At 39.0% G+C, this 144,179-nt stretch overlaps 1 protein-coding gene across 4 annotated transcripts; it reads right to left on the bottom strand.

Moving 5' to 3' along the window:
• Positions 1–23,505: 23,505 nt before the first annotated feature.
• VSIG4 (V-set and immunoglobulin domain containing 4) lies at positions 23,506–120,248 on the bottom strand. 4 transcript variants are annotated; one of them, XM_070365492.1, is made up of 7 exons: positions 120,072–120,248; positions 114,589–114,945; positions 85,203–85,265; positions 84,473–84,550; positions 81,924–82,028; positions 79,176–79,197; positions 23,506–26,292 (listed from the first exon to the last, which is right to left on the bottom strand). In XM_070365492.1, exons 1-7 carry the CDS (start codon positions 120,124–120,126, stop codon positions 26,256–26,258), a joined length of 717 nt encoding a protein of 238 aa, XP_070221593.1. In that variant the 5' UTR covers positions 120,127–120,248; the 3' UTR covers positions 23,506–26,255. The 4 variants fall into 4 exon arrangements, with proteins under 4 accessions (XP_070221593.1, XP_070221594.1, XP_005897482.2 ...); XM_005897420.2 differs by lacking the exon at positions 23,506–26,292 and adding an exon at positions 77,948–78,836; XM_070365493.1 differs by lacking the exons at positions 23,506–26,292; positions 114,589–114,945 and adding an exon at positions 77,947–78,836.
• Between the last annotated feature and the right edge of the window lie 23,931 nt (positions 120,249–144,179).

Below are 144,179 nucleotides of genomic sequence, written 5' to 3'. Positions count from 1 at the left end.
GTGACTTAACTGTGGTGTTGGTCACACAAACCTACATGTGATAAAATTATTTGAGGCTGGATACACGTAACACACAGAAACACACACAATGATTACAAATAAAATTGGGAAATAAAAATATGATCTGTGAGTTACATCAATGTCAATATCTTTGTTGTGATATTATCCTATAGTTTTGTAAAATGTTGCCATTAGGAAAAACAGGGAAAAGTCTACAAGGAATCTGTATTATTTCTTACAACTACATGTGAATCCACAATTACCACAATACAAATTTCAAATTAAAAAACTTTCTCCTCCTTGAGCCAATGGAGTAGAACAACAACCATGACCCTGTTCTACTCTGTGCATTGCTTTTCTTCAAAGAGCAATGGAAGTAGCTCAACTGAAAGTGAAATTTAGCCCCTTCTCGTCTCATTGCACGTCTTTGAATAAGCCTCCTTCTGTCCCTTTCTGAGTCTTGTGCTCTCCTTTGATAATAGTAATAACATTTAACATATGCATAACTCTTCATGGTCTATGGAATTCTGTTATCTCATTTGAGCTTCATTCTGAAAGGTCGATAACGTTTTCTTAATGGGTATGAGTAAACTGAAGCTCAGAGAGGTTAAATAACTTGTTCAAGGTCACATAGCTAGTCCGAGGCAGACTAGAAGACAGCTCTTTCTAACTCTGCTGTTTCAGCTGCTAAGTCACTTCAGTCGTGTCCGACTCTGTGCAACCCCAAAGACGGCAGCCCACCAGGCTCCCCCGTCCCTGGGATTCTTCACTCAAGAACACTGGAGTGGGTTGCCATTTCCTTCTCCGATGAATGAAAGTGAAAAGTGAAAGTGAAGTCGCTCAGTCGTGTCCGACCCTCAGCGACCCCATGGACTGCAGGCTTCCAGGCTCCTCCGTCCATGGGATTTTCCAGGCAAGAGTACTGGAATGGGTTGCCATTGCCTTCTCTGCTTTCTAACTCTAAAAACTACGTTTTCCCTTCTACACTACACTATCAAGTTTTGTCATGCATCTATACTTTCATTCATTCATCCAACAAACCTTCATTGGGAAGCCTTCTCTATGTCAAGCCTTTTGGTGGGCCACAGAGTTAGGGAGATAAGATATGGACCTTGCTTTTAAAGACCCTACACTCCACTGGGAGGGGCTCCATTCTAAGCAGAGTCTTCCTGCCCCTCAGGTTGGGATCTCTTCTGCCCGTGAGGGTTCTGGAGGCTTGAATGCCACCTATACCAAAGTCTCCTTGGGAGTCAGCCCTTGGTACCCCTGCCTGACATGAAAGTCCACCAATGCTGGCCAGGGCTGAGTGCTAAAGTGTAGAGTTGGGAGAACTGATCTGGGGAGAAGAACACTGTTGGCTCTGCTGATACAGCAGGTGGGACCGGAGGTAGGGGATGTGTGGGCCAGGAATGCCCCCTAGAGGAAGCATGATCTGCCTGGAAATTTGCCACTGTGGCAAGGCATAAGGAGGGTAGGGCTCCCACCATTCCCATATGCCAACTTCTGCCTCCACAGACTGGAGGGACTCCACAGACTGGAGGGACTCCCACCAGATTGAGTTGTCACAGTTGGTTACAACTGACTGACAGTTCCTGCTACCACAGGCAACTCATGCATGCCCCAGTCTGAGTGAATAAGTGTGCCCCAAGCAGGGGTTGCTTTTTTCCCTCTTGCCTGGGCAGGGAACAAACACCTGAGGGTGGTGCACATTCAGAGGTGGGGTCAAAATCAAAGCTGGGCCCCAGGGGCAGTGAAACTAAGGAAGAACAAAAATATTTCCATGTATCTGCACAAGTCATGGGTCAAATCCCTGAGATCAGCTTGGTAAATCCTGTGTCTGTGGAATACCTGAATAAACCTGACCCTGTTCTACTCTGTGCATTGCTTTTTTTTAAAGAGCAATGGAAGGAGCTCAACTGAAAGTCACATGATTCTAAATTTAGCTCCTTCCCATCTCACTGAAAGTCTTTGAGTAAGCCTCCTTTTGTTACCACAATTGAGACTGGTCTACCATTTGCAGCAATGAAATTAGGAGACAAATACTTGTAGGAATTGGGCCAGGCCAGTCTAAGCTGGCCCCACAGTGTTGACAGCAGGTCCCAAGATCTACCTAGAGGTACTGGAAGGCCTCCTGGGGAGGCAGAGATTGGTTCTTGCTCACTATGGGAGCAAGAACACTCTCACCAGAGGCCCCAGGAAAATATTCTTAATTTTTTTTTTTTGGTTTAATTTTGTTCAGTTATTGGTATTGTTACTTTCATTAACTTTTATCTTTTATTTTTATTATGTTTAATAAATATTTATTTTGTTTATGAATTTATTACTTTAATAAATAATAAGTTGAATATAACTTAAAAAAAACATGGGACAAAAATAGGCAAAATTGAGCTTAATTTTAACTGACCACTTCCTACCCATGTCTGGCCATGTCGCTTATTTCATTTTTTTTTTTAATTTATTTATTTTTTATTTTTAATTGTAGGACAATTGCCTTACAAAGTTGTGTTGGTTTCTGCCATACAACAACATGAATCAGCCGTAAGTATTTATAGGTACCCTCGGTCTTGAATCTCTCTCCCACTCTGCACCCTATCCTACCCTTCTAGAGTATCACAGAGCACCAGGTTGAGTTCCCTTTTTATGAAGCAACTTCCTACTACCTGTATTTTACATATGGTAATCTATATGTTTCAATGCTACTCTCCCAATTAATCTCACCCTCTCCTTCCCCCAAATATATTTGTCTCTATTCCTGTCTGGGTCTCTATTCCTGCCCTGAAAATAGATTCATCAGTACACTTTCCTAGATTCTCTCTCTCTCTCTCTATATATATATATATATATATGTATTAATATATAATATTTGTTTTTCTCCTTCTGAATTACTTCACTCTGTATAAGAGGCTCTAGGTTCATCCACCTCACTACAACTGACTCAAATGTGTTCCTTTCTATGGCTACATAACATTCCATTGTATATATGTACCACAGCTTCTTTATCCATCCATCTGTTGATGGACATCTAGGTTGCTTCTATGTCCTAGCTATTGTAAATAGTGTTGTAATGAACATTGGGAGTACATGTGTTTTTTAGAATTTGTTTTCCTCAGGGCATATGCCCAGTAGTAGGATTGCTGGGTCATATGCTAATTTTATTCCTACTTTTTAAGGGATCTCCATACTGTTCTCACTAGTGGCTGTATCAATTTACATTCCCACCAGCAATGGAAGAAGGTTTGCGTTTCTCTACATCCTCTCTAGCATTTATTATTTGTAGATTTTTTGATGATGACCATTCTGACTAGTGTGAAATGATACCTCAATGTAGTTTTAATTTGCATTTCTCTAATAATGAGTGATGTTGAGCATGTTTTTATGTGTTTATTAGCCATCTGTATGTCTTCTTTGTATTATATGAATGTTTGTTTAGGTCCTCTGTCCATTTTTTGATTAGGTTGTTTTTCTGATATTGACCTGCTTGAATAGCTTGTATATTATGTAGATTAATCCTTTGTCAGCTGCTTCATTTGTAATTATTTTCTTCCATTCTGAGGGTTGTCTTCTCATCTTGTTTATAGTTTCCTTTGCTGTGCAAAAGCTTTTAAGCTTGATTAGGTACCATTCATTTCTTTTTGTTTATATTTCCATTATTCTAGGACATGGGTCAAAGAAGGTCTTGATGCAATTTGTGTCAAAGGGTGTTCTAAGTTTTCCTCTATCAGTTTTATAGTTTTGGGCATTAAATTTAGGTCTTTAATCCTTTCTAATTTATTTTCGTGTTTGGTGTTAGGAAGTGTTCTAATTCCATTCATTTACAGGTAGCTGTTTACTTTTCCTAGCACCAATTATTGAAGAGATTGTCTTTTCTCCATTGTATATTCTTGCATTCTTTTCCAGAGATATGGTACCAATAGATGAATGGTTTTATCTAAGAGTTTTTTTATCTTGTTCCATTGATCTGTTTCTGTACCAATACCATACTGTCTTTATTATTGTATCTTTGTAGTATAGTTTAAAGTCATGGAGGTTAATTCCTGAAGCTCCATATTTCTTTCTCAAGAAAGCTTTGGCTATTTGGGGTCTTTTATGCTTCCATGCAAATTGGAATATCTTTGGTTCTAGTTTTGTGAAAATTCCAGTAGTAATTTGACTACTGCATTGACTCTGTGGCTTCCCTGGTGGCTCAGACGGTAAAGCTTGCAATGTGGGAGACCCGGGTTCGATTCCTGGGTTCGGAAGATCCTCTGGAGAAGGAAATGGCAATCCACTCTAGCACTCTTGCCTGGAAAATCCCATGGACCGAGGAGCCTGATAGGCTACAGTCCATGGGGTCGCAAAGAGTCGGACACACTGACTCTGTAGATTGCTTTGGGTAGTATCGTCATTTTTAGATTATTGATTCTTCTAATCCAAGAATGTGATATATTTATAGTTTTTGTCTTTGATTTCTTTCATCAGTCTCTTGTAGTTTCCTGCATACAGGTATTTTGTCTCCTTAGATTGGTTTATTTCTATGTATTTTATACTTTTGTGGCAATGGTGAATGGGATTGTTTCCTTGATTTCTATTTTTTTTTCCATTTTTATTGTATAGAAAGGCAAGATATTTCTCTGTTTATTTTGTATCCTGTGACTACTAAATCCATTGATTAGATTTAGTAATTTTCTGATGATATCTTAATTTTCAATGTATAATATTGGGATTCCCAGGTTGTCATTGGTAAAGAATATGCCTATCAATGAAGGAGCTGCAGTATATGTGCATTCAATTCCTGGATTGACACGATTCCCTGAAGAAGGAAATGGCAACCCACTCCGGTATTCTTGCCAGGATAATCCCATGGGCAGAAGAGTCTGGTGGGCTACAGTCCACAGGTTCGCAAAGAGTCACACACGACTGAGCAACTAAGCATACACACATGTGCATGCAAAAATTTATAGTATCACATCACCTGAAAACAGTGAGAGTTTTACTTCTTTCCCAATCTGGATTTCTTTTATCTCCTTTTCTTCTCTAGGACAACTAAAGCTATGTTGAATAATAATAATGAGAGTGGGCACCCTTGCCTTGTTCCTGATCTTAGAGGAAATGCTATCAATTTTTTACCATTGAGAATAATGTTTGCTGTGGATTTGTCATATACAGCCTATATTACGATGAGGTAGGTTCCTTCTATACCCATATTCTGAGGAGTTTTTTCATAAATGGATGTTGAATTTTGTCAAAAGCTTTCTCTGCATCCATTCAATGGATTATATGGTATTTATCTTTCAATTTGTTAATATGGTCCATCACATTGATTGATTTGTATGTATTGAAGAATCATTACATCACTGGGATAAACCTCACTTGATTATGGTGTGAGATCCTTCTAATGCGTTGTTGGATTATGTTTGCAAGAATTTTGTTGAGGATTTGCATCTATATTTGTTGGTGATATTGGTATGTAATTTTGTTTTTTGTGCAATCTTTATCTGGTTTTGGTATCAGGGTGATGGCCTCATAGAATGAGTTTGGAAGTGTTCCTTCATCTACAATTTTTTGAAAGAGTCTTAGAAGGATAGGCATTCAGTTTAATTCAGTCACTCAGTCAAGTCTGACTCTTTGCGACCCCATGGACTGCAGCATGCCAGGCTTCCCTGTCCATCACCAACTCCCGAAGCTTACTCAAACTCATATCCATCAAGTCAGTGATACCATACAACCATCTCACTGTCTGTCAGCCCCTTCTCCTTCTGCTTTCAGTCTTTTCCCGCATCAGGGTCTTTTCTAGTGAGTCAGTTCTTTGCATCAGGTGGCCAAAGTACTGGAATTTCAGCTTCACCATCAGTCCTTCCAATGAATATTCAGGACTGATTTCCTTTAGAATGGGCTGGTTGGATCTCTTTGCAATCCAAGGGACTCTCAAAATTCTTCTCCCTCACCACAGTTCAAGATCATCAATTTTTTGGAACTCAGTTTTCTTTATAGTCCAACTCTCACATCCATACATGACTACTAGAAAAACCAGAGCTTTGACTAGACAGACCTTTGTTGGCAAAGCAGTATCTCTGCTTTCTAATATGCTGTCTAGGTTGATCATAGCTTTCCTTCCAAGGAGCAAGCATCTTTTAATTTCATGGCTGCAGTCACCATCTGCAGTGATTTTGGAGCTCTCAAAAATAAAATCTTTCATTGCTTCCATTGTTTCCCCATCTATTTGCCATGAAGTGATTGGATCGGATGCCATGATCTTAGTTTTCTGACAGGCATTAGCTCTTCTCTAAATGGTTGATAGAATTCCCCTGGGAACCCATCTGTCCCTGGGCTATTGTTTTACAGGAGTTTTTTTTTTTTTTTTTAATCACAGTTTCAATTTAAGTGCGTGTAATTGACTTGTTCATAATTTCTCTTTCTTCCTGGTTCAATTTTGGGAGATTGAACTTTTCTAAGAATCTATTTTTTTTCATGTTGTCCATTTTATTGTTTTATACTTGGTCAAAATCGTCTCATGATTCTTTGTATTTCTGCATTGTCTGTTGTAAACTCTCATTTTTCATGACCAATTTTATTGATTTGATTCTTCTCCATTTTTTTTTTTTTCTTGATAAGTCTGGCTAAAAGTTTGTCAATTTTGTTTATTTTCTCAAAGAACCTGCTTTCAATTTTATTAATCTTTAATATTATTTCCTTCATTTCGTTTAAATTTATTTCTGCTCTGATGTTTATGATTTCTTTCATCCTGCTAACTTTTATTTTTTGTTTGTTTGTTTTGTTTTTCTTTTTCCAGTTGTTTTAGGAGTAAAGTTAGGTTGTCTATTTGATGTTTTTCTTGTTTCTTGGGGTAGGATTGTATTGCTATAAACTCCCTCTTAGAACTGCATTTGCTGCATCCCACAGGTTTTGAGTTGTCCTGTTTTCATTGTCATTTTGTTCTAGAAATTTTTTTATTTCCCTTTTGACTTCTTCAGTAAACTGTTATTTAGAAACATAATTTTTTAAATCTCCACGTGTTTGTACAGTGTTTTTCCTGTAATTGATATATAGTCTCGTAGCATTGTGGTCAGAAATGATGCTTGATATGATTTCATTTTTCTTAAATTTACTGAGGTTTGATTTGTGACCCGTGATGTGGTCTATCCTCGAGAATGTTCCATGTGCATTTGAGCAGAAGGTGTACATGTCTGCATTTGGATGGAATGTCCTGAAGATATCAATTAGAACCATCTGGCCTAATGTGTCATTGAAGGCTTGTGTTTCCTTATTGATTTTATGTTTTGATGATCTGTCCATTGATGTGAGTGAGGTGTGTGAGGTGCTATTATTGTGTTACTGTCAGTTTAGCCTTCTCTCTGTGTTAGTATTTATCTTATGTATTGAGCTGCTCCTATGTTGGGTGCATAGATATCTACAATTGTTACATCTTCCTTTTGGATTGATCCCTTGATTAGTATGTAGTGTCCTTCCTTATCTCTTGCAATATTCTTTATTTTAAGGTCTATTTTGTCAGATATGAGGATTGCTACTCTGGATTTCTTTTGATTTCTACTTGCATGAAGTATCTTTTTCCATCCTCTAAGTTTCAGTCTGTATGTGTCTCTAGGTCTGAAGGCACCATATATTTGGGTCTTGTTTTTGCATCCATTAAGCCAGTCTGAATCTTTCGGTTGGAGCATTTAACCCATTTTCATTTAAAGTAATTGTTGATATATATGTTTTTATTGGCATTTTCTTAATTATTTTAGGTCGTTTTTATAAGTCTTTTCCTTCTCTTGTGTTTCCTGTTTAAATAAGTCCCTTTAACATTTGTTGTGATGCTGGTTTGGTAGTACTAAATTTTCTTAACTTTTGCTTCTCTGTAAAGCTTTTGATTTCTCCATCAGTTTTGAATGAGATCCTTGCCAGGTAGAATAATCTTGATTGTAGATTTTTCCTTTTCAATACTTTAAATATATCCTGCCATTCCCTTCTGGCCTGCAGAGTTTCTTCTGAAAGATCAGCTGTTAATTGTATGGGGTTTCCCTTATATGTTACTTGTTGTTTTTCCCTTACTGCCTTTTAATATTCTTTCTTTGTATTTAGTCTTTGTTAGTTTGGTTAGTATGTATCTAGCTGTGTTTCTCCTTGGGTTTATCCTGTATGAGATTGTCTGTGCTTCGTGAAATTGACTGACTGTCTCCTTTCCAATGTTGGAGAAATTTTTGACTATAATCTCTTCAAAATTTTTCTCAAACTCTTCTTTTTGTATTCTTCTTCTGGACTCTTATAATTTCAATGGTGGTGCATTTAATATTGTCCCAGAAGTTTCCAAGACTATACTCAGTTACTTCCATTCTTTTTCCTTTATTCTGCTCATCAACAGTTATTTCCATCTTTCTAACTTCCAGCTCATTTATCTGTTCTTCTGCTTCAGATATTATGCTATTGATTCCTTTTAGAGTATTTTTAATTTCAGTGATTGTGTTGTCTCTGTTTGTTTATTCTTTATTTCTTCTAGGTTTTTGTTAAATGTGTTAATTGATTCTTGCATTTTCTCCATTCTGTTTTTGGGGTTTTGGATCATCTTTATAATCATTCCTCTGAATTGTTTTTAAGACAATTTGCTTATTTCTTTTTTTGTTTATTTGGTTTTGTGTTTCTTCCTTCATTTGCACAGAATGTCTCTGCATTTTCTTTTTTATTAACTTACTGTGTTTGAGGTTTCCTTTTCCCAGGCTTTGAGGTTGAATTCCTTTTTCCTTTTGGTTTCTACACTTGGTGGGTAAGGTTGGTCTAATTGTGTAGGCTTCATGTTCAATGTGACTTGTGCTTGTGTTCGGGTGGAAGGACATGAGTTTTTGCTTTTATTTATTTTTTCCTCTGATGGGTGGGGCTTTGTGAGGTGGTAATCCTATCTGCTGATGACTGGATCTGTGTTTTTGTCTTGCTGTTGTTTGGGCAAGGTGTCCTGCACAGATTTCTGCTGGCAGTTGGGGATGCTGGGTCTTATACACAGGTGGAAGTATTTGTGGGAATTCTTACTGATTCATACTCCCTGGGGTTAGTAATTCTCTGGCAATCTAGTGTCTTGGTGTCAGTGGTCACACTTCAAAGGCTCAGGGCCTAATTTATGGCCAGGGAATACAGATTTCACAGGTTGTTTGTTATCGCATTAAAGGAGATTAAAACAAACACACAAAAGCAAAAAACAAGAATTAAAAGGGGGAGACCCAGACAAATGGCAAATACAAAATAAATCAAATAATAACAAAAATAATGGAATATACACATACACATATAAACCCATAAACAAAACTGAAATAGCCCCCCTCAAGAAAATAAAGTTCAAGAGATTAACCTGGCAAGTAAAGGAAACCAAAAATAATATCAACCTTTTACAACAAAACTAAAGTATAAACTGGAATACAAAACCAAAGCAAGGTGCCAACTGGGGAAGAAAGCAATGAAAACAAAATAAACTAACCAATATGGTGAGAAAAAGAATAGAAAAGCATAGTTAAAAGAGGTAGATAAAGATTTATATATATTAGAGCAACTACAACAGGAAAATAACAATAAGAAAGGCAAACAAAAAGAATAAATGTAGTAAAATAATAAAAAACAAACTTTTAAATTTTGTAAAAATAAAAAAGAAAAGAAAAATATATGCCACAGAACTGCAAAAGGCCGCTGTAGAGGAGAAAGATATAAAATAATTAAAATTATGATTAAAAAATTATCAAGTTTAATGAATTTAATAGTACTAATAAAATCAACAAATATAGCAACAGTGGGGGGAAAAAGAAAAAATCAAGAAACAACTGCAGAATAAGTCAAAATATAAGAATAATAAATATATTTTTTTGAATCTCAGCTGTCAGTATCTTTTCCCTCTTTGTGAGTCACAGTCCACCTCTCCTCCCTAGGATGCCCTCTGATACTGGACTGGTCTCCAGACCTGCTGTGGTGGCAGCTCAGACTCTAATCTGGTCTTACTCCTGTGTGTTCTTGCCTCCAATGTCCACCTCCAGGTGCCAGAGCCAGTCATTTTCTTTTGTGGGAGCTTTCATTGTCTTTTTATACATCCCATAGGACACAGAGTCAGCCCAGTTGATCATCTGGATTTAACCTGCCACTTGTATAGCTGGTGGGAAGCATTTGGGTCCTATTCCTTAGCCACACTGTCCCTGTGTTTCAACTGTGGTTTTATCTCCACCTCTGTATGTGAGTCATCCACAGGGCTTTGCTCCTAAGTCTGCCCTGGAGGACCTGGGTCTGCCTCAATGAGGACCCAGGTGGCACAGTTGCTTGGATCACAAGGGCCTCAGCACCACCAGGTACTCAGGAGCCAGCAGCTAGAGCAGCATGAAATGTGATACCCTTGGTTTTTTTTCTAGCTTTTGGCAGCTCTGCCCCAGCAAGTGTTGAGTATAGAGGTGGCACAGCTGCTTGGATCACAGGGACACTGGAAGCACCAAATGTGTAGGGATACTGACTGCCTCAACAGTAGGAGCTATGGCCCAGTCAGAGTCTTTTTCTAGCCTCTGGCAGCTGGTGATCGAGGGGCTCTTTGGCTGGCCCTTCTTTTTTGCTTGGCCTGATCAGGCACTTAAAAGGCCCTCCTGGCTGGAGTCCTTCTCTATTATTTGGCCCATCAGAGGCTTAAAGGGCCAGCCTGTCTGGGGTCTTTCTCTATTGTTCAGTTGCTGGTGCTGGTATGTGGGAGAGAGAGGCTACAGTGTTGGCTTCCTGCCCTGTACATGACTCAACAGTATCACTTTGCCTTCATGGCTGCCTGGTTTTCCTACACAGTCATTTCCAACCATGATCTCCTCCTTCATGTCCCCTTGGGGCATCTCCCTGCAGCCAACAGCAGACCTCACCCTGGGATTTGCTCTCCAGTCCCTACACTCCAGCTCCCAGCTGCTGTGCTTTCTAGGGGACTTGCATCTCTGTCCACAGTATGTATGATTGTAGCAAGACTGTCTCTGTGATTCTCATTTCAACAAGACTGTCACTGATCAGCTGCTTCACTGCCCAACAGCCTCAAATGCTTCTCCTCTGCCCCAAATATTTTCCTTGATGTAGGGATCTGACCCCTGCTTCAGTTCCCCCACTCCCCAGGTGCAGGTCCAGTCCTTCTCACTCTCCTTCCACCCCCTCCCCCACACTTCCTTCATCTTACCAAGTTCTTCCTGGTTCTATATATTCATTTCAGGTACTCTTTCCTGCTCCTAGCTGGTGTTCTGCAAGATCTTATGTGTCTGAAGGTGTACTAGTGTTGTATCCATGGAGAGATATGCTCAATATCCATCTATCCTCTGTCATCTCGTTCTCTGGAATACCTTTTTCCATCCTCTCTCTTCTGATCTGTATGTGTCTCTAGGTCTGAAATTAGTCTCTTATAGACAGCATATACATAGGACTTGCTTTTGTATCCACTCAGTCATTCCATGTATTTTGGTTGGAGTATTTAATTCATTGAATTTAAAAGTAATTAGTGATATGTGTTTCATATTGACATCTTCTTAATTGTTTTGGAGTTGTGTTTGTAGGTGTTTTCCTTCTCCTTCTGTAGCATTTGTTGTAAAACTGGTTTGGTTATGCTGAATTCTCTTAATTTTTGTCTGAAAAGCTTTTGATTTCTTTATTAATTTTGAATGAGATCCTTGCTGGGTAGAGTAATCTTGATTGTAGGTTTTTCCCTTTCAATATTTTAGGGATATCCTGCCACTACCTACTGACCTAGAAATTTTGTGCTGAAAGATCAGGTGTTAATATTGTGATTACCTTGTATGTTAATTGACGTTTCCCCCTTGCTTCTGTTAATGCTTTATGCTTTTAATTTTGATTAGTTTAATTACTATGCGTCTTGGCGTGTCTCTCTTTGGATTTATCCTGTATGGGACTCTGCGCTTCTTAGACTTGATTATTTCCTTTTCCATATTAGGTGGGCTTTTTACTATAATCTCTTCAAAACTTCTCAGACCTTTCTTATTCTCTTCTTCTGAGACTCCTAAAAGTTGAATGTTGGTGTATTTAACATTGTCCCAGGTGTCTCTGAGACTATCCTCAGTTCTTTCCATTGTTTTCCCTTTATTCTGGTTTTCAGAAGTTATTTCCACTAGTCAAAAAGCAAGAGAGTTCCAGAAAAACATCTATTTCTGCTTTATTGACTATGCCAAAGCCTTTGACTGTGTGGATCACAATAAACTGTGGAAAATTCTGAAAGAGATGGGAATACCAGAACACCTGACCTGCCTCTTGACCATCCCCTGCGAAGAGTTGACTCATTGGAAAAGACTCTGATGCTGGGAGGGATTGGGGGCAAGAGGAGAAGGGGACGACAGAGGATGAGATGGCTGGATGGCATCACTGACTCGATGGACGTGAGTCTCAGTGAACTCCGGGAGTTGGTGATGGACAGGGTGGCCTGGCGTGCTGCGATTCATGGGGTCGCAAAGAGTCGGACACGACTGAGCGACTGATCTGATCTGACCTGATCTGATCTTCTTGCTAACATTTATTCTTCTGCCTCAGTTATTCTACTATTGATTCCTTCTCGAGTATTTTTTGTATAGTTCTTCTGTGTGTTCTTGACACATCTTCTTAAAATCTTCTGCTTCTGTTAGGTCCATACCATTTCTGTCTTTTGTTGTGCCTATATTGGCATGATATGTTCCTTTGGTATCTCTAATTTTCTTGAAGAGATCTCTAGTCTTTCCCATTCTGTTGTTTTCCTCTATTTCTTTGCATTGATCACTGAGGAAAGTTTTCTTATCTCTCCTTGCTATTCTTTGGAACTTTGCATTCAGATGGATATATGTTTCCTTTTCCCTTTGTCTTTTGCCTCTATTCTTTTCTCAGCTATTTGCAAAGCCTCCTTAGACAATCATTTTGCCTTTTTGCATTTTTTTCCCTTGGGGGTGGTTTTGATCACAGCCTCCTGTACAATGTTGTGAACCTCCATCCATAGTTCTTCAGCCACTCTGTCTATCAGATCTAATCCCTTGAAGCTGTCACTTCCACTGTATAATCATAAGGGATTTGATTTAGGCCATACCTGCCTGAATGGTCTTGTGGTTTTCCCTACTATCTTCAATTTAAGTCTGAATTTTGTAATACAAAGATCATGATCTGAGCCACAGTCAGCTCCCGGTCTTGGTTTTTTCTGACTGTATAGAGCTTCTTCATCTTTTGCTGCAAAGAATATGATCAATCTGATTTTGGTATTGACCATCTGGAGATGTCCACGTGTAAAGTCATCTCTTGTGTTGTTGGAAGAGGGTGTTTGCTATAACCAGTGCATTCTCTTGGAAAAACTGTGTAAACCTTTGCCCTGCTTCATTCTGTACTTTAAGGCCAAATTTGCCTGTTACTCCAGGTATCTCTTGACTTCCTACTTTTGCATTCGAGTCCGATGATGAAAAGGACATCTTTTTTTTGGTGTTAGTTCTAGAACCTCTTGTAAGTCTTCATAGAACTGCTTAACTCAAGCTTCTTTGGTATTGGTGGTTGAAGCATAGAATTGGATTACTGTGATATCAAATGTTTTGCCTTGGAAATGACCAGAGATCATTCTGTAATTTTTGAGATTGCACCCAAGTACTGCATTTTGGACTCTTTTGTTGACCATGAGGGCCACTCCATTTCTTCTAAGGGATTCTTGCCCACGGTAGAAGACATAATGTGCATCTGAATTAAATTCACCCATTCTGGTCCATTTTAATTCACTGATTCCTAAAATGTCAGTGTTCACTCTTGCCATCTCCTGTTTTACCACTTCCAATTTACCTTGATTCATGGACCTAACATTCCAGGTTCCTATGCAATATTAGGCTTCCCACACAATAGTAAAGTAATGCTCAAAATTCTCCAAGCCAGGCTTCAGCAATATGTGAACCGTGAACTTCCTGATGTTCAAGCTGGTTTTAGAAAAGGCAAAGGAACCAGAGATCAAATTGCCAACATCCGCTGGATCATGGAAAAAGCAAGAGAGTTCCAGAAAAACATCTATTTCTGCTTTATTGACTATGCCAAAGCCTTTGACTGTGTGGATCACAATAAACTGTGGAAAATTCTGAAAGAGATGGGAATACCAGAACACCTGACCTGCCTCTTGAGAAATTTGTATGTAGGTCAGGAAGCAACAATTAGAACTGGACATGGAACAACAGACTGGTTCCAGATAGGAAAAGGAGTTCGTCAAGGCTTTATATTGTCACCCTGTTTATTTAACTTCTATGCAGAGTACATCATGGAAACGCTGGACTGGAAGAAGCACAAGCTGGAATCAAGATTGCCGGGAGAAATATCAATAACTTCAAATATGCAAATGACACCACTCTTATGGCAGAAAGTGAAGAGGAACTCAAAAGCCTCTTGATGAAAGTGAAAGTGGAGAGTGAAAAAGTTGGCTTAAAGCTCAACATTCAGAAAACGAAGATCATGGTATCCGGTCCCACCACTTCATGGGAAATAGATGGAGAAACAGTGGAAACAGTGTCAGACTTTATTTTTCTCGGCTCCAAAATCACTACAGATAGTGACTGCAGCCATGAAATTAAAAGACGCTTACTCCTTGGAAGGAAAGTTATGACCATCCTAGATAGCATATTCAAAAGCAGAGACATTACTTTGCCAACAAAGTTTCGTCTAGTCAAGGCTATGGTTTTTTCCTGTGGTCATGTATGGATGTGAGAGTTGGACTGTCAAGAAGGCTGAGCACCGAAGAATTGTTGCTTTTGAACTGTGGTGTTGGAGAAGACTCTTGAGAGTCCCTTGGACTGCAAGGAGATCCAACCTGTCCATTCTGAAGGAGATCAGCCCTGGGATTTCTTTGGAAGAAATGATGCTGACGCTGAAACTCCAGTACTTTGGCCACCTCACGCGAAGAGTTGATTCATTGGAAAAGACCTTGATGCTGGGAGGGATTGGGGGCAGGAGGAGAAGGGGACGACAGAGGATGAGATGGCTGGATGGCATCACTGACTCGATGGACGTGAGTCTCAGTGAACTCTGGGAGTTGGTGATGGACAGGAGTCCTGGTGTGCTGCAATTCATGCGGTCACAAAGAGTCGGACACGACTGAGTGACTGATCTGATCTTATTTGATCTGGTGGCTCAGATGGTAAAGCGTCTGCCTGCAATGTGGGAGACCTGTGTTCCATCCCTGGGTTGGGAAGATCCTCTGGAGAAGGAAATGGCGACCCAATCCAGTACTCTTGCCTGGAAAATACCATGGACAGAGGAGCCTGGTAGGCTACAGTCCATAATCAGACATGAGTGAGTGATTTCACTTCACTTCATGCAATATTAGTCTTTACAACATCAGACCTTACTTCCATCACCAGTCACATCCACAACTGGGTGTTGTTTTTGCTTTGGCTCCATCTCTTCATTCTTTCTGGAGTTGTTTCTCCACTCTTCTCCCATAGCATATTTGGCACCTACTGACGTGGGGAGTTCATCTTTTAGTGCCCTATCTTTTTGCCTTTTCATACTGTTTAAGGGGTTTCTCAAAGCAAGAATACTGAAGTGGTTTGCCATCCCCTTCTCCAGTGGACCACACTTTGCCCAAACTCTCCACCATGGCCCATCCATCTTGAGTGGGCCTACATGGCATGGCTCATAGTTTCATTGAGTTAGACAAGGCTGTGATCAGTTTGGTTAGCTCTCTGTAACTGTGGTTTTCATTCTGTCTGCCCTCTGATGGATAAGGATAAGAGGCTTGTGGAAGTTTCTTGATGGGAGGGACCGGCTGTGGGAAATCTGGGTCTTGCTCTGTGGACGAATCCAGGTCTTGCATGTGTATGTGCACAGACATGTCAGACTCTTTGCAACCCCATGGACTGTAGCCCTCTAGGCTCTTCTCTCCATGGAATTTTCCAGGCAAGAATACTGGAGTGGGTTACCATTTCCTACTTCAGGGGATTTTCCTGACCCAGGGATCAAATTTGCTTCTCCTGCATTGGAAGCAGAATTCTTTACTACTGAGACACCTGGGAAACCCTCCACTTTCTGATACTTAGGGCTAATATTCAGGAAATTCAAAGTTATATCATCTCTTAAATATTGAAGTGTTTCTATACCAGCTGGTAAATAGTCACTACCCTAAGTTCCCTACATATCCCTCACTGCACTAATCCCTCACCTGGAACACCTAATCCTTCCTAGGATATAGCAACTAAAGGGGTAATGTTTCTTGAACCTTGTTTTAACATCACAAACCTATATTTATTCAGATATTTGGGGGGCCATTGCCATACATTTTATTAAATATTTTGAATATTACTCCTATCTGTGCCCAATGTTTTATGATATAACTGACTACTCGTGATCCTGACATGTTCCTAGCTATCTTGCTTCTATAACAGGCCTTAACTTCTCTAAGTTTTTTCATTCAAATATTAGTCTTGGGGTTCAAGATTTTATAGCCTATATAAGAAATTCTAGGGAAGTGAGGGGGTTTGAGAATCTGATGGTCCACATGCTGTCTATAAAAATCATACTATACCCAATTATAAAGCCGTCCAAAGGTTATCCAGGTGAGATTTTAGAAAATTAGAAGTCGGCTTTACTATCAGATGGATCAATTTGAGTGTAGACTCTGTTACATACTAACTGTATGACCTTTGATGTGTCACTCAATTTTGTGAATCTTAGTTACCTTGTCTATAAAACTGAGGCAATGTTATTGTAATAGGGTCATTATATGAAACACCTTAACTGGTCCAACAAATATTGAGGTCCTTTTCTGTGGTAGGAATTGCTCCAGCCCTTGCTCCTCAAAGTGTGGTTCATATTGATGTTATTGACATCATGGAACACCAATCTCACCACCTAATCAGAATATTTATTTTTACAAAAATATCAATGGACATTAAAGTTTGAGAAGCACTACTCTAGATAGACCACATTCCTGAAATATACACATATTATGCAATATACAAATATTATCATTTCTAGAGAAAAAATCTGTTTGAAGGAGAAGACATTTTTGATTTTGATCTCCTGGAATTGTAGAGTTAGAATAAAAATGAAGGTCAGAGAGCCCTGAAAAGTAGAAGTCACCATTCAGATGTCTGCTGGGGCTAAGCAGGAGCTACAAGGTAGGTTCTATGTCCCTAAAAGAGAGCAGCTGCACCCAGCTCCAGTCGACTATTGCAAGGTGGAAATGTTAGCCAAGGGATTCTAAACCTTCTGATTTTTCAAGAGAAGCTAGAAAGCCAGAGGTTCACACAGAAGGGAACAAATTCTTTCAGGTGGATCCCATTCATTAACTTCTATCTAGAGCTCTCTATTGTCATGCTATTCAGTGCATGGTCTGTAGACCAGCAGTATCTGTACCACCTAAGAGCCTTTTAGAAATTCTGAAATTTTAGGCCCCATTTCAGACCTTCTGAATCAGAATCCAAATTTAAAGATCACCAGGTGATTTGTACACACAAACAAGTCTGAGATGCATGATTTAGTTGCTGGGAATATAATAGTATACAAATATTTTGTTCTCATAGATGTTACATACTAGTAGGACAAGATAGACAATAGAAATGAAAAATGATTAGTAAACAAGAGTAGTTTCAATGGTGATATATATTATGAAGAAAGTAAAATGTCCAGGATGGCTTCTTTACTTGCATGGATGGTATTTAATCTGGGGCCATAGATAAACTAAAATGACTCAAAATAGGATGGCTAGACACACTGGCATCACAGGTCTCTCTCTCTTTCTGTGACTTCTCCACATGACTAGCATGGGCCTCTTCATAGCATGGTGATCTTAGGGTTATCAGCCATCTTAACATAGTGGTTAGCTTCACCTAAAATAAGCATTCCAATAGGCCAGTGTGACAACTCATTAGTTGAACAGATACTGAGGAACTACTCTGCAAAGCACTGTCCCATACACTTGTTATAAATATTCTGATACAGCCTCACAAGTTACGTAGCATCACTTCTGTCGCATTCTACTAGTTGCAAGGAAGGTATAGGACCATCCCAGATTTAAAGAGATGAGATATACAAGAATAAGAATAATGAAGGAGTGTATTCCTTGGGGAATCATGTTTGGAGAATAACTACCACAAGAGATAATATTTGAGCTGAGACCTGAATGGAGCAAAGTTGCCAACCATGCAAAATTCTGAGCAAAAAGCACTTCAGGTAGAAGAAATCGCCTGCAAAGGCACTGGGACAGAAGCAAGTTTAAAATTTTCAAGAGCTGTAAAAAGGACATTGTTATTATAGCAAAGTGTATGAAGGAGAGTGTCATAGAAAACAAAACTGGAGAGGTAGGCAAGAAACATATTATCATAGGTGAGAAGTTCAGAGTTTACATTAATCACAATGAGAAGAATTGGAGTTTTTGAAGCATGCTATGCTAAGTCACTTCAGTCGTGTCCAACTCTGTGTGACCCCATAGACGGCAGCCCACCAGGCTCCCCCGTCCCTGGGATTCTCCAGGCAAGAACACTGGAGTCGGCTGCCGTTTCCTTCTCCAATGCAGGAAAGTGAAAAGTGAAAGTGAAGTTGCTCAGTCATGTCCGATTCTTAGCGACCCCATGGACTGCAGCCTACCAGGCTCCTCCGTCCATGGGATTTTCCAGGCAAGAGTACTGGAGTGGGGTGCCACTGCCTTCTCTGTTTTGAAGCATGGAAGTATTAAAAGATAAACTGAGGCATATTACAAACTTTGAGTTTATTTGAGCAAAACTTAGTTGGAATTAGGCAGGACTGGACTGAAAATGGTTAAGAGTGCCCCACCAACAGGAACTAAAGGAAAGACTTTTATAGAGAAGAGGCAGGCATAAGTAAAGAAAAACATAACTTGGCTATAGTTTAAGCAGTTGCATTACGTGACTATTTGCGATGTATTGTCCTTAGGTTTCAGTTTGTTATCCTTGAGGATATCCTTACAGGCTTAGGCTTTGGTCTGTTTACACAGATTCCTAAGTCACTCAAACCACTGCAGTCTAATGGCTTTCTTTCTTTCTTTTTTTTCACTCACTGAGGTTATCTTTTTTCTTTTTAAACTTATATTTAATTGGAGGATAATTGCTTTATAATGCTTTCTTAAAATTAATTTATATTAATTGGACAATTATTAATTTACAATATTTGATGTTTTTTTCCATACATCGACATGAATCAGCCATAGGTGTATTTGTGTTTCTCCATCCTGAACCTCCCCCCTCCACCTCCCTCCCCACTCTATCCTTCTGGGTTGTCCCAGAGCACTGGCTTTGAGTGCTTTGCTTCACACATGGAACTTGCACTGGTCATATAATTTACATATGGTAATACACATGTTTCAATGCTATTCTCTCAAATCATCCCACCCTCGCCTTCTCGCACAACCCAAAAGTCTGTTCTTTACATCTGTGCTGTCTCACATATAAGGTCATCATTACTATCATTCTAATTTCCATATATATGTGTTAATATACTGTATTTGTGTTTTTCTTTCTGACTTACTTCACTCTGTAAAATAGGCTCCAGTTTCATCCACCTCATTAGAACTGATTCAAATGCATTCTATTTAATGGCTGAGTAATATTCCGTCGTGTATATGTACCACCGCTTACTTATCCATTCCTGTGTCGATGGACATCTAGGTTGCTTCCATCTCCTGTCTATTGTAAACAGCACTGTGATGAACATTGGGGTATATGTGTCCCTTTCAATTCTGTTTTCCTTGGTGTGTATGCCCAGCAGTGGTATTGCTGTGTCATATGGCAGTTCTATTTCCAGTCTTTTAAGGAATCTCCACACTGTTCTCCATAGTGGCTGCACTAGTTTGCATTTCCACCAACAGTGTACGAGGGTTCCCTTTTATCCACACCCTCTCCAGCATTTATTGTTTGTAGACTTTTTGATACCAGCCATTCTGACTGGCATGAGATGGTACCTCATTGTGGGTTTGATTTGCATTTCTCTGATAATGAATGATGTTGAGCATCTTTTCATATGCTTGTTAGCCATATGTATATCTTCTTTGCAGAAATGTCTGGTTAGTTCTTTGGTCCATTTTTTGATTGGGTCGTTTATTTTTCTGGAATTGAGCTGCAGGAGTTGCTTGTATATTTTAGAGATTAATTCCTTGTCAGTTGATTCATTTGCTATTATTTACTCCCATTCTGAAGCCTATCTTTTCACCTTGCTTATAGTTTCCTTCGTTGTGCAGAAGCTTTTAACTTTAATTAGGTCCCATTTGTTTATTTTTGCTTTTATTTCCATTACTCTGGGAGGTGGGTCATAGAGGATCCTGCTGTGGTTTATGTCAGGAGTGTTTTGTCTGTTTTCCTCTAGCAGTTTTATCATTTCTGGTCTGACATTTAGATCTTTAATCCATTTTGAGTTTATTTTTGTGTATGGTGTTAGAAAGTGTTCTAGTTTCATTCTTTTACAGGTGGCTGACCACTTTTCCCAGCACCAGTTGTTAAAGAGATGATTTTTTCTCCATTGTATATTCTTGCTTTCTTTGTCAAAGATAAGGTGTCCATAGGTGTGTGGATTTAATTCTGGGATTTCTATTTTGTTCCATTGATCTATTTTTTTTTGGTCTTTGTGCCAGTACCATACTGTCTTGATGATTATAGCTTTGTAGTATAGTCTGAAGTCAGGCAGGTTGATTCTTCCAGTTCCATTCTTCTTTTTCAAGATTGCTTTTGCTATTCAAAGTTTTTTGTATTTCCATACAAATTGTGAAGTTATATATTCTAGTTCTCTGAAAAATACAGTTGGTATCTTGATAGGGATTGCATTGAATCTATGGATTGCTTTGGGAGGTATACTCATTTTCACTATATTGATTCTTCCACTCCATGAACATGGTATATATCTCCATCTATTTGTGTCATCTTTGATTTCCTTTATCACTGTTCTATAGTTTTCTTTATATAGGTCTTTTGTTTCTTTAAGTAGATTTATTCCTAAGTATTTTATTCCATGTACCGCAATGGTGAATGGAATTGTTTCCTGAATTCTGCTTTCTGTTTTCTTATTGTTAGTGTATAGGAATGCAAAGGATTTCTTGCCGGGGTCCAGCCCCGGTGGATCCAGGGAATTCGAAGCGGGGACGGCGTCGGCGAGGATCAGGAAACAATTGCTTAATTAAACGTTAATTAAGGATATAAAGAGTAATAGAATGAGGATAGCTCAGTGAGGAAATTCAGTGGAGAGAAGAGGCTGAATAATTCAGCCAGAAGGTAAGAGAAAGAACAACATGGTGAGACCAAGTTTTGGTGAACAAGGCCCGCACTTTATTTTCCAAAGTAGTTTTTATACCTTAAGTTATGCATAGAGGATAATGGGGGAAGGGGTAGAGTCATGCAGTAAGCCAGGCTTTCTTCCTGCAAACTTATCATATGCAAAAGTTTAGGTGATTTGCATCATCTTCTGGCCCGGAGGCCTTTTTCTCTAAAGGTGATTATTCTAAAGTCAGGCGCCAGCCTCCAAAAAGCATTAGATAAAGTTGCATTCCTACAGAGCAAAGGTGTGGTGGGCTATAACAAGAAAAAGAATTAACTCAAGGGTCCCAGGTTACAAACATTAAAGCTACTATTTACACCAATTATATTAATCAATACACTGCCAGGGACACAGCAGGTAAGGGATATGGAGACTTAGCAGCAAACATTGGCCCAACAAGTGAAAATCCCTTCACCAATACAATTTCTAATCAATCTTTTAACTGCTCAAAGGAATCTGTATTTAGACAGTTTAGAACATCTCATGCCTCTCACAGTTTGGAGGCTCTGAGCAATCACATGTGGCCGGAAAAACCTATTCAGGCAGGCTAGAGGACTTCCAAGGGAGTTTGTAGGTTGAAACACTGTCACACCCAGGAATTATTAACTGGAGCTGTAAGCTAACCCTTTTTTTCAGAGAGGTAGTGGGGGACAGCCCCCCGTAAAGTCAGAGGTGTAGGTGAAAGCACAAAGCAGAAAGTAGGCAGACTCTGGTTTGGGGGTAGATTGCTCGAGAATTTCCAGGGAGACTCCTGAGGCTTGATCCCGCCTTTGCGTATGCCAAGCCTCCTTCCTCATGACCTTTGCCAGGGGCGGAGCTCGCTCCCCGCATCTCCCCCTTTTTTATTTCTTAAAACAGCCAGATGCAGCTCAGTCGCGAGCTTTTGAATGTTCTGCCGAAGAATCCTGACAATACAAGGAAGAATGATTATGAGAAGCAAAATTAGAACTAAAGATATTAGACAGAATGTTTTTTCCAGAAGTAAAGTTAGAGAAGGTGTGAAATAAGTCATTAGCTGCTCCAGCGGCGGTAAAATCCAGTCGAGAGTGTTCCAGGGTCTGTATTTGATTATGAACTTTCCCTAAGTCCAGGCCAATGTCAGAGCTGTTGCAAACACCTGAGATATGTTTTTTGATTTTTTCCCATTCATAATCTGTCTCGTTTACCTTTAAAGATGTCACGCATATCCACCGGTAATCAGCGTGGCAAGACAGAGCCATTTTCACTTTTAAAGCCTGTAACTCAGTCCCAATATGCATTATTGCCTCTTCTAAGGCATCTACTCTCATCTCCAATTTTCTATCTATAACTTTCTGTGTTGCTAGAGTTAAAGAAACATTTTTAGACATGGTATCAACATATTGGGCAGTATGCACTTGTTGAGTCAATGATATTGCTGCCACAGTAACAGAAGCAATTGCTGCTATTAAAGCTGATATTCCTAAAATAAGTAAGCCCACAAATCGTCACGATCGCATTAAATCCTGAAGTCGTTGTAATACAGCAAGACTATAGTTATTATCAATAAGTGGTTACATCATAAGATAAGGTGGACATTGTAACACTACAAAGGAGCAAACATTATATTGAGGGTTTAAACAAGATGAGAGCATGCATTGTTCACAAGTCACTGCATTGGGTCCACCAGTGAAAAGTCACATGTACATTAAGTTTTCCAGAATCATTGGTAAAGAGAAAAACATAAGGAGAGGGTAGACAAGCCAAAACAGAATAAGTAGAATTATTTTCTGGTTGGAGTTCGCACTGCAGCAGCCCCGTCGGTCCCACCGGGATCTCGATGTTTATCTTGCCTCCCCTTCAGGCGGGCTCCTCTTTTGTGATCGAAGCAATGGGGGAACTTGATGTCTGGGAGACTGCAACATGGCAAATCAGCCTGTCCCGGATGTAAATTGGAAAATGTGCATCCTGTGGAAAAATACAAGCACATCCTCGACCGCTAGTTAATAATGGGTCAGGACCCTTCCATTGTCCTGAGAGGAGGTCCTTCCATTTAACTAATGGTTTTGCATTTAATTGCTCCAGGCACCAATGACGAAGCATCGCAGTAGTTCCAGCCAGATCAGTATTTAGAATATTTATTACGAAAAGAGCAAATATTTATTACGAAAAGAGCATGTTGCAAGATTTGATGGGGACAGCTATACTTAAACTCCCCTTCTTTTAGTTTTTGAATTTGGATTTTTTTTTTTTTTTATTTTTTTCACTTTTTTATTTTTTCTAAATATTTTTATCCACCACAGGTATACATGTGTTCCCCATCCTGAACCCTCCTCCCTCCTCCCTCCCCATACCATCCCTCTGGGTCGTCCCAGTGCACCAGCCCCAAGCATCCAGTATCGTGCATTGAACCTGGACTGGCATCTCGTTTCATACATGATATTTTACATGTTTCAATGCCATTACTCCATATTCATTTCTAATTTTGTTGACTTGATTCTTCTCCCTTTGTTTCTTGAGGAGTCTGGCTAATGTTTTTTCTATTTTACTTATCTTCTCAAAGAACTAGCTTTTAGCTTTGTTGATTTTTGCTATGGTCTCCTTTGTTTATTTCTGCCCTAATTTTTATGATTTATTTCCTTCTACTAAACCTGGGGTGCTTAATTTCTTCCTTTTCTAGTTGCTTTACATGTAAAGTTAGGTTATTTCTTTGACTTTTCTCTTGTTTCTTGAGGTAAGCTTGTATTGCTTTGAACCTTCCCTTTAGCACTGCTTTTACTCCACCCCATAGATTTTGTGTTGTGTTTTCATTTTCATTCATTTCTATGCATATTTTGATTTCTTTTTTGACTTTTGTGGTTTGTTGGTTATTCAGAAGCGTGTTCTTTAGCCTCCATATGTTTGTATTTTTAATAGTTTTTCCTGTAATTGACATCTAATCTGACCGAAATGTGATCAGAAAAGATGCTTGGAATGACTTCAATGCTTTTTTAATTTACCAAGACTAGATTTGTGGCCCAGGATGTGATCTATCCTGGAGAAGTTTCCATGTGAACTTTAGAAAAAGATGAAATTCATTGTTTTGGGGTGAAATGTCCTATAGATATCAATTAGATCTAAATGGTCCATTGTATCATTTAAAGTTTGTGTTTCCTTGCTAATTTTCTGTTTAGTTGATCTATCCATAGGTGTGAGTGGGGTATTAAAGTCTTCCACTATTTTTGTGTTACTGATAATTTCCCCTTTTTTACTTGTTAGCATTTGCCTTACATATTGAGGTGCTCCTAAGTTGGGTGCATATATATCTATAATTGTTATATCTTCTTCTTGGATTGATCCTTTGATCGTTATGTAGTGTCCTTCTTTGTCTCTTTTCACAAACTTTATTTCAAAGTCTATTTTATCTGATATGAGCATTGCTACTTCTGCTTTCTTTTGGTCTCCATTTGTGTAAAATATCTTTTTCCAGCCCTTCATTTTCAGTCTGTATGTGTCCCCTGTTTTGAGGTGGTTCTCTTGTAGATAACATATACAGGGGTCTTGTTTTTGTATCCATTCAGCCAGTCTTTATCTTTTGGCTGGGGCATCAACCCATTTACATTTAAGGTAATTATTGATAAGTATGATCCCATTGCCATTTACTTTGTTGTTCTGGGTTCGAGTTTTTAAACCTTTTTTGTATTTCCTGTCTAGAGAAGATCCTTCAGTACTTGTTGAAGAGCTGGTTTGGTGGTGCTGAATTCTTTCAACTTTTGCTTGTCTGTAAAGCTTTTGATTTCTCCTTCATATTTGAATAAGATCCTTGCTGGGTACAGTAATCTGGGTTGTAGGTTTTTCTCTTTCATCACTTTAAGTATGTCCTGCCATTCCTTTCTGGCCTGAAGAGTTTCTATTGAAAGATCAGCTGTTATCCTTATGGGAATCCCCTTGTGTTATTTGTTGCTTTTCCTTTGCTGCTTTTAATATTTGCTCTGTGTTTGATATTTGTTAATTTGATTAATATGTATCTTGAGGTGTTTTGCCTTGGGTTTATCCTGTTTGGGACTCTCTAAGTTTCTTGGACTTGGGTGGGTATTTCCTTCTTCATTTTAGGGAAGTTGTCAACTATTATGTCCTCAAGTATTTTCTCATGGCCTTTCTTTTTGTCTTCTTCTTCTGAGACTCCTATGGTTTGAATTTTGGGATGTTTGACATTGTCCCAGAGGTCTCTGATGTTGTCCTCATTTTTTAAAATTCTTTTTTCTTTTTTCCTCTCTGCTTCATTTATTTCTTCCATTCTATGTTCCACCTCACTTATCCTATCTTCTGCCTCAGTTATTCTACTCTTGGTTCTGTCCAGAGTTTTTTTTTTTTTTTTTTTTTTGATCTCAGTTATTGTATTATTTATTATTGATTGACTCTTTTTTATTTCTTCTAGATCCTTGTTAAACATTTCTTGCATCTTCTCAATCCTTGTCACCAGACTATTTATCTGTAACTCCATTTTGCTTTCAAGATTTTGGATCATTTTTACTATCATTATTTTGAATTCTTTTTCAGGTAAACTCCTTATCTCCTCCTCTTTTGTTTGGTTTGGTAGGCAGTTATCATGTTCCTTTACCTGATGAATATTTCTCTGCCTTTTCATCTTGTTTATATTGCTGTGTTTTGGTGGCCTTTCTGTATGCTGGTTCTTTGTGGTTCCTATTTATTGTGGAGGTTGCTCCCTGTGGGTGGGGTTGGACGAGTGGCTTGTCAAGGTTTCCTGGTTAGGGAAGCTTACGTTGACATTCTGGTGGGAGGAGCTGGATCTCCTCTCTGGAGTGCAGTGAAGTGTCCAGTAGTGGGTTTTGAGGTGTCCATGGGTTTGATGTGACTTTTGGCTGCCTGTACTTTAATGCTCAGGTTTATGTTCCGACATTGTTGGAGAATTAGCTCGATATGTCTTGCTCTGAAACTTGTTGGTTCTTAAGTGGAGCTTGGTTTCAGTGTAGCTATGGAGCCTTTTGGATGAGCTCTCATCAATTAATGTTACCTGGAGTCAGGAGTATTCTGGAGTTCTCAAGTTTGGGATTTAAGCCTCTTGCCTCTGGTTTTCAGTCTTATTTTTACAGTAGCCTTAAGACTTCTCCATCCATACAGCACCTATGATAAAACATCTAGGTTAATGGCAAAAAGATTCTCTACAGTGCGGGACACCCAGAAAGGTTCACAGAGTTACATGGGGAAGAGAAGAGGGAGGAGGGAGATCAAGGTCACCAGGAGGAGAAGACAGGGAATCAAGCAGGGAGAGAGCAATCTAGCCAATAATCAATTCTTTATATGCTCTCCACCATCTGGAACACTCAGAGAGGTTCACGGAGCTACATAGAGAAGAAAAGAGGGAGGAAGGAAATAGAGGTGACCAGGAGGAGAAGAGGGGGAGTCAAAAGGAGAGAAACAGATCTAGCCAGTAATCAGTTCCCTAAGTGTTCTCCACAGCCCAGAACACCCAAAGAGATTCACAGAGTTGTGTAGAGAAGAGAAGGGGGATGGAGGAGATAGAGGTGACCTGGGAGAGAAAAAGGAGAGTCAACAGAGGGAGAGAGCAATCAAGCTAGTAATCACACTCCTACGTAAAAATGGATACTAAAGATTGGATTCTTAAAGGTGCAAAATTGATAACAAAAAACAAAAAGCAAAGATTAAAAATCTAGATTAGAGGTTAGACTCTCAAAAATACTATATTAAAAATACAAAACAAAATCAATCACAAAATTATAAAAAATATATATGTGAAATTTGCTTTAAAAATAGGGTCTTTTTTTTGCAAGGTAATAGTAGGTTATAAAAATGAAAATTAAAGGAGTAATAAGGAATTTAAAAATTAAAAAATGATAATAGTAAAATATATCTTAGAATTTCTCTGGAGCTGTTGAGGGCAGTGTGGTGCCAGTTTAGTTTCAGATAGTTCCTTGTTCCAGCTTATACTTCTTCTCAAGGTCTATAGGCCCCTTCTAGTATAGTCAGTGCTAACTGCAGGGTTTTAATCTGTTGCACCTGTCACTTCCAGAGCAGTTCCCTCTTCTTTGTTTATTTTGACTTCCTCTGTTTCCAAGTCTCTTCAGTGTCTAATTTCCGCCCTGACACAAGGGGGCGAAGGTGGTCACTTATTTAGGCTAACTTGTTTAGTTGTACTGTGGGGAGGGAGAAACACTGCAAACAAATATCACTGGCATGTGTGGGGAGTTCTTGCAGTGTCTCGGCCACACTGGGTTTGCCCCACACTCTCAGTATGTGTGCTTTCCCAGTCTACACTGCCCAGGCTTCAGACTGTTCTGCAGCGGAACTGTCTAAAGTGGGCCCTGGGTTGGGTGCACTTCCCAGTCCTAAGCCACTCAGGTTCAGGTTCTCAGGTACCCCACAAAGGCACAGACTCGGTTGGGCCTGCTTTTTGTGCCCTTCCAAGGTCCAAGCAGCTCAGGCGACCAGGTGCTTGGCGAGCACACTCCCAATTTGGTGGTGCATCTTATCACCTCCCCAGTCCCAGGCACTTGGTTTCCTGGGTGCACCACAAGAGCACTGTCTCAGGTATGCCGTGTGTCTCCTTTGGAGGGCTGATCTCTGATTGCCACCATCCTGGTGGATGTCAACTGTCCAGGATCCCAGGAAGACTGGTTAGTAACTGGGAGCCTACTCACAGTTTGGTGGAGGATGCCATCTCTGGGGTCAAGATTGCCTCTCACCTTCTGGCTCTGGCTGCAGCCTGCCTGCCTCTCTGCCTCCAGTGGGGGAAGGGGCTGATCTGCATTCGGCTAGCTCTCCTTTGGTGTTCGCTCAATCCTTTGTTCTGTGAGCAGGCCAGGCTGTTGTGGGAAAGTTCTCTCTCTCTTTTTTTTCTTTTTTCCTCTGGCTATCGCAGTTTGGGTTGCTATCTCACCTTAGCTCCCTCAGATTGTTCTCAGGGCATTCAGGCCTGGTCCCCACCCTAAGTATGCAGCCTAGACCTCCCTGTTCAGCCCCCATTCAGCTCACTGCTGGCAGACTCCAGCGTCTGGGCTACCTCTCCGCTGAGAGTTTCGGCTAGGCGTGTAATCTGTGGGTTTGTTTGTTTGTTTGTTTTTTCCTCCCGGTTATGTTGCCCTTGGAGATTCCAAAACTCTCCACAAACCTGCCGGTGAGAGGGTTTCCTGGTGTTTGGAAACTTCTCCTCTTTCATGACTCCCTCCCCAGACCAGGTCTCTGTCCCTAACTCTTTTGTCTCTCTTTTTATCTTTCATATTTTGTCCTTCCTCCTTTTGAAGAGAATGGGTTGCCTTTCTGGGTGCTTGGTATTCTCTGCCAGGGTTCAGAAGTTGTATTGTGGAATTTGCTCAGCACTCAAATGTTCTTTCCATGAATTTGTGGGGGAGAAAGTGGTCTCCCCGTCCTATTCCTCTGCCATCTTAGGTCCGCCCCCTGATTTGCATTTTTTAATTTTTTATTTTAATTTAATTTAATTTAATTTTTTCCCCATGCCTTAAGGTAATTTATTTTTTTAAAATTTTATTTTATTTTTAAACTTTACATAATTGTATTAGTTTTGCCAAATATCAAAATGAATCCATCACAGGTATACATGTGCTCCCCATCCTGAACCCTCCTCCCTCCTCCCTCCCCATACCATCCCTCTGGGTCGTCCCAGTGCACTAGCCCCAAGCATCCAGTATCGTGCATTGAACCTGGACTGGCATCTCGTTTCATACATGATATTTTACATGTTTCAATGCCATTGTCCCAAATCTTCCCATCCTCTCCCTCTCCCACAGAGTCCATAAGACTGTTCCATACATCAGGGTCACTTTTGCTGTCTCGTACAAAGGGTTATTGTTATCATCTTTCTAAATTCCATATATATGCATTAGTATACCGTATTGGTGTTTTTCCTTCTGGCTTGCTTCACTCTGTATAATAGGCTCCAGTTTCATCCACCTCATTAGAACTGATTCAAATGTATTCTTTTTAATGGCTGAGTAATACTCCATTGTGTATATGTACCATAGCTTTCTTATCCATTCATCTGCTGATGGACATCTAGGTTGCTTCCATGTCCTGGCTATTATAAACAGTGCTGCGATGAACATTGGGGTACACGTGTCTCTTTTCCTTCTGGTTTCCTCAGTGTGTATGCCCAGCAGTGGGATTGCTGGATCATAAGGCAGTTCTATTTCCAGTTTTTTAAGGAATCTCCACACTGTTCTCCATAGTGGCTGTACTAGTTTGCATTCCCACCAACAGTGTAAGAGGGTTCCCTTTCCTCCACACCCTCTCCAACATTTATTATTTGTAGACTTTTGGATAGCAGCCATTCTGACTGGTGTGAAATGGTACCTCATAGTGGTCTTGATTTGCATTTCTCTGATAATGAGTGATGTTGAGCATCTTTTCATGTGTTTGTTAGCCATCTGTATGTCTTCTTTGGAAAAATGTCTATTTAGTTCTTTGGCCCATTTTTTGATTGGGTCATTTATTTTTCTGGAGTTGAGCTGGAGGAGTTGCTTGTATGTTTTTGAGATTAGTTGTTTGTCAGTTGCTTCATTTGCTATTATTTTCTCCCATTCTGAAGGCTGTCTTTTCACCTTGCTGATAGTTTCCTTTGATGTGCAGAAGCTTTTAAGAACTCTCCAGAAAGCAGGAATAGAAGGAACATACCTCAACATAATAAAAGCTATATATGACAAACCCACAGCAAACATTATCCTCAATGGTGAAAAATTGAAAGCATTTCCTCTAAAGTCAGGAACAAGACAAGGGTGCCCACTTTCACCATTACTATTCAACATAGTTTTGGAAGTTTTGGCCACAGCAGTCAGAGCAGAAAAAGAAATAAAAAGGAATCAAATTGGAAAAGAAGTAAAACTCTCACTATTTGCAGATGACATGATCCTCTACATAGAAAACCCTAAAGACTCCACCAGAAAATTACTAGAACTAATCAATGACTATAGTAAAGTTGCAGGATATAAAATCAACACACAGAAATCCTTGCATTCCTATACACTAATAATGAGAAAACAGAAAGAGAAATTAAGGAAAAAATTCCATTCACCATTGCAACGGAAAGAATAAAATACTTAGGAATATATCTACCTAAAGAAACTAAAGACCTATATATAGAAAAAACTATAAAACACTGGTGAAAGAAATCAAAGAGGACACTAATAGATGGAGAAATATACCATGTTCATGGATTGGAAGAATCAATATAGTGAAAATGAGTATACTACCCAAAGCAATCTATAGATTCAATGCAATCCCTATCAAGCTACCAACAGTATTCTTCACAGAGCTAGAACAAATAATTTCACAATTTGTATGGAAATACAAAAAAACCTCGAATAGTTAAAGCGATCTTGAGAAAGAAGAATGGAACTGGAGGAATCAACCTAACTGACTTCAGGCTCTACTACAAAGCCACAGTTATCAAGACAGTATGGTACTGGCACAAAGACAGAAATATAGATCAATGGAACAAAATAGAAAGCCCAGAGATAAATCCACACACGTATGGACACCTTATCTTTGACAAAGGAGGCAAGAATATACAATGGATTAAAGACAATCTCTTTAACAAGTGGTGCTGGGAAAACTGGTCAACCACTTGTAAAAGAATGAAACTAGAACACTTTCTAACACCATACACAAAAATAAACTCAAAATGGATTAAAGATCTAAACATAAGACCAGAAACTATAAAACTCCTAGAGGAGAACATAGGCAAAACACTCTCTGACATACATCTCAGCAGGATCCTCTATGACCCACCTCCCAGAATATCGGAAATAAAGCAAAAATAAACAAATGGGACCTAATTTAATTTTATTTTTTAACTTTACAATATTGTATTGGTTTTACCATATAGCAACATGAATCCGCCACAGGTATACACGTGCTCCCCATCCTGAACCCTCCTCCCTCCTCCTTCCCCGTACCATCCCTCTGGATTTGCATTTTTAAATAATGAGCAATGATTAGCATCTTTTCATGTGTTTGTTAGCCATCTGTATGTGTTCTTTAGATAAATGTCTGTTTAGGTCTTTTTACTGCTTGTTGATTGGGTTTTTTTTTTTTTTTTTTCTGGCATTCAATTGTATGAGCTGCTTGTGTATTTTGGAATTTAATCCTTTGTCAGTTGTTTCATTTGCTATTATTTTCTCCCATTCTGAGGGCTTTTTACCTTTTTTATAAAAGGTAAAAGGGCTTTTTACCTTTTACCTTCCTTGCTGTGAAAAAGCTTTTAAGTTTAATCAGGTCCCACTTGTTTACTTTTGTTTTTATTTCCATTACTCTAGGCGGTGGGTCATAAAGGATTTTGCTTTGATTTATCTCATCGAGTGTTCTGCCTATGTTTTCCTCTAAGAGTTTTATAGTTTCTCATCTTACATTTAGGTCTTTAATGCATTTTGAGCTTATCTTTGTGTATGATATTAGGAAATGTTCCAATTTCACTCTTTTACATGTAGCTGTCCAGTTTTCCCAGCACCATTTATTGAAGAATCTGTCTTTGCCCCATTGTATATTGTTGCCTCCTTTGTCAACAATAAGGCACCCATAGGCGCATGGGTTTATTTCTGGGCTTTCTATCTTGTTCCATTGATCTATATTTCTGTTTTTGTGCCAGTGCTATACACTCTTGATGTCTGTGGCTTTGTAGTATAATCTGAATCAGGAAGGTTGATTCTTCCAGCTTCATTCTTCTTTCTCAAGATTGATTTGACTATTCAAGATCTTTTGTGTTTCCATATGAATTGTGAAATATTTTTTCTAATTCTGTGAAAAATGCCATTGGTAATTTTCAGGGATCACATTGAATCTGTAGACTGCCTTTGGTAGCAGAGTCATTTTCAAAATATTGATTCTTCCTACCAAGGAACACTAAATATCTCTCCATCTGTTTACGTCATCTGTGATTTCTTTCATTAGTGCCTTATGATTTTCTCTGTACAGTTCTTTTGTCTCCTTAGGTAAGTTTATTCCTAGATATTTAATTCTTTTTGTTGTAATGGTGAATGGGATTCATTCCTTAATTTCTCTTTGTCATTTTTCATTGTTAATATATAGAAATGCAGTTGATTTCTGTGTATTGGTTTTCTATCCTACAACTCTGCTAAATTCACTGATTAGCTCTAGTAATTTTCTTATAGCATCTTTAGGGTTTTCTATGTATAATACCATGTCATCTGAAAATAGTGAGAGCTTTACTTCTTCTTTTCTGATATGGATTCTTTTTATTTATTTATTTCTTCTCTGATTGGTGTAGCTAGGACTTTCAGAACTATATTGATTAACAGTGATGAAAGTGGACACCCTTGTCTTGTTCCTGATCTTAGGGGGCACGCTTTCAATTTTTTCACCATTGAGAATAATGTTTTCTGTGGGCTTCTCATACATGGCCTTTAGTATGTTGAGGTAGGTTCCTTCTATGCCCATTTTTGAAGTTTTACTCATAAATAGGTGCTGAATTTTGTCAAAGGCTTTTTCTGCATCTATTGAGATGATCATATGATTTTTATCTTTCAATTTGTTAATATGGTGTATCACATTGTTTGATTTATATATATTGAAGAATCTTTGCATTCCTGGTATAAACTCAACTTGATCATGGTGTATGAGCTTTTTGATGTGTTGCTGAGTTCTATTTGCTAACATTTTTTGAGGATTTTTTCATCTAGGTTCATCAGTGATATTAGCCTGTAGTTTTCTTTTTTCTGTTGTCTTTGTCTGGTTTTGGTTTCAGGGTGATGGTGATATCATAGAATGTGTTTGGAAGTGTTCCTTGTTCAATGACCTTAAGGCATTCTTCTGCTTTTAGATGCTTCTCTTTGATAACTGACTTTTTCTGTTTGTATTTCTTGACCTTAGGCATAGACTTAGGGATCTGCTACTGTTATTCTCTAAATGTTCTTTCTTTTTGTGTCTTGCATCTCTATCACTTTATGTGTGTTTCTGTCTCTAAGAGAGATCTCCCCTCTCTGCTGAGACTCCCACATATCCTCAGGTGGTACCAAGCTATAAACATTTATACATTTCTTATAAATACTTACAAAATACTAAGGTTATTTTTCCAAAAGTCAAATTTTTAAAAATGCAAGATTTGCATTCAGTTAGTAGATAGCAGCTGTATACTAAAGTACTATCCATGCTATCTTGCTTTTAATTTCAGCATTTGGGGCCTCTTACCTCTTGCTTTCACCCCTTGTCCCAGTATGTTATCCCAGGTTAACCTTTATCTTGTCAAGTACAAATTGACACTGGCAATGGGCACTTGCCCTCAACTTCTATAAGGATTAACTCATGTGCTGATGAAGCTCCTGACATTCAATACCCCTGAAAGGAGTTCAGCATGGAGAACAGAAATTGAGGCAGGAAACAGAAGGCCCCCCACCCCCCAGTAAAGCAATTGGAGATTCATTCCTTATGGACCAAAACTCTGAATAGCAGGATAATTATGAGAGGAGGCTAGGCCCTGCTCAGACCACATATTTCTTGTTCTTGACATCAGGAGACCTCCTTGACCACACATACACAGAAAGGCTCTTTGGAAGCCAAAGGGGAATTATGTCAAGGGATGTTCTACCCAGATGCCTTTTCAGTAAAATCCACCTTGGCTAAGAGATGCATGCACACAGATGAGAGGTCCTGATGTGAAATGAAAATATCTCCTGCCATATTAATAAATAAGAAATGTCATAGCCATCAGCGATTTCTGGTCTCCAAATGTGAATTAGGGCTCCCAAAATTGTGATCCAGCAAATGCTGCCACCACTACCACCTCATGGTGATTGCTGAGGAGCTGGGGTGATGCAAGAAGCAGGGTGAACAAGGAAACAGGCTTGGCCCCAGATAGCTGAGGTGCATATGACAAGAATGAATTTAGTGAGCCCAGACTTGTATCTTCCTATACATAGAATGCTACATTCCTTAACTTGATACTTGATCTTTGATGTTCAGACTGCCTGCCCCCTCTGTTACAAACTAACTTGACTCCCTCTCCTTCCTCTTTGGAGCAGTTTTCTGGGCGCAGAGTCCTAAACATTCCCAACAAATAAAATAACTCTCTAATTTCAGGTTGTGACTATATTTTTTAGTTAACACTGAGATATACCAAATATGGACTGTGACTCAGGCAAATCAAAATGATTGGCCAAATGAAACAAAGAAGATATGCTCCATAGAAGTAATTGAAACTGCTGCAAGGGCACAACTCAGTGACTTTCTCTCACTGAATTCACCCATGTGCTTATCCACATGTACTGTACTTTTTTTCCTCTTATTAAGTACTTTACTATCTTCACTACTTTCTATTATAGTGGAAATTCTTTTCTGCAAAGCCAAAGGGCCAGGGCCTTTGTCACTGACCCCTGGTCTAGTGGCTAGGATCTGGTGCTTTCATGGCTGCGACCCAGCCCAATCTCTGGCTGGCAACCCAAGCACCTCTCCAAGCCATTGCAGGCTGAGGCCACAGGAGATCAAATGAGGTGCTCTGTGCTCCAGTAAACTGTCAGGATGGGTCTTTCAGCTCAGTTCAGTCGCTCAGTCATGTCCGACTCTTTGCGACCTCATGAATCACAGCATGCCAGGCCTTCCTGTCCATCACCAACTCCCGGAGTTCACTCAGACTCACGTCCATCGAGTCAGTGATGCCATCCAGCCATCTCATCCTCTGTTGTCCCCTTTTCCTCCTACCCCCAATCCCTCCCAGCATCAGAGTCTTTTCCAAAGAGTTTACCCTTTGCATGAGGTGGCCAAAGTACTGGAGTTTCAGCTTTAGCATCATTCCTTCCAAAGAAATCCTAGGGCTGATCTCCTTCAGAATGGATGGGTCTTTAGCTAGTTAGATATTTTCAGGAGCTGATTTTATGAGCCAGGTTATTGTATCTCCTCATATCTAGAAAAACACTAAAATTCTTCATGGTGACACTGTTCCTTGGGATTAATAAAGTTTCATGAGACTAGAAGAAACCTTCTGGAAATATGTGCTTGTTTGCATGTATTCCCTTTTCACCAAAATCACACATGTACTGACCTTTCCGCCTACCTCTTTGGAGAAGTTTGTCAGAGCTATCTGAGGTACTATCTCCCAGGCTGAAGTCCTCATTTTGCCTCAAATAAAACTTAACTCGCAATTCTCACATTATATGTTTTTTAATGTTGGTAATATCTTGGTTTAAGCTGCTGCCCCCGCTACTAACACCATCCTCTTTTCATTTCATTGCACCTATACGAGTATTTGGAGGATTAATTTGAAGTCCTGTGTTCTCCAGAAAGCATTCCAGGATACTGAAAAACATGATTGCAGTTAGCATGGAATCTTAGAATGTCTTTTAACTGGTCATTTAGAATTCAGAGATAGATATCTTTTCAATTCTATCTTAACTTTTTTCAAGAGCAGATACACTTCTCTGGTGGTAGTCACATAGTTTTAGCACAACACTTAGATATACATTCTAGTGAACTGTTTTTCCAAATCTAAGCAAATACCTGTTTGACAACAGGTAAAATTACTTGAATCTGGAATGAATGATGTCAGCCCACAAGGTAGACTTTAGCTGGTGAAACAAAAATCAACAAAGCCAAAAGCTGGTTCTTTGAAAGGATAAATAAAATTGACAAACCATTAGCCAGACTCATCAAGAAACAAAAGGAGAAAGTCAGATCAATAAAATTAGAAATGAAAATGGAGAGATCACAACAGACAACACAGAAATACAAAGGATCATAAGAGACTACTATCAGCAATTATATGCCAATAAAATGGACAACGTGGAAGAAATGGACAAATTCTTAGAAAAGTACAACTTTCCAAAACTGAACCAGGAAGAAATAGAAAATCTCAACAGACCCATCACAAGCATGGAAATTTAAACTGTAATCAGAAATCTTCCAGCAAACAAAAGCCCAGGTCCAGACAGCTTCACAGCTGAATTCTAAAAAATTTAGAGAAGAGCTAACACCTATCCTACTCAAACTCTTTCAGAAAGTTGCAGAGGAAGGTAAACTTCCAAACTCATTCTACGCGGCCACCATCATCCTAATACCAAAACCTGACAAAGATGCCACAAAAAAAGAAAACTACAGGCCAATATCACTGATGAACATAGATGCAAAAATCCTTAACAAAATTCTAGCAATCAGAATCCAACAACACATTAATAAGATCATACACCATGACCAAGTGGGCTTTATCCCAGGGATGCAAGGATTCTTCAGTATCCACAAATCAATCAATGTAATACACCACATCAACAAATTGAAAAATAAAAGACATATGATGATCTCAATAGATGCAGAGAAAGCCTTTGACAAAATTCAACATCCATTTATGATAAACTCTCCAGAAAGCAGGAATAGAAGGAACATACCTCAACATAATAAAAGCCATATATGACAAACTCACAGCAAACATTATCCTCAAGGGTGAAAAATTGAAAGCATTTCCCCTAAAGTCAGGAACAAAACAAGGGTGCCCACTTTCACCACTACTATTCAACATAGTTTTGGAAGTTTTGGCCACAGCAATCAGAGCAGAAAAAGAAATAAAAGGAATCCAAATTGGAAAAGAAGAAGTAAAACTCTCACTGTTTGCAGATGACATGATCCTCTACATAGAAAATCCTAAAGGCTCCACCAGAAAATTACCAGAGCTAATCAATGAATATAATAAAGTTGCAGTATATAAAATCAACACACAGAAATCCCTTGCATTCCTATACACTAATATGAGAAAATAGAAAGAGAAATTAAGGAAACAATTCCATTCACCATTGCAATAAAAAGAATAAAATACTTAGGAATATATCTACCTAAAGAAACTAAAGATATATATATATATATATATATATATATATATATATATGTAACTATAAAACACTGGTGAAAGAAATCAAAGAGGACACTAATAGATGGAGAAATATACCATGTTCATGGATCGGAAGAATCAATATAGTGAAAATGAATATACTTCCCAAAGGAATCTATAGATTCAATGCAATCCTTATCAAGCTACCAACGGTATTCTTCACAGAGCTAGAACAAATAATTTCGCAATTTGTATGGAAACACGAAAAACCTAGAATAACCAAAGTAATCTTGAGAAAGAAGAATGGAACTGGAGGAATCAACCTGCCTGACTTCAGGCTCTACTACAAAGCCACAGTCATTAAGACAGTATGGTACTGGCACAAAGACAGAAATATCGATCAATGGAGCAAAGTAGAAAGCCCAGAGATAAATCCACGCACCTATGGACACCTTATCTTTGACGAAGGAGGCAAGAATATACAATGGAGAAAAGACAATCTCTTTAACAAGTGGTGCTGGGAAAACTGGTCAACCACTTGTAAAAGAATGAAACTGGAACACTTTCTAACAGCATACACAAAAATAAACTCAAAATGGATTAAAGATCTAAACATAAGATCAGAAACTATAAAACTCTTAGAGGAGAACATAGGCAAAACACTCTCTGACATAAATCACAGCAGGATCCTCTATGACCCACCTCCCAGAGTAATGGAAATAAAAGCAAAAATAAACAAATGGGATCTAATTAAAATTAAAGGTTCTGTACAACAAAAGAAACTATAAGCAAGGTGAAAAGACAACCTTCAGAATGGGAGAAAATAATAGCAAATGAAGCAACTGACAAACAACTAATCTCAACAATATACAAACAACTCCTGCAGCTCAATTCCAAAAAAATAAACGACTCAATCAAAAAATGGGCCAAAGAACTAAATAGACATTTCTCCAAAGAAGACATACAGATGGCTAACAAACACACGAAAAGATGCTCAACATCACTCATTATCAGAGAAATGCAAATGTAAACCACAATGAGGTACCATTTCATGCCAGTCAGAATGGCTGTGATCCAAAAGTCTACTGTACTTTGGCCACCTCATGCAAAGAATTGACTTATTGGAAAAGACTCTGATGCTGGGAAGGATTGGGGGCAGGAGGAGAAGGGGACGACAGAGGTTGAGATGGCTGGATGGCATCGCTGACTCAATGGATGTGAGTCTGAGTGAACTCTGGGAGTTGGTGATGGACAGGGAGGCCTGGCATGCTGCTATTCATGGGGTCACAAAGAGTTGGACACGACTTAGCAACTGAACTGAACTGAAAATTCTACAAGCAATAAATGCTGGAGAGGATGTGGAGAAAAGGGAACCCTCTTACACGGTTGGTGGGAATGAAAACTAGTACAGCCACTATGGAGAACAGTGTGGAGATTCCTTAAAAAACTGGAAATAGAACTGCCATACGACCCAGCAATCCCACTGCTGGGCATACACACTGAGGAGACCAGAATTGAAAGAGACACGTGTACCCAATGTTCATTGCCACACTGTTTATAATAGCCAGGATATGGAAGAACTCTAGATGTCCATCAGCAGATGAATGGATAAGAAAGCTGTGGTACATATACACAGTGGAGTATTACTCAGCCATTAAAAAGGATACATTTGAATCAGTTCTAATGAGATTGTTGAAACTGGAGCCAATTATACAGAGTGAAGTAAGACAGAAAGAAAAACACCAATACAGTATACTAACACATAAATATGGAATTTAGAAAGATGGTAATGATAACCCTGTATGCGAGACAGCAAAACAGACACAAATGTATAGAGCAGTCTTTTGGACTCTGTGGGAGGTGGATGCGGGGGATGAATTGGGAGAATGGCATTGAAACATGTATAATATCATATAAGAAACGAATCACCAGTCCAGGTTTGATGCATGATACATGATGCTTGGGGCTGGTGCACTGGGATGACCCAGAGGGATGGTATGGGGAGGGAGGTGGGAGGGGGGTTCAGGATTGGGAACACGTGTACACCCGTGGTGGATTCATGTTGATGTATGGCAAATCCAATATTGTAAAGTAATTAGCCTCTAATTAAAATAAATAAATTAAAAAAAATCCCCACTAAAAAAAAAATTGAATCAATGGTCAATTAAATAATCAATTGCCTTATCAGGTAATCATCTCATGTTTATCAGAATATTAGCAAATCTGTTACAGTAGGCAGGTAGCTAGATATGAGCAGAGAAAGGGCGTCAGGGGACAGGTAGCAAGAAACCATGCATCTTGTAAACAACAGGGATCCATGGGCAGACAGAAGTGGGAACCTCCATATTGACAAGAAACCATACATTTTGGGTGATAAGTGTCCTAGAAGAAAGTCAGGAATCTCCTGTGTCAGAATGTGATCTGTTGTTCATTATACTCTCATTACAATAAAATTAGCCTTGCAGATAAGAAGTACCTACCAATTGTGCACCAACACAGGGAAGCCTGGTGGGCTACAGTCCATGGGGCACAAAGAGCTGGAAACAACTCAGTGACTGAGCATATACACAGGCTCACACAATCAGCCTACCAAAGAAACCCAGGGCAGCTACTCTCTGTCTGCCTGTTCTCCCTCTGAGAGCATATTTTTGCTTAAATAAATCCTCACTTTACTTTCTTGACTTCACTGTCTGGTCTCTGAGTTATTTCTGTGACAGGGCAAGAACCTAAAATTCACTGGAACACATTGAGCTATGGTATTGAGTACATACTATGTGCCAAGTACTGAACTGGGAAATGTCACATACCCTTTTCATATAACTTTCACAACAGCCCTGAGAATAATTTCCCACTTACAGGATGAGATAATCCTTAAGACTTCCATACAAAATCATTGTTACATGCCAGAGCACTTCCCATGGAGGAGGGTCTCACCAAGGATCAATCTTTGATTAGAAATATCCAAAGCAGGGCAGAGTTGAATTCTCTGTATAGTGCCAGAGCTTTGTGCCCTTTTCTACCAAAAGGTCTACAGACTTAGTCAGTGCCTTATTATAAATTAGAACAAAGATAGGTAGGGAATCTTAAGGTAATCTCTTTAATGTGAAATCAGTAAAAGGGCTTGGGTTTTTAACAAAAGTGTTTTATAGTCAATTAGCTACCTATACCTTTATATATAAGAATATATACTATATATATCTATATGCATGTTAGTCACTCAGTCATGTCTGACTCTGCAACCCCATGGACTGTAGTTCACCAGGATCCTCTGTCCATGGAATTCTCCAGGTAAGAATACTGAAGTGGATTACCATTCCCTTCTCCAGGGGATCTTCCCAACCCAGGGATCGAACCCAGGTCTCCTGCATTACAGGCAGATTCTTTACTCTCTCAGCCACCAGAGAAGAAACCAGGGAGGTCATATACATCTATATTTACATCTATATCCATATTTACAGCTATATCTATATAGAGATGAGGATCCTTAAATATGAGGTTCATGTCCTTTGACTCTATATTTTCACTTCTAGGATTCTATCATAAGGAAGTAATCTGACAAAGATGTATGTACCAGAATATTCATTGCTGCAGAGGTTATATTTTTGCCAATTCAGCAGACTGGGGACTGGAGATAGAAATTCAGTTATAAAAAATAAAGTTATTTTTCCTACTTACACACATTTATGGATTTACTGAAATTCATGCTTGAATAGGTACTTGATAGATTTATAAATTGATATATAGATATCTATATCTAGATATCTATAGAGATGAATGTTTATAATGGGCCACGTTAAATGTTCCAGAGAATGTCTAAATAAATATGATATAGCTATAAGAGATGCTATTTAACCATTAAAAGTCATGACTTTAAAGAATATTTAGTAAGATGGGAAAATGTCACTTTTTTGGTGTTAAGTGAATAAAAGAAGACAAAACACAGTTATGAAGCTTATAATCCCAATTAAGAAAATCAACCATTGCACACACACAGGAAAAAGGTAAAAAATGTCTTTAAAAAGTTAGCTGTGTTTACTTCTTGATTCTAAAATTGTGGATTTTTTTCCTCTGCATATATTTAATTCTCCACACTTTTAAAGTTTTCTATTCTGAACATGTTTTACTTTTATAATAACAAAGAAAAAGTGTTTTACAAAAAAGGTTTGTATGTGTATGTTTCCTTGGGAGTGGGGATAGAAGAACACCAATGGGAGATAAGGAAAATAAATGGTACTTTCAGCTAGGGGGACAAGGAGCTAGAAGAGAAGGAATGCAGTCAAGGTTAGGATAGCCTATTGAAAGATGGGTTTCGCTATTTAGAAGAATTGTTGCTCCTTTGTTGGGGTTCAGAAGGAAATTAGAACCTGAAGTGTCTGTATTGGAAGCAAAAGTTCTGTGTTGATATGTTCTATAATGGTGGGAGTTGGAGGAGAGGGGTCATGTGCAAAGCAGTAGCAGTGGGAAGTAAAGTGAAGGAGTCTCAATTCAACCTTAGAGCAGGAATTTGGTTTTAGTCCTTCCACTCCCACTCCCAATCCCATGGCCCTGCAATAGACCTGACACAGAATAAACTGCTCAGTGTGTAAGTGTTTTTTGACTGGACTTCTGAGTGGCAGAGATCGAGGCCCTTCTACCTAAAGATTTCCATCTAGGCTTTTCTTTTACATCACTGACTTCTTTTGTTTTACGGGAGCCTGCATCTTTAAAAAGGCAAATTCAGTGGCTATCATAATTTATTTTTCAGCTTATTTTTTATTATATAAATATTATATATTTATTATAGACAAATGAAAAAATACAGGTAAGCAAATCCACAGAAGATGTAAAATAAAACTATCTAAATTTCCACCACCGCCACAACCACATAAAGATAACTGTGTAAACATTTCAGTGTACATCCTTCCAGACATTTTTCTCTGTGTATATTTACCCTTATAATTCAATTATGTGTTTTGTAACCATGTCTTTTCACTTAACAATTTAACACAAACCACTTTTCAGGTTATTTTTATTTTGGGATCTTCAAAAAAATTTTTTTTAGCTACTCACATAATATTTTAATGTATTGTTCTTTCAAAAATTTAAGTATATAAAATTTACAGGTAAGATTAATATCTTCTTTAATCAGCAGTCCCATCTTATCTTAGTCTTGGTCCCCTCCCCCACCCCTCAGAAATAACTACTATTATCATAGTATGTATATCTTCTTACAGGTGGTTCTCTAAAGATTTATGTGTAAGACATTATTTTGGTGATATACATGGTATTTATTATCAACATAAATTGTGACATACTGTACATATTAGTCTGCAATTTACTTTTTTCACTCAAAATCATGACTTCAATATCTAAACACATCTCATTTCATTAAGCTGATGTGTGGTATCATGTAGTAGAGATGCACCATTGTTTATTCAACTATGTCACTTATTGATGTAAGTTTAAGTTGTTTTCAATCTTTCACTGTTACAAACAGCACTGAAATAAATATGCTTGGCAAGACTCCTTGTGCACATGTGTACAAATGTTCCTTTAGGATAGATATGAGGAGAGTAATTAGTATGTCATGGGATGCATAGCCCTCAGCTTCAATAATTAACACATGGCCAAACTTGTTTCATTTATACTCCACTTCCCCATATATATTAGATTATTTTAAAGTGAATTATATAATTTGGATGCCTATTTTAACATTTAGTGTATGTTGAAAAATCCCTTTCAAAATGACTGAACCAATTTATATTCTCATTAGCAGTGCATGAGATTATTTTCAACAAGTTTGCCAAACTTGAAATTATCAAACTTTATTTTTTGGTGATTAGAAGTAGTATTTTATTATTGTTTTAATTTGCATTTCCCTGATTAGTAGTAAAATTGCCCAATTTCAAGTTATCATATGAAATATCTTTTCATATATTTGTTGGTGTATTTAATGTTGTCCTAGAGGACTCTTGAACTATCATCATTTCTTACATTTTTTTTCTTTTTTAAAAATTACTTATTTTTAATTGATTGATGATTGCTTTATAATATTGATTTGATTTCTGTTATACATCAGCATGAATTAACCATCTGTGTACACTCTTTTTTTAAATTCTGTTCCACTGCAGTGATTTCTTCCATTTTGTCTTCCAGCTTGTTCTTCATTTATTTTTATTTTATTTTTTTAGCTATCATTCCTTTTAGGATATTTTTCATTTTAGTTATGGTATTCTGCAACTATCTTTGTTTGTTCCTTATGTCTTCTAGCCCTTTGTTCGGAGAAGGCAATGGCACCCCACTCCAGTACTCTTGCCTGGAGAATTCCATGGATGGAGGAGCCCGTTGGGCTGCCATCTATGGGGTCACACAGAGTTGGACACAACTGACGCGACTTAGCAGCAGCAGCAGCAGCCCTTTGTTAAACATTTCTCATATCTTCTCAGTCTGTGTATCCATCTTTTTCCAAGATCTTGAATCATCTTTATTATAATCACTCTGAATTCTTTTTCAGGTAGATTGCCTATCTCTACTTCACTTAGATATTCTTCTGGGGTATTATCTTATTCCTTCATCCATAACATATTCCTCTGCTATCTCATTTTGTCTAACTTTCTGAGTTTTCAGTCCCAAGCTTCAGGATAATAGTTCCTCTTGCATCTGGTGTCTTCACTCCAGTGGATGAGACTGGTCTAAGAGGCTTGTGCAGGCCTCCTGGTTGGGAGGGACTGGTGCCTTCCCATTGGTGAGTGTAACTGGGTCTTTTCCCTCTGGTGGGAAGAGCCATGTCAAGTGGTGTTTAGAGAAAGCTGTGGGCTCAGGAAAACTTTAAGTAGCCTGTCTGATGATGAGTGGGGCTATATCCCTGCCCTGTTGATTGTTTGGCCTGAGGCACCCCAGCACTGGAGCTTAATGTCTAGTGTTAGTTGCTCAGTCATGCCTGACTCTTTGTGACCCCAGGGACTGTAGCCTGCCAGGTTTCTCTGTACATGAGATTCTTCAGGCAAGAATACTGGAGTGGGTTGCCATTTCCTTCTCCAGTGGATCTCCCTGACACAGGGATTGAATCAGGTCTCCTGCATTGCAAACAGATTCTTTACTATATGAGCCACCAGGGAAGCCCTCAGCACTGGAACCTATAGGCTATTGGGTGGGACCAGGTCTAGGAATCAAAATGGCAGCCTCCAGGATAGCTCATGGCAGCAAGTACTCTCCAGTATCTCTGCCACCAGTGTCCTGGTCCCTTCAGTGAGCCACAGCTATCCCTACTCCCTAGGAAATCCTCCAAGTTCACCATGTAGGTCTGGCCAAGGATTTTATGAAGTCACTACTTTTCCCCTGGGTTTCAGTACACAGGAGACATTGTGTGCACTCTCTGAGAGTGGGGTTTCTACTTGCCCAGTCCTGTTGAATTCCTGCTACCAAGCTTCACTGACCTTCAAAGCCAAATGCTCTGGAAGCCCTTCCTCTTGATTTCAGACTCCCAGGTTGGGAAGCCTGATGTGGGGCTTAGAACTAATTCCTGTGGGAGAACTTCTGCAATAAGGTTCTTTTCCAGGTTGTGGGTCACCCACCCGGTGGGTATAAGATTTGACTGTTTCACAAATGAACCTCTCCTACCATCTCATTGTGGCTTCTTCTTTGTCTTTGAAAGAAGAATATCATTTTTGGTAGGTTCAAATATTTTTTTGCTGAAGGTTGTTTTGCAGGTAGTTGTGATTTTGATGTTTTTGTGAGATAACGTGAGCTCAGGTTTTTCTACTCTACCATCTTGTCCTCAGACCTGGTGTCCCAAACTAGAACAGCACCATCCTGTTGATCATGGGTCTTCATGGGGTGCAGTCAAGACTGATCTTGATACCAAGGTCACAGTCTTGGAGAGGCATCCATCCTCAGGTCCAAGCCATAGCAGCCCCAGCAGATCTTCTATATATTCTATATATTTAACAAACACTTGTTTTTCCCTTTCTGTGAAATATCTATTCAAACCCTTTGTTGATATTTCCATTTGGATTTCTCTTTTTTTAAATCACATTTAAGGTTTATATATAAAACACCACTGAATAAATACTTAATGTGTTAGCATTTTGAATGTTAAGAGGCAAGTGAACTTTTCTTAGCATCTGTTGATTCTTTTTTTCAACTATTTCAGCTACTTTTTGAGAGCCTGTTTTCTTCCAGTCTCTAGAATATATAATGTTGAACAAAAGAGGACATGGGAGCCTGGTCTTCTGTAGTCCATGGAGTTGCAAAGAGTTGAACAGGACTTAGTGACTGAATGGCAACAACAAAAGAGATAATTCCTGCCCCCATGAAAATTATGATTAGTTAAGTGGGATAGATAAATATTAATTAAATAACCATACATGCACTCATGATAAGTTGCTTCAGCTGTGTCCGACTTTTTGCAACCCCATGGATCGTAGTCTGCCAGGCTCCTCTGTCGATGTGCTTGTGTGCTTAGTTACTCAGTCATGTCTGACTCTTTGAGATCCCATGGACTGTAGTTCACCAGGCTCCTCTGTCCATGGGGATTCTCCAGGCAAGAATACTGGAGTGGGTTGCCATTCCCTTCTCCAGGGGATCTTCACAACCCAGGGATCAAACCCAGGTCTCCTGCATTGCAGGCCGATTCTTTACCATCTGAGCCATGAGGGAAGCTCTGTCTATATATATATTGTTGCTGTTCCCTAAGTCATTGTCTGACTCTTTGCAACCCCATGTACTGCAGCATGCCAGACTTCCCTGTCCTTCACCATCTCCCAGAGTTTGCTCAAATTCATGTCCATTGAGTCAGTGATGCCATCCATCTGTCGTCCCCTTCTCCTCCTGCTTTCAATGTTTCCCAGCATCAGGGTCTTTTCCAATGAGTCAGCTCTTAGCATCAGTTGGCCAAAGTATTGGAGCTTCAGCTTCAGCATCTGTCCTTTCAATAAATATTTAGGGTTGATTTCCTTTAGGATTGACTGGTTTGATTTCTTTGCTTTCCAAGGGACTCTCAAAAGTCTTCTCCATCACAATTCAAAAGTATCAGTTCTTTGGCACTCAGCCTTCTTTATGGTCCAACTCTCATGTCCATACATGACTACTGGAAAAATCATATCTTGACTATATGGACCTTTATATAAATAGTTACAAATAATTATAAGTTCTATGAAAGAAAAGTACCTTGACTAAAAGGATTGAGGAATCCAAGCTGGTGGGCCACTGGATAGGCTGCAATAGAGAAATGATGAGTAGTAGTGCTCCCATTCAAGCAGCCAAGACCAATTGGAAAGGATCTCTCATCCCCTAAAGGCTATTTCTCATTAGATTTATGATCACAGTCTGCTTGAAAAGTATTGCTTTTTGAAATATAGTTAACTATAAAAGCACTGCTGCTGCTGCTAAGTCGTGTCAGTTATGTCTGACTCTGTGCGACCCCATGGACTGCAGCCCACCAGGCTCCTCTGTTCATGGGATTCTCCAGGCAAGAACACTGGAGTGGGTTGCCATTGCCTTCTCCGATAAAAGCCCTGGCTGAATAGATAATCTAGCACTTAATTATTAATCTTTGGTCAAAAATGAGGCAAAGACTATCCTCTGTATCCCCAGGACAAGTCCACTACCAAAATCCTTCTAGGAAAACCAGCAGAAATAGATGATAGGTAGATCAAGTATTTTCTGAAGAAACTAGGGAAACTATGAATTCCTACTTGTGGGAATCCAGTAGGACTGTGCACTCCATTATAGCATTATCAACATGAGCAAGACCAATAACAGTAGCAACATCAAAACTCAGAGCAATAGCAAGAATATCCAGATCCATGAAAACAAGTGCAACAATATAAACAAGAACAACATTAATCACATCAACAGGCAGTGTAAGGACAGAGAATAATAAGAACACCTCAGACTTTTTTGTACTTATTCTTTCAAGAAGACAGTAAGATCACGCTTAAGGATGCTTGCCTCTTCTGTATGCTCTGCAGTAAGAAACCACCTTCAGCCTCAAGAAACATGGAATGGAGGACTAAGTGTGGCCCCAGAGTGTGATCCATCAAACTCCAATGATCCATTTGAGGGACACCATCAACTCTGAGAAAAACCACAATCCTGAACAAGAAATACTCCTAACAGTTATATGAGCAAGTCCAAAAAGTTTGGAAAAGTAGTCCATTTTATCTGACCTATGTGCCCACATTTCCACCCTTTTGGTTTACTGAGAAACCCATCTAGGCTTGGGACCTAGAAAAGTCTTCCTAACACACAAAACAGTTTGTGTTATGGTAGGTGGCAGTGGACTAAACAGTTCTTATTTATGAAGTTTTATAACAAAATAGAATGATCTTTAGTTGAATTAACTCATGCCTTTAAAACCCAAAAGCTTAAGAAGCTGATGAATGTAAGACTTCAAATTCTCCAGGACTTATGGCTCTCTGGCTGATGAAAGTTATATGATATGGCTTGAAGTTAGTCTGTGATCAGGGCTTGGTTATAGTGAGCTTGGAGGTTAGGGATGCTCCAGGGGAATGTTTAAACCAGTAGCTACTTCAGGGAAATATTGGGGCCTCAACTGTCTCAGTTTGTCAGTGTACCTCTCAGAGCATGGTGCCCATAAGGGAAAACATTCAGTGGTCTGAGGAGTGTTAAGTAGAACAAGACTGCCACCTCCCTTGTTCTGGACACTGTATTTTTGTAAATACAGCCAAAGCAGCTTTAGTTTTTGGCCACCACATTTCACAATTGATGCACACTGAGCTCACTGTCCACTGAAATCTCAAAGCTGTATTACACATGCTGTTTCTAAACCACGTCTCCTCAGTGGCCCTTAGTGGATAGTGCCAGTAGCACATCAACACATTCATTTGTTTTTATCTCCTCTTTCTCTAGCCTCTATGGAGACAATTCCCCTCAACCTCCTCCCTGTTGTCACAACACAACAGAAACTTCAGCCAAATTACACATAATTGAATAGGTTACGGTTTTCTATATACCAAATTCCATTTCTGCTGCATCTTCCTCATCACTAGACTTGGAACACAACCTGTTCTCTTGATTGAGACTTGGGACATGTTCAGTTTACTTTCATACCAGTAGTTTGTGTCCAAATTATTTTTTAGGCTCAATTCTTTCTGCAAAAGGCTAAGCTCATATGTTTCTTGCTGATTATATTTGGTTCATTTTCCAAACAGAATCAAATTTGGTCTAATCTGGCCTCTATATGAACAAGTAGAGGATGTGGAGTTGGAAGGAGGATGTGATCTTTGTGAGATATGGCACAGCTTCAGGATGACTGTCCAAAATTCAACTACTCCAGATTTAAAAATAATCAGCTCTTACATATCATTTCATTTAGTCATTATAAGAGTCCAGGAAGATACATGTTGCCACCTGTTTATTGATGAAAAAGCCAAGGTTTAGAGAGATTAAAAGTTGTGTTTAAGAGTTACATAACTAGTTATGAGCAGAGCTGAACACAGAAACTCTCTTAACTAAAAATGCAGGGATCTTCTACCTTTCCATTTGGCTTTATCTAAAAGCTGATGGTATCTCCAACCTATGCTACTCTTGCCATGACTATCCTGTATCTGACTATTTCTGGGGACCTCACAGATGGGGACAAAATACGCCAGTGACAAAATCACTTGGTACCTTGACCTGACTTGAAGTAGAAAATACAGGAAACTGGATTCATTGCTTGGGTGATGCTGCTGATGAGGTGACCTGGTCATAGTGGTTAAAAGAGGAAGTGGCAGACTACTAAGAAGAACTTCCTTTTCCAGGGACTCATAATGTCGTGAGAAAGGCATCAGTGGACAGTGGACACAAAAAATAAAATAAAATCAGTCTCTGCAGATTAGTTTTCTAGGGTTGCCGTAATAACACAGACTGGGTGACTGAAAAAAAAAAAAAAAGTTTTTTTCTTACAACTCAGAAAGCTAGAACTTTAAGATGTCAGCAGATTTGTTTTTTCCTGAGGCCTCTCTCTTGGCTTAGAGGTGGCTACCTTCTCACTGTCCTCACATGGTCTTTACTCCACATGTACACATTCCTGGTGTCTCTTTTAGTGTCTAAATTTCCTCTTCTTATAAGGACACCAGTCAGATTGTATTAGGGCCCATATTAATGACCAAATTTTAAGTTAATTGCCTCATTAAAAGCCTTATATGCAAATACAATTATCACATTCTGAGATGGTGTGAGTTCAACATATGAATTTTTGAAGGACACAACTCAGCCCTTGACATTATACTCTGTTTTTCAGAGCTTGGACTGAATCTAGTTCTCCTTTTAGTTTTCAATAAAGAGAGAACAGCTACATAAAGTGACACATAAATAGGATATTCTTGAGAAGAAGGATGTGTGGTGAGAGGAGTCGAGATATTGATTGTCATTTAATATCTGTATCTATTACCCCAGGTTCCAAATATTTCACTCCAGGCCTAGAATTTCAAGGTTTCTTGGCAATCCCTCATTGTTCTCTTGCTGGCACAATCTTATTTTCCTTGCTGAACTCTTTTCCCTTTTTTGGCTAATATTTGATCCTTTGAGAAAGTTTGGGCTCTTGGCTTTCTGGAAATAAGTATACAAAATTAAAATTTGGTCTATATTTATAGACCTTTGATCCAAAAATGGACATTCTATCTTTAGGCAGTGATAATCATAAATGTGGTAGACATAGATTTCAGATTTTCCAGCATAGTTTAAGATCTAAAACTCTGGTCTTATTGCTCTCATAACTACATGTTCATTTGTTAGACTGTTTGAATCTGCATTCAGAAAATATACTTCAAAGAGTTGCTAAATAAATTTTTGTATTCCCTTCAATAAGTTTCCATTATTTGGGGAGCAGATTCTAAACTCAGCATAACATTCTAGGTCCCCAGTGATGTGGAACTGCACATCTATTCAGTTTCATCTCCTGCCATTCCTCAACATAAATTCTGTCATAAAACCACACAGAATTTTAATCACTCCAAATTACCTGTTTTATATATATGTCTGCACATGTATTTTAGGATGCTTTTCTAGAATGCCTATGATGCCCTTCTTTCTACCACTATCTATAAACTTCCTGCTATCATCTTATTTATCTTTCTAGTCTCATTTAAATTATTTTCTGTGAAACTGCTTCTGCCCTCCTCAGAAAGTTTATCACTCATGTTTTGCCATTGTAGTTTATACATACTAAATTACTTATTATATCATATATACTATAGTATAGCTCATACATATTATATTACATGTAAAAACTATGCTATATATCATAGTGATGAGCACTTTGGTCTAATTGAGTCAGTTTATTTGGCTATCTTTCTCACTAGACAGGTACCTGACTCAGAGTAAGTACTCATGTGTTTGTTAAATTAGTGAATAAAAAAATATGAAAAGGACATTGCCAAGGATGTGTGTCTCTGCTTTCCCACCCTCCAACATGATCAATATGATTTTTGTGATTAAGATAGTGATATGGAAGTGAGGTAGAACTAGGAATAGCTAAACTTAGGCTTTTAACCTGTTTACCAATTATGGGATCTGCTCTGATCTAAGCTGTATTACCAGTGTTGGGCCCTAAGAAGACCAATCCAAGTTGTCAGATTAACTTAAACTCCAAAAGGTTGAGAAGAAAGCAGGATGGCCTGACAGATATGTTCCCTGACAGACCAGGTGTCATGCTGAGGGGTTCAGAAAACCTGATTCCTCCTACCTCCATCTCCTGAGGCCCCCAACCCAGGGTCCTTAAAACTCTGAGAAACAAGAATATTGCCACAGTAGTGGGGAAATATTAGCATGGAAATTGCCACACATAGGCTTTGGGGAGGTTAGGGTGGAGGAAGAATGGTACAGAGGGACTGATGCAAAAGCCAACTGCCATTCTTGAGCAACTGAGGAGGTATGGGTTAGAAGTCCAGACTGTTGTTTCTGGGACTTCCTTTTCACAATGACTCTGCAATGAGTAACCACTGGGGAGGCAGTTACAGAGGCCACCTTAGGCAAAGCCTGGACTAGGGGTGGTGACTGATAAGCCACCCACTTTTGAGTTCCCACCCCATCCTACTTTCCTCTTTCACACCTATTATTACATCAGATCTGACAAAAGTCCTGCAATGTATGCAAGGCAAAGATTATGACCTTTGTTTTACATTTGAGGATGTTGCCATTGGTGTTTATATATACTGTATTACTTATTATATTATACATACTCTAATATAGCTTATACATCTTGAATTAATGAGGACCAGAGAAGTGGTCCATTAAGTAGCCTCTTTCCCTATTAAACTGCTAAACTACACTCACCTAGGAGAAGGCGATGGCACCCCACTCCAGTACTCTTGCCTGGAAAATCCCATGGATGGAGGAGCCTGGTGGGCTACAGTCCATGGGGTCACGAGGAGTCAGACACAACTGAGCGACTTCCCTTTCACTTTTCACTTTCATGCATTGGAGAAGGAAATGGCAACCCACTCCAGTGTTCTTGCCTGGAGAATCCCAGGGATGGGGGAGCCTGGTGGCCTGCCATCTACGGGGTCACACAGAGTCAGACACGACTGAAGTGACTTAGCAAGCAAGTACACTCACCTAATGGTTCCTCCATCCAAGACCTTGAGCTCTGCTCTTGATGGAGCCTTTTGTCTATCCAACTTAATAGCTCTTTGGAATTTCCTGCCTTCAAAATCTCCAATTCAGCATAACCATAACACTAACACCAGTAATGTCAACTTCTTTCATCTTGACTTATGTTGTGTCAGGGACAACAGCCATTTATTCACCAAGTATTATTTGATATCTCCTACCATATGCCAGAAAACACCCTCTTCCAACAACACAAGAGATGGCTCTATACATGGATGTCACCAGGTGGTCAATAGCAAAATCAGATTGATTATATTCTTTGCAGACAAAGATGGAAAAGTTCTATATGGTCAGCAAAAACGACAAGGAGCTGGCTGTGGCTCCGATCATGAACTCCTTATTGCCAAATTCAGACATAAATTGAAGAAAGTAGAGAAAATCACTAGGCCATTTAGGTATGACCTAAATCAAATTCCTTACAATTATACAGTGGAAGTGACAAATACATCCAAGGGATTAAATATGATAGAGTGCCTGAAGAACTATGGACAGAGATTTGTAACATTGTGCAGGAAGCAGTGATCAAAACCATCCCCAAGAAGAAGAAATGCAAAATGACAAAATCGTTGTCTGAGAAAGCTTTACAAGTAGCTGAGGAAAGAAGAGAAGTGAAAGACAAAGGAGAAAAGGAAAGATATATCCATCTGAATGCAGAGTTTCAAAGAAGAGCAAGGAGAGATAAGGAAGCCCTCCTAAGTGATCAGTGCAAAGAAATAGAGGAAAACATTAGGATGAGAAAGACTAGAGATCTCCTCAAGAAAATTAGAGATACCAAGAGAATAATTCATGCCATGATGGGCACAATGAAGGGCAGAAATAATATGGACCTAACATAAGCAGAAGATTATAAGAAGGAGTGGCAAGAATAAACAGAAAAACTATACAAAAAAGATCTTAAATACCCAGATAACCATGACATACTTAGAGCCAGACATCCTGGAGTGTGAATTCAAGTGGGCCTTAGAAAGTATCACTATGAACAAAGCTACTGGAGGTGATGGAACTCCAGTTGAGCTATTTCCAATCCTAAAAGATGAGGCTGTTAAAGTGCTTCATTCAATATGCCAGGAAATTTGGAAAACTCAGCAGTGGCCACAAGACTGGAAAAAGTCAGTTTTCTTACAGTTGCCCTCATTTCACATACTAGCAAGATAATGCTTAAAATCCTCCAAGTTAGCCTTCAAAAGTATGTGAACCAAGAACTTCCAGATATTCAAGCTGGACTCAGAAAAGGCAGAGGAACCAGAGATCAAATTGCCAACGTATACTGGATCATAGAAAAAGCAAGAGAATTCCAGAAAAACATCTACTTCTTCATTGACTACATTAAAGCCTTTGACTGTGTGGATCACAACAAACTGTTGAAAATTCTTCAAGAGATGGGAATACCAGACCACCTTACCTGCTTCCTGAGAAAAATGTATGCATGTCAAGAAGTAACAGAACCGGACATGGAGCAATGGACTGGTTCCAAACTGGGAAAGGAGCACATCAAGGCTGTATATTGTCACCCTGCTTATTTAACTTATTATATGCAGAGTACATTATGTAAAATGCTGGGAAGGATAAAGCACAAGCTGGAGTCAAGACTGCCGGGAGAAATTTCAATAACCTCAGGTATGCAGACAACACCACCCTTATAGCAGAAACTGAGGAGGAACTAAAGAGCTTCTTGGTTAAAGTGAAAGAAGAGACTGAAAACGCTGTCTTAAAGTTCAACATTCAAAAAACTAAGATAATGGCTTCCAGTCTCATCACTTCATGGCAAATAGACGGGGAAACAATGGAAACAGAGACATACTTTATTTTCTTGGGCTCCAAAATCACTGAAGAAGGTGACTGCAGTCATGAAATTAAAAGATGCTTGCTCCTTTAAGAAAAGCTTTGACCAACCTTGGAGAAGGCAATCGCACCCCAGTCCAGTACTCTTGCCTGGAAAATCCCATGGATGGAGGAGCCTGGTAGACTGCAGTCCATGGGGTTGCTAGGAGTCGGACACGACTGAAGCAACTTAGCAGTAGCATGACCAACCAGGATATTAAAAAGCAGAGACATAACTTAACTGACAAAGGTCCGTCTAGTCAAAGCTATGATTTTTCCAGTAGTTAAGTATGGATGTGAGAGTTGGACCATAAAGAAAGTTGAACGCCAAAGAATTTATGCTTTTGAACTGTGGTGTTGGAGAAGACTCTTGAGAGTCCCTTGGACTGCAAGGAGATCCAACCAGTCCATCCTAAAGGAAATCAGTCCTGAATATTCATTGGAAAGACTGGTGCTGAAGCTGAAGCTCCAATACTTTGGCCACCTGATGTGAAGAATGGACTCATTTGAAAAGACCCTGGTGCTGGGAAAGATTGAAGGCAGGAGAAGGGAACGACAGAGGACGAGATGGTTGGATGGCATCACTCATGCGAAGGATATGAGTTTGAGCAAGCTTCGGGAGTTGGTGATAGACAGGGAAGCCTGACGTTCTTCAGTCTATGGAGTCACAAAGTGTCGGGCACAACTGAGTGACTGAGCTGACTGACATATGCCAGGACTTTCCTGGTGGCTCAGTCAGTAAAGAATCTGCCTGCAATGCTAGAGACCTGGGTTTGATCCCTATGTTGGGAAGATCCTCTGCAGAGGGGTATGGCAAACCACTCCAGTATTGTTGCCTGGAGAATCCTCATGGACAAAGGAGCCTGGTAACATGCAGTCTATGTGGTCACAAATAGTTGGACACAACTGTGTGACTAAGCACACATGCCATATGCCAGGTACTAAGCACTAGTTAATATATTAGTGAATAAAACACAGTTTCCTTTTTATCACAGAGCTTACAGTCACAAAATGCAGTATCCCAAACCAGGGAGGTTATCAACAGTAAGCATGTAAATTGACCAAATATTAAATTATTCCAAATCAGTCACCTAGAGCCAGACATACTGGAGTGTGAAGTCAAGGGGACCTTAGGAAGCATTACTATGAACAAAGCTAGTAGGGGTAATTGAAATCCAGCTGAACTATTTCAAATGCTAAAGATGATGCTGTTAAAGTGCTGCACTCAATATGCCAGCAAATTTGGAAAACAGTGGCCACAGGACTGGAAAAGTCAATTTTCATTTTAATCTCAAAGAAGGGCAATGCCAAAGAATGTTCAAACTACCACACAATTGCACTCATTTCACATGCTAACAAAGTAATGCTTAAAATCCTCCAAGCTAGGCTTCAACACTGTGTGAACCAAGAAATTTCAGATGCACAAGATGAATTTACAAAAGACAGGGAAACCAGAGATCAAATTTCCAACATCTGTTGGATCATAGAAAAAGCAAGAGAATTCCAGAAAAACATCTACTTCTGCTTCATTGACTATGCTAAAGCCTTTGACTGTGTGGTTCACAACAAACAGTTGAAAATTCTTCAAAAGGTGGGAATCTTTTTTTGACTACCTCACCTGCCTCCTGAGAAACCTATATTCAAGTCAAGAAGCAACAGTTAGAGCTGGATATGAAACAATGGACTGGTTCCAAATTTGGAAAGGGATACGTCAAGGCTGTATATTGTCACCCTGCTTATTTAACTTATATGCGGAGTACATCATGCAAAGTGTTGGGCTGGATGAAGCACAGGCTGGAATCAAGATTGCTGGAAGAAATATCAATAACCTCAGATATGCAGATGACCCTACCCTTATGGTAGAAAGTGAAGAGGAACCAAAAAGCCTTTTGATGAAGGTGAAAGAGGAGAGTGGAAAAAGGTGGCTTAAGACTCAACATTCAAAAAACGAATATCATGGCTTCCAGTCCCATCACTTCGTGGAAAATAGATGGGAAACAATGAAAACAGTGAGAGACTTTATTTTGGGGGCTCCAAAATCTTTGCAGATGGTGATTGCAATCAGGAAATTAAAAGACACTTGCTTCTTGGAAAAAAAGCTATGACAAACATAGACAGTGTATTGAAAAGCAAAGAAATTACTTTGCCTACAAAGGTCCATATAGTCAAAACTATGGTTTTTCCAATAGTCATATATGGATATAAGAGCTGGACCATAAATAAAGTTGAGCACTGAAGAATTGGTGTCTTCAAACTGTGATGCTGGTGAAGAGTCTTAAGAGTCTCTTGGACAGCAAGAGTTCAAACTAGTCAATCCGAAAGGCAATCAACTCTGAATATTCATTAGAAGAACTGATGCTGGAGCTGAAGTTCCAATATTTTTTCCACCTCATGTGAAGAGCCCACCCTGATGCTGGGAAAGATTGAAGGCATAAGAAGATGGGGATGACAGAAGATGATATAGTTGGATGGCATCACCCACTCAATGGACATGAATTTGAGCAAACTCAGGGAGATGGTGGTAGAGAGAGAAGGCTGGCATGCTGCAGTCCATGGTGTTGCAAAGGGCTGGACATGAATGAGCAACTGAATAACAACAGCAACAGCAACAACTGTGAAGGAAGGGCTTTCTAAATGGTTCTAGTGGTAAAGAACCCTCCTGTCAATGCAGGAGAAACAGGAGATGCCAGTTTGATCCCTGAGGGGGGGAAGATCTCCTGGAAAAGGGCATGGCAAGGCACTCCAGTATTCCTGCCTGGAGAATCAAATGGAAAGAGGAACCAGGCAGGCTACAGTCCATAGTGTCAGAAAAAATCAGACAGGAGTGAAGCAATTTAGCATGCATGCAGACACTATGAAGGAAATCAGTAGGATTTTTAAGGTGTGAGAGCAAAAGCATAAGAACAGTTACTTTAGCTTGGATTGGAAGGGAGAACATTCCATGAAGAGGCTATTTCAAGTTAAGACCTTAGAGCCAGAGGTGTATATAGTCCATCTGACTAGGGTTAATAGCGATCTGGAGGCAAAATAATATGCAGGAATGACACTGGATGCAACCCGAGGAATCCCTTTTAAGTGGCACAGAAAGGAACTGGCATTTGCTAAGTGTCTATTATGTGCCAGGCAGGAGCTAATCTCTTTCCCATATGATTTTTTAAAAAATTTTGTTCAGTCTCAGTATTCTCATCTGTATAAAAAGGAAGTGAAGATATTTGTCCTCTAAAGGCTCTTAAAGATTGGAGATATTAACTAGTCCATGATGCCATCTTTTTGTTAGAAAGTGAAGCCTGTGGATATGGATCACTTTTGCCTCAGCTTGTCCGATGGATAAGTACATCATTCTTTAACTCTAGGTCTGATCAACTTGGGCTGAGGCAGTCTTATATAAACTAAAATCTAAAAGGGCACTTCAGACTCTTGACACTGCCCAGGAAGAATATGTGCATGGGGGAACTCCAACTTGGATGCAGAGGGAGGAAGTCATCTGTGAGCCCATTTACAGTATGGTTTTACCTTTGGATGATAGCAAAGCTTTTCGTAGCGTCAGATGTTTCCAGGAAGAGAAAAAACTGCAGTTCAATGTTTTGTGTAGATAAAACTTATTCTGGTTGCGGCAGACGTATTGGAAGAAGGTTAGGTATTAAGTCCAAAATCTTAATGCTTTCAGGAAAAGAGATCTGATGAAAATTTCAAATCTATTTTCATTTCTTTTCTATAGCTCTCTTTTCTTCTTTCTCCTCCTCTGCTTTTGCCTCCTCCTCCTCCTCCCCCTCATCCTTCTTCTTCTCCTCCTTCCCTCCTACCCCTCCCCCTCCCCCTCTTCTTCTGTCTGGAAGTCAAATACCCAATTATAACCTCAGGCTCCATTTTACATTAGCACTGGTCCTAATATCTGTCCCAACTCCCAGCTTGAGGGAGAGGATAGAAGAAGATAAAGGAGAAGAGAGAAGAAAAAAGGAAAAAGAAAAAAGGATGAGAAGATGGGAGAGGAATGAGTAGAAATAAAAAAAAGTAGAGGAGTGCAGGGGAAAGAAGGAGAGGATAACTTCTCTTTGACTAGTATGTCCACCAATTCTGTCTCATCACGAGAGTAACTTCAATGAAGCCTAGGGTTTTCCCCATGAAATAGTATTTCATCTTGATAACAATGGGCTTCCCTGGTGGTAAAGAATCTGCCTGCAATACAGGAGACTTGCAGGAGACATAGGTTCATTCCCTGGATCGGGAAGATCCCCTGAAGAAGGAAATGGCAATGCACTCCAATATTCTTGCCTGGAAAATCCCACAAATACAGGAGACTTCCAGGCTACAGTCCATGGGTCCATGCATTGCAAAAGAGTCAGACATGACTGAGTGACTGAGCAACAAACTTGATAACAATGCAACACTTTGGTTACAAATTTCTCAAATCAATAACCTCAACAGAAATAAAGTACATCTGAAAATTCTTTCTTCCAGAGTCCCTTGAACTCACTCCAATTTCTATCATAGGAGAGGGTGTATCTCTTTGTGCATAGGAATATGGGCAAAGTGAGATCCTTTTCCTCTTTCCCTCTGCCCAAAGGGAAAATCTCTGCTCCTCTGAGATTTTGCCCAGTAAAATCAGCATGTAATAGATTACATGGAAAAGTCTTTAAGGGGAGAGAGGCCCTCACTAATCCATGTAGGAAAGAACAGTGCCTAACAGAAATCAGAAACCTAACTAAGGTGGAATCTTAAGAAGTCTGAAAAGTGAAAGTTGTTCAGTCGTGTCCTACACTTTGTGACCCCATGGACCCCATTCAGTCCATGGAATTCTCCATACCAGAATGCTAGAGTGGGTATCCTTTCCCTTCTCCATGGGATCTTCCCAACCCTGGGATCAAACCCAGGTCTCCTTCATTGCAGGTGGATTCTTTACCAGCTGAGCTACAAGAGAAGCCCAAAAACTGCTGGAGTGGTTAGCCTATCCCTTTTCCAGCAAATCTTCCCAACTCAGGAATTGAACAGGGGTCTCCTGCATTACAGGTGGATTCTTTACAAACTGAGCTATCAGGGAAGCCCTAAGAGGTCTGATGGGATATTAAAAAGAGGATCAGGGTTACTCATTTCTTTTCTCTGTCCCTTAGACATTACTATGGATAAAATGACCACTTTCAGCTCTTGATTCTGTTTTTTTTTTTTTTTTTCCCCCAGTGTTCATACAGAATTTCCACTTACCCCTCTGGGTTATTTCTGCAGATGAGTTAATCTTGTTGACGATGGAAAAAATCAGCTATTTGGGGATTATATTTGCTCTAGAATTAAAAAATATAACAAACAAGCAAACACAAACCCCTTGTTAATACATCCATTCTCTGTGAGTTTGGTTTGCATGAGATAGTTACAGACTATAGTCAGATCAACTCCAGATGTTTTCTCGAAAATGGTGTTTAGAGGTCAGGCAAAACTGAACCTTGTGCCCCAAGATGAGAGATCTCTGCTTGAGAAGTGTATGTGGCTGTTCTCTTGCTCTCTGTACATCCCCAGCTTGACCACTGCCTGCTTTACCTACACCCTACTCATATGATTGACCTTCCTATATACTTGCCCCAGGTCCAAGCTAGTGATTATTCTTATCAAAGGGGCAGTGAGGGATGTGCCCCTATTCTAGTTTCCCTGGTAAATGATGAGCGAACCCGACATAAATTCCCCCTATAACTGGCCATCTCTCCTCCCCACTAGGAGTGAGCCTGAGACTCTGACCTGCCTACCTTCCACTCCACATGGTGGGGTGCTGCTCCACCACCTTACTTCAGACATGTAAGATCCTTCATCTATTAAGCCATTAATGTCTCTGTCGTTGACTCTGGGCTCTTTCTTTCGTCTTGAAACTGAACAAGCACAGAGGCTTGTAGGCCTGTGGAGTGTAATCTAACAAGAAGAAAGACCTTATCCTTGGAGAGCATTTTTACCTCATTCTATAATGTCAAGAAACCAATTTATTTATTTTGAAGATAAGGAAAATGGAGCCCAGAGAGGGTAAGAATCTTGCCCAAGTGGGTCAATGACACAGCCAGGATCTAGGTTTAGGTCATAACCTTGTTCTACATAGGCTCTTGTCCTATTACAGTCTATGTCTGCATTCTGTAATCTCTCTCTTACCCTGTAAATAAGAATCAGGAGTTCTGTGAAATCTCAGAAAAGTAATCATTGAGTCAATTGAACCTAGTTACTTTTCTATTAAGTGGCCAAGAGAGAGAAATCTATTTATAGATTTTCTCCTTTTATCTTTATATGATAGATCTTTTCCTTCTCCTCTCCACTAGGGTTTCCTTTTCTTTTGGATTTTAATTTCCTTATCTTCCTTACTTAAGGTGACAGAAATGTAACCCTGATTGTAACTTTGTTCATTTCTTTTCAAATTTTCTATCAGTATGTTCATAGAAAGAAAGTAGAGATTTGCAAGAAAACCCAATAGCTGTACAATCTTATCTTCACCTTGAGCCAGAATATGATTCTAGGTCTTTCATTAAGAGCCTACTGTGTGCTAGGTGTGGAGCCTATGAAAAGAGATAACCCTGCTATCTGAAGAGATTTTTGACTGGGGTAGGATTGGAGTTGGCAACTGAACATGTGTGGAAAGGATCTTTCAATAGGTATTTTAATCAGATTTAACAAGAATTTACAGAAAGTCTGCTTCATGCAGACTTACCCTAAGGTTCTGGGAATCCCAAAGCAAATAAACCAAGGTCCCTGCCTGATTTCATCCTAGGTATGTTAACAGATAACTTAAATGCAATGTAATCAGGCAATAACTGCAAGATCAAACCAGTCAATCCTAAAGGAAAACAACCATTAATATTCTTTGGAAGGACTGATGCTGAGGTTGAAGCTCCAATACCATGGCCACAAGATGCAAAGAGATTACTCATTGGAAAAAACCCTGATGCTGGGAAAGTTTGAAGGCAAAAGGAGAAGAGGCAGCAGACAAACTCTGGGAGATAATGAAGGACAGGAGAGTCTGGTGTAATGCAGTTCATGGGGTTGCAGAGTCAGACATGATTTAGTGACTGAACAAAAATATGTAGTATAGGACACTTTGTCTATGAAGCTAAGAGTGGTTTCCTAAAGATGATAATTGAGCTGAGCCTGAAGAACAAACACAAGGCCACCTTTCAGGATATATGTGAGGGGGCCAGGAAACTTTCCACATCTATAGAGAGGCATATAGACAGCTCAGAGATGTACTACTAGAGTATAGGGGATGTGATATTGTAGTTAGAATACAGAATAGGTGGATAAGGATGAAGACATAGGTTGTGGACAAGTTGTGAAGGGTCCTGGCTAACTGGTTGAGTAATTTTCAACTTTTAGCTTCAGGCAATGGAGAGCCACTGATCCTTTTTAAGCACTAGAGTAAAAGACCATCCTGACGATAAATTCCAAACTTTAAAGAGAAACACATCATTGACTGAAAATAAGCATCATATTCATATGTATATTTTCATTTTCATCTTAATCATTAAGAACAAGATTATCCTCCCCCTTAAACAGGCACTATGGGAGCTAACCTCATTACTAGGTAACATTTCCTAAATAGTAACTTATTTTGTGCCTCAAACTGAGGATATAGAAATTATCCAAGAGACTCTTGTCCTTGAGGGAACTCCAGGCTATAATGAGAGAAAGTCAGGGGTATGAAATGTCATGATGAAAAGAAGTGTTCTAATGAGTATTAATAAAAATTTATAATTGTAGTCAAAGATGACTGATCTCTCTATCTTGGATTCCCTTTCATAGGGATGTGGATTCCCTTCAGGATTATTAAAAGGTTTGAGGTATAGGGTCAGGGATATGAGGACTTTGACATTCAGGGGGATATGCTCAGTATTCAATTGAATCTACGGATGTGAGTCTGAGTGAACTCCGGGAGTTGGTGATGGACAGGGAGGCCTGGTGTGCTGCGATTCATGGGGTCACAAAGAGTCGGACACGACTGAGCAACTGAACTGAACTGAATATGGAAGTGGGGGGCGGATATAGAGTGAACAAGCTGTAGACACAAGCACATACACACAGAGAAAGATACAGCACTCAAGAAAACAGTTAACATGTAATAAGGAGCAGGAAAAGAAAAGAATTCATAAAGAAAACCAAAAAGAGTGGTCAGGAAAATAAACAAATCAGAGAAAAGTAGGCACGCCAATTCAACTACTCTCATTGAATACTACTCTGGATTGGGTGCTGTGTTAGGCAGTAGGGAAACAAATGAAGAGGACAGTTCCTGCCATAAGCTATGATCTTCTGGCAGAAAGTTGATTTTTATATCTCATCTGAACCATGCTTGTGTGACTTTGATGACAGAATTCATTTTGAAGAGGGAGGTTAACTTATAAACCACAGGAATTTGAGAAAAAAGGAATGGATGACAGCATCATCAATTGCAGAGACAATGAAGGGAATGGGAGCTGGTAGGGAGGCTTTTGGTTTTGTTGAGAAAGAATTCGTGCTAATTTGGTGACATCAGATAACAGGGTCAGTGCAGAGATGGGGATAGAAAAGAAAAAGCTTAAGTTATGGTGAATAAGGAAGATAAAAAATGAGACAATTTTTAAAAACTACTTAAACTTTGTGTAAAGTGAAGAATGATGAGGTGAGCATTTTTTAAAAGTTGACTGTGATCAACATATGAAACACCAAATAGAATGACATCTGAGAAGAGGCCATTGGGTTGGTAAGCTTTGTGTAAGCAAAGCCAGTGGAGTAATGGAAGCAGGTGAAGTGAGAGTGGCCTTAACCTGAGTTCAGAAACCACTTTGTTTGGCTTAGGAGTAAAAGTGGGAGGTTCAAAATGGCATAAGAAGTTGGAGGCTTGCAACACAGGGACACATATTTGGAGGAGAAGTAGGATAAGGGGAGAGGAAGTTGACTTAAACCACAACAGGCATGGTTCAGATGAGATGAGAGGATCAACTTCCTGCCAGTGGAGCATAGCTCATGGCAAGAGAAGTGAGAGAAACTCTATATTTCCAATCCCCTCCCCAAATTTATAAATAATTCTCCCTATACTTTGCAATAAAAATTGTTACTATCCAGCCTGGAGGCAGTGGAAGTTACAGAAGTTACTAAAATGACTCTTTCAAGTGGCATTTGGTATAGAAGAAAGTAAGAGAATTGCTCAGCTGCTACTGAATGACTTGACATGAATCATTTTGAGCACTCTGAATTTCATTTTTCTCATTTGTAGAAAAGGAAGAACAACTCCTACCTTCTAGAATGATTGTGAAGGTTACTTGAGAGGATGTGCATAAAAGCATCCAGCACAGCGCCTGAGACATAATAGCCATTAGCCAACTGTTAGCTCCCTTCCCCCACTTCCTTTGTTTCCCTAGTCCTATCAACACAATGCTGGAGTCTCCAGATGTTGCTCCCCCTTTCTTCTCCCTATTTATACTTAATAGATAATGAAAATATGAGAAAACCTGTGGATGCTGGGAATCCATGCCACAATGTACAAGAGCTGAGGATGTCTTGGATAGAGTCAAACTATCCAGAGGAGCCCACAGAGCACCCCTCAACCTACCTCCTTTACCAAGCACTGAGTCAAACCAGGCAGCTTTCCAAGATGTCTGATAGCATCAGTGGGTCAGAGAAGTGGGCCTAACTAGTAGTTAGAGACTCTTAGGCTTCTGAATAGGTCTTTGCCTGTCAGACAGATGGCATTTGCTTTACACTATTAAAGTAACAGAAGATCCCCCTACAAGTCTCAGGGAGACTCAGGTTCAGCCTCAGGTTCAGCCTCAAAGGGTCTTAGAGTAAAGTCTCAAAACAGGTCTAGAGAAATCCCCAGCCACATGAAAAATGTCATCCTTCACATTCATAGTATCATTTTACAGTTTAGAAAACTTATTTCACATGTTAGGTTAGGATTTATGTGTATATGTTTGTGTTTAATATAAATATTGTTTATAATAAAATTTTAAATTATATAATAAATACATATAGTAAAGAATACAATATATACACAAAATAATTAATTTTAATGTATATGTGTATATTAAACAAGGACTTCCCAGGGGGCTCAGTGGTAAAAGAATCCTCCTGCCAATGCAGTAGACACAAGAGCTGCCAGTTTGATCCCTGGGTCAGGAAGATCCCCTAGTGGAGGAAATGGCACTCCATTCCAGTATTCTTGCCTGGAGAATCTCATGGACAGAGGAGTCTGGCAGGCTACAGTCCACAGGGTTGCAAAGAGTCAGATATGACTGAACAGCTGAACACATACACACATATATATTAAATAAACAAAACCCAGAGAACTTTACTTAGTCTAGGTCATCCTCGAGATCTCAGTTTTAGACAGTTTGGAAGGAAGACTTACCTAAACTCATGCAAAATTAGATTTACTATTATTTTCTCTTATAAGGCTCTATATTTATCCTACATAAATCTTGATTTTTTACTGTAAGATTGTTTGGTGAGTGCCTATTTCTCTCACTAGAGCAAGAAATCTGGGAGTGTAGTGTCCTGGTCAATTGTATTATCTTTGATATCTCTATCACTCAGAGCATTTGAAAAATTCATAAATGAGAAAAGAGGGTTCTTGAAAACCATCTGTGCTTAGTTGCTCAGCCATGCCAGACTTTTTGTGACCCTGTGGACTGTAGCCCACCAGGCTCCTCTGTTCATGGGAATTCTCCAAGCAAGAATACTAGAGTGGGTTGCCATGCCCTCCTCCAGGGGATCGTCCCAACCCAGGGATCAAGCCCAGGTCTCCAGCATGGCAGGCAGATTCTTTACTGACTGAGCCACCATGAAAGCCCTGAAGATAATCTAGTCTGCCAAATTTATAAACAAGAGCAAAGAAGGGAATTCCCTAAGTTCTTACTATAAGCCATGGCATAGTTGAGCCTGGAACTCAGCTCTGCTGCCACTGTGTCCAGGACTTTCTTCTATGAATCTTTAATCTTGATTAATTAAGATCCCAGGTCATTAGGAACCAAGGTCAAGGGATGGTCAAGGCACTCAGTATTTACATGTCACCTCATTTTCAGGCCTATACAACATTAATAATTATTTTTCATTAACAAATATTTATTGAACGTTTACTATAAGCAAGGCACTAGAGTTATAGCTGTGAATAAGTTAAAATCACTGCCCTCCTGGAGTTTGGTAGAAGACACATACAATGAACAAAAACATGAAATGTTAGAAGGAAGGTCAAAAGACAAATGCTAAACTATTGACATTTGCAATTCTTATTACATACAAAGGGAGAAATCTAATATATAAAGAACTCTCAATCACAGGAAAAATAAATCAGCAACTTTATAGAAAAGTGGATATTACAGAGATGGTTCTTGACCTCATGGAACTTGTAATGTACTGGGAGAAACCCCTTTTCTCAAAGGTTAGGGAGAGTGGCTGGACTGCATGGTTTTAAGAGACCAAAGGAGATGGTGAGCTTTGAGTAGCCCTTCTCATGCTTTCTTAGGTGCACAGCTAATAAGAGTCTAAATCTCAGCTCTGTCACTTACTAAATATGTGACTCTAAGGGAAATTGCTTAATTTTTTTGAGCTTCTGTGTCTTCATTTTGTGAACAGGGAATAATTCTAATCCTACAAGTTTATTGAGAGGAGTGATAAAATAGATGTGAGAGTATGAAGTATATAATAAGCACTCAACAATACTTTTTTCCTTTCCATTTCCCACATCTCATTCTGCCTAGAACTGAGAATAGAGGAGCAGTGACTTTTCTTCCATGAATATTTATCTTCTTTTTCTTCTTAACTTGTAATGTCTGGCCTTGAAGGAATTCTCAGCTATGTCATTCTGCTGAGTCCCATGAAGTACCTATTTATTAGTTTCATTTTGAGATGGGGAAATGCATAGTCAGAAACATTAGTAGTTTACCTACAGCTGTAAAGTGGCAAACTGAAGTTCAAATTCAGGTCTTTGAACTACAAACTCAATGCTCTTGTCACTATAATATAAGGCCTTAGGTGACAATCTTCAATGTCTGCCACCAATCAAGTGCCCACTTTTAGCATCTTTGTTGTCACTTAATCTAACTGTAACACTATTAGCAAGAGACATTTGACCATCTACATTATAACACCTTCTTAGGGGTTAGAAAAGTTCAGGATATTCATTGGAGATTCTGAACTACCTGTTATACTAATTGCTGACACTCCTTAGATAAGCCTGTGGAAACTAACATGCCAATACGGGACAGGAACATTAACGAAAAGAGTTCATTCATCGTGATTATTAGCTGTGGTGTAAGCACAAAGGTTTGGCCTAAATTCTTTTTTTGTCCACTAAAATGCACCATTCTTGCCCTTTGTTTAGTCAGAGGAAACACTAGGAAGATGAAAATGGGGTGAACATGGTTTGCATGCCAAGTCAGTGATACCAGGGGCACCCATCCCAGTCTGAATTTAGAGATTATATATTTTAAAGAAATGCAATTTCATTCCTTCCAAATATATGCAATGGGCTATGACAAGTTTTTCCTCCTTCCTTCCTTCACTGTCCACAACTGTTGCCTATGGGGTTTACCTTTAGGTGAACCATTGTAGGAATATTTGGCTAGTTTCTTCAGTTAGTTCTGTCATAAATGGAAGCTTCTGAAGAACTCTGATTGGTGGTAAGGTATCATCACAATAATGTAATTATTGACCAATTAAATAAATTTTAAAAAGAAGAAGTGAAGAGTACAACCAACTTGCTTTTCTAAGTCTTAAACAACTCTCTAGAACTCCTATCTTATTTACTCTTTTTGACTGCACTGCTTGACTTGTGGAGTCTTAGTTTCCTTTTCAGGCATCGAACCTGCACTCTAGTCAGTGAAAGCATGCAGTCCTAACCACCAAACCACCAGGGAATTCCCATTCACACATATAATTTTTTCTTTCCAAGAAACTAAGCAAAGGTCAGCTCAGACCCTCTAATAGTCATAAATTGGAAATTAATTGAGATTTTTCTGGATATGACTACCCTTGTAGACTGAGATGATAACTGACTTGAGTTTGCTGTTTGTTAACCAGAGCCATATTAAATATTTTTGTATATTGCTTTAAAAATCTAACCCTTCATAAATTGTTGCATAGCCTTTGGGCAAATGACACGACCTCCTTGAACTTCAGCTCTTCATATGTCATATGAGGTTAATTTTAGTATCTTCCTCATAAGGTTGTTGTGAGGATATTGCATAAACTAATACATACAAAGGGCTTTAGACAGTGCCTGGCACTTAGTAAATTTTCTTGGTAAGTATAAGGCCTTTGCCTTTTTTCTCCCAGAACACGTTTGATGAGTTGGACAGGCTTTGGGGCTGCTCTTATTCTAGTATATCTATAGATATTCAAAGATATTCTTGGGCTATATTTACCCTGTTATATCAGTGGTCCCTCCATTCATACAAGCTCACCATGCTCTTTTTTACCTCTGCAATTTTACTTTTGTTCTTCTTTCTGCCTGGAATGTCCTTTTCTGACTATTAATCTTAATTATCTTTCAAGGCTGTTTTTAAATGCTGCCACTTCTGTGAAGTCTCCAAGCAGTTGGAATTAATTTTTCTTTCCACACCCTTGACTCCAGAGTTGCTTGTATTGAAGATGAAAGAGTATTGAACAACCTGCACCTTCTCTGGTTTCTCATGTCTCATTGGATAAATTTCAAACTCTCAACAGTATACAAGGGCTTCTTCAGTTTGATCTCTTTACTTCTCTTACATTGCTTTGAGCTATTCTTTCCTTTCCTTACTCTATTCTAGACCACATCAACCTCCTTATCTTCTTGGAATATGCCACATATTTTCCCACTTTAGAGATTTTACATAAGCTGTTTCTTCTGTCTAGAATAGCTTTTCACAATTATTTGCTTGGCTCATTCCTTCTTATTCTTCAGTCTCATTTCAAAATTTACTTCCTCTGAGGGGTTTTCTCGACCTATCCAAGCCTTGTGGATTAGGTTCCCTGTGTCCTAACTTTCTGAGATTCCCCCTTTCTTGTCATATTTACCTGTAACTATTTGTTCAATGACTATTTTTCACCACATTGAAAGTGCCAAGAAGGGAGGCATCTTATGTGTCTTGTTCTCTGTACTCCGAGTGCCTCACATCATGCCTGATATTAAAAAAAAAAAAAATTGTTGAGTGAATGCATCTATTCCAGCCTCATTTTAGATATGGCTCATAGAGGGAGAGGGTTTTACTCAAAGTCACATAAAGAATCAGTGGCAGAGAAGACTGTAGTCTATGTCTCCTGACTTCAGGTGCAGTGCTCTTTTCCTTATATTCACTCCACTATAGTACTTGTTCTTCATATTAATCTGGGTCCTAGGATAGGCTGTAAATTCCTTGAGAGCAGGGACTACATCTTGTACTTTTGCTGTCCAATTGTGGTAGCTACTAGCTACATGTGGTGATTGAATATTGTCATGAACTGTAGGTTTAAAATACACACAACATTTTAGAGTGTAGAATACCTCATTAAAACATGTTTTCATTGCTTACTGGTTAGGAAAACGTCTTGGATGCATTGGGTTAAATAAAATATACTATCAAAATCGCTTTCATCTATTTATTTTTTCAAATTTCTAATGTGGTTATTAGAAAATTTTTGGCTTATGTTACATTTCTATTAGATGTATACTACTGCTCTGTTGTGTGTGTGTGTGTGTGTGTGTATATATATATATATATATATATATATATATATATATATATATGTATTTTCCCTTGGTACCAACTATAGAGCTTCACAGCTGATAAGTACTCGACACACACATGTTGAATAAACTTGAGCTATAGTTGGTATATTAATTACTGCCATGTTTCTTGTTACTCTCACTGGGTTTTGGGGAACCTCACAGTGAACCATCTGCCCTCAAGCTTATGAGTACATGAAATTCTTCGATCTTGGCCTGAGGGTGCCCTATGCATTGCATCAGTCTTTGGGTTTCCTTTTGCAGGAAGCCCCAGTGCAATCATATACACAACAATCACCAAGGTTGAGGTGGAGTGTGTGGACACTGGCTTCTTGCACAGGAAGTGGCCTCAGCATTGCAATTGTTCCTGGGGCCTTTTCTTGACAGGCTTCCTATAGTGGGTGGGGGTAAATGAGCAGGGAGTTGAACTCAGTGTTGAGAGGGGCTTCTCATTTCTTTTATGGGGGTGAGGTAGGCTAAGGAATGTGGGGATCTTGGGCTCCTTCATTTGATTATGCACTGATGCATTCACTTATTCAACTCACAGTTATAGAGCAACTATTTCATTCTTGGTCCTGTGAAGAAAGGAAGGGATCAGACACAGTCTCTATTTAACAGTTTTTGGTCTGGCAAAGAGGCAGGCAAAGCCAGGAGCAATTAATTTTGTCAAGAGTGGGTGGTCACAGAAGGCTTTCCAAGGACAGTAATCATCATTACTTTCTCTATCCATCTTTAAAAATATAGGTTTTTACCTATATTTTTTTTATCTTTTTAATTTTATTTTATTTTTAAACTTTACATAATTGTATTAGTTTTGCCAAATATCGAAATGAATCTTTATCCTTCTTTTTCTAAGAACCTTTCTAATCACCACCACCTTCTTACTCTCTGCCCTGGAAGAATCATGGCTTTCTCACTCACTCTTCTGATAGCATTTTGTACCTTCATCAAATCACTTGTCTCACCCTGTAGAAATATTTATTTCCTTGGATGTATGCCTACATCCCTCTCCTCTCTAGCTTGAGAATTCCTTGATATGATGTGGTGGCTGGTGCTCAAACAAGCTGTGCATGATTTTTCAAAGACATAATTAATCAGTTTCAGAGATGGATCTATAACCCAGGGGCTATAACACAGTATCTAAGACATAAGAATTCTGACTCAAAATTTAGTGTTTTTTATTTTTTCATTTCAACACTGAGTGAATAAATGAATGCATCTACAGTGTGAGACTCTAGCACCTTCTGCCTGCTCCCCTTATCCACCTCACTTCCCCCATATCTTGTCTCATAAGTACAGTCAAGCCAAAGAACATCCAAAGTGAAAGAATTCTATGTCTTTTGGTTGGACAACAGACCTAAAGGAAAAGTCCCTTTTGTGTATTGCTGCAAATTTGGCCCTTCCCAGCATGCTTTGTGTTTATGAGGTAAAAAGAGGCTCTGATTTACTGTAGTTCAGACCTTTTGCACAGTAGGCATGAGTTGTTGATCCTCCTGACTCTAAACACTCTTTTTTCACGGACCTACTATGAAGCTCAAATTTGCCATCATGCAGAGTACATCATATGGAATTACAGGCTGGAAGAATCTAAAGCTGAAATCAAGATTGCTGGGAGAAATATCAACAACCTCAGACATGTAGATGATATCACTCTAATGTTAGAAAGTGAAGAGGAACCAAAGAGCATCTTGATGAGGGTGAAAGCGGAGAGTGAAAAAGTTGGCTTAAAACTCAACATTCAAAAAACTAACATTATGGCATCCAGTCCTATCACTTCATGGCAAATATAAGGGATAAAAGTGGAAGCAGTGACAGATTTTATTTTCTTAGCCTCCAAAATTACTGTGGATGGTGACTACAACCAGGAAATTAAAAGACATTTTCTCCTTGGAAAGAAAGCTATAACAAACCTAGACAGCATTGAAAAGCAGAGACAACTCTTTGCCAACAAAGGTCTGTATAGTCAAAGCTCTGGTTTTCCCAGTAGTCATGTATGGAAGTGAGAGTTGGACCATAAAGAAGGTTGAATACTGAAGAATTGATGCTTTCAAATTGTGGTGCTGGAGAAGACTCTCTAGAGTCCCTTGGGCATCAAGGAGATCAAACCAGTCAATAGTAAAGAAAATCAACCCTGAATATTCATTGGAAAGGCTGATGCTGAAGCTGACGCTCTAATACTTTGACCACCTGATGTGAAGAGCTGACTCATTGGAAAAGTCTCTGATGGGAAAGAATGAAGGCAAAAGAATAGGGGGACAGTAGAGGATGAGATGGTTAGATAGCATCACCGACTCAATGGACATGAATCTGAGCAAACTACAAGAGATAGTGAAGGGCAGGAAAGCCTGTCATGCTGCAGTTCATCGGACAGAAAAGAGTCAAACATGAGTTAGCAACTCAGTAACAACAATTGCTACTTTAATTGAAGATGTTGTTTCCAGAGGGTCCCTGTTAAAAATCTAGGAGAGTACCTTAACTGATAAATGAGAAAAAAAAATAAAAGTGGGTAGCTGAAATTACTCAATCTCTAGGATATAAGAAGAGAGGAAGGGTCCCTCCCTAGGACAGTGCTCAAGGGACAACCCTGACTCCACCCCAAGTTTTAGTAAGAAACAACAACAACAACAAAAAAGGAACTGAATCTTTCTAGAAGATAGATCTGGGGAAACTAGTCTCAAGGACTAAGTCAATAAATTATTCTGGTAGAAGAAAGTTTTCTACAGAGCAGTGTGAATGTGAGTGAATCCCTATTCAAGCTATCCCCTACAGCCTCTAAGCCCTGCATATGCAGAGAAGACCATAGTGAGAGAGTGGCAGTGATGGAAGGGTTAAAAAGTAACCAGGGAATATTTGAGTTGGAGAGGCCACCAAGATCATCTAGTTCAATCTCTGTTGGCTAAATGGGAAAGTAAGATTAAGGGAGGGAATAGAGCTGACAGATCTGGGAGTAGGACACAAAACTCCTGGCTCCCAGGATGTTTTTTTTTTTCTCTTGAACCTGAATTTATACTACTGTATGTGTCTTGGATAGATTATTCACTGAGTCTTGAGTACTGCAAAGAGTCCTATTTCTGCTCTATAGACTAAGGACTGAGACTTGGGCATTGCAATCATTGACAGTGATCATGCAAATATAGCCTGAAAGCATAGTAGGAATTGCCTCTATGACATGCCATCTGCCATGTCATCAGGTTTCATGATGTAGTGCCTGCATAATGGGAATTCAGTCTTCCTGGCTGTGAATGGAAACTGCCCAAGGATTGCAAACAACAGGATCTAGGAAATCATTTACTTTCTTATATCTGTCATGTTCCTCATGAATCCTGAAGGTCATAGTTGAATTTAAGGGTCTGGCATTATCTTTTCCTTCTTAAGGTCAATTACTTTCTTTGTAATCAAAATGAGAGAGTAGAAAAAGCCTAATATTTGGAATCAGAAAGACCTGAGCACAAATTCTGCCTTCTAAATTATTTCCCAGTTTTGTTTCTTTAGGAAAGCCACTTTACTTCTATGTGTCTCAGTTTCTTCACCTATAAATAGGAAAAATGATAGTACCATACTAAATGGTTGTTGATTAAATAACACATGTAAAACACGTAATAAAAGCATTATGCAAAACATAATAAATGCTTTGTAGGTATGACATTTCTTTTTTCATTCTGTCTTAAGTTCCCTAGATGCCAGAATGCAACCTGTGGGCAGAACTGTGCTAGCAAGGCCAGCTTCAAAGGTATGTGATCTGTAAAGTTTCACAGGTCTTCATGCTTAAAAAAGACCCCAAATTTAGCTTAATGTTCTGCTGTCACCATCTTGATTTTCTTTTCTTTTTTTTTTTACAAGGATCCCTTCATTTTGTACCTGTAAATTTACTCCTGTAAATTATATTTTGTGCCAATGGACTTAAAATGAATGTTTTAGGAACAGGAAACATTCCGACAGGATGAGAGAACACATGAATTTGGAGTTGACAGAAATAGATTCAAGTTCTATGTATGCCACTATTTTGCTTTTTTATATCAGGCATTTCCTTTTATCCTTGAGAAGATCAGTTTCTAAATTTTGACAATTTTTGTTTGACAATGTCTTAGCTTTGACATTTCAGGACTCTTTCAATAATTCTAAGGAAACCTCTCTGGCCATAGGCAGAACCTAGGGCAGCCAGAGCTCTCTACTCCAACTTTATGAAGCTTGGGGAATTAGTTCCTGGTGGAGTTCAGTGGCAGTGGGCAAGGGCATAGCAGTGGGGACTGTTGCTGCAGTAGGAGACCCTTTCACAACGGCACTGTTTTGTCATTTTGCACTCAGATTTCCGTTGGCTAACCTCAGCCTTATCTTCCTCATTTCTGTTTCCTCTTGAAGACACCAAAGGCCCTTCAAAACATAGGACCTTCCTGCTCAAAGCATAAAGCCCAGTTCCCTTTGACTTCTGCAGGATGGCGCATCACCAGGGAACCTATGCCTCCTACAAGATGAAGGCACCAATTCAGTAACAGGTATAGTATCCACTTGCCCTCTCTGTTTGGGTTCCCAAACTAGGGCAGTGTCTATGGCTACTAAAGGTGGCTTGGATCTACTCATCTCATTCTCTTTGGACACTTATGAATCCTGGATCAAGGGTGGGGGAGAAGAAGGGTCCCATTGGTGCCCTTCTGTCCTGAATCCTAAAATGGTAATAACAGACAGTTTAGGAGACAGTCAAATGGGAGTGGAAACTTCTCTGGAACCAGAAGTCAGGATATTTGAATAGCAGTTCTGGTTTTGCTGTTTACCCATTATGTATCTTTGAACAAGTCCTTTCTCTATTCTAGGACATATATTTTTGGCCTTTTCTGCAAAAAATGGGAGGGGAAAGATTAGATGAATTGTATCCAGAGACTCTTTTAATTTTTATATTTCTTATTTTGAAGGTTGTCAGCCCTCTGTTGAGAAGGGATGTGAAAGTGATGCTGAGTAAATATCTCTGGGTGAGGCTGAGCAGGGGGTTTAACTATGCCTAAAAAAAAAAAAAAAAAAAATCCATACTGCTCCCAGTGTGAGGATGCACAACTGGGTCAGTTGCAGGGCAAGTCTTACTACTTGGTATATTAGACCTCCCAGGGCAGGCAGAGAACAGATGGTATTTTATGTAGTGTAACAGACCAAGAGAAAAGCTTTCAGTGTCCCTCAATACCGCTCCATGTAGATATCCACCTCTTCTTCCTATGGGTTTGGCTAGCTTTTCTCAGCTAAACTTGCTTTCATTATACTCTATGGGAGAGGCATGGACTAGAACATCAAAAGTGGAAATAAAACCAGTGTAGTTTCAGCTCAACTACTGACTCCATTAATACTGGGACGAAATGGTCTATAAGGCTCTTAAGTTTCATGTACTAAAAAAGAATCTTTAACCTCTTCAAATCTCTCTTCCTTTTTGATGAAGTCAGAAAGGGTGTTCAGAAGGCTGTGGGCACATCCAGTTTATCCAGGTCTTCTCACAAAAGCTGGTAGTCAATAACACTGATAATAGAAGAAAGGCATCAGTACAGTTCTCTCTCTCTGGCCACCCTGAACTCAAACTATATTAATCAGCTTCCTTGGCTGGCTTCTCCAGGGACCGAGCTAAGGTGTCCGTGAACTCCTATATGAAAGGCTCTGGAAAGGTCACCAGACCCTTTTACAACAATTTTGCCAGGTAAGTTTTCTTGTTACCATTTCCAGGGGAGACAACTGAAGCTCAAAGGACAACTGAAACCTAAGGGAAAACTTTCCCAAAGCCACGGTTGGCTAATCGGTGCCCACAGCAACATTAGAAAAGTTTGTATAAAAGTTTGTCTTTGTTCTAAATCAGACAAAGTTTGTCTGATTCTTTCCACTATGGCCTATCTGGTGATCATGATTGTTGCTTTGGCTGAAAAAGCCACACTTCTGGGTCACTTGGAATGGATTGGATAGGTAGAGAGGGAAATGATTGGATAGGTAGAGAGGTAGAGGGTGGAAAATACTGTTTAGAGCTTTAAGTTTGAAGTTCCTCTCAGATATCAAATTGGAGGAGCATGTCACCCCTTTGAGGCTTCCTGGTGGTGCTAGTGGTAAAGAACCTGCCTGCCAATGCAGGAGACATGAAATGCAGGTTCAAACCATGGGGTGGGATGATCCCCTGGAGGAGGGCATGGCAACCCACTCCAGTATTATTGCCTGGAAAATCCCATGGACAGAGGAGCCTGGTGAGTTACAGTCCACAGGATTGCAAAGAGTCAGATTCAACTGAAGCAACATAGCACACATGCACACACATCACCCCCTTACCAACATATATTCAACTGAAAGAGTTAAGGTTTATTTATTTTTTACAAAAATACACTCTGCTGTTTCATTGACAGAGAAGTCCCTCTGCCTTGTCTTATCTAGGATAAGGCCTTCTCACCTCATGGGGCAGTTTTATATTCTTTGGAATGTTTGCAATTTTCATGCCAGTATTTAATATAAGCCAGTTACTTTCTCATATATCAACTATCACACTTGGGGAGGGGAAGAATTTGACACAGACAACCCGGAACTTTTAGGAACAGGATTTGGGCATTGCTAAGGGAATTCTCTCAGAAGTTCCAGGCATGCATGATCATGCTCCTGGTAGCTTCTTTATTTTTCACATGACTGCATTGAATGATCCCAGTAACTGACTGCCAAGTCCACTGCCAACAATACTTACACCCATTTTGTGGATGTGGAAAACTAGAGTTCAAAGAGATGGAATTATTTACCCAAGATTTCTCAACTACTTAATAGAAGAGCCAGAATTCATGCCCAAGCTTAGCCTAAAAGCCTTTGTTCACAGTCATAACACTGTAAGAACATAACGTACTGAGTAGCACACATAGCACACATAGCATAGAACACTGTGTGAACTGTGAGAACACTGTGAGAACCATAGGAAGGTGAGACATGGACATTAACTCTGGGACCTGGTCTTTTCCTGCACAGAGAACCTCACTGTAGCTAAGGACCCCTAGAAATGCCATAGCTATAGGACTCAGGCCTGAGAACCCCCCAACTGGGCATTGGGACTTCACCTGCAGTATCAACTGGGCCTTCCACATATACCATAAAGATCCTTCTTCTTGTTAAAAGCCTTATTGCCTATTTCATTCACTTCCTTATTTTGATGATTCACCTAGTCCCTACAGCCTCTGCAGTTTCCCTGGTGCTCAGGGTGTGACTCCTTTCTCTCTCTTTCCCTCCAAGGTCACATCTTCCAGGATGATCTCGCCTCCCCACTGAAGCCCCTGGCCCAGCCTCCTGCAGTGCCATGCTCCGTGTATTTGACAAGCTGAGTTGGACACTCCATGTAGTAGTGTCAGTTTGTCAAATACCCCAAGTGTGGCATATGCCTAGCAGCTCCAGGCCGAGACACTTGAGATACAACAGAAGAGAGACAGTTGGATACAGGAACACTCAGCAAATACCAACTAAATTCTCAGAAGTTATTTTTGGTGACTTTGAGGGAAATAAACCATTATACATGAAGCTGTGGGGGAAAAATGAAGCAGCTCTGCTACACACAGTGGGAGCCCTAGGGGGACACAATAGTCTTGAAAAGGCATTTGGGCATTTTCAAGGGATGTAAACGTTCTTTGATTCATACTTTCTTCCTTCACACTCCCCTCCCAGAGTCACATAGCAAGGACATCAGGACTTAGGAACCCAATTTCTTGACACTTTATCTTGACTTCTAAACACACTCTGACCTTACTTATCTCTCTCCTTTTCCTCATGCTGTTTCTCCTTCTGGGAATACCTTCTTTATTTCTCTCTTCTCAACTAATTCTTTCCCATAATTCCTGGCCCAGCCAAAGTCCAGCATCTCCAAAGACTTGAAAGTTAACTTATATTCTTTCCTGCTTCATTCTTCAACACACTCCTTGCCTGGGTGCTTGTATGTACCCATTTATCTCTTACTGGCCAATGGTACCTTTTGAATTGTTAGTGAACTTATTTCTTTTTTTTTTGGTTTGTCTTGTTTATTATTATTATTTTTTTTAATGGCCGAATTCTCAACAACAACCTTGAAGGAGTTCTTAAACAAATTCAAGCTTTTCTGACACTCAATAATGGATATATTCTAAAGTCATATATTTTGGACAAAGTTTTCTAACAATATTTCAAATATTTCATAATTTCTTTTTAAATTTAAATTTATTTATTTTAATTAGAGGCTAATTACTTTACAATATTATGTTGGTTTTGCCATACATCAACATGAATCCTAAGGGAAGTATTTTTTTAGTTCCCCACTAGATTGTGAACTCCTAGAGAACAATATTCTTTCCGTGATTGCTCTCTCCCCATTCCATCCCTACTCTAACCTCAGCACAGTGCTCTAGTTACAGAAAATACTTAATAAATGCTTATTAATAGAAAAATTTTCCACTAGTCCCTTAACTTTGGACCTTTGGGTCAAATGCTACCCAGGAACTTTGTGAAAAACCAATTTTGGTAACTACAATGCTATAGGGTATGTGAGGTAACTGCCAACATGGAGGGTTTTATCCCTGAGAAATAGGGTCAAGAGTCAGAGGATGAGAGCAAAAAAGTAGACTCAGAGAGCAAGTAAGTTTTGGAATTACTTGGTAGCAAAAAGTTATATAGATACTTTATTGGAGGATTTTTCAGAGACTTTAATATTGAAATATTGCTTTGGAAATCTCCGAGAGAGAGCCATAGAGTGAAACATTTCCCATGCTTATCTGATTATGGAATTTTTTTCTGTGGTCCATTTCCTGGGTCTTGAATTTCATGGAACAAAATTTGAGAAACTACCTTAGAGGAACTTTATATTTTTCATCTTTTCTGGAGATCTTGTCTTTTTACCAAACAGCTACTTGCCTAAGACAGGTCCAATGTTATCACATCATTTTTGTTTACTCTATACTGTATATTTGGACTAGGTCTATACTTAGGACTTTCTTACTGACTTATTTTATATGTAAAAAATTATCAGGTTTTGGACAGAGATGATCTCTGGAAGTTTCCTGCTGTAATATATATATGATCCTAGGTCTGTAATTTTATCTTTTGTGTGACATTTAATCAACTTGTAGCATCCATGTTAACTGGCATCATTAAACTAATTTAAATGTTTGCTTTCAATTTTTTCTACTCTGGAACAATTTATGTAGCAACAAAAAAATGCATACAGGCCCTGGTGATGGAAGTACTCCTTGATTCATTACTTTCATTCCTATAAAACAAAGGGATCCTTGCTCACTTTTGTGTATAATTTTGACTTTTGTAATCAGTGTATGGGGGGCAGCTGTTGGTTAAATCTGAAATGACCTTGGAGTTGCATTGTAATCAAAAGTGGTGCATGTCAGCTTCCATAGAGGGTGAAGAAGTTGATTTGACATGAATTACCTGAGGAAAAGTTGAACTTGCCCAGAGCAGGTCTTCACTGAGGAGAATGATTTAAAAAGTACATTGCATGCACACATATTCAGAAAGATAAACACACACACACACACACACACACACACACACTCAGACTCCTAGTATCTATTCTGCTTGAGAAGAAAGACTTCCATGCTGTGACCTTTACCCCACATTATAAGAAGGGGTCAGGAGATAAAGATGACCTATGAAAAGTATAACTTTTCCAAAGATGTTATGAATCTAGGAAGTAAAAATCTCTGAGGGTGATGCATCTATAGTTTGGAAAGAAGGAGAGCTCTTTATCTGTCGACCCACAGTCCCTGAGACAGAAGAAAGACTCCTTTTTTTATGGTTTCCAATTAACCTGGGTAGAGTCACCCAGGTGGAGCTGGAAGGATGATTAAGAGAATAGAAGGCAGTTGAGTACTCTTTTACCAAAGGTTTATTGTGTTTCAGTGAGCTCACTGCTGAAATGAAGTAAGGATAGCATGGGTGCAAGGGAAGAAAAAACAAAAAAGAAAAGGTTCTATCCATACTCCCAGGGCCTCAATCATCTCAACTAGTCTTACTTTAATCACTCTTGGTAGGTACTTGAGAGAGGACCAATATGACCAATGTTGTTATTATGCTTAGATATTTATTGAGCATCAAAAGAATACTAGAGCACTAGGCTCATAGTACAGGAGCAGATCTGAACCCTGGTCTGTTTCATGATAATCTTGATTCAAAGTTATCTGGCACTAGGGAAAGGGAAGTGACCTGAACCTAACTCATCCTCTGAGCTGGCAGAGCTGAGCCTCTCTCTGGTCGTTCAGTGGTAAGAGGACAAAGTTGAGTGGCATCTGGAGGCATGGTGACCAAGTCCTAGTGCTACGGGCACTTTTTTCTGATGTTTGGAGAAAAGCAATGGAAGATGTAGGCAGGACAACTAGAAGGGTCTAGGGCATGGCCCAGCAGCAGGCTTGCTTGAGGTACATATGGCAACTTCTTAGGCAAAACCAATTACTCTTAGGAACCCCATTGTTGGCAAGGAAGACATGTTGGACTAACCAGGAAGAAACAGCAGGGAAAGGGGCCATGTAGAATTCCTGGGCTGAATAGGCAATTATGTCAATAGACATCACCTCAGTAGGACATTTTTAGCAGACATTCTTGACCTTGGTGGCTAGAAGCTCATAATCCAGGGAATCTGTATGCAGCAGATGAGCATAGTCACTGTTGATCTGGGTGATGATCTGGTACTCCTGGCCCAGGCAAGGCTCGTCAGAGTAGTCATTGCCCAGAGTCTGGGAAGCTGGCTCTTCATCGGAGCAGCCACTTGTGAAGAGGGCCACCCTCATTGTTTCACCAGAGTCACTGGCCTCCCTGGCATGAAACCTGTGGTCCAAGAGCCCACCACCCATGAGAAGAAACTTGAATCTGGTACCTTGGTTTCCCACTTTTCTGCCCCAATTATTGACAACTGACCATCAGGCACCTGCCACCCAAGGATTCTTGGAACAGAGGTCTAATGTACTTGGGTTATTTTGTGTGTTCACTGGGTCAGGACAGTACCACAGGAGGTGCTTCTGAGAGGGAAGAAAGTTGTGCCCTGACCTTGAAGGCCTCTGGGCTTAATATTGGGTCTGTACCAAACCCCCTTGCCTCTATGCCAATAATCAACAAACTTGAGGACAAGGAACAGGTCAGAAGATAGAAGATGAGAAGCTATCTTACCTGGCCACTTCATAGACATGATCTAGGAAAAAAAAAAAAGAAGAATCAAGTCAGAAGTCTCCATAGGGAATGGGTAAGGGCCAAATGCAAGTCCTTGTGAAAAGAAAAGGGAAGAAGAGACAGGGGAAATCACAATATGTCTCAGCCTTCCAACAAATAGAAGCTGTTAGGAAGGTGGGTTGAAATACAGATTTACCTGTTTTTCAACAGATGCAGATTTATCTGGGAAAGGAAGAGGAAGCACACTTGATCACTGTCATCTTTGGCACAGTCTGACTCTGGACATTGGGCTAGAGCTTGGTGTGATGGGGGATGGACACTGGAACTGGATCCACTCTCCACCCAGGAGTCTTGCCAAATATCCTTCAGGGAGTCTTTATGAAAAACTTGGCAGCCATTCAGACCCCAGACAAAAGGGCCTGAATTATCAGTCTGATGCCCGAGACTATAGCTTGAGTCATTCTCAAGTGCATTTATCCCCATCCTGCAACCAGGAAGGATCTTGGAATAAATCACCATTGCCCCCTAGTGTCTGTGGAGAAGAAGTATCTACATTCCACATAGGCTTAAAAGCTCTCTAAGTGAGTAAGTGAAGTCGCTCAGTTGTGTTCGACTCTTTGCAACCCCATGGACTGTAGCCTACCAGGCTTCTCTGCTCATGAGATTCTCCAGGCAAGAATCCTGGAGTGGGTTGCCATTTCCTTCTCCAGGGCATCTTCCCAACCCAGGGATCGAACCCAGTTCTCCCGCATTGCAGGAAGACACTTTAACCTCTGAGCCACCAGGGAAGCTCTATAGCCTGGTACAAAGATGGATGTACTGCCCTCTAGGTGCTTGTAATCTTTCAGAGATGCAACTGGAAATGTAAGCATTAAACCACAACAAAGCAAAAACAGAATGCTGCAGGTCTTTTGTTTGGTGATAAAGCCTTAAATTTCCATGTCTTACCTCCCTGATTGGCTCTGCAGCTTTCATACTGTAGGATCTTTTTCATTTTTATATGCCTAGTGCATGGTACATAGTAGGTACTCAGAAGCTACATGTTAAATTGAGATGATGCCCTGAGGCTGTCTCCCTTATACAGAGATAGAATGCAGGAATTCTGGAAAGGCAATCTAGGGAGGAAAAAGTATAAAGACATGAGGTGTGTCACCTATTTGCCTGTTTGACTTCAGTGACTGGGAATGAAATTAGGTCTAAGAGAATGGTGGGGGTTGACAAGATAGGCCAGAGCCACATTACAGAGGGCCTTCAATGGGATGCTACATTTTGACCTCTGTCCTCTGAGTCATGGGGAGCCCTGGACTGTTTTTGAAAGGGAAATAATCTAGTATTGTTACAGTTTATACTTAGTCTTATTGAGACTATAATGAATGTTTTCCTTTTAGTACACCTAGGATTTGTGGCAAATTAAGATATCTCCACTTCCAAGTTTAGCTTCACGGATCATAGCCATGGTAATTGGCCAAGACAAGAGTTTTTACTTCAAACCCAGGACAAGGAGAAACCCAAGGCTTCCTCCTCTTTTTGGGTTGGAGAGACCTATGGTAGAAATCAGACTATTAGGGAGTAGGAGCTACTTCAAAGGAAGAGACACATAAATGCTAGTTAAAATGACTAGTGCAAAAGGAATTGAGATGTAGTTAGGCTTTACTTAGAAGTAAACATTAAGAGTCTCTTTTTCTTCTGTTGGCAAACAGATGTTAAATGACCCTGACAACTACAGTGTAATCATGTCACTGCCTGGCTTAAATTTTTTAAGTGATTTTTAATGCAAGGCTTAGAGAAGAAATTCCAAATTCCTTAACCTGTCATTCAAGACTTTCTAGAATCAGGAATGAACTTATCTTTTCCTTTGTATTTCTCTATTGCTTGGCTACATGAATTTTCTCTATTGATGACTCCACTCATATTTATCTTTTACAATTTCACCCCTTTATTCATGTAATTTCTTGTATTTGTAGAATATTGTCCCCTATCAATGGCTTTCATCCTCCAAGGTATGGTCTAAGTCCTGCCTCCTCATGAAAGCCCTTGATAATTATTCTACCCCTAACTGATTCTCCTATCCTTTGGATCTTTTTAGCATTGATTATCTTCTCCAAGCTTTGAGTTCACAACCTTTATAGCTATGTATTGTTATTGATAAACTCCATGACTCTACCTTGATTCCATTAATTAAACTGTAAATAACTTGAAGCAATAATTGTTACTTCTCCTTCTCTTGCATCCTCATTAAAAATCCACTATGTAGATGCTGTGCCAGGTTGAGTAAAAAGATTTGTGAATTAACTTTCATATGTTGTACTCTTATTGCATGTCTGTCTCCATGGATTTCCTATCCTCACTTTCAGGATAGGCTGGGGACCCTTTGAAGTGCCTAACATAGTGCTTGATGCAGAGTTTATGCTGGGGTTTCTTTGGAAGGAATGATGCTAAAGCTGAAACTCCAGTACTTTGGCCACCTCATGCAAAGAGTTGACTCATTGGAAAAGACTCTGATGCTGGGAGGGATTGGGGGCAAGAGGAGAAGGGGACGACAGAGGATGAGATGGCTGGATGGCATCACTGACTCGATGGACGTGAGTCTGAGTGAACTCCGGGAGTTGGTGATGGACAGGGAGGCCTGGTGTGCTGCGATTCATGGGGTTGCAAAGAGTCGGACACGACTGAGTGACTGATCTGATCTGATCTGTACTGCTGAATGAAAGAATAAGCAAAAGCCACCCATTCATATTCATCACTCACCCTGTTGGGATGTCTTCCTGCAGACCATGATATAAGTCATGGTGATGAACACTATACAGCACAAGGAGATGATGAGAATTATGGCAAAGATAGACAGGCCTTTTCCTAGGGGGCAAAACAAGACCAAGTGGTATCTGGTTGAAAACAGTCCAGAAACAGAGACTCCAAGGATCAGTCTAGACTAGCTCACAGTTCTTTCTTTTCCATCTTCTCCTAACTTATTTAGCTAGCCAGAGAGACAAACAAAACCCTGGATCCATGAAAAAGACTTGAAAGAAGCTAGAGACTCCATGTACATGCAAGTTATTTCAGGTCCACTCGTTGATGGCTGATTGGCCTGGACATTTGAACCAGTACTCCATGCTTTCCATGGGGCCAAGACAAGAGGTTTCTCACATTTTCTTAGGAGAAAGTGCTTCCCAGCTTCACAAAAATACTACCGTATTGAGATTATGATCAATTACTTCTCTGTCCAAGTATTCAGGTTTCTTAATCCTCAAAACATATTTCCACTGTCTCCTGGGTTACCTATCTAAATCATGAAGGAAACCCCTGGACTAGGCTTCTGGTCCTGGGTCTGTTATTTATTTGCTGTATGACTGTAGTAGGCAGAATAAGGGTCCTCCAAAGATGCTCATATTCATATCCCCAGTATGTTAGTTTACATTGTAGGGAAGAATTAAGATTGCAGATATATTTAAGATTGTTAATTCATTGACTTTGAAGTGGGGAGATTATCTTGAAATATCTGGGTGGGCTCAATGGAATCTCAAGGGTCTCCCCAAAGTGGAAGAAGGAAACAGAAGAGGGGATGATAGTGAGATATTTGAAGATACTACATTGCTAGTTTTGAAACTGGTGGAAGGTAATCAGAAGCCAAAGAAAGAAGGTAACCTCTAGGAACTGAAAGGAGGACAAAGAAACTGATTATCCCCAGTATCCAAAAATAACACAGCCCAATTATACCTTGATTTTAGCCCAGTATGTCAGACTTCTGATGTCCAGAAGTATAGGATAATACATTTGTGTTATTTTAAAGTGCTAAGTATGGGGTACTTTTTCAGTAGTCCTAGAAGGCTAAATACATAGAAGTCATAGAAGAATAAATACAGTGACTTTAATCAGATTTTTTTACTAATACCTTAGTTTCCCCATAAGTTCAATGAAAATATTGGATGATGTCTAATGCACTTGTAGCTATAATATTCTGAATCTAGGGAGTGAGGTCAGGGGATATGGATGGAGAGGGAAAGGAATCCCAGTGTCCTTAGGATTTACTGCTGCAACTGACTTTGTTTTCTCTAGATCCCAAAATATTATATCTTAGACATCTGGTATTTGTGGTCTTTAGAGCTCTGATTGGAGTTGAGAGAACCTAAGCTATAAAATGATACAGATCAAGGGAAGGTTCCTCATTGGAGAGAGTAAAGTTGTAAAATAATTAATAGAGGATGTAGGGCATAAACTCCAAATCTTAGAGTATCCAGTCTTCCAAAAGTTATTTTCCCATCTTCTCAAATCAACTGTCTTAAGAAGTATCTTCTAGCTCCCCTTCTTCTATGGATATTGCCATAGGAGAGACATGGAACTATGGAAGTCTTCAAGCCAAAAGTGACAACACAGAAATGGAACACAAAACAAGCTTAAGCTGTGACCTGAGACAACCAAGAAACTCTGCAACCAGGAGGGCAAAAGTACAGAGGCATTAAGAAGTCCACCATCAATGACACACAACCAGAGGGTAAGACCAGGAGTGATAGTCATTGAACTATTATGTACTTATCAATCAAAACAGATACCTACTGTAGACCTGGAGTCTTAGAGGTCTCCAGGCATCAACACTTTTGTTGCCGGACCATGGGGGTGGTCTAGAGAGTTCTGAGGGATGGGCCAAGGCAGCCAAGGTGATAATGGGAAACAGTGGTTAAGAGAAACATCTAGCATCAACTAGTATTGTTGATAAAATAAAATGATATAAAATATAAGTATTTCATTGTTTTAATAATCAATGTATTCAAACCACTGCATACCAGCTATTAGCTCCAGGTGAAAACCCAAAGAACTTATATTTGGGGTTTGCATCTCTGAGACTTTGACTTAGGGATCCTTGAAACTTTGAAGGAATCAGAAATCAGCTACAAGCTGCTTGGTGACCTCTGAAGAATAACTCAAGTAATGAAGCCTTGCCACTACCCTTACCTGGTCCAATGCCTGTCTCCCTGGGAGAGATGGCTGAAATCATAGTCCAATTCCAATTCTTACATAGAATGTTTAGGAAGTACATTATCATGCCAAAAGAGAAATAAGAACAAAGATATCACTACCCTTAAACCCATTCTGACTTTGAACATCCCTGTATCTGTATCTTTCCCTATCCTTTCTCCATTCTATCCATCTCATCTGTCTCTAGGACCTTTGATCATAGCCTGGAACATAGGAGGTAACAGTTTGCAGAGTAGAATGGCATAGAATAGTGTGTATAGTGGAAACTTTTTGTTGCAAAGTTAAGAGCCAAAAAGGAAGAATAGAAGTGTTAACATTTCCCTTACCTGGTCCAGCACTTGTCTTTCCAATATCACCATCCATTTCAGTTATTCTGCCCCAGGATATATTCACTGTGTATGTTGCTATAACAACAGGATTATTAGGGTCAGAGATCTCTCTTCCAGATAGGAAATTTCAAGATGGAGGGTGGCTACAAAGATTGCAGTTCTTCTATGGGTATCTGTGCTAAGATTTCCAGAATTCCTGGCCATGTCATTGACCACTATTATTGGGTTAGCCAAAAAGTTCATTTGGGTTTTTCCATAATATCTTACAGAAAAACTTGATTGAACTTTTTGGCCAATTCAATACAATAATGTGATAGCTTATTTTATTTTTTTACTGTTGGTGGGAAGAAGGCCCATAGAGGAGAGAAAATATACCTGAAGTCCCATAGCAATTCAGACTAGGAGCAGAGCAGAAGTCAGTTTTCTTTTTCCACTTTTCCTATAGGGTTATTCAAATTCTCTCCTTCTTTTTGCCTCAGACATTTTTACAGAGAAAAAAAAATATATATATATATATATATATATATATATATATATATATATAGATAGATGATTCACTTCTTCATGACCCTTAGGTCTTTTTATTTCCATGTCTTTATTACCATGTTCCTTCTGAAGAACCCAGTGACCTCTTATGACCTGTCTAATGGCATTGAGCCTCCTCCCTTGGCTTCCATGACACCATTTCAGACCTTCCCTATTCCCACAGAACCCCAGTAAAACTCACCTTCCAAGGGGGTTTGCATGGTTGGAAGTGACTTAGTCTTGGTCTCAAGTGGCTTTGAGGAATCTGCAAGGAAAAGGGAGTCCATTCAAGGGCCCTGGCACCCCTGAGTGAACAGTTGAATGTTTTAGGAAAAAATGGGAAATAAGTAATGGCCAGTCAGATACTTAATTAATCTGGATGGGGAAAATATTTTGTTTTAACTAACTTCCAGTTGAAATTTAGCTACTTATTCTCTTGAGAGGGTCTTAGAAGTATTACAAAGAAGGTGGCTGTAGTGAGTTAGTAAAGATAATAGAGTAATAACCTCCAAACACTTACTTCTTCACAAAAGCAGTGAAATGACTGACAATTTTTTTAAACTTTTTTTTCTTTAAGATTTTGGAAAAATAGCCAAAGATTTGAATCAACCCGGGTAGCATTTATGGAAGAAAAACACTCCAATCTTGTTAAGTACAGCAAGTATTGTTGCATTTTAATTTACCCCAGCTCTATTACCCTGTCCCAGGCCAGTAGTAGCCTTGAAAATAAGCCTTGTTCAAGGTGCTAGACTGAACAGAACAGATTTAATTCCCCCCAAAATTGTCATTATTTGACTTCTGTGGCAGTTCCCTGAAAGACCTGATTCAAAAGGCTTATCTTCATTGATCGTCTAGTGTTAAAACTCTTGCTAGGGAAGGGGTGTATTTGTCAGACAGATGCCTGGAGCATTAAACAACAACTAAGGTAAACAAGAGACTTGCCAAAAAGCTTTAAAAAAAAGTAATTAAAAGTTCAGAGACTTTGAAAATCTCTGACACATTCATGAAATCTGGAAAGCCAAGACATGAATAGTATTGTGTGCATGCTCAGGAAAGACATGAGAATGTCATATGTTCTTATCTCTGACTAGCCTTGAGGCTCTGCATTAGCAGGAAATGAAGGCTACAGCATAGTTATAAACTTCCTGGGTAAGCATTGAAAACAGTTAAACAAGCAACAGAACCCTTGAGTTTTATTGATTCCAACTATTTAAAGAAATATCTGTCCAATAAATATTTGACCACAAAATTGATCAGAGACTTAAGTGGCAATCCATGACAAAGAATAAAAGAGACTACATAGAATTAGCTCAGACAGTTATTGAACAAATAAATAGCAATTAATACAGAAAGCAGCAACAAAAGCAAGCCCTGGAGAGAGACAGAGACTCAGAATTCTAAATTTGTCACACTATATTATTTAAAAAGTCAAATTTTCAACAAAATATGAGACATGCAAAGAAACTAGAAAGTATGGAGCTTCTGGTTAAAGATGGCAGAGTAGAGCACCATCTCCTTCTGCGAGAAAACCAAAATTGAAACTAGCTATTGAACAATCATCAACAGGAGAATGTTGCAACCTACCAAAATAAGACACCCCACATCCAAAGACAAAGAAGCCATAGCAAGATAGGAGGAGGGGTACAATCACAATAAAATCAAATCCCTTCCCTACCGGGTGGGTGACCCACAATCTGGAGAAAAATCATACCAAAGAAGTTTTCCCACTGTTGTTAAGGTTCTGAACCCCATGTCAGGCTCCCCAGCCTGGGGACCCAACAAACAGACTGGGAATATACAGGGAATCTGACCTTGAAGGCCAGCAGTATTTGATCATAGGACTTCCACAGGACTGGGAGAAACAGAAACTCCAGTCTTAGAGGGCACAAACAAAAGCTTGTGTGCACTAAGCCTCAGAGGAAGGGAGCAGTGAGACCACAGGAGACTGAATCAAAACTACTTGCTAGTGTTGGAGGGTCTCCTGTGGAGGCATGTGTCTGCAGGGGATTACCACAGGGATGGGGACACTGGCAACATCAGTCTGGGAAGGTCCCCCTTGGTGTAAATCCTCTTGGGTTGCCATTAGCCAGACCACAGAACCTGTAGACCCAAGGGCTGGGTCACCTCTGGCCAAAAAACTACCAGGAAGGGAGTGCAACACCACTCATCAGCAGATAATTGGATTAAAACTTTACTGAGCAAGGCTCTGCCCACCAGAGCAAGACCCAGTTTTTCCCACCACCAGTCCCTCCCATTAGGAGGCTTACACAAGCCTCTTATAATCCTCCATCAGAGGGCAAACAGAGAAGAGAGAAGAGGCACAGTCTGACGGTGACCAAATTACAGAAAGTTAATCATCATGAAAAAAAATAGAAAGTTATGTCCCAGATGAAGGAACAAGATAAAACCCCAGAAAAACAGCTAAATGAAGTGGAGATAGGCAAACTTTCAGGAAAATAATTCAGAGTAATGATAGTGAAGATGATTCAGGATCTCAGGAAAAGAATGGAGGCAAAGATTGAGAAGATGCAAGAAATGTTTACCAAAGACCTACAAGAACTGAAGAACAAACAGGTGAATAATACACTAGAAGAAATCCATAGCAGAATAACTGAGGCAGAAGAACAGATAACTGACCTGGAGGACAGAAAGGTGAAAATCACTGCAGGAGAACAGAATATAGAGAAAAGAATGAAAAGAAATGAAGATAGACAGACAAAAATAAATAAATAAAAGATATTTGCAATGTCAAGCCATAATGGGAACATGATTAGCCTAATAATATAAAATAATTACATACAACTCAGGGGGGAGGATCAAGCAGAGTGATAAGTGGAAGTACATACATGCACATATTTTCATCTACTCAGCCAGTCTATGTCTTTTGTTTGGTGCATTTAATTCATTTGCATTTAAGTGCAAAACTACAGTTTTCGTGTTTTAGGTTCATTTTCTGTAGATAGATCTTTTCCTTCTCTTGCTTCCTGCTTGGAGAAGTTCCTTTAGCATTTGTTGTAAAGTTGGTTTGGTGGTGATGAACTCTCTTAACTTTTGCTTGTCTGGAAAGCTTTTGATTACTCCATCAAATCTTAAGGAGAGAGTCTTGCTGGGTAGAGTATTCAGTTTTTCCCACCACCAGTCCCTCCCATCAGGAGGCTTGCACAACTGTAAATAATATGTATATATATTTTAGAAAACATGAACTTTTGCCTAACTAAAAAAATGTGTGAGTTTGATTCCACTTATTTGATTTAGTATGAATAGAATGTTAGATTTATAATTTAAGAAAATAGATAGGCAAGAAGCAGCAAAGGTTTACTATGTAGCAGAGGGAAATATAGTCAATATCTTATATTACCCTATAATGGAAAATAATTTCAAAGATAATATATGAATATATGCATAACTGAATCACACAAAATTTCTACATTTTGAAATTTAGTATTGTTTACCAGTTTTTCTAAATGTCCTATGGACATCTAATAGCAACATAAGAGATATAAAATTTTAAATACATTTTGTAGGATATAAAATTAATGTAAATTTATATAAATAGAAATCAACTGTATTTAAATTATTGACATCATCAAGATGCTCCTATTCTTATTTTTTTCTGCATTTGATAAAATATTCTCAGAGAAATGTTAATATGTCTCACTATGATTATATATTTTTTCTTTCCCCTTATATTTCTTCTGAGATTTTTGCTTTATGTATTTTTGTTTCTTTTCTGTTAGGTACCTCATGGTTTATGATATCTATCTTTGTGAATTGTACTTATCTTTAAAAATATTCATCTTTGTTTAATTTAAAAATAAATAAATTTATAAATTAAAAAAAATAAACTAGAAAATATAGTCCATAAACTTATTTAAAAAAGCAATGAATAGAAACTTTCTCTGAGGAAGTACAGATACTGGACTCATTAGAAAAAAATACTTTAAATCAACTAAATTTGTTATTAAAAAAAAAAGAAACAAATCAAAGGAAACTATGTCCAAAAAACTAAAATAATGAGGGCAATTCAAACCAAGTTGTTGTTCTGTCACTCAGTTGTGTCTGACTCTTTGTAAACCCATGGGCTGCAGCACACCAAATTTCCCTGTCCTTCACTATCTCCCAGGGTTTGCTCAAATTCATGTCCATTGAGTCAGTGATGCTATCTAACCATCTCATCTGCTGAAATGCTCTTCTTTTCTCTTCAAATTTTCCCCAGCATCAGGGTCTTTTCCAATGAGTTTGCTCTTTGTATCAGATAGCCAAAGTACTAGAGCTTCAGCGTCAGTCCTTCCAATGAATATTCCCATTATTTTAAGAATTTTCCACACTTTGTGGTGATGCACACAGTCAAAGGCTTTAGTGTAGTCAATGAAGCAGAAGTAGATATTTTCATGGAATTCCTTTGCTTTCTCTGTGATCCAACAAATGTTGGCAGTTTGATCTCTGGTTACTCTGCCTTTTCTAAACCCAGCTTGTGCATCTGGATATTATCAATTCAAGTACTGCTGAAGTCTAGCTTGAAGGATTTTGAGCATAACCTTACTAGTATGTGAAATGAGTGCAACTGTATGGTAGTTTGAACATTCTTTGTTACTGCCCTTCTTTGGGATTGGAATGAAAACTGGCCTTTCCTGTCCTGTGGCCACTGCTGAGTTTTCTATATTTGCTGACATATTGAGTGCAGAACTTTTACAGCATCGTCTTTTAGGATTTTAAATAACTCAGCTAGAATCCCATCATATTCATTAGCTGTGTCTGTGGTCATGTTCTTAAGGCGACTTGACTTCACACTCCAGAATGTCTGGCTCTAGGTGAGTGACCACACCATCATAGTTATCTGGGTCATTAAGACCTCTTTTGTAGAGTTCTGCCACTTCTTAATTTATTCTGCTTCTGTTAACTTCCTACCGTTTATGTCATATATCATGCCAAACCTTGCAAGAAATGTTCCTTTGATCTCTCTGATTTTCTTGAAGAAATCTTAAGTCTTTCCCATTCTATTGTCATCTTATACTTCTTTGCATTGTTCTTAAGAAGACCTTCTTATGTCTCCGTGCTATTCTCTGGAACTCTGCATTCAGCTGGGTATATCTTTCCCTGTATCCCATGCCTTTCAGTTCTCTTCTTCCCTCAGCTATTTGGAAAGCCTCCTCAGACAAACATTTTGCCTTCTTGCATTTCTTTTTCTTTGGGATAGTTTTGGTTACATCTTCCTGTGCAATGTTACAAACTTCAAACCAAGTAGAAAATGTCAGTAAACAAAAATTATAAAACAGGAAAAAACTAGAAATCCTGGAGATGAAAGATACAACAACTGAAAAAAATGCATGCATGCTAAGTTGCTTCAGTCATGTATGACTCTTTGCAATCTTATGGACTGTGGCCTGCCAGGTTCTTCCCTCCATGAGGTTTTCCATGCAAGAATACTGGAGTGGGTAAGCATGCCCTCCTTCAGGGGCTCTTCCTGATCCAGTAATCAAACTGGCATCTCTTATGTTTCCTGCATTAACAGTTGGGTTCTTTACCACTTCTGACATCTGAGAAGCCCCAACTGAAAGAATAAAACCCACTAAAAAGAAGAATTCACTAAAACAGATTTAAACAGGCATAATAAAGAATGAGTAAAACTGGTGTCAATTGAAATTAGCAGATTAGAGAAACAGAAAGGAAAGTGAATGAAGAAAAATGACCAGCACCTCAGAGAACTGCAGGTCATCTTCAAGTGTACCAATATACACATAATGGAAGTTACAGAAGAGGATAGAAAAGCACAAACAAAATATTTTAAAATGCTATGTAATGTCAAAAACTTTTTGACATTTTTATTTTTATTGACATTTTTATTTTTATTACTTTTTTATTCCTGTTTAGTTGTGTCTGACTCTTTGCAATCCCATTGACTGCAGCTCCATCTGACTCTTTGCAACCCCATTGACTTTAGCACACAAGGCTTCCCTGTTCTTCACTATCTCCCTGAGCTTGCTCAAACTCATGTCCATTAAGTCCATGATGTCATCCAAACATCCCATCCTCTGTCAGCCCTTTCTCCTCCTGCTCTCAACCTTTCTTAGCATCAGGGTCTTTTCCAATGAGTCTTCTTGGCCAAAGTATTGGAGCTTCAGCTTCAGCACCAGTCCTTTCAATGAATATTTGGGACGAATTTCCTTTGGGATTGAATGGTTTGATCTCCTTGCTGTTTAAAGAATTCTCAAGAGTCTTCTACAACACAATAGTTCAAAAGCATCAATTCTTCAGTGCTCAGTCTTCTTTATGGTCCAACTCTCATATTTGTACATGACTATTGGAAAGCTTTTTAGCTTTGACTAAAAAGACTTTTGTAGGCAAAGTAATGTCTCTGCTTTTTAATACACTGTTTGGGTTTGTCAGAGCTTTCCTTCAAAGGAGAGAATGTCTTAATTTCATGACAGCAGTCACCATCCACAGTGATTTTGAAGCCTGAGAAAATAAAATCTGTCACTGTTTCCATTGCTTGCCCATCTATTTGCCATGAAGTAGTGGGACTGGATGTCATGATTTTCATTTTTTTTTAAATACTGAGTTTTAAGCTAGCTCTGTCACTCTCCTCTTTAATCTTCATCAAGAGGCTCTTTATTTCCTGTTTGGTTTCTGGCATTAGGGTGATATTGCTTGCATATTTGAGGTTGTTGATATTTCTCCTGGCAATCTTGATTTCAGTTTGTTATTCATCCAGCCTGGCATTTCACATGATGTACTCTGCATAGAAGTTAAATAAATACACATACAATGTGTTAAAATGCAGATACATCACTATACTTACAAAGGTGATACCACTGTAATGGCAGAAAGCAAAGAGGGACTAAAAAGCCTCTTGATGAAGATGAAAGAGAAGAATGAAAAAGCTGGCTTAATACTCATCATTCAAAGAACAAAGATCATGGCATCTGGTCCCATACTTCATGGCAATTAGAAAGGAAAAAAAGAGAAGCAGTTGCAGCTTTCATTTTCTTGGGTTCCAAAATTACTGGTGATGATGACTGCAGCCATGAAATTAAAAGACACTAGCTCCTTGGAAGGAAAGCTATGACAAACCTAGAGAACATATTAAAAAGTAGAGACTCCAGTTTGCCGACAAAGTTCTGTACAGTCAAAACTATTGTTTTTCCCGTAGTCATGTACAAATATGAAAGTTGAACCATAAAGAATGCTGAGCACTGAAAAATTGATGCTTTCAAATTGTGATACTGGAGAAGACTCTTGAGAGTCCCTAGGACTGCAAGGTGATAAAACCAGTCAATCTGAAAGGAAATCAGCTCTGAATATTCATTGGAATGACTGACGCTTAAATTGAAGCTCCAATACTTTGCCCACCCCATGTGAAAAGATGACTCATTGGAAAGACTCAGATGCTGGGAAAGATTGAAGGCAAAAAGAGAAGCGAGTGGCTGAGGGTGAGATGGTTAGATAGCACCACCGATCCGATGGACATGAGTTTGAGCAAACTCCAGGTGATAGTGAAGGACCGGGGAGACTGGTATTATGCAGTTCATGGGGTCTCATCGCAAAGGTTCAGACATGACTTAGCAAGTGAACAACAACATAGCAGTATTATTTTCCATCTGTCTCCTAAAACAAAAGAAGCAAAAATAAACAAATGGGACCTAATTAAATCCTTTTGTACAGCAAAACAAACAAACAAAAATCAATGAAACAAAAGACTGCTTACTGAATGAGAGAAAATATTTGCAACTAAGAATGATAAAGTGTTAATGCCTAAAATATAGAGAGCTCATATAACTCAATATAACAACAAAAAAATAACTTGATTTGAAAATGGTCAATTCAGTTCAGTCGCTCAGTCAAGTCTGACTCTGTGCAACCTCATAGACTGCAGCAAGCCAGGCCTCCCTGTCCATCACCAATCCCTGGAGTTCACTCAAACTCATGTACTCTGTGTCCGTGATGCCATCCAATCATCTCATCTTCTGTCGTCCCCTTCTCCTTCCACCTTCAATCTCTCCCAGCATCAGGGTCTTTTCATATGAGTCAGTTCTTCACATAAGGTGGCCAAAGGATTGGAGTTTCAGCTTCAGGATCAGTCCTTCCAATGAATATTCAGGACTGATTTCCTATAGGATGGACTGGTTGGAACTCCTTGAAGTCCAAGGGATTCTCAAGAGTCTTCTTCAACATCACAGTTCAAAAGCATCAGTTATTCGGTGATCAGCTTTCTTTGTAGTCAAACTTCCGTATCCATACATGTCTACTGGAAAAACCGTAGCTTTGACTAGATGGAACTTTGTTGGCAAAGTAATGTCTCTTTTTTTTTTTTTTTTTTGTCTCTGCTTTTTAATATGCTGTCTAGGTTGGTCATAACTTTTCTTCCAAAGAGAAAGTGGGACATATACTCATTTGAATGTAGAGTTCCAAAGAATAGCAGGGAGAGAAAAGAAAGCCTTTCTCAGTGATCAGTTCAAAGAAATAGAGGAAAACAATAGAATGGGAAAGACTAGAGGTCTCTTCAAGATTGCTGGGAGAAATATCAATAGCCTCAGATATGCAGATGATACCACCCTTATGGCAGAAAGTGAAGAGGAATTAAATAGCCTCTTGATGAAAGTGAAAGTGGAGAGTGAAAAAGTTGGCTTAAAGCTCAACATTCAGAAAACGAAGATCATGGCATCCAGTCCCATCACTTCATGGGAAATAGATGGGGAAACAGTGGAAACAGTGTCAGACTTTATTTTTCTGGTCTCCAAAATCACTGCAGATTGTGACTGCAGCCATTAAATTAAAAGACGCTTACTCCTTGGAAGGAAAGTTATGACCAACCTAGATAGCATATTCAAAAGCAGAGACATTACTTGGCCAACAAAGGTTCATCTAGTCAAGGCTATGGTTTTTCCTGTGGTCATGTATGGATGTGAGAGTTGGACTGTGAAGAAGGCAAGAATTGATGCTTTGAACTGTGGTGTTGGAGAAGACTCTTGAGAGTCCCTTGGACTGCAAGGAGATCCAACCAGTCCATTCTGAAGGAGATCAGCCCTGGGATTTCTTTGGAAGGAATGATGCTAAAGCTGAAACTCCAGTACTTTGGCCACCTCATGTGAAGAGTTGACTCATTGGAAAAGACGCTGATGCTGGGAGGGATTGGGGGCAAGAGGAGAAGGGGACGACAGAGGATGAGATGGCTGGATGGCATCACTGACTCGATGGACGTGAGTCTCAGTGAACTCCGGGAGTTGGTGATGGACAGGGAGGCCTGGCGTGCTGCGATTCATGGGGTCGCAAAGAGTCGGACACAACTGAGTGACTGATCTGATCTGATCTGATCTGATGCTTCTTAAGGCCCACTTGACTTCACATTCCAGGATGTCTGGCTGTAGGTGAGTGATCACACCATCGTGATTATCTGGGACGTGAAGATCTTTTTTGTATAGGTGTTGTGTGCATACTTGCCACCTCTTCTTAATATCTTCTGCTTCTGTTATGTCCATACCATTTCTGTCCTTTTTGTGCCCATCTTTGTATGAAATGTTCCCTTGGTAATGTTAATTTTCTTGAAGAGACCTCTAGTCTTTCCCATTCTATTGTTTTCCTCTATTTCTTTGAACTGATCACTGAGAAAGGCTTTCTTTTCTCTCCCTGCTATTCTTTGGAACTCTACATTCAAATGAGTATATGTCCCATTTTCTCCTTTGCCTTTAACTTCTTTTCACAGCTATTTGTAAGGCCTCCTCAGACAACGGTTTTGCCTTTGTGTATTTCTTTTCCTTGGGGTTGGTCTTGATCACTGCCTCCTGTACAATTTCATGAATCTCCATCCATAGTTCTTCAGGCACTCCATCTAGCAGATCTAGTCCATTGAACCTATTTGCCACTTCCACTGTATAATCGTAAGGGATTTGATTTAGGTCATAACTGAATGGTCTAATGGCTTTTTCTACTTTCTTCAATGTAAGTCTGAATTTGTCAATAAAGAGTGCATGGTCTTAGCCACAGTAAACTCCTGGTCTTATTTTTGCTGACTGTATAGAACTTCTCCATCTTTAGCTGCAAAGAATATAATCAATCTGATTTTGGTATTGACCATCTGGTGATGTCCACTTGTAGAGTCTTCTCTTGTGTTGTTGGAAGAGAGTGTTTGCTATGACCAGTGCATTCTCTTGGCAAAATTCTATTAGCCTTTTCCCTGCTTCATTCTGCCCTCCAAGGCCAAATTTGCCTGTTACTCCAGGTATGTCTTGACTTCCTACTTTTGCATTCCAGTCCCCTATAAAGAAAAGGACATCTTTTTTGGGTATTAGTTCTAGAAGGTCTTGTAAGTCTTCATAGATCCCTTCAACTTCAGCTTCTTCAGCATTACTGGTCAGAGCATAGACTTGGATTTCTGTGACATTGAATGATTTGCCTTGGAAATGAAAAGAGATCATTCTGTCATTTTTGAGATTGCTTCCAAGTACTGTATTTCAGACTCTTTTGTTGACTATCATCACTACTCCATTTCTTCTAAGGGATTCTTGCCCACAGTAGTAGATATAATGGTCATCTGAGTTAAATTCACCCATTCCAGTCCATTTTAGTTTGCTGATTCTAGGTGAAAAAACAGCTTTCAGAATGGGAGGAAATAATAGGAAATGAAGCAACAGACAAAGAATTAATCTCAAAAATATACAAGCAACTCCTACAGCTCAATTCCAGAAAAACAAAAGACCCAATCAAAAAGTGGGCCGAAGAACTAAACAGACATTTCTCAAGAAAAGACATACAGATGGCTAACAAACACATGAAAAGATGCTCATCACTCATTATCAGATAAATGCAAATAAAAACCACAATGAGGTACCATTTCATGCCAGTCAGAATGGCTGCTATCTTTGGGTTCAAGTCTACAAGCAATAAATTCTGGAGAGGGTGTGGAGAAAAGGGAGCCCTCTTACACTGTTGGTGGGAATGCAAACTAGTACAGCCATTATGGAGAACAGTGAGGAGATTCCTTAAAAAAAACTCAAAATATAACCACCATATGACCCACCAATCCCACTGCTGGCATACACACTGAGGAAACCAGAATCGAAAGAGACACGTGTGCCCCAATGTTCATCACAGCCCTGTTTATAATAGCCAGGACATGGAAGCAACCTAGATGTCCATCAGCAGATGAATGGCTAAGAAAGTTGTGGTACATATACACAATGGAGTATTACTCAGCCATTAAAAAGAATACATTTGAATCAGTTCTAATGAGGTGGATGAAACTGGAGCCTATTATACAGAGTGAAGTAAGCCAGAAGGAAAAACACCAATACAGTATACTAATGCATATATATGGAATTTAGAAAGAAGGTAATGATAACCCTGTATGTGAGACAGCAAAAGAGACACAGATGTATAGAACAGTCTTTTGGACTCTGTGGGAGAGGGTGAGGGTGGGATTATATGGGAGAATGGCATTGAAACATGTAAAATATCATATGTGAAACGAATCGCCAGTCCAGGTTTGATGCATGATACAGGGTGCTCAGGGCTTGTGCACTGGGATGACCCAGAGGGATGGGATGGGGAGGGAGGAGGGAAGAGGTTCAGGATGGGGAACACATGTACACTCATGGAGGATTCAAGTTAATGTATGGCAAAACCAATACAATATTGTAAAGTAAAATAAATAAATTAATTAAATAAAAGAAATGTCAGTGCTCACTCTTGCCATCTCCTGTTTGACCACTGCCAGTTGGCCTTGATTCATGGATCTAACATTCCAAGTTCCTCTGCAATATTGCTCTTTACAGCATCAGACTTTACTTCCATCACCAGTCATATCCACAACTGGGTGCTGTTTTCGCTTTGGCTCCATTTCTTCATTCTTTCTGGAGTTGTTTCTCCACTCTTCTCCTGTAGCACATTGGCACCTACCTACTGAGTTAATCTTTCAGTGTCCTGTCTTTTTGCCTTTTCATACTGTTCATGGGTTTCTCAAGGAAAGAATACTAGTGGTTTTCCATTTCAGAAGATCTGAATGGTCATTTCTTTCCAAAGAAGTGTACAGATGACTAACAGTCCCAGGAAAAGTTGCTCAGCATCTTTAATCATCTAAGAAATGGAAATTAGAAGCACAATTTGATATCACTTCACACCTATCAGAATGGGTATTCTCAAGAAGATCACAAATAGCAAGTGTTGATGATGATATGGAGAAAGGGGCACTGTAGCACACTTTTTAAGGGAATGTAAAAGTGTTACAGTCACTGTGGAAAACTGCATGGATGTTTCTCAAAAAAACTAAAAATAAAACTATCATATGACTCAACAATTCCACTCCTGGGCATTTATTTGAAAAAAAGAAAAATCGCACTCCAATTTTTATTGCAGCACCATTTATGATTGGCAAGATATGGAAAGACCCTAAATGACCATCATCAGATAAATGGATTAAAGAATATGTGAATGGGGAGAGGAAAGGGCAAGAAGGGGTAGATAATTAAGAGTTACAAGCTATTATGTATAAAATGAATAAGCTACAAGGATACATGGTAGAACCCCAAATATATAGCCACTATTTCATAGCAACTGTAAAGGGAGTATAACCTTTAAATTTTGTGAATCACGACATTGTACACCCACCAGAAGCTTAATATTGTACACCAACCATACCACAATAAAATCAATGCAAAAATCCTAAATAAAATATTAGCAACCATAAAAAAAAATCAGTAGCTGATTTCTTATTGAAAACAATGGAAGTCATGAGGCAGAGGGCTTACATATTCAAAGTATGTGCATGCTAAGTTGCTTCAGTTGTGTCCAGTTTTTTGCCATCCTGTGGACAGTAGCTCACCAGGCTTTTCTGTCCATGGGAGTCTACAGGCAGAAATACTGAAGTGGGTTGCAATGCTCTCCTCCAGGAAATCTTCCCAACCCAGAGATCTAACTCTCATCTCTTATGTCTCCTGAATTGGCAGGCAGGTTTTTTTTTTTTTTTTTTTTTTTTTTACCACTAGTGCCAACTGAGAAGCCCCATTCAAAGTACATATTATATCAATCAATAGTTCTATATTTAGCAAAATTGTCCTTCAAAAATGAAGCAGAATTAAAACATTCCAAGACAATGGGGAGAATGTGTCACCAGCAAATTTGTACTGTGGGAAATCCTGAAGGGATTCTTCAGGGTGAAATGTAAGGACAGTGAATGGTAACTTGAATCAAAGCTAAGAAATAAAGCACAAATAAAGGTAATTTATCTAACTAAACGTAGAAAGAGTATAAATGTATTTTTTGTTGTAACCCCTTTTTTCTATCTGATTTAAAAGACAAATACAGGAACAATAATTAAAAGCCTATGCTGATATGGTTATAATACATAAAGATGTAATTTGTTATAATAACAGCATAAAGAGGGAGAATGGAATTATGTAGAAACAAAGTTGTATATGCTATTGAAATTAAGTTAGCAAGAATTCAAACTAGATTGTATTAAATTAAGAATTAATAGTAATCCCCATGACAACCACCAAGAAAGTTACAAAATATATATGGGAGAAACAACAAAAGGAATTGCATAGTACACTATATTATATCTATTTAATACCTAAAACAGAAGTAATGAAGGAATAAAAGAATGAGAAAAGACAAGATATATAGCACATTGGCAAACATAAACCCTATCTTATCAGCACTTACATTAAACATAAACAGATTAAATTATCAAATTTAAAGGCAGAGATTCACAGAATGGATAAGGAACATAATTCAACTAAAAGCTATGTATATTTAGGATTCAAAAGACACAAGTGATTTGTTATTAAAAGAATGAAAAAAATATACCATGTAAACAGTAAACAAAATAGAGCCAGAGTACCTATACTACTATCAAACAAAATATACTTAGCAGCAAAAAATTGTTATTAGAGACAAAGAATCACATTTTATAATTATGAAAGGATCAGTCAATCAATGACACTACAATTATAAACATGTATGCTCTTAACAACAAAGCCCCCCAAAACATGAATCAAACAGTGAGTGCATTTTAAGGAGAAGTAGTTGATTAAAAAGTAACAGCTTGAGATTTAAATACTACATTTTCAACTATGGATAGAATACCTAGCTAAAAGATCAGCAAGGACATCAAAGACTTGAAAAATACTGTTAACCAATGGACCCAAAGACATGTACAGGACACTCCACAATACAACAGCAGAATACACATCCTGTTTAAGTGCACATGGAACATTATCCAGAATATACCATATATGTTAAGCCATAAAATAAGTCTCAATAAATTTGAAGCAATTGTAATAATGTACCATAATACAATAAAATTAGAAAAAAAATAGCAGAAGGAAATTAGGGAGATGCAAACATATGTGAAAGTCAAACATTTCTAAGTAATCAATGGGTTAAATAAGAAATCATTAAGAAATTAGAAAATACTTGCAAATTATTGAAGATAAAAACACAGCATATCAAAACTTATTGGACACAGTGAAAATAGTATTTTGGTACTACTTAGGTACTATAGCTAATAGTACTTAGCTATAAATACCTACACCAAAAAATTAAAAAAAAATTCTGATTAATAACTTAATCTTTCACCTTAAAAAGAAAATTAAAAATAGAAGAGAAAACTAAGCAGAAAATAAGCATATTGAAGAAATCAAATATTTAGCAGAGATAAATGAAATAGAAAATTGAGATAAATGAAATAGAAAATTGAAATAAATAAATAAAATCAACAAAACCAAAGTTTGATTATTGAAAAAGATCAACATAATTGGCAAGCCTTTAGCAAGACCAAACTAAAAAGAAAGAAAGAAGGCTCAAATTATTAAAATCTTTGATGAAAATGGAGACATATCTACTAACTTTATAGAAGTAAAAAGAATGACAAGAGAATACTATGAATAACTGTATGACAATGGATTAACTAAGACACAAACAGTAAATTCCTAGAAATTCACAATCTACTGAAACTGAGTACAGAAGAAATATTAAATCAAAAAAGACAGATTTTTAATGAGTGAAAAGATTGGATTGCTAATCAAACAACTTTATATAAAGTAAAGATTAAGCCCAGGTGTGGTTTCACTGGTGAATTCTATAAACCCCCCCCCCCACCTTTTTTTTTTAAATAATGCCAACTCTTCACAAATTCTTTCAAAAAATGGGTATGGTAGCACCTCCTAGCTCAGTATATGAGATCATTTTTATCATTCACTTGGAATTGTATAATGACATAAAAACAAAAGAAAACTAAGAACCAATATTCTTTATGAATATAGATGCAAAACTCCATAACAAAATACTAGCAAACCAAATCTAGCAGCATATTAAAAGGATTCTGTACCATGATCAATTTATCCCAGGAATGCAAGATTGCTTCAGCATTTGAAAATGAGTCAAGATAATACACTCTCTTAATAAAATAAAGAAGGCAAGAAATACACAATTATTTCAATAGACACAGAACATGACTTGACACGATTCAATACCTTTTGATTATAAAAGCACTCAAAAAGCTAGGAATAAGGAAATGTTCTCAACCCAAGCAACATTTACCAAAATAAAGGCATCTATCATCATATTTAATGTTGAAAGAAAGAATATTTTCTTGTAAGATCACAAAGAAGGCAATGATTCCCATTCTTGCCATGCTTTTTTCACCACTGAACCGTGGGTACTAGCCAGAGAAATTGTGCCAGAATAACAAATAAAAGGCATCTAAATTGGAAAGAAAGGAATAAAATTATTTCTACTTTTAGATGACAAAATCATATATACAAAAACCTAAAGAATCCACAAAACAATGATTAGAGAAAATAAATGTTTAGCAAAATTGTAGGATATAAGATCAATATACAAATATCAGTTGTACTTCTGTACCCTAGCAATGAACAACCCAAAAATAAAATTAAGGAAACAATTTTGAAAATAAAAAGGTACCCAAATTGGAAAGGAAGAAGTAAAATTCTCACTATTTGAAAAGAGACATGATACTGTATAAAGATAGTCCTAAAGACCACCAAAAATTTTTAAAATTAATAAATGAATTCAGTAAAATAATAAAATATAAAATCAATATACAGAAATGTGTGGTATTTTTATATAACTCTCAGATAAGTGAAGAAAATAATCCAATTTATAATTGTATCAAAATTAAAATACTTAGTAATATATTTAGCCAAGATGTTAAAAGACATGTACAATGAAAACTGTAAGACACTGACAAAAGAAATTGAAAACACAACTAAATAAGGAGATACCCCATTTTTTCTGGATCAGAAAAATTAATGTTTTTAAAATATCTATACTACTCAAAATAATCTACAGATTAAATACTATCCTTGTCCAAATTCCAATGGTACATTTCAAAGAACTGAAACAAACAATTCTAAAATTTATGTGGGGGGGAGGAGCCAAGATGGCGGAGGAGTAGGATGGGGAGAACACTTTCTCCCCCACAAATTCATCAAAAGAGCATGTAAACGTCGAGTAAATTCCACAAAACAACTTCTGAATGCCGGCAGAGGACATCAGGCACCCAGAAAAGCAACCCAACTCTTCGAAAGGAGGTAGGAAAAAATATTAAAAACAAAAAAAAAAGAGACAAAAGAGGGAGGGATGGAGTTCCGTCCCAGGAAGGGAATCTTAAAAAGAGAGAAGTTTCCAAACACCAGGAAACCTTCTCACTGCCGAATCTGTGCCGAGCTTTGGAAGCACAGAGGGCAACATAACAGGGAGAAAAAATAAATAAACAATTAAAACTCGCAGATTGCGAGCCCTACGGTAACTCCCCCAGCGGAGAAGCAGCACAGATGCCTGCATCCGCCATTAGCAAGCCGGGGCTGGGCAGGGAGGCGCGGCGTGGGCTGCATCGCTGACAGTAAGAATCTGGCCTGAATACCCTGAGCGCTATCTGAGCAAAATAATTTGGGCTAGCAAACCAGACTGTGGGATATCTACCACGCGAAAAGCCAGCCCTAGCCTAAGACCGCCAGGCCCGCACACGGAACAAAGGACTGAACAGAGATAGCCGGCTGCAGACCTTTCCCCTCCGGTGACAGGCAGCCAGAGCCGGAAGGGGGCAATCGCAGCCCCAGAGAGACATTATCTATAAAACTGTAAACAGGCTTCTTTGCTAACTAAAACTTCTTGGGGGTCTGGACGGTCAACATCTGCCTGAGAAGGTGCGCCGGTTTTACACCCAGAGTGGCGGGGAGGCGATAAGTCGCAGCATTGGCGCTCACCAAACACCTCATCACCTGAGCTGCTCGGACCTGGGAAGAGCACAAAACGCAGGCCTAACTGAGTCTGAGCCTCTGAGGACTACCCGAGTGCCTGAACCTGAGCGGCTTGGACCTGTGAGGTGCATGCAGCCCAGGGCCGGCCTCGGATTGTTCCCGGTGGAACAACCTAGAGTCCGAGTAGTGTGGACAGGGAGGCTACACGCGCCGTGAGCGGGGGCAGACCCAGGGTGGCTGAGGCACTGCGAGCCCACGCCAGTGTTATTTGTTTGCAGCATTCCTCCCTCCCTCCCCACAGCGCGACTGAACAAGTAAGCCTAAAAAAAAAAAAAAAAAAGTGTCCTCCACCGTGCCCTTTGTGTCAGGGCGGAAACCAGATACTGAAGAGACTAGCAAACAGAAGAAGATACAACAGAGGGAAATGCCTTGGAAGCTACAGGCAATAGATCAAAACCCTGTGGTTACTACGAACTACATAGGAAGGGGCCTATAGATCTTGAGAAATATAAATCTGACCAAGGAACTAGCCAAAAAATGAACTGAACCCACAACACCCACAAAAAAAAAAAAAAAGTCCTAGATATATTTTTATTATTTTTACGATCATTCTTTCTTTTTTTTTTTTTTAATTAAAAAAATTTTTTAAGTCCTCTATTGTTCCTTTAATTTTCACTTTTATAACCTATTACTTTGCAAAAAAAAAAAAATACCCTTTTTTTTTCTTCTTCAGCAAACTTCATATATATGTATTTTATAATTTTTTTTTGACCTTTTTTTTTTTTTTTTTTTTTTTTTTTTTTTTTTCTTCTTTTCTTTAACATTGTATTTTGAAATTCCAAACTCTACTCTAGATTTTTAATTTTCGCTTTTTGGTATATGTTATCAATTTTGTACCTATAGTTTTTTTATATAATTTCTGTGACTTTTTTTTTCTTCTTCTCTGTTTCTTTCTCTTCTTCTTTTATATAACATTGTATATCTGAAATTCCAAACTCTACTCTAGATTTTTAATTTATGCTTTTTGGTATTTGATATCAATTTTGTACCTGTATTTTCTTTATAATTTTTGTGACATTGTTTCGTATTTGTTTGTTTGTTTTCTCTCTTTATTTTTCTTCTTCTTCTTCTTCTTTTTTTTTTTAACATTGTATTTTTGAAATTCCAAACTCTACTCTAGGTTTTTAATTTTGCTTTCTGGTATTAGTTATCAATTTTGTACCTGTACTTTCTTTATAATTTTTCTGACCTTGTTTGTTTTTGTTTGTTGTTTTTTTCTCTTTTCCTTCTTCTTTTTCTTTAACATCGTATTTTTGAAATTCCAAACTCTACTCTAGATTTTTAATTTTTGCTTTTATGTATTTGTTACCAATTTTGTACCTTTAAGGACCCAATCTTCAGGACCCATTTTTCACTAGGGGTGAGATTACTGGCTTGACTGCTCTCTCTCCCTTTGATTCTCCTTTTTCTCCACCAGGTCGCCTGTGTCTCCTCCCTAACCCCTCTCTACTCTACCCAGCTCTGAATTTCTGTGTGTTCCAGACGGTGGAGAACACTTAGGGAACTGATTACTGGCTGGATCTGTCTCCCTCCTTTTCATTCCCCGCTTTTATCCTTCTGGCCACCTCTGTTACCTTCCTCCTTCTTCTCTTCTCTGTATAACCCCGTGAACATCTCTGAGTGGTCCAGTTGTGGAGTGCACATAAGGAAGTGACTACTGGCTAGCCCACTCTCTCCACTATTGATTCACCTCATCTCATTTGGGTCACCTCTAACTCCCTCCTCCCTCTTCTCTTCTCCATGTAACCCTGTGAACCTCTCTGAGTGACCCTCACTGTAGAGAAACTTTTCATCTTTAATGTAGATGTTTTATCAATGGTGCTGTATAGAAGGAGAAGTTTTGAAACTACTGTAAAAATAAGACCAATAACTGGAAGCAGGAGACTTAAGTCCAAACCCTGACTCCAGGGAACTCCTGACTCCAAGGAACATTAATTGACAGGAGCTCATCAAATGCCTCCATACCGACACTGAAACCAAGCACCACACAAGGGCCAATAAGTTCCAGGGCAAGACATACCAAGCAAATTCTCCAGCAACAAAGGAACACAGCCCTGAGCTTCAAGATACAGGCTGCCCAAAGTCATCCCAAAACTATAGACATCTCATAACTCATTACTGGACATTTCATTGCACTCCAGAGAGAAGAAATACAGCTCCACCCACCAGAACACCGACACAAGCTTCCCTAAACCAGGAAACCTTGACAAGCCACCTGTACAAACCCACACACAGTGAGGAAACGCCACAATAAAGAGAACTCCACAAACTGCCAGAATACAGAAAGGACACCCCAAAATCAGCAATTTAAACAAGATGAAGAGACAGAGGAATACTCAGCAGATAAAGGAACAGGATAAATGCCCACCAAACCAAACAAAAGAGGAAGAGATAGGGAATCTACCTGATAAAGAATTCCAAATAATGACAGTGAATTTGATCCAAAATCTTGAAACTAAAATGGAATCACAGATAAATAGCCTGGAGACAAGGATTGAGAAGATGCAAGAAAGGTTTAACAAGGACCTAGAAGAAATAAAAAAGAGTCAATATATAATGAATAATGCAATAAGTGAAATTAAAAACACTCTGGAGGCAACAAATAGTAGAATAACAGAGGCAGAAGACAGGATTAGTGAATTAGAAGATAGAATGGTAGAAATAAATGAATCAGAGAGGATAAAAGAAAAACGAATTAAAAGAAATGAGGACAATCTCAGAGACCTCCAGGACAATATTAAACGCTACAACATTCACATCATAGGGGTTCCAGAAGAAGAAGACAAAAAGAAAGACCATGAGAAAATACTTGAGGAGATAATAGTGGAAAACTTCCTAAAATGGGGAAGGAAATAATCACCCAAGTACAAGAAACCCAGAGAGTCCCAAACAGGATAAACCCAAACAGTAAAACACCCCAAGACACATATCAATCAAATTAACAAAGATCAAACACAAAGAACAAATATTAAAAGCAGCAAGGGAAAAAACAACAAATAACACACAAGGAATTCCCATAAGGATAACAGCTGATCTTTCAATAGAAACTCTTCAAGCCAGGAGGGAATGGCAAGACATACTTAAAGTGATGAAAGAAAATAACCTACAGCCCAGATTATTGTACCCAGCAAGGATCTCATTCAAGTATGAAGGAGAAATCAAAAGCTTTTCAGACAAGCAAAAGCTGAGAGAATTCTGCACCACCAAACCAGCTCTCCAACAAATACTAAAGGATATTCTCTAGACAGGAAACACAAAAACGGTGTATAAACTCGAACCCAAAACAATAAAGTAAATGTCAACGGGATCATACTTATCAGTAATTACCTTAAACGTAAATGGGTTGAATGCCCCAACCAAAAGACAAAGACTGGCTGAATGGATACAAAAACGTGACCCCTACTTATGTTGTCTACAAGAGACCCACCTCAAAACAGGGGACATATACAGACTGAAAGTGAAGGGCTGGAAAAAGATTTTCCATGCAAATAGGGACCAAAAGAAAGCAGGAGTAGCAATACTCATATCAGATAAAATAGACTTTAAAACAAAGGCTGTGAAAAGAGACAAAGAAGGTCACTACATAATGATCAAAGGATCAATCCAAGAAGAAGATATAACAATTATAAATATATATGCACCCAACACGGAGCACCACAGTACGTAAGACAAATGCTAACAAGTATGAAAGGAGAAATTAATAACACACACAATAATAGTGGGAGACTTTAATACCACACTCACACCTATGGATAGATCAACTAAACAGAAAATTAACACGGAAACACAAACTTTAAACGATACAATAGACCAGTTAGACCTAATTGATATCTATAGGACATTTCATCCCAAAACAATGAATTTCACCTTTTTCTCAAGCGCACATGGAACCTTCTCCAGGATAGATCACATCCTGGGCCATAAAGCTAGCCTTGGTAAGTTCAAAAAAATAGAAATCATTCCAAGCATTTTTTCTGACCACAATGCAGTAAGATTAGATCTCAATTACAGGAGAAAAACTATTAAAAATTGCAACATATGGAGGCTGAACAACACACTGCTGAATAACCAACAAATCACAGAAGAAATCAAAAAAGAAATCAAAATTTGCATAGAAACGAATGAAAATGAAAACACAACAAACCAAAACCTGTGGGACACGGTAAAAGCAGTCCTAAGGGGAAAGTTCATAGCAATACAGGCACACCTCAAGAAACAAGAAAAAAGTCAAATAAATAACCTAACTCTACACCTAAACCAACTAGAAAAGGAAGAAATGAAGAACCCCAGGGTTAGTAGAAGGAAAGAAATCTTAAAAATTAGAGCAGAAATAAATGCAAAAGAAACAAAAGAGACCATAGCAAAAATCAACAAAACCAAAAGCTGGTTCTTTGAAAGGATAAATAAAATTGACAAACCATTAGCCAGACTCATCAAGAAACAAAGGAGAAAAATCAAATCAACAAAATTAGAAACGAAAATGGAGAGATCACAACAGACAACACAGAAATACAAAGGATCATAAGAGACTACTATCAACAATTATATGCCAATAAAATGGACAACGTGGAAGAAGTGGACAAATTCTTAGAAAAGTACAACTTTCCAAAACTGGACCAGGAAGAAATAGAAAATCTTAACAGACCCATCACAAGCATGGAAATTGAAACTGTAATCAAAAATCTTCCAGCAAACAAAAGCCCAGGTCCAGACGGCTTCACAGCTGAATTCTACCAAAAATTTAGAGAAGAGCTAACACCTATCCTGCTCAAACTCTTCCAGAAAATTGCAGAGGAAGGTAAACTTCCAAACTCATTCTATGAGGCCACCATCACCCTAATACCAAAACCTGACAAAGATGCCATAAAAAAAGAAAACAAGGGCCAATATCACTGATGAACATAGATGCAAAAATCCTTAACAAAATTCTAGCAATCAGAATCCAACAACACATTAAAAAGATCATACACCATGATCAAATGGGCTTTATCCCAGGGATGCAAGGATTCTTCAATATCCGCAAATCAATCAATGTAATACACCACATTAACAAACTGAAAAATAAAAACCATATGATTATCTCAATAGATGCAGAGAAAGCCTTTGACAAAATTCAACATCCATTTATGATAAAAACTCTCCAGAAAGCAGGAATAGAAGGAACATACTCAACATAATAAAAGCTATATATGACAAAACCCACAGCAAACATTATCCTCAATGGTGAAAAATTGAAAGCATTTCCTCTAAAGTCAGGAACAAGACAAGGTTGCCCACTTTCACCATTACTATTCAACATAGTTTTGGAAGTTTTGGCCACAGCAATCAGAGCAGAAAAAGAAATAAAAGGAATCCAAATTGGAAAAAGAAGAAGTAAAACTCTCACTATTTGCAGATGACATGATCCTCTACATAGAAAACCCTAAAGATTCCACCAGAAAATTACTAGAACTAATCAATGACTATAGTAAAGTTGCAGGATATAAAATCAACACACAGAAATCCCTTGCATTCCTATACACTAATAATGAGAAAACAGAAAGAGAAATTAAGGAAACAATTCCATTCACCATTGCAATGGAAAGAATAAAATACTTAGGAATATATCTACCTAAAGAAACTAAAGACCTATATATAGAAAACTATAAAACTCTGGTGAAAGAAATCAAAGAGGACACTAATAGATGGAGAAATATACCATGTTCATGGATTGCAAGAATCAATATAGTGAAAATGAGTATACTACCCAAAGCAATTTATAGATTCAACACAATCCCTATCAAGCTACCGACAGTATTCTTCACAGAGCTAGAACAAATAATTTCACAATTTGTATGGAAATACAAAAAACCTCGAATAGCCAAAGCGATCTTGAGAAAGAAGAATGGAACTGGAGGAATCAACCTACCTGACTTCAGGCTCTACTACAAAGCCACAGTTATCAAGACAGTATGGTACTGGCACAAAGACAGAAATATTGATCAATGGAATAAAATAGAAAGCCTAGAGATAAATCCACGCACCTATGGACACCTTATCTTTGACAAAGGAGGCAAGAATATACAATGGATTAAAGACAATCTCTTTAACAAGTGGTGCTGGGAAATCTGGTCAACCACTTGTAAAAGAATGAAACTGGACCACTTTCTAACACCATACACAAAAATAAACTCAAAATGGATTAAAGATCTAAAAGTAAGACCAGAAACTATAAAACTCCTAGAGGAGAACATAGGCAAAACACTCTCCGACATACATCACAACAGGATCCTCTATGACCCACCTCCCAGAATATTGTAAATAAAAGCAAAAATAAACAAATGGGACCTAATTAACCTTAAAAGCTTCTGCACATCAAAGGAAACTATTAGCAAGGTGAAAAGACAGCCTTCAGAATGGGAGAAAATAATAGCAAATGAAGCAACCGACAAACAACTAATCTCAAAAATATACAAGCAACTCCTACAGCTCAACTCCAGAAAAATAAACGACCCAATCAAAAAATGGGCCAAAAGAACTAAATAGACATTTCTCCAAAGAAGACATACAGATGGCTAACAAACACATGAAAAGATGCTCAACATCACTCATTATCAGAGAAATGCAAATCAAAACCACTATGAGGTACCATTTCACACCAGTCAGAATGGCTGTGATCCAAAAGTCTACAAATAATAAATGCTGGAGAGAGTGTGGAGAAAAGGGAACCCTCTTACACTGTTGGTGGGAATGCAAACTAGTACAGCCACTATGGAGAACAGTGTGGAGATTCCTTAAAAAACTGGAAATAGAACTGCCTTATGATCCAGCAACCCCACTGCTGGGCATACACACTGAGGAAACCAGAAGGGAAAGAGACACGTGTACCCCAATGTTCATCACAGCACTGTTTATAATAGCCAAGACATGGAAGCAACCTAGATGTCCATCAGCAGATGAATGGATAAGAAAGCTGTGGTACATATACACAATGGAGTATTATTCAGCCATTAAAAATAATACATTTGAATCAGTTCTAATGAGGTGGATGAAACTGGAGCCTATTATACAGAGTGAAGTAAGCCAGAAGGAAAAACATAAATACAGTATACTAATGCATATATATGGAATTTAGAAAGATGGTAACAATAACCCGGTGTACGAGACAGCAAAAGAGACACTGATGTATAGAACAGTCTTATGGACTCTGTGGGAGAGGGAGAGGGTGGGAAGATTTGGGAGAATGGCAATGAAACATGTAAAATATCATGTAGGAAACGAGTTGCCAGTCCAGGTTCGATGCACGATGCTGGATGCTTGGGGCTGGTGCACTGGGACGGCCCAGAGGGATGGTATGGGGAGGAAGGAGGAAGGAGGGTTCGGGATGGGGAACACATGTATACCTGTGGCGGATTCATTTTGATATTTGGCAAAACTAATACAATTATGTAAAGTTTAAAAATAAAATAAAATTAGAAAAAAAATTTATGTGGAGCCACAAAAAAATGCAGAATAACCTAAAACAATCTTGAGAAAGAAGAATAAAGCTGGAGGCATCATGTTCTCTGATTTCAACCTATACTTCAAAACTATAGTAATCAAAACAGTATGATACTGGCACAAGAACAGACACACAGATCAATGAAACAAAACTGAGAGCCTAGAAATAAGCTCACACTTACATGGACAATTAATTTATGACAAAGGAGCAAAGATGTGAATAGAGAGGAGGAGCAAAGATGTGAAATTGGAGATTTGGAAGTAAGTGATGACTCCAGTTTACAAAGTTATATTGGGGTAAATAAGGAGGGACAGATAATAAAAACTACCTGTTTTAGTAGGTCGGTAGTGGCCACAGCCGAGAGATGGGGTGGCAGATGTAAAGTTTTATTTAATGACACATATGTTGAAATGAAAGTGTTAGTCACTCAGTCGTGTCCAACTCTTTGTAACCCCATGGATTGTAGCCAGCCAGGTTCCTCTGTCCATGGGATTTTCCAGGCAAGAATACTGGAGTGGGTTCCAATGCCCTCTTTCAGGGGATCTTCCCAACCCAGGGATTGAACCCAGGTCTCTCTGTCAGATTCTTTACCATCTGAGCCACTGTGGATGTTATTTACATATATATGTACATTAGGCTTGCATAATACACCCCACTCCAGTACTCTTGCCTGGAAAATCCCATGGACGGAGGAGCCTGGTAAGCTGCAGTCCATGGGGTCGCAAAGAGTCGGACACGACTGAGCGACTTCACTTTCACTTTTCACTTTCCTGCATTGGAGAAGGAAATGGCAGCCCACTCCAGTGTTCTTGCCTGGAGAATCCCAGGACGGGGCGGGGGAGCCTCGTGGGCTGCCGTCTCTGGGGTCGCACAGAGTTGGACACGACTGGAGCAACTTAGCAGCATATATATATATATTATATATATGGCTATATATAATTATATATGTATATATATAATATATATATATATATATTAGGCTTAGGTAGAGGATAATGGATGAAGCATGGAGTTAGAGTAGTTGAGGTTAAGAGCTGAGGTAAAGGATTTTTCTGTGGAGAAAAAGATATATCTTACACTGAGCCAAGAGGGAATGAACAAGGGAATGTCGAAGCAGAGAGGGTGCTTGATAGAGTTCACATCTGATGGTGGGGATCTGGGTCTTCTCAAGTTAAGGAGAAGGTGACCTCATCTTCTGAGAGCAGGGCTGAAACATGAAATAAGTCAGAAATTGTTCTGAATAGCTGCTATAAGGAATAGGACATAGATAAGCAAATTGATTGACAAACAGCATAGGGACAGGCAGTAGATGACACAGAGTATGAAACTAAAGTGGGACCAATGCATCTCTGTACTTTTTCCAGAATTGGGGAATAACACAGAGTGTGAAGTGTATGTAGGACAGAGATGAATCAGGTGACCAGACTTAAGGAACTATGTTGAGGTGGAAGAGAAGGCAGGTAGAGGAAGCCAAGAGAAAGTAACTTGGATCAGAGAGCAGGAAAGGATGTAACTTCTCTGGGCCTCAATTTCCTTATCCGTCAGTAGAGGTCAGTTGTGAGCACTGCCTAACAGTTTTATTGTCTGTCAACATGGACTGGAAAAGGAATAGGCAGGCTGATTGGTTGTGAGCAAGGTCATGCTCAAATGGGCTAGAAACACACTTATAGAAAGATGAGAATGTTCAACTTGTCTCTTTATGAAGCACACTTTTTTTTTTTTTTTTTTTTGCTTTCTGGCCATGTCTTTCTCTGCTTGACCAGATTGTCATCTCTCAAAGAACTGGACCAGTGTCCATAAATTTCTTTCAGGATGAGACTCCCCTTATTCCTTCCTAAACTAACAGACCAAAACTTACAGCACACACATCCTCACTACATCTAAACTTTGGCAAACAAATCCCTTCAGGCCAAACAGGAGTTTCAAACCAATATCAACCACCTAATGGGAAGTAGATGGAGAAACAGTGGAAGCAGTGTCAGATTTTATTTTTTTGGCCTCCAAAATCACTGCAGATGGTGATTGCAGCCAGGAAATTAAAAGATGCTTACTCCTTGCAAGGAAAGTTATGACCAACCTAGATAGCATATTCAAAAGCAGAGACATTACTTTGCCAACAAAGGTCCGTCTAGTCAAGGCTATGGTTTTTCCAGTGGTCATGTATGGATGTGAGAGTTGGACTGTGAAGAAAGCAGAGCACCAAAGAATTGATGCTTTTGAACTGTGGTGTTGGAGAAGACTCTTGAGAGTCCCTTGGACTGCAAGGAGATTCAACCATTCCATTCTAAAGGAGATCAGTCCTGGGTGTTCATTGGAAAGTGAAAGTGAACTCGCTCAGTCATGTCTGACTCTTTGCAACCCCATGGACTGTAGCCCACCAGGCTCCTCTGTCCATGGGATTCTCCAGGCAAGAATACTGGAGTGGGTTGCCATTTCCTTCGCCAGGGGCTCTTCCCACCCCAGGGATCGAACCTGGGTCTCCCGCACTGTAGGCAGACGCTTTAACCTCTGAGCTACCAGGGAAACTCATTGGAAGGACTGATGCTAAAGCTGAAACTCCAATATTTTGGCCACCTCATGCGAAGAGTTGACTCATTGGAAAAGACTCTGATGCTGGGAGGAATTGGGGGCAAGAGGAGAAGGGGTCAACAGAGGATGAGATGGCTGGATGGCATCACTGACTCAATGGACATGAGTCTGAGTAAACTCTGGGAATTGGTGATGGACAGGGAGGCCTGGCATGCTGCAGTTCATGGGGTCACAAAGAGTCAGACACGACTGAGCGACTGAACTGAACTGAACCCAAGTGGAAGGAGACAGTTTGCTTACTTTTGTTACACAGAGATATCCTCTGAGGATAATAATTTTCAGGAGACTCTGAGGGTAATCTCCTAAAGGAAGTTAGCCCTCAACTTGTTTTGGGAAATAAAAACCATCTTGGAATAAGTATCTTCCCTTCCAAGGAGATTTCTTTAAGGGCAACAAGATTCATTTGGCCATATCAGTGCTGGGCTGTTCATTTAAATTCCAGTCTACAATCATTATGTACACAGTTTGCAGTGTTTCCAAATAATTCTGTAATAAACATTCAGACCTTGATTAGACTTCAACCAGAATTTGCATTTGGCTTTAGGGAAAAAGAGGGGAGATTTAAAGAAACTGTGCAGAGATCTGGGCTTTATTTCATAAAGCAAAACTGAACAATCAACCAACAAAATAAAAATAACAGCAAAAAAAAAAAAAAAAATCGAAGCACAACAAAAACAAACCAATAAAAAGTATCCCAAAGGGTGCCCAGAAACTGGTATAGGTTCAATCATGAGAGGCAATCAGACATAGTGGGAGAACATGAAACCTGAGTACAAATCCTGCCTTGAACTTCCAAACAGTAAGCCCCTGGACAAGTAGATTTCCCTTTCTGACGTGTAGTTTCTTCTTCTGTAAAATAAGGGTAATGATAGCTATCTCATGAGATAATTGTGGGATTCAATGAGAAAACATGTGCCAACTTCTTGTGCATTGTATATGGCAAAAAAGGGTACTTAGTAACTATTACTTTTCCCTTTACCATCTTCATCTACTTAACCTACAACACGACAGGAAATGTCTCCAGTGTTATTGTGCCAGTCCAGAATTTTTCCTTAGTAATTGAACAACCAAGGACTCCCTCCCCACTCTGCCCAATTGATTTTCTCTGGGATGAGGGCATTATGTTGATATATGTCTCTGGAGCAAGGTAGTCCACTGAGATTCTCATCAAGAAAGAATGTTGCTCACCTTTGACCACAAATTTCACAGTGTGACTGTGCTGCTCAGAGCCTAACCAGCCCTTGACAGTACAGAAATAGGAACCTGAGTCATCTACCACTGCAGACTTCAAAAGTAAGATACTGAAGATTCCTACTTTGATGGGTACTTGGTTGTTAGTCTATTCCTTGTATCAAACATAATTAATGGGGGGAGATCCCCAAGCCTGGCATTGAAGGCTAATCCTCATTCCTTTGGGTACTGTGAAGCCATAGCCACTGCCAGTCATCACTGTGGGTTTAGAAACAGATACTGCAAAGGGAAGACAAAAGAGGAGGCTCTGGGAAGTTACAAGGATATGAAAACACAAGGCTGTCACCCATGTTGAGTCTAGGCTTATAAATATCTCTGCAAAGGGAAAAAAAGGGCTGCTGATGTGGGGAACAAAAGGGAATAAGATGACTTAAATAAAAATAATTTCCTTGGAAAGAATAAGTATCATTTTGTATTATTTGGGGATGTGTGCTATCTGTAGTTTAAAAAATAAACTGACTAAAACAAAGCCCAAACAGCTTTTTTGTTTTGGTTTCGTTTTTCATTTTGCTTTGTTTGCTTGTTTTTGTTCAGAGTTTTTGGTTTATCTGAAGTTTTGGATGACCAGGGGTCAGATTTTTGTAAAATTGTCAAGCCAGCTAAGCTTATTTTTACTAATCCGTGCATACTCTTCCCCAGAGTTTCTCTGCCAACATTTTTACATTCTCTGATAACCTGATCAGATATACTTATTTTTATGAGTTTTAAGAGAGTCCAAGGGTACAATCAGGCTGTGGGTGCTGGAATTTCTGGGACATGTGAAGGGGTAGAGATTTGAAGGCCAGAAAGCCTTCCCAACATTTATTAAATTCTGCCACGAGAGTGATAACCCTGAGAATATCCTGTTCACTACCTCTGATTAGCACATATAACTGAAGAGAGACTATGTAGAGGTAAACTAAGGTCTCTGGGTTTCTTAGGACTTTCTAGGATTGCAGTCCTTTATTGGGTCTTTGCTTACCAGTACTTTCTTAACGCCCATAGTGACTCACGTTTCTGGACTCGGAGTTCAACGATTTTATCTCTCACAACTTGGTTGCCATCAGGAGTCTGCCAAGTGACTTCACATGTGTAGTGGCTCCGGTCATCCATCTCCAGGGTATTCAGTTGGAGGGACACATCTCCTGGAACCTCATGATTTACATGCAGGCGGCCCCGGTACTTTGCTTGCTGAATATGGTCTCCAGAGGGGTCACGTAGAAAAATGGTGACTGAGTCAGATCCACGTTCTACCAGCCACTTTACTAAGACTTGTGTATACCCTTGCAGAGGACCATAGGTACAGGGAATATTTACATCCCCTTTCCAAGGCCCAGTCACACTCTTAGGCACTTCCAGGATGGGATGTCCTGAAGAGGAGGGAACAGAAGAAGGGAGAAGACACAGATGGTACACTCATCTGAGAGCTAAGATGGCAGTGGCAGGCTTCAAGAGGTTTCTGAGAAACACACCCTTAACTCATACGTTCAGATTTCCCATGGTCTTTTCTTCTCTGCCAGCTCTCTCATCAATCAGAACCAGTCCTTAGAAGGAAAGCCCTAAAGTTTTTTGTTTTTTTTTTGTTTGTTTGTTTGTTTTTTTAGCACTTGTGAGTTTCAAGTTCTTTTCCTATCACTTCCTTGCTTTGAAGTGATCCTGTGTAAGTCAATTTACACCATGTTGGACCTATTTTTTTCATATATTATATAGAAATTCTGAGGGGAATGATCTCTAAGGATCCTACAAACTCTAATATTCTGTAAATCCATGGAAAAAACCTCTTTCAACATTTTCCAAAAGAAGTATGGGAGCAAACGCTGAGCAATTGGGTCTGAGCTATTTTACTGCATGTAATTATGCACTTGGAGAAATGTGGTGGCTTCAGGTTTCAGAAAGAAAAGACTATCTACCCTGCTTATTCCTCACTGCTCCCTCAGAAAGGCTCAGTGATTGGGTCCTTGCACTAAAATTATTTTCTGGAAGGGAAGAAAGAGGCAGGTAAAGGACAATTCTCAGGGTGGAAACTTGTATAAGATGCATTTCTGTTTAGCAAAATCATCAGCTATTGTTAAATGTTGAAAACATGCAATTTGTAAGCTTGATATTTTTTCTGATTTCTATCCTTTCTTTATCTTCCTTTTTGTTTCTCTGAGTTCTCAGCAAAAGTACATTGGAAAATTTCATCCTGAGGAGGAATGGAGAGGAAAATATCTGGAAGGGAAAAGGTTCTGAGTATAATTCTAGAGCTGACTGGTAGGAATGGTGATAGGGCCAAAGGGTGATTATTTCTTGGCTTGCTGAGAAAGGAAACTAAGGGGGAAAAGTTGGGGATGTTGAGAGAGATACCACCTTCCATCAACAATTTCCATCCATAAGCTCATATCTTGAGAATTTTGTGTTTTATTTAACTGTAGTCAGGAACCAGGGATTGTATTTAGATATGATTTTATATCTCTCTTAGGAGAGGTAGTTTCAAAGTGTAGAAAGTAAAAGAGTTAGTCGCTCAGTTATATCTGACTCTTTTCAACTCCATGGAGTGTAGCCCACCACAATCCTCTGTCCATAGAATTCTCCAGATAAGGATCCTGGAGTGGGTAGCCATTCCCTTTTCCAGGGGATGCTCCTGACCCAGGGATCAAACCCAAGTCTCCTGCATTGCAGATAGATTCTTTACCATCTGAGCCACCAGGGAAACCCTTATCAAATAAAAGATTTTTATATAGCCTAAGATTCCCAGGCTTTAATCAAACAGATGAAAGATAGAGTGGGGGCATGTGTTCTAGCTCTCAGAATGTATTGCCAAATACCAGGGCTTCTGTCAATGGGAATGCTAAAGTCTAGCCTTTGGCCTGTGCCCTCAACAGAGACTCTAGTACATCTCCTTTACAACCTGCTGGGACCTATCGAGTTATGAACAGGTAATAGGTCATCCCTTGGTTGTAGGGAAACTAGAGAGGACACTTGAGCAACAAGGCAGCTTGGCAGCCAATGTGAAATGTAAGTCAAATTAAGAAATACTCATCACTTTCCTGGAAATTTGGGTAGGGGAAAATCTATTTCAGGAAATTCCCAACACTTGGGGAGACACTTTGCCCATTATGGATCCTTGCAAACCACCAAATGGTGAGGTACTTGGTGCAACAGGGTTTGAAGTACCAGGCAGGGTGGAATTTGGAGGCTTCCAGTATGGCATAGCTAGAAGGGCTTTTAGAATCCACCTAGACACATTCCCTCATGGTACATATGGACAAGCTGAGGCTCAGTGAAAGAAAGATGCTTACTCAAAGTCATACAGAAAGTAAGGGCACAGCCAGGCCTGGAGGACTAGAATGAAGTCTTTCAGATGCCACACTGCCTCCATACTTTTTAACCTGATTAATCTACCAGCCACAACTGAAACCAGAACCTTCTTATCTGGATCTATTTGATATGGTTTAACAGTGGCATCTGGTCCCATCACTTCATGGGAAATAGATGGGGAAACAGTGGAAACAGTGTCAGACTTTATTTTTTTGGGCTCCAAAATCACTGCAGATGGTGACTGCAGCCATGAAATTAAAAGACACTTACTCCTTGGAAGAAAAGTTATGAGCAACCTAGATAGCATATTCAAAAGCAGAGACATTACTTTGCCAACAAAGTTCCATCTAGTCAAGGCTATGGTTTTTTCCAGTGGTCATGTATGGATGTAACAGTTGGACTGTGAAGAAAGCTGAGCACTGAAGAATTGATGATTTGAACTGTGGTGTTGGAGAAGGCTCTTGAGAGTCCCTTGGACTGCAAGGAGATCCAACCAGTCCATTCTGAAGGAGATCAGCCCTGGGATTTCTTTGGAAGGAATGATGCTAAAGCTGAAACTCCAGTACTTTGGCCACCTCATATGAAGAGTTGACTCATTGGAAAAGACTGATGCTGGGAGGGATTGGGGGCAGGAGGAGAAGGGGATGACAGAGGATGAGATGGCTGGATGGCATCACTGACTCAATGGACGTGAGTCTGAGTGAACTCCAGGAGTTGGTGATGGACAGGGAGGCCTGGCGTGCTGCGATTCATGGGGTTGCAAAAAGTCAGACACGACTGAGTGACTGAACTGAACTGAACTGAACAGTGCTATCCTAGGACTGGAAAATATCCTCTTGACAGCATAAAAAATAATTCTCTCATCTGCCAACTGCTTTCTGAGAAATCTTTCCCAGAACTTCAGAGCTTAGCTCTCCTCCCTCAGGAGACTGAATATTATTCAACTATTTCATCCCTTCAGAAGAAAGAAAAGGGCTGGGCATTGACTCAAAGGGCTTTGTTGGAAAGTGTTTTGACTTGAGAAAGAAGGGCTAGTACTGAGGCCCACACTATTCCTGGGACCTGGACTTTAAAAAGTAAAGAGATCTGTGGCTTGTGTGATGATCCTAAGCAAGGAAAGGCCTGGTTTGGGTGGTTATGAGATCCATTATGGGCTCCATTTAAACTTTTCATCCTCATATCATCAAACAGGCAGTCACATCTTCTGATGACCCTGAACATCTGTGTCTGGCCTCTCTCCCCCTATTATAATCCTCAATAGAGGATTAGTTTACATAATAGATATTTGAAAAAATTTTATAGTGTTTATAAAATGCAAATGTTAGGATTTATTTTTATTATTTAAACATATGTCTTAAATCGAGAGACTTTTTAGAAGTGAAGCCACAGTCCTCCAGAGCTTTCCACCTGGGAGGGTGTTTTGAGATCAGTCAAACTGATCTCCTCACTATACAAATGAGCTGGGGACACTGAGATTAAGGGAGAAGGAAAGTGTTATCGGCCAGTTTGTTCCCAGTCTCAGGTCTGTGGTGTTAGACTCTCTACACAAATGATAGACCTACTTCTAGGTCTAAATAACCTCCACAGGCTGTGGAGGGAACAACACACACACACACACACACACACACACACACACACACACACGTGATTTAAATTTAACATTTGCAAAATGGTCCTCTGAGCTCCAGTCCTGTCTCTTTAATTCCCAACTCAAATCAACTGATTTGGAGAAAGTAGAGAGGTGCACTCTAAAATGTATTAGAGAGTGAAAATATTGTAGTTGTAGAAAGAACAATAATTTTTAGGAGCATTAACTCTGTTGCTGATGCTCTGTGACCTGGAAAAAATTATTTTCCTTCTTTGGTGACTTAATTCAGTGTCTCTTCTAACTCTGAGGTTCTAGAATTTGATGGATGACAGAGCCCCAGGACAAGGTGATTTAATCTGAGTCAGTTATGGAAAGTTGGATTCTTTCTAACAACATAAATAGCACCAAGTTAGCACTCATCTCGTCTCTCCCTCTAAGGATATGGAATAAGCAGGGACGAATCAAGGATCCTTTTACCTTATCGTGAGTTTCACTTAGCTATTACTCAGGCTTAGTTTCTTAAAGGGAGAAGGGAATGGCAACCCAAGGCAGTATTCTTGTCAAGAGAATCCCGTGGACAGAGGAGCCCGGAGGGCTGCTGTCCATGGAATCGCAGAGTCGGGAACGACTGAAGCAACTTAGCATGCATTGGAGAGGGAAATGGCAACCCCCTCCAGTATTCTTGCCTGGATAATCCCATGGACTGAGGAGTTTGGCGGGCTGTTGTCCATGGGGTCACACAGAGTCAAGCACAACTGAAGTGACTTAGCATGCATGCATGTATTGGAGAGGAAAATAACAACCCACTCCAGTATTCTTGCCTGGAGAATCCCAGGTACAGAGGAGTCTGGTGGGCTGCCATCTATGGGGTCACACAGAGTCAGACATGACTGAAGTGTCTTAGCAGCAGCAGCATCAGTTTCCTAAAAGGCTATTTCAGTTCTCAAGGGTATAAATGAAGATACAGTAGGATTTCAGAAAATAATGCTGCTATGAGATAGTCAATCCTCTTTTGGTATATAAGTCCAGCATTAAGTTGGACAAATTACCCCAGACAAATTGGGCCATGTCCACAGGGAAGTGAGTCATCCTAGGAAATGATAAGAAATCAAGTCTTGTGAAGAACAGTTGAAGGAGCTAAAGCTGTTTAACTTGGAGAAAAGATGAATCAAAGGAACATTGTTTCTGTCCACAGCATTCTAAAGACCTGTCACAACATTGAGAAGATACATTTTTTGTGTCTCCAAGAAACAGGGCTGGGATCCTTTGATAGAAGCCACAAAGGAATTGATTTAGTTCAACACAAGGAAGTTAGGAACCTTTTTAGTTTCCCTGAGATACAACAAATGCTAGAAAATAATGTGTATGTTTTACAGGGGAGGATCCTTTCCAGTTTCTACCCAAACATATCTCCTGGCTTCTTCAATAACCTTCAACCACTTCCCTCCCTTCTGCCCAAAGCTGATAGAATCTGGATCATTGGCTGAGAACAATCACTCATTTAGCAGGAGTAGGCTTTCCTCAGTAGGCATTCAATCCCACCTCTCCCCACTCCCCCATTTTTGCCTGTGCCAAAAGTGGCAGCCAGGCCCCCTTTTGCTACTTTACCATAGATGACCACCAGTAGGTGGCTCAGGAGCAGCAGGCCCAGTAAGAGCCCCATCACAGCCAGAGCCACTTCTGTCCTTTCTTCTAGCCTCCTGATATTAAAAAGATGAACTCCTGATGGCTTCCAGAGTCTGCGCTTGCTTACTTCCCTTTCTTCCTTATATCTCTCACACGGACTCCAAGTCTCATCTAACATTCCCCTTCCTTCCCTATTTCAGTACAAGTCACATGAGCACCCCCTCCCTACCCTGCCTGGGGTTGGAGTTTTAACTGTGAGTGAAGCAATTCTTCCCCTTGCTAAAGTATTGCCTTGACTTTCCCTGGAGCCAATAGGAGTTTCTGGCCTTTGATTTCCCAAGCTGTGTTTATTTTGTGTTTCCTCAACAAGATGAGGTTGAGGAATAACTTTGGGATGAGTGTGCTCCCTCCACTATGGAAGTATTTTCCTTCCTGGTGTGCCCAGGTAGAATAGATCAACTTTGCTGGACTATGCAATATTCAGCAGTCGTACTGTTAACCCGTGTCTATTCAGTCTATGCAAATAAACAAAGGGTTGGAGATGGGTGTCTATGGGCCTCAGAATGCAGGAGATTAAGTTTGTGAAAGATATTTTTATATATCAGTGTTTAAATAATTTGTAAGCCCATGAATAATGCTGTTATGGGGGAATATACCCCCACATCTCCTATAGGGAAAGCTTTCTCTGATAGCTCTGCCTCTTTGGTGGTAAGGGTAAAGTTTCCATTACTGCTCACAAGGAATCTTTTATTTATTTGTTTAGTTGGAAAGTTAGGTCTGGCATTCAGTGTACTTGCCAATTGATTTGACAGTGGTATGCTCTATTAGATTGACCTTTTAAATGGTTTTACACTGATACATACACCTGACCCGTAAGAGTTATATTAAGCCTTATGAGAAGCTTAATTACTTCTCTTCATAAGCCTCAGGGTGACTTTTAAGTCCACCAGAAGTCTAACTCTAGGTTTGGCACTGCTAACAGTTCACTAATCTTTGAAAATATAAACACTTCCAAGAGGAAAAATACACCCAACAAATTCACACTGCAGTGGGTCTCCAAAGAGAGACATCATCTCCTCCACTCCTGTGTGTAACCACCTCTAGTGCCTGTCAAGGAGTGGTTACATACAAATGAGTTGAGGCTGGACAAGGGCTAAGAGGCGACTCTAGCATTTCAGATTCTGCCATTATCACATGGGATTCTCTCAAGTCCCTCTGGCTTCCAAATTCAGTCTCCCTTGTATGGCTGTCCCTTGCTTTTTGGTCACTTCATTTAGTCTACCTCACTGGAACTTTTAGTCATTCTTTCCCATCAGGTCATCACTCAGGGAACCCTGAACTTTGGAAAACCCTCCTTTTGTATTTTCCAACCAACATCCTACTACCATCACCACCATTCACACACACACACACACACACACACACACACACACACACACACACCTCTTCACCTAGACAGTCTTTGCCTGATGAAGAGCTGGAACCCCATGCCCCCTTGGACTGGTGTCAATTTCTGTCTGGCCTGGTGATTGCATTATTGAACTGCCTCTTGCCTCTTGTTATGATCTCCTAGATCTGAACATAAATAAAGGTCCTCAAGAGCATGCACAACATTTCTCTGGGGAAGACTTACAGTCCTGAAGTAGGTTCAGTAACTCTGTTGAGAAAGAAGAACATTGAAGGGAAAGTTAGAAATTCTATTGAAGGTGAAGTTAGAAATCCTAGAGACAGACCTGACTCTGCATCTTTCTGAGACTTTAAACAAGTTAAATCTCTCTGTACCTCAACTTCCCCAATTGTAACATGAGCACCGCTAAACTTGATATTTGTATCTTTTCTGATATTTAAAAATCAAACTATAATATACTTAGAATAACAAGTATAACAATGACAGCTACTATTTCTTAATCATTTGCTTTTCCAGGCACTGTACTAAGCACTTAGTGCAGATTATTTCATTTGGTATCTACAATCTCCTAGGTAGGTATTATGGTATTATTGTACTCACGCTTGTGTCTCTTTTGTCACTCTATTCTTCCTTATGCTATTATTCTTTTTCTTTCTAGAACTTGTCACTACTTGGCAGATTGTATATTTACTGGTTTATTTGTTTGCTGTCTGTCCTCCACTCTAGAATGTAAACACTATGAAGACATGTTTGATACGATATCCCCAGTGCCTAGAACAGTGACTAACATATAATAGATACTCAAAAGATTTTTCATGAATGAATTGCACAAGTCACCATTTTAAAAATGAGACGGAAGCCCAAAATACTGAAATCAGTTACCTGTATAGAGCTACCTAGACAAGATTCAAATGAATATCTGTGTATCTCCAAAAATGATATTGTTAAGCACAGTGTGTACGAGTACCTTGGGTTTGACTGAGCTGGAAGGAAGCAGTGGTGCAAAAAGGAAATTCACACAGGTCTTGCTCAAGAACATGCATACATACAAACCCATAAACCCATAAATATCATATACAAACATAGATGAATATACATAAGGACAAATACATATATACATGTATAAATATGTGTGTGTGCTAAGCTGTTTCATTTGTGGCCAACGCTTTGTGGAACTATGGTCTGTAGCCCACCAAACTTCTCTGTCCATGGGGATTCTCCAGACAAGAATACTGAAGTGGGTTGCCATGCCCTCCTTTAGGGGATCTTCCTGACCCAGGGATCAAACTGGCAACTCTTAGGTTTCCTGCATTGGCAGACAGATTCTTTAGCACTAGTACCACATCAATTCACTTCAGTTCAGTCGCTCAGTCTTGTCCAACTCTTTGAGACCCCATGGATTGCAGCATACCAGACCACCCTGTCTATCACCAACTCCTGGGGTTTACTCAAACTCATGTCCATGAGTTGGTGATGCCATCCAATCATCTCATCTTCTGTCGTCCCTTTCTCCTTCCACCTTCAAACTTTGCCAGCATCAGGGTCTTTTCAAATGAGTCAACTCTTCGCATCAGGTGGCCAAAGTACTGGAGTTTCATCCCTCTCGTGAATGGACTTTCAAATTAATCCCAATTCATTTCACTAAGGTGTTTGATTACTGACTTATGTCAGGTCTGTCTTAGGTTCCTTATATTGATTATGTCCCTTATTTAACCCTTAAACCTTAAGGTTATGAGGAAGGTACTGCTGCTGCTGCTGCTGCTAAGTTGCTTCAGCCATGTCCGACTCTGTGCGACCCCATAGACAGCAGCCCACCAGGCTCCCCCATCCCTGGGATTCTCCAAGCAAGAACACTGGAGTGGGTTGCCATTTCCTTCTCCAATGCATGAAAGTGGAAAGTGAAAGTGAAGTCACTCAGTCGTGTCCAACTCTAGGGATCCCATGGACTGCAGCCCACCAGGCTCTTCCGTCCATGGAATTTTCCAGGCAAGAATACTGGAGTGGGGTGCCATTGCCTTCTCCAGAGGAAGATACTAATTTTATTCATATTTTACAGGTGATCAGGGTAATATATCTACATTATGGAATGTAGATGGCTTTCTTGAGGCTTTATACCTAATTTTAATCAGAGTTGGGAATTGAACCTATGCAGTCTGTAGTCAGAGTCCGTATTTTGAGTTACTCCTATCAATACTGTATCTTGTACTATGAGGTTTTTTTTAAGTTTATTTATTTTTAACTGAAAGATAATTGCTTTACAATATTGTGTTGATTTCTGCTGTATTTTAACATGAATCAGGCATAGGTGTACATATGTATCCTCCCTCTTGAATCTATATAATTCTGGGCCCAGCCAAGTTCCTGGTATGTACCAGATGCTTAGTGTCTGATAGGTTTAACAAAATTGAACTTAGAAGGTGCTATAACTAAGAGTTTAAAATATTATAAAGTCATAGCAGAGTGAATAATTAAATTCCCAAAAGATTATGAAAACTTTTGAGCAGAATGTGTTGACATTTGAAATGAACTTTGAAGATGTGATGGATCTTCTATAGGAAGAATTGGGGAGAATGGTGGTTTCTTCAAGCTCAAGTTCAGGGTGGAACAGGGCCACTTTTGCATGGATGGATGACTTCCTCTTAAGCACTTATACCCTTGACTAACATGCTAGATTTTGGCCTTCACATATGAGAAGCTATTTTGCCTTCAGACAGGATTTGACCTATGACACATCAAAAGCTACATAATTGCACACCATGTGATAACATTTCTACTGTGCCAAGCATAAGTTTACATTCCCCAAACACACATCATCTGGAGGATTTTAAGAAAATAGCTGTACCCATATTAGTAGGTAGAAACAAATAAGTCATTATTAAAATTTCATTAACAAATAGTACAATATACAGAGTCAGTAGATAGATTTAGTTGTTGCCTAGGACTGGGAGATAGGGGAAGGGATAAGGAGTGACTGCTAATAGGTAAAGTTTTCTTTTGGGAGTTATGAAATATTCTAAAATTGATTAAGATCATGATTATACTACTCGGTGAATATATTAAAATGATTAAATTGTATACTCTGAATACGTAAACTTTATAGTTTGTAAAATATATATCAATAAAGCTGTAAAAAAGTTCATTACAGTTTTGGAGAAATTTTTAAAGGTTTAGGAAAAAATTTATAATCTAATATTAAGCAATGAAGTGTAGTATGAAACTATACATGTTATGATCTTAATTAGATTAAATATATGATGTACTTGCCTATAATACTTCAAAAAAAACTTTAAAGTTTTTTTAAAAATTTTCCCATTTTTCCCAATGATCATATATTTTCTTTAATAATTTCTTTTTGTAATTATATTAAGTGGAAAATAAGCATCAAATATTAATATGTGCTTTTAGTTGGCAGGCTTAAATAAGTTTTCTTTTGTACTTGTTACTCTTCATAATTTTCTGAAATTAAAATACATTATTTTAATAAACAGATTTAAAAAGCATTTTAAAAAACTGTAAGATATCCATTGTATATAATAATATATACCAATAAATAAAAATGATTTGAGTTACAGCAGCTTTAAAGGTGGAGCCATTGTCACTCTGAACTTTAGAGTTTAAGGTTCTGCTCATATCATTAGAAGTCAGTACAGTAAGTTTTCACCCATTAGTAAACTTAAGAGCTTCAGGCACTAGCAAACCAATAGAAGCTACAGGCTTTAGGTGAGGCCCTTGGGGTTGTGTCATCACCCCCAAGGCCATACCTTTTTTTCAGTAACAAATAGATTAAATTCTAACCCTGTGGGTGCTTAAAGCAGGAGCTTATAAGAGAGCAGCTTGAAGAGTCTTAAAAGCCTTTTGAGTCTCTCATGACAAAACCAGCTTATCAGTCTTGGCCTGCTGAGTTTCAGTTAGAAGTGTATATAAAAGCGAGAGAAGTTCCCCATAATCTGGAATCCAAATACAGCAATAGACTATAAAGTCCAAGAATCCTATTAGTAGTCTTGAAGTCATAGGTAGAGGATTATTTAGTATAGGCTTAACTCTAGAAAACATCCTTCAAATCAATGACTGAAAAATATTTGGTTCATTCAGGACTTTCAGACAGTAAAGTATAAGGATTAGGCGCTTATTATTCATATATCTTGAACAAGTCTCCACTTAGCATTTGACTTTTTTATACCCAAAGTAGGAGTGTTGCATGGACTGTTACAGGGAATTAATAGCCCTTGTGCTTTTAAATTTTCAATGATTGGAGAAAGAAATGGCAACCCACTCCAGTATTCATGCCTGGAAAATCCCATGGACCATGGAGCCTAGTGTGCTACAGTCCATGGGATTGCAAAGAGTCGGACATGACTGAGCGACTTCACTTCTTCATATACTCTATAAAAAAAAATGTTAAAAAAATTTTCAATGATGAGTTTTAACCCTTCCTAAACCTTGGGCTTTAGTGGATACTGCTTTTGATGTGGAAATAGGTGAGGGTTTTTGAACTTGATAACCACAGGAACAGCATTTTGTGCTCGACCCATAGTTTTTCCATCAGTTGACGCTCTAGGATTTACATTTTGTTCAATTAATGGGAGAAAGAGTAGGCTCCATATTCATGAAGACAGAGGCCTAAACCTTGCTCAGTATATCCCTCCACAGAAGGAGTGAGGGAGACTCTGGCAAGATGAGAAACTCGTGAGAAAACAGCACAGAGTCCAAGTTGCAGCTTAGAGGAAAACTGAAATAATAACGTTTGGCTTATCCAAACAGCCCAATTACGGTAGTGTGTCAGGAGAAAAGTGGACCAGGGGCTTCACTGAGGGCAGAAAAGGTTGCTCCAGTGTCCAAAAGGAAATCGACTGATTGCTTCTTCCCCCACAGTTATTAATACCCAGGGTTCCTCACGTGTAATTAGGATTGTAGCTTGTGTCCAGACACCCAGCCAGCTTTAGTCCTGATTTCCTTGAGAGTCCGACCCCTGGGGCCTATGCTCAGCTATGTTTTTTCCAGTAGTTATGTATGGATGTGAGAGTTGGACCATAAAGAAAGCTGAGGGCTGAAGAATTGATGGTTTTGAACTGTGGTGTTGGAGAAGACTCTTGAGAGTCCCTTGGACTGCAAGGAGATCCAACCAGTCAATCCTAAAGGAAATCAGTCCTGAATATTCATTGGAAGGACTGATGCTAAAGCTGAAGCTCCAATACTTCGGCCGCCTGATGTGAAGAACTGACTCCTTGGAAAAGACCCTGATGTTGGGAGAGATTGAAGGCAGGAGGAGAAGGTGATGACAAAGGATGAGATGGTTGGATGGCATCACTGACTCGATCAACATGAGTTTAAGCAAACTTCAGGAGCTGGTGATAGACAGAGAAGCTTGACATGCTGCAATCCATGGGGTTGCAAAATGTTGGACATAACTGAGCAATTGAACTGATATGAACCAATGAAAATTTTAGCAATCGTTAGATGACAAATTCACAAGAAGTAATACATTTGGCTAGCTAACACATGGAAATATGCTAAACCTCACCTGTAATAGACAGAAAATAAAAGCAGTTGTTATTGTCCATTGTTGGTGGAGGTGTGGGGAAAGATGCAGTCTCCCATGAGGATGGCCAGAGTGTAGATGTGTGCCACCATTTTGGAAGACAATATGGGCAATATCTGTCAGTATTAAATAAGCATATTTACTGAGCTATTGAATTTTTAAAATTAATTTTAAGACATCATTGTACAGAAACATTTAGACATGATACAATGAAATACAAAAAGGATGTTTATTGCATCATTCCTTATAAAGGGAAAATTAGAAGGAGCAAATCAATATAGAAGTGAATATGTCCATTGATACAAACTATAATTTAGAATTATTTAAATAATTTAATATAATTTAAATAAATTGCAGTTTATCAATATAATAAAGAATACATGAGGAAAGGGGGAGATAAAGATATCTCCACATAGCAGTGTTTAATACTTAATAATGGACACAATGCTTATTTGCTCATATTTACACTTCTAAAGCAAATATCTAGGGATCTAAATTTCAAATAACAAAAGTATACTATTCACACACTCCGCTGAACACAGGGTAGGTAAGACTCAAGCTAAGAGGTTGGAAGATGATTCAAGGAACTGTAGGAAATGCAGAGACATTTATCCTCTCCTGGCTGGCATGGCAGCCATAACACAGCCTCTTTCCTTGCTGATGCAGCAGCTGTAGCAGCAGTCATAACATAACCATAATGTAGCTATTGTGTAACCTCACATAACATAACTATGGTGTCACTCTAATGTAGCTCTAATGCAGCAGCAAAACCTTCCCAGATGGTGCCCATATAAGTGTACCACACAAAGTAGCCCATGTATAAGTGTACTGCACAAAGAAGCCCACGACCAAGTGAGTACCTTGTGATGCACATGTGCAGTGCTATATGTGATCTCAGCTGTTACAAAGTCATTGTTTACAGAACATGGGGCTAGAGGGTGTGAGAATGTGGGGAAAGAGAGCCTGACTGATGCTATCTTGTTAATTTCTCCCCACCTAATAGCTAAAAAAATAATAAAATGAAAGGGGTCCACCTATAGGCACAGATACAGAAAGGTCTACAATATATTTTTAACTGAATAAAGAGCAAATTTTAAAAGAGAATGTATGAGTTCTTTATGTATTACATATATGTATATACATGGGGGGCAAATTTTAAACTGTAATCTATAGGGTGGATTTACAGGAGACTTTCACTTTATATGAAGGAGGAGGATTGAGTTTTAATCCTAGATATTCTACTTACTAAGGCCTAGGACCTTATGCAAATCACTTCATCTCTCTAAGATCAGTTTTCTCATATGTAATAGAGAGCTAAAATTTGTGCATATTTCATAAGGCTGTGTTGAAGATAAAATGGAAATGCATATAAATGCTCAATAAATATCAGCTATTTCTGCTTTGTATTATTCTGATTTTTAATAATTTCATGCATTGTTGCTGACATCAGAGAAAATGGTGAAGAAAAAAATAGACAACCTACATTCATATAATGGTTTGGTGGCTTTATCAGAGTAGCCAGTAAAGTCAGTAGAAATATAAAATCCTCCCTATGAGGAAGAGTATCTGGTAACCTACAAAAGTGCATACTAGATGGAAAAGCCTTAGATCTATATTCTTAAGGATTATTGGAAACTGAAGTATTTTTACATCATTATCCAAACTCTATCTGTTGTTATTATCACTCTATATGATACAGAGCCTCTTAAATTTAGTATCTTGGTCAGGGTCAAACATAGTGGAACCAGGAATCTAAACCTGTTCTTTGTGCCTCCAAGTTTGTGCTGTTTCATATCATATGACACTGTCCAGATTAGTTCAAGTGGAGAGCAAGTAAACTTTCCCTGGTGTATCCCCTTAGTCCCTTGCACAGCCATCAACTTTCACACACCAAGACTATTTCTTTGCTTTAGGGACTAGAAGGTGGAAGTAGAACTCCCTATGTTCTGTTTTGGGACATTTCTCAACTGAGCCAAGCATGTGTCCTACTAGGTCATGGGCTTTCACTGACCACAGAAGTTGAGAACTCTTGAGCAAATCAGTTTATTCTGTCTCACTGGTTTGAAAGCAAAGCAGAAATAGCAAAAGCTGACAAAGCTCAGCTGGAGCACGGATGTTGAAATGGACAAAAATAACATGCCCTCATGAACATGATCAACAGAAATGTTCTAAACAATTATTTTCCAATGCTTATACTTAATATTTTATCCCTAATCTTAGAGGTAGTAGGTACTCTTCCTTTTTCTTTCCTCTGCTTTTCCAGGTGCCTCATTGTGTTCCCCTCACCCTTTTATCCTTATGGTCAAATTTGTTACTGAGGTTCTGTGTAGCTCACTGTTGGACTCTTAACAGTTTCTCCTCATGGACATAGCTATTTCAAATTTATCTTTAAATCTACAAGAAAAAACTTTTTACTATCTTTTCTCAGTCTGCAAAGCTCCTCACCAATTTCTCCTCCTCATCTGGCTTTTATTATTCAAGTCCTTAAATATAAATTTAATTATTGCACATATTCGAGCAGAAGGCAGGTGTTAGACACTCAGTCATGTCGACTCTTTGCAACCCCATGGACTATAGTCTGCCAAGCTCCTAGGTCCATAGAATTCGCCAGGCAAGAATACTAGAGTGGGTTGCCATTCCCTTTTCCAGGGTATTTTCCCAACCCAGGGATTGAACCAGGATCTCTTTGTCTCCTACATTGACAGGTAGATTCTAAATTTTATTATGTGCTAGAATGTGAACTCCCTGAGGCAGGGATACTGTGTATTATATTTACTGATGTCATAAGTTCCTAAAATAGAAACACTCAGGGTTAATAAATATTTGTTGAGTGAGTAAATGTATGAATATTCTAAGATCTTGTTCATTCTCTTCTTGGTTCAAACATGAATCAAACCTGTATCTAAAGCATTTATTGTTGTTTAGTCACTAAGTCCGGAGAAGGCAATGGCACCTCAGTCCGGTACTCTTGCCTGGAAAATCCCATGGATGGAGGAGCCTGGTAGGCTGTAGTCCATGGGGTCGCTAAGAGTCAGACACGACTGAGCGACTTCCGTTTCACTTTTCACTTTCATGCATTGGAGAAGGAAATGGCAACCCACTCCAGTGTTCTTGCCTGGAGAATCCCAGGGTCGGGGGAGCCTGGTGGGCTTCTGTCTATGGGGTCACACAGAGTAGGACACGACTGAGGCAACTTAGCAGCAGCAGCAGTCACTAAGTCATGTCTGACTCTTTTGTGATCCCATGTATTGTAGCCTGCCAGATTCCTCTGTTCATGGGATTTCCCAGGCAAGAATACTGGAGTGGCTTGGCATTTCCTTCCTGAGTTGATCTTTCTGACCCAGGAACTGAAACTGGGTCTCTTGCATCTCCTGCATTGGCAAGTGGATTCTTTAGCACTGAGCCACCAGGGAAGCCCACAGAGGCTATATATTCTAAGGAATAAGACTCTATATTTTTCTCAAAAACTATTCACTGCTGGATTTTGTTCTCCTGTCCATGTATTCATTCAGTTCTTGAGTACCTACCATGTGCCTGAACCTAAGCTGGTGACAGAATTACAAAAGTGAGTAAAAAGTATTCATATTTTCAGGAAACAGAGAATATAAAATAAGACATAGACACAAAGACCAACTAGAGGTCTAGTTCAGTTCAGTTGCTCAGTCGTGTCAAACTCTTTGTGACCCCATGAATTGCAGCACACCAGGCTTCTCTGTCCACCACCAAATCCCAGGACTTGCTCAAACTCATGTCCATCAAATCAGTGATGACATCTAACCATCTCATCCTCCATCATCCCCTTCTTCTCCTGCCTTCAGTCTTTCCTAGCATCAGGGTCTTTTCAAATGAGTCAGTTCTTCACATCAGGTAGCCAAAATATTGGAGCTTCAGCTTCAGTATGAATCCTTCCAATGAATATTCAGGACTGATTTCTTTTAGGATTGACTGGTTTGATCTCCTTGCAGTCCAAGGGACTCTCAAGAGTCTTCTCCAACACCACAGTTCAAAAAATCAATTCTTTGGTGCTCAGCTTTATTTATGGTCCAACTCTTACATCTGTACATGACTACTGGAAAAACCACAGCTTTGACTATATGGACTTTTTTCAACAAAGTAATGTCTCTGATTTTTAATATACTGTCTAGGTTTGTCATAGCTTTTCTTCCATGCAGCAAGTGTATTTTAATTTCATGGCTGCAGTCACCATCTGCAGTGATTTTGGAGCCCAAGAAAATAAAGTCTGTCACTGTTTCCATTGTTTACCCATCTATTTGCCATGAAGTGATGGGACTGGATATCAAGATCTTAGTTTTCTGAATGTTTGGTTTTAATGCAGCTTTTTCACTCTCCTCTTTCAATTTCATCAAGTGGCTCTTTAGTTCCTCTTCACTCTCTGACAAAAGGATGGTGTTATCTGCATATCTGAGGTTATTGCTATTTCTCTCGGCAATCTTGATTCCATCTTATGCTTCATTGGACCCACATTTTGCATAATGTACTCGTATATAAGTTAAATAAGCAGGGTGACAATATACAGCCTTGACGTAATCCTTTCCCAATTTGTAACCAGTCCGTTGCTCCACGTCCGGTTGTAACTGTTGCTTCTTGACCTGCATACAGATTTCTCAGGAGGCAGGTAAGGTGTTCTGGTATTTCCATGTCATGAAGAATTTTCCACAGTTTGTTGTGATCTACACAGTCAAAGACTTTAGCGTAAAGAAGTAGATGTTTTTCCGGAATTCACTTGCTTTTCCTATGTGACAACGGATGTTGGTAATTTGAGCTCTGGTTCTTCTACTTTTTCTAAATTCAGCTTGAACATCTGGAAATTCTCAGTTCATGTAATGTTGAAACCTACCTTGGAGAATATTGAGCATTATTTTGCTAGCATGTGAGATGAGTGGAATAGTGAGGTAGTCTGTACATTCTTTGGCTTTGCCTTTCTTTGGAATTGCAGTGAAAACTGACCTTTTCCAGTCCTGTGGCCACTGCTGAGTTTTCCAAATTTTCTGGCATAATGAGTGCAGCACTTTTACACCATCATCTTTTAGGATTTGAAATAGCCCAACTGGAATCCCATCACCTCTACTAGCTTTGTTTGTAATAATGCTTCCTAAGGCCCACTTGACTTTGCACTCCAGGATGTTTGGCTTTAGGTGAGTGATCACACCATGGTAGTTATCTGGGTCATTAAGATCTTTTTTGTATAGTTCTTCTGTGTACTGCCACCTTTTCTTAATATATTCTGCTTCTGTTAGGTCCATAGTGTTTCTCTCCTTTATTGTGCACATTTTTGCCTGAAATGTTCCCTTGGCATCTCTAATTTTCTTGAATATATCGCTAGTCTTTCCCATTTTATTTTTTTCCTCTGTTTCCTTGCATTGATCACTTAGGAAGGCTTTCTTAACACTCCTTGCTATTCTTTGGAACTCTGCATTCAGATGGATTTATCTTTCGTTTTCTCGTTTGCCTTTTGCTTTTCTTTTCTCAGCTATTTGTAAGCCCTCCTCAAACAACCATTTTACCTTTTTGCATTTTGTTTTCTCGTTTTTGATCAAAACCTCCTGTAAAATGTTTTGAACCTCCATCCATAGTTCTTCAAGCACTCTATCAGATATAATCCCTTGAATTTTTTTGTCACTTCCAGTGTATAATCATAAGGGATTTAACTTAGATTGTACCTGTATGATCTAGTGGTTTTCCCTACTTTCTTCAATTTAAGTCTCAATTTGGTAATAAGGAGTTCATGATCTGAGTCATAGTTAGCTCCTGGTCTTTTTCTTTTTTTGCTGACTGTATAGAGCTTCTCCATCTTTTGCTGCAAAGAATATAATAAATCTGATTTCAGTATTGACCATCTGGCTATATTCATGTGTAGAGTCGTCTCTTGTCTTGTTGGAAGGGGTTTTTTGCTATGACCAGTGCATTCACTTGACAAAACTCTGCCATCTTTTGACCTGCATCATTTTGTACTCCAAGGCCAAGCTTTCCTGTTACTCTAGATATCTCTTGACTTCCTACTTCTGCATGCCAGTCCCCTGTGATGAAAAAGACATGTTTATTTTTTGGTGTTAGTTCTAGAAGGGTTTGTAGGTCCTCATACAATTGTTCAAGTTCAGTTTCTTCAGCATTAGTGATTGGGGCATAGACTTGGATAACTGCAATACTGAATAGTTTTCCTTGGAAACGTACAGAGATCATCCTGTCATTTTTGAGACTGCACCCAAGTACTGCATTTCAGGCTCTTTTGTTGACTATGAGGGCCACTCCATTTCTTCTAAGGGATGGAAATGGGTAAATTTAATTTAGATGACCATTATGTCTACTACTGTGGGCAAGAATCCCTTATAAGAAATGGAGTACCCCTCATAGTCAAAAGAAGAGTCTGAAATGCAGTACTTGATTGTAGTCTCAAAAATGACAGGGTGATCTATGTTCATTTTCAAGGAAAACCATTCAATATCAAAGCAATTCAAATCTATGTCCCAACCACTAATGCTGAAGTTGGAGAAGGGAATGGAAAACCACTTCAGTATTCTTGCCTTGAGAACCTCATGCATAGTATGAAGAGACTATATATATATATATATATATATATATATATATATATATATATATATTTGACATTGAAAGATGAACTCCCCAGGTCAGTAGGTGCCCAACATGCTACTGGAGAAGAATGGAGAATTAATTCCAGAAAGAATTAAGGGATGGAGCCAAAGGGAGAACAATGCCCAATTGTGGATGTGACTGACGATGTATGTAAAATCTGATGCTGTAAAGAAAAATATTGCATAGGAACACGGAATATAAGGTCCACGAATCGAGGTAAATTGGAAGTCTTCAAACAAGAGATGTCAAGAGTGAACACTGACTTTTTAAAAATCAGTGAACTAAAATGGACTAGACTTTTAGGCTGCATGCATACTAGCACCATGTTATATATACTCAGACTAGTCTGAGAGCGGAAAAGTGGAGAGATCACTTTTAATTCTGTCCATTAATATCACCTTTAAATCCAGTATAGGATATGTTTTGTATGGCAGCTTAAACCAACTAAATATTAACAGAAAAATGGATTAAAGATCTAAACGTAAGACCAGAAACTATAAAACTCCTAGAGGAGAACATAGGCAAAACACTCTCTGACATACATCACAGCAGGATCCTCTATGACCCACCTCCCAGAATATTGGAAATAAAAGCAAAATAAAAAATTGGGACCTAATTAACCTTAAAAGCTTCTGCACATCAAAGGAAACTATTAGCAAGGTGAAAAGGCAGCCTTCAGAATGGGAGAAAATAATAGCAAATGAAGCGACTGACAAACAACTAATCTCAAAAATATACAAGCAACTCCCACAGCTCAACTCCAGAAAAATAAATGACCCAATCAAAAAATGGGCCAAAGAACTAAATAGACATTTCTCCAAAGAAGACATACAGACGGCTAACAAACACATGAAAAGATGCTCAACATCACTCTTTATCAGAGAAATGCAAATCAAGACCACTATGAGGTACCATTTCACACCAGTCAGAATGGCTGCGATCCAAAAGTCTACAAATAATAAATGCTGGAGAGGGTGTGGAGAAAAGGGAACCCTCTTACACTGTTGGTGGGAATGCAAACTAGTACAGCCACTATGGAGAACAGTGTGGAGATTCCTTAAAAAACTGGAAATAGAACTGCCTTATGATCCAGCAATCCCACTGCTGGGCATACACACTGAGGAAACCAGAAGGGAAAGAGACACGTGTACCCCAATGTTCATCACAGCACTGTTTATAATAGCCAGGACATGGAAGCAACCTAGATGCCCATCAGCAGATGAATGGATAAGAAAGCAGTGGTACATATACACAATGGAGTATTACTCAGCCATTAAAAAGAATACATTTGAATCAGTTCTCATGAGGTGGATGAAACTGGAGCCTATTATACAGAGTGAAGTAAGCCAGAAGGAAAAACACCAATACAGTATACTAATGCAGATATATGGAATTTAGAAAGAGGATAACAATAACCCTGTGTACGAGACAGCAAAAGAGACACTGATGTACAGAACAGTCTTATGGAGTTTGTGGGAGAGGGAGAGGGTGGGAAGATTTGGGAGAATGGCATTGAAACATGTAAAATATCATGTATGAAACGAGATGCCAGTCCAGGTTCAATGCATGATACTGGATGCTTGGGGCTAGTGCACTGGGACGACCCAGAGGGATGGTATGGGGAGGGAGGAGGGAGGAGGGTTCAGGATGGGGAACACATGTATACCTGTGGTGGATTCATTTTCATATTTGGCAAAACTAATACAATTATGTAAAGTTTAAAAATAAAGTAAAATTTAAAAAAAAAGAAAAAAAAAGAAAAAAAGGTAGGTGCCATTAGCATAAATTTCCATGACTAACTAAAATGTCCCCTTCCCTTAATACTCCTCCCAGACTTTTCTTCTCTATAATATAAAATCCCAGTTCTATTTACCTTGTTTCATAGGTCATTATCTCATGACCTCAGCACTTTCTTAAGGTTATTATCAGAATTTCTTCTTAGGGACTATTCCAGTAACTATGATAGTCAACCTCATGACTGAGAAGTTGGGAAATTAAAGGATTCTCATTGGTGCTGCCCGAGATGGAGAAATGCCCTTGATGACCTAATAGTGAAATTAGTCTTGCATTCTCATAGATCATCAAGCAACTGGGATGATGTAGCAACAAGGTGGGGTTGAGAGACAGATGTAGCAAGTGAAAGAAACTACAAAGATAGAATTAAACAGAGTCACCAGAATGCATGGAGTTCAAGAGGTCACCATCCTCACTTGCACTTCCTTGATTGGCTTTTTCACTGTCACCTAAAGGAAAAGTGCTTATATTAAATTTATTATTATGTTACTTTGTAAAGCAGTTCCTGGCTGGTACTACTGAAGATGATTTACAAACAGATCTAAAAGCCCAGCTACCTGTGGCAAAGCTGGGTCAATGGAACTATATACCACTGCTGCATCACATAAGTGTCCAACAGTAGTACCATAGTACTACAACAGCAGATGCTGCTTTATTCAATATACATGGACCACCTAGCTCAAACACAGCTGTTGCCCATCTTGACTTTCAAAGCTGTTACAAGGAAATAGAGCTTTACAGTTAATCATACTTCTATTTGTTTGTCTCCCTTTAATTTTTATTATCTCTCAAAATGACAGTTACATCAATATATAACTGAGATATGAAAAAGACATTGTCAATAGCAATTATTTTCCCAAAAACTTGATAAATATTTTATATCTTTCAGGTATTAGGAAGAAGTATTTGTGTATACTTCTCATACTATTTGGGGACACATAGCCATGTTGCTGTGGTTGAAAACGCTTCAAGGGTTAAATTGGTTCTAATTACTCAGGGTAAATTCCAAACTTTATAGATTCAGAAAGTTACTCTTATCAACTTTGATGAATGATATAAAATTAATCAAATACATAAAGCAGAGTTTTTCAGTGTGGTTATATCTCAGAATCACCCGGGGGGGGGGGGCGGTTAAAATACCAGTGCCCAGATATTACCTCGGAGAAGGCAATGGCAACCCACTCCAGTACTCTTGCCTGGAAAATCCCATCGATGGAGGAGCCTGGTAGGCTGCAGTCCATTGGGGTCTTTAAGAGTCGGACACGACAGAGCGACCTCAGTTTCACTTTTCAGTTTCATGCACTGGAGAAGGAAATGGCAACCCACTCCAGTGTCCTTGCTTTTCGAGTCCCAGGGACGGGGGAGCCTGGTGGGCTGCTGTCTATGGGGTCGCACAGAGTCAGAGACGACTGAAGTGACTTAGCAGCAGCAGCAGGAGCAGCAATTACCTCAGAGAAGTTAAATTGGAGTCTTTTGACATGGGTCTCAGACACCAGTAGTTTGTAAACTTCCCAGCTGATTCCAATATGCCTCCAAGTTTGAGAACCATTGCATTAGAGAGTGGAGAAGGCAATGGCACCCCACTCCAGTACTCTTGCCTGGAAAATCCCATGGACGGAGGAGCCTGGTAGGCTGCAGTCCATGGGGTCGCTAAGAGTCTGACACGACTGAGCGACTTCACTTTCACTTTTCACTTTTATGCATTGGAGAAGAAAATGGCAACCCACTCCAGTGTTCTTGCCTGGAGAATCCCAGGGACGGGGGAGCCTGGTGGGCTGCTGTCTATGGGGTCACACAGAGTCGGACATGATTGAAGTGACCTAGCAGTAGCAGCAGCAGCATTAGAAAGACCACTGTGTAAATCCGAATGTCATTTGAGTTACTGTGATGACAGTAAGATACAACCAGGGATTATAATTTCTTCTTTCTTCCCCCTTTTTGGTATGGACATTAATAAATACTACCCTGAGAAATCAAGCTAAGTACTATCCTTCATGGGCATGTGATCAAAGTGTAGAATCAGGATCTCACCAGTTGTGGGATGAATTTTATAATTTGGGAAAGTACATACATAAAATAAAGGGTAAGGTGAGATCCTGGAATTAGATAACAGATAACACATATCCTTCTATATCAGCAAGCCTTAGAACTACTATTACATAATACTATCCTATATGTAAAGGGTACAACCATATCAATTCTTTGGTAAGTTTCCTACTCTATACTTTCCTATTGTAATTTATTTGTTTAATGTAAACCAATGTGAATTAAAATTTTATTTTAGCAAGCTCATTTCCTTTTCAATTTGTTGGAATACATATGCCATAAAACAAGCAATAACTGCACTTACCATGATAAGATAAAAATAATTAGAACAGGAAACTTCTTGGAGTATTTAGATTGAGTCTTCACAGCAGTGTGAAAGAAATACATTTTTTTTTTTAATAAATGAGTATTGAATGATAGAAAAACGAAAGGAAGTAAAATGGCTAAAAGCATTTCAATCACAGAAACAAAGGCAGAATCCTTGCCCAGTATGCAGATATATTCCACAATGAAATAGCCTCTTGCCTTATTTCAAGCACTTTCTCCAGGCACATTTCTCAATTCTAAGTGGAATGATCCAGACTGAGCATCCGATTTTATTGGATGTTTAGGCAATTATTGTCACAAGACCTTATGGTCCTGTCCAAGCACTATGAGATGGTTCTCTGCTCAACATAGAGCTTGTTTGATGGCTTATTCATTTAGGCACTCAAAATACTTATTGAGAGCCTACTGTGTTCTAGGTCCTGGGGAGAGTGGAGAAAACAAGATAAAGTCCCTGCTCTTAGAGCATACAGTGTAGTGAGGAGGGCTAAACAAGAAACATGTAAGCAAATAGAATGGCTGTCCTTTTAACTATCATCAAAGCTTGTATAGAGGGAACATATTTCAAAATAATAATAATTATTATAAAAAAAAACATTTATGACAAATCTACAACTAACATCATACTCAATGGTGAAAAACTAAAAATCTTTCCTCTAAAATCAGGAACAAGACAAGAAGGCTCTCTTGCCACTTCCATTTAACATAGTATTAGAAGTCCTAACCATAGCAATCAGACATGAAAAAGAAGTAAAATGTATCCAAATTGGAAGGGAAGAAGTTAAACTGTCACTTTGAATATGACATGATACTATATATAGAAATCCCTAAAATCTCCACCAAAAATTATAGGAACTAATAATAAATAAATTCTGTAAAGTTGTAGGTTGCAATATTAATATGCAGAAATATATTGCTTTTGTATATGTTAGCAATGAAATATTGGAAAGTGAAAGCAAAAAATCCGGTTTAAAACTGCATCATAAATAATAAAATACTTAGGAATAAACTTATCCAAGTGAAAGAACACTATAAAAAAGAAAACACTGACGAAGGAAATCAAAGATGATACAAATAAATGGAAAGATATCACACATTCTAGGGCTGAAAGATTTAATATTGTTAACATGGACATATTACCCAAAGCAATATACAGATTTAATGCAATCTTTATCTAAATACCCATGATATTTTTCATGGAACTAGAACCAATATTCCCAATATTAATATATAATCACACAAAAAACACAATATGCTAAAGCACTAAAGAAAAATAAAAGATAAAATCTGGCAATATCATGTTCCCAGATTTCAGAGTATGGCACAAATCCTCACTAATCAAAACAGCATGGCATTGACACAAAAATAGACACATAGATCAATGGAAAAGATTAGAGAGTCCAGAAATAAAGCCATGCATCATGGTCAATTAATCTATGACAAAAGAGGCAAGAATATACAATAGAGAAAATACAGTTTCTTCAGTAAGTGTTACTGGAAAAACTGGACAGCTAAATGAAAAAGAATGACATTAGGACATTCTTTAACACCGTACACAAAAATAAACTCAAAATTGATTAAAAGCCTAAATGTAAGACTAGAAACCATAAAAATCTAAAAGAGATCAGAAACAGAAGAGCCCTTGACATAAATTATAAAATGATTTTTTGAATCTGTGACCTAAAGCAAAGATATATAATCAAAATTAAACAAATGGGGCATAATTAAACCTAAAATCTTTAACACAGCAAAGGAAACCATTGACAAAAAGATAACCTACTGAATGAAACAAAATATTTGCAAATGATATATTCAATATCCAAAATATATAAACAATCTATAACATTCAATATCATAAAGCAAACAGCCCAATTAAAAATGGGCAGAAGACCTGATAAACATTTTTCCAAAGAAGACACTCAATTGGCTAAGAGCCATATTAAAATATGCTCAACATCACTAACCATTACAGAAATGAAAATCAAAACCAGAATGAGATGCGATCTTACAGCTATCAGGCTATCATCAAAAAGTATACAAATAATAAATATTGGTAAGGATAGGGATAAAAAGAAATGCTTATATGCTGTTAGTGATAATGTGAATTGGTGCATTTACTTCATAAAACCATATGGAAGTTTCTTTTAAAAAGCTTAAAATAGAAATACCATATTATCCAGCAATTCCACTCCTGGGTATACATCAGGGGAAAAAAAAACCAAAACATTAATTCAGAAAGATACAATGTTTATAGCAGCATTATTTACAATGGTGAAGATACAGAAGTAATCTAAACATTGAGATGAATGAGCAAAGAAAATTATATATATATATATGTGTGTGTGTGTGTGTGTATAAAACCCGGTCATATGTATTATCCAGTCATATGTGTGATTAGTGTGACTCCCCTAATGGACTAGGCTCCAAGAAGGCTGAGGTTCTGCCTTGCTTACCACTATATCCCCAGGTCTTGATACAGAGTAAGCAGTCAATAAAAATTTGTTAAATGAAAAGACTCATAGCAATAGAAAAGAAAGTGGTGGTTAACAGCTTTTAATCAGTGAGCTTTACTACTTTGTTCATCCTACTCTGTTTTTAATCAATATTTCCATCTTTTAATATTATTTGTTAAAATCGTGCTCACAAAAATAGTTCTAATTGCCCCAGGAAACCCTGGAATTATACAACTCATTTGCTATAAATAAGATCAAACTACATAGATTTGTTAATTATTTAGAAAATTGCCATACTTCATGGTATTTAAAGTTTCTATTCTAGAAAATAATAAGATGTTTGGAAGAATGTTGGGAAACTAAAAATTAAACTTTGTTATCAGTTCCCCTCTGACTTTGATGTAGTCTGTATCTTTTCTGTGTGGCCTGAATTTCTTTCTAGATATTAAATCTTGAGAGCCCCAAGAATAGTATGAAAAGGCAAAAATATATGACACTGAAATATGAAGCCCCCAGATGAATAGGTGTCCGACATGCTACCGGGGAAGAGCAGAAAATGAGTTACACAAGGAATGAAGAAGCTGAGTCAAAGTGGAAACAGCATCCAGTTGTGGGTGTGTCTGGTGGTAAGACTAAAGTCCGATGCTATAAAGAAAAATACTGCATAGGAACCTGGAATATTAGGTCCCTGAATCAAGGTAAATTGGAAGTATTCAAACAGGAGATGACAAGAGTGAACATTTTAGGAATCAGTGAACTAAAATAGAAGGGAATGGGCAAATTTAATTTAGGTGGTCAATATATTTACTACTGTGGCCAAGAATCCCTTAGAAGAAATGGAGTAGCTCTCATAATCAACAAGAGTTTGAAATGCAGTACCTGGGTGCAATCTCAAAAAATGACAGAATGATTTCAGCTTGTTTCCAAGACAAACATAAACATCACACTAATCCAAGTCTTTGCCACTAATGCTGAAGAAGATGAAGCTGAACAGTTTTTTGAATACCTACAAGACCTTCCAGAACTAACACCGCCCCCCAAAAAAAAACAATGTGTCCTTTTCATCACAGGGAACTGAAATGCAAAAGTAGGAAGTCAAGAGATACATGGAGTAACAGGCAAGTTTGGCCTTGGAGTACAAAATGAAGCAGGGCAAAGGCTAACAGAGTTTGGCCAAGATAATTCACTGGTCATAGCAAAAACCCTCTTCCAACAACACAAGAGATGACTCTACACTTGGACATCACCAGATGGTCAATACATAAATCAGATTGATTATATTCTTTACAGCTGAAGATGGAGAAGCTCTATCCAGTTAGCAAAAACAAGGCTGGGAGCTGACTGTGGCTCATATCATGAGCTTCGTGTTGCAAAGTCCAGACTTAAATTGAAGACAGTAGGGAAAACCACTAAGCCATTCAGGTATAACCTAAATCAAATCCCTTGTGATTATACAGTGGAAGTGACAAATAAAGGGATTAGATATGATAGTGTGCCTAAAGAACTATGGACTAACATTGTACAGGATGTGGTGACCAAAACCATCCCCAAGAAAACTAAATGCAAGAAGGGAAAATGGTTGTCTGAGGGGGCCTTACAAATAGCTGAGAAAAGAAGAGAAGCAAAAGGCAAATGAGAAAAGGAAAGATATATCCATCTGAATGCAGAGTTCCAAAGAATAGCAAGGAGAGACAAGAAAGCCTTCCTAGGTGATCAATGGAAAGAAATAGAGGAAAACAATAGAATGGGCAAGCCTAATGTTCTCTTCAAGAAAGTGAGAGATACCAAGGAAACACTTCATGTAAAGATGGGCACAATAAAAGATAGAAAAATTAAGGGTATAACAGAAGCAGAAGATATTAAAAAGAGGTGGCAAGAATACACAAAAAAACTATACAAAAAAATTCTCAGTGACCCAGATAACCTCAGTGGTGTGATCACTCACCTAGAGCCAGACATACTGGAGTGTGAATTCAAATGGGCCTTAGGAAGCATTACTATGAACAAAGCTAGTAGAGGTGATGGAATTCCAGCTGAGTTATTTATAACCCTTATAGATGATACTGTTAAAGTGCTGCACTAAATATGCCAGCAAATTTGGAAAATTCAGCAGTGGCCACAGGACTGGAAAAGGTCAGTTTTCATTCCAATCCCAAAGAAGGGCAATGACAAAAAATGTTCAAACTACCATACAACTGTGCTCATTTCACTTGCTAGTAAGATGATGCTCAAACCCTCTGAGTTATTCTTCAATAATACATGAATCAATAATTTCAAGATGCACAAACTTGGTTTGGAAAAGGCAAAGACACAAGAGACCAAATTGCCAATATCAATTGGATCATAGAAAAAGCAAGGACATTCCAGAAAAACATCTACTTCTGCTTCACTGACTACACTATAATCTTTGACTCTGTAGATCATGACAAAGTTTGGAAAACACTTAAAGAACTGGGAATGCCAGAACACCTAACCTGCCTCCTGAGAAACCTTTATGCAGGTCAAGAAGCAATAGTTAGAACTGGACATAGAACAACAGACTGGTTCAAAATTGGGAAAGGAGTACTTCAAGGGTGTATATTGTCACCCTGCTTCTTTAACTTCTGTGCAGAGTACAACATGTGAAGTGCCAAGACTGCTGGGAGAAATATCAATAACCTCAGATATGCAGAGGACACCACCCTCATTGAAGAAAGTGAAGAACTAAAGATCCTCTTGATGACAGTGAAAGAGGAGAGTGAAAAAGCTAGCTTAAAACACAACAGTCAAAAAACTAAGATCATGACATCCCGTACCATCACTTCATGGCAAATAGATGGGGAAAAAAATGGAAACAGTGGCAGACTTTATTTTCTTGGGTTCAAAAATCACTGCGGAGTGTGGCTGCAGCCATGACATTAAAAGATGCTTGCTCCTTGAAAGAAAAGCTACGACAAACTTAGATGGCATATTAAAAAGCAGAGATATCACTTTTCTGACCAAGGTTCATATTGTCAAAGCTCTGGTTTTTCCAGTAGTCTTGTATGGATGTGAGAGTTGGACCAAAAAAATAAGCTGAGTGGTGAAGAATTGATGCTTTTGAACTGTGGTATTGAAGAAGACTCTTGAGAGTCTCTTGAACAGCAAGGATATCAAACCAGTCAATCCTAAAGGATATCCATCCTGAATATTCATTGGAACTACTGATGCTGCAGCTGAAGCTCCAATATTTTGGCCACATAATGTGAAGAGCTGACTCATTGGAAGAGACTACAATACTGGGAAATATTGAGAACAGGAGAAGAGGGCAACGGAGAATGAGATGGTTGGATGGCATCATCAACACAGTGGACATGAGTTTTCAAACTCGAGGAGTAAATGAAGGACAGAGATGACTGGTGTGCTGTAGTCCATGGAATCATAAAGAACCAGACCTGAACTGAACAACTGAACAACAACAACAACTGAACAGTGAAGTACCAAGAGATAACAATTTTAACTACATTTTATAATTACTGTAGTTAAGAGATAATAGAAAAAAACATTAGATAGCCAAAGATAAAGGGACCCTTGTCTATTTTCCAGCATTATTTCTACAAAAGAATTTCTTGGGGAAGGAGCCAAGATGGCGGAGGAGTAGGATGGGGAGAACACTTTCTCCCCCACAAATTTATCAAAAGAGCATTTAAACGTCGAGTAAATTCCACAAAACAACTACTGAATGCCGGCAGAGGACATCAGGCACCCAGAAAAGCAAACCAACTCTTCTAAAGGAGGTAGGAAAAAATATAAAGGACAAAAAGGGAGACAAAAGAGGGAGGGATGGAGCTCCGTCCCGGAAAGGAGTCTTAAAAAGAGAGAAGTTTCCAAACACCAGGAAACCTTCTCACTGCCGAATCTGTGCTGAGCTTTGGAAGCACAGAGGGCAACATAAC

Source organism: Bos mutus, chromosome X, assembly GCF_027580195.1.
Source record: "Bos mutus isolate GX-2022 chromosome X, NWIPB_WYAK_1.1, whole genome shotgun sequence".
NCBI lineage: Eukaryota > Metazoa > Chordata > Mammalia > Artiodactyla > Bovidae > Bos > Bos mutus.
Note: the sequence above shows the minus strand (reverse complement) of the source record. Positions and strands in the feature narration are given on the sequence as shown.

Excerpts from the sequence above, each read along its gene's own strand:
- VSIG4 (XM_005897420.2), bottom strand. The coding sequence starts at position 120,126 with ATGGGGCTCTTACTGGGCCTGCTGCTCCTGAGCCACCTACTGGTGGTC. Across the intron at positions 85,266-114,588 it reads TGAACTCCGAGTCCAGAAAC|ATTCCTCAAAGCCACTTGAG; the intron begins GTGAGTCACTAT and ends TTTTCCTTGCAG. Across the intron at positions 84,551-85,202 it reads CATGCAAACCCCCTTGGAAG|CAACATACACAGTGAATATA; the intron begins GTGAGTTTTACT and ends CTGTTGTTATAG.